Below are 136,806 nucleotides of genomic sequence, written 5' to 3' on the forward strand. Positions count from 1 at the left end.
AAAGTCAAATGTCAGATTGGAAAATTAAAAGAAAACTCAACTACATGCTATTTACAAAAGGCACACTTTAAATATTGGGACCCAGAAAGGTAGAAAATGAAAAGATGGGAAAAGGATATACCATGTAAACACTAATTTTATAGAAAGCTAATGTAGCTATATTAATACCAAACAAGGTAGACCTTAAGATAAAACTATTACCAGCGATAACAAAGAACATTTCATGATGCTACAAGAGTCAATGAGACCAAAAAGAAAACAATCCTAAATGTCTATGAACCAAATAACAGAGCTTCAAAATATATGAAGCAAATGTTGACAAAACTAAAAGAAGAAATATACAAATCCACAAATAGGATTGAGAATTTTAATTTTTATATCTCAGTAATTTTAATTTTTATATCTCAGTAAAATTAAAAATTTTAATTTTTATATTTCAGATACAACAAGGATATAAAGCAAATCAGTAAGGATATAGGCGATCTGAACAATGTGATTAGCCAACTTGACCTAATTGACATCTACTGAAATGTTACAGAGTATGTTCTTTGACACAGAGGAATCAAACATGTACTCAATAAGAGAAAGATATCTTTTTTCAATCCCCAAATGTTTGAAAATTAAATCACAGACTTCAAAATAACCCATAAGCATAAGAAATCACAGTGGAAATTAGAAGATATTTTGGACAGCAGTGCTTAAGTGCTTAAGGAAAAATCTAGAGCTCAAAACACATGTTTTAGAAAAGAAGAGTAGGTGAAAATCAACTATATAAACTTCCATCTCAAGAAGCTGGAAAAAGAAAAGCAGACTGAATGTGAAATAAAGTAGAAGAAAGGAAATAATAAAAGTAGGAGCATAAATCAATGAAATTGAAATCAGATGTAAAATAGAGAAAATCAACATAGTCAAATGTTTGCTCTTCATAAAGATGAACAAAATTTACAGGGAATTCCCTGGCGGTCCAGTGGTTAGGACTCGGTGCTTTCACTGCTGAGGGCCTGGGTGCAATCCCTGCTCAGGGAACTAAGATCCCACAAGCCATGGGGCACAGCCAAAAAAACCCAAAACAAAACAAAAACAAACAAACAAAAAACCCAACAACAACAAAAAACAAAATTTACACACCACCAGCAATACTGATCAAAAAAATAGAGAAAAAGATAAATTACAAATAACAGAAATAAAAGGGTGACATCACTACATATCCTACACCCAATAAAAACATAATAACTAGGTATGAGAACAAATTTACATGAATAATTTCAAAATTTAGATGAAACAGGCAAATTCCTTGAAAACACAATTTTATCACAACTGACATGAGAAGAAATAGAAAGTGTGAATAGTCCTATATCTGTTAAAGAAAATGAATCTGTAACTGAGAATCTTCCCATGAAGAAAGCAGAAGGCCAACGTCTTCAACAGTGAATACTTCCAGATACTTAAGGAAGATATCATGCCAACTGTGGTAGACAGAATAATGGACACCCAAAGATGTTCACATTCTACTCCTCAGAGCCAGTGAATATATTACCTTACATGGCAAAAGAAACTTTGCAGATATGACTTAGTTCAGGACCTTGAAATGAGGAGATTGTCCTGGGTTATCAAGGTGGGCCCACTGTGATTATCAGGATCCTTGTGAGCACAAGGGAGAGTCTTAGGAGAACTGGTCTGTATCCTGACTATGATGATGGTACACGAACCTACACATGTGTTAAAAGTCACAGAACTACACATGTGTTAAAATTCAAGAGTCAATTTTGTCGAGGATGTTGAGAAATTAGAACCCTCATGAACTGCTGTTGGGAATATAAAATGGTGCACCGGGCCTTCCCTGGTGGTCCAGTGGTAGAGAATCTGCTTTACAATGCGGGGGATGGAGGTTCGGTCCCTGGTCCAGGGAGCTACGATCCCACATGCCATGGGGCAACTAAGCCCTCGCACCACAACACTGAGCCCACATGCCTCAACTAGAGAGCCCGCGTGCCACAAACTATAGAGCCCACACACCCTGGAGCCTGCATGCCACAACCAGAGAGAAGCCCACGCGCCACAACGAAAGATCCTGCATGCTGCAACGAAGATCCCGCAAGCCACAACTAAGACCCAACGCAGCCAAAAATTAAATAAATAAATAAATAAATAAATAAATAAATAAATAAATAAATAAAACAAAATGGTGCACCTGCTGTGAAAAACAGTTTATTGGTTCCTCAAAAGTTAAACACAGAATTGTCATATGATCCAGCAATCCCACTTCTGGGTATATCCCCCAAATAATTCAAAGCAGGATCTCAAATAAATACTTACACACCCATGTCGATAGAAGCATTATTCACAGTAGCCAAAAGGTAGAAACAACCCAAGTGTCCATCGACGGATGAATGGATACACAATGTGGTCCATCCACACAATGGAATATTAGTCAGTCCTAAGAAGGAAGGAGGGACGTCCCTGGTGGTCCAGTGGTAAAGAATCCACCTTCCAATGCCGGGGACTCGGGTTCAATCCCTGGTCCGGGAACTAAGATCCCACATGCCGCGGAACAACTAAGCCCACGTGCCACAACTAGAGAGCCCGCATGCCGCAAAGTACAGAGCCCATGCACCCTGGAGCCCACACGCCACAACCAGAGAGAAGCCCACGCACCGCAACAAAAGATCCCACATGCTGTAACAAAGATCCCGTGAGCCACAACTAAGACCCAACAGAGCCAAAAATTAAAATTAATTAATTAATTAATTTAATTTAATTTAAAAAAGAAGGAATGAAATTCTGACACATGTTACCACAGGGTAATCTTGAAAACATTATGTTAATGGAAATAAGCCAGTCATAAAAGGACAAATCTGTGGTATAGCACAGGGGACTACATTCAATATCTTGTAATAACCTATAACGGAAAATAATCTGAAGAATTATATATATATATACATACATATATAACAGATTCACTTTGCTGTACACCTGAAACTAACACAATATTGTAAATCAACTATAGTTCAATTTAAAAATAAATAGTTTTTTAAAGGACAAATCCGTATAATCCCACTTACATGACATCCCTAGAGGAGTCAAATCCATAGAGACAGAAAGTAGGACGGTGGGGGCCAGGGGCTGGGCGAGGGCAGGGGAGTGAGTGTTTAATGGGGACAGAGTGTCAGTTTGAGAGGATGAACAAGTTCTGGGGATGATGGTGGTGATGGTTGCACAACAACGTGAACGTGCTTCATGCCATCAAATTGTGCACTTAGACATGGTCAAGATGGTAAGTTTTACGTTACGTGTATTTTACCACAATAAGTCAACAAAAAAGTCAATTTTATGGCACAATGATTGTAACCATTAACTAAAATGATGCAAAAAAGAAAAGCAAAAAATCAAATGTGGGGGCTTCCCTGGTGGCGCAGTGGTTAAGAATCCGCTTGCCAATGCAGGGGACACAGGTTCAAGCCCTGGTCTGGGAAGATCCCACATGCCGCGGAGCAGCTAAGCCCGTGCGCCACAACTACTGAGCCTGCGCTCTAGAGCCCGCGAGCCACTACTACTGAGCCCGCCTGCCACAACTACTGAGGCTGTGCGCCTATAGCCTGTGTTCCGCAACAAGAGAAGCCACTGCAACGAGAAGCCCGTGCACCACAACGAAGAGCAGCCCCCACTCGCCACAACTAGAGAAAGCCCGCGCGCAGCAACGAAGACCTAACGCAGCCAAACATAAATACATAAAATTTTTTAAAAAATCAAATGCGCCTATGAATCTCCCAGAGTTGTTAAAACACAGATTCTGGCTCAGCAGGCTTGGGGTGGGCGCTCAGAGTCTGCGCTTCAACAGGCTCACAGGTGATGTTGACACAGCTGGTCCGGGATGACTATGAGTTACGAGTTAGGTGGCGCTAGGAGATATCTACTAGAATGTTCCTCGCAGCACTGCTCCATGTAGGAAAACAAGCCAAACGTCGACAGAGGAAATCTATTCATCAACGGAAACCTGCACAACAGCTACAATGGATGGACGAGGCTCATCTGCATCAACAAAGATGAACAGACTGCAACATGAAAAAAAGCAAACTGAAAGAGAACAGTTACTATGATTCTTATACGTAAATATTTTAAAGCACACAAGATAATACCATGTGGTGTACATGGGACTTAAACATGCAGCAAAATGATCCTTATATGTAAATATTTTAAGGCGCACAAGATAATACCATATGGTGTACATGGGACTTAAACGTGAAGCAAAATGATAAAGACAGAGCCAGGAAGACACTTGCCATCACGAGTGGAGGCCGTCTCTGGACAGAGGGGCAGGAGAGGTCCAGGGAGCCCACGGGGGTCTGCACTGTTGCTTTCTAATCTGAAGCAAAATGGGAAAATGCTGACATGTTTGGGTCTCGGAGTTAGGTGTTTGTTATATCATTCTCTGTATTTATTTGTACATTCTAAAAATGTCATAAGATACTAGGAAAGAAAATAATCTGAAATGTGTTAGTAAAAGCATAAGAAGGAGGATTTCCCTGGTGGTCCAGTGGTTAAGACTCCTTGCTTCCGCTGCAGGGTCACCGGTTGGATCCGTGGTCAGGGAACTAAGATCCTGAGACCCTGAGGAGCGGCGAGAAACAAAAAAAAAAGCATATAGACGGATGCTGCTTCACTGCACTGCTTTTAATAGCCAAGGTATGGAAAGAATCTAATGCATAACAACGGAGAATTGGTTCAGGTATCACCGCACACCTACAGAATACAATACCACAGACATTTACAATCAGGTTGTGGGAAGCGGGAACGTGGATGAGCCTCAAAAGTATTGCCTTGAGTGAAAAAAGCCAGACACAAAAGAATACACACCTCCTGTCTCCGTGTCTATGAAGTTCAAGAACAGGCAGCATTAACTGATGGGGATCTTCAGGAGGTCAGGGGAGAACGGGCTGGGAAGGGTCGCGAGGGAACTTTCTATGACTTGTTACGCCGCGGATACAGGTATACTTATTTGCTGAAACACTGAGTTGGGAGTCAGCAGGAAAAAAGGAACCCCGCTTTTCCTTTGCCCGGAAAGAAACTTTAAGAAATGCCCGGGAGGGCGCGGTCCCGCGGCGAGGCGGGCGCAGGCGGCCGGCAGGGGGCGCGCACGGACCGCGCGGACGGCCGCGCTCGCACCTGCCGGCCGGGGGCGCGGGTCCCTCGGGGGCTGCGGGCTGCGAGCGCGCAGGGCAGGCCCAGCCGGACCCGAGCCCTCGCGGCCGCGGCTCCTCCCCGGCCCCGTGCGGGGCCCTGCTCCACCCTGGGGACCCTGAGGCGGCGGCCGCGATCACCTGCCCGGCTTGGACTTTGAGCCGCCTGGCGCGGCGGCCCCAGCCGGAGGCCGGGCCCCGCTGGGGAGACGTAACCCCCGCGAGGCGTTCCTGCCCCTCCACAGCCGCGCCCCGCGGAGATGCTGGCGTCCCCGCGCTGACCTGGGCGGGTCTGGGGGCGTGAGTGGCAGGGACCACCGCCCAGGCAAGGCGCCTAGACCGCTGGCCCTCCGCCTGGGTGGAGTGGGGGGGTGGCGAAGGGGGAAGGGATAGAGTCTAGCCCCGGGCTGCAGAGAACCCAGGGCCAGAGCTGGTGGCCTTGGAAGTCACTGTCTTCTCCAGAGCGGGTACCACTGCCCCATCGTTTTGCACGAGAAATGACCCTTAGGATTATAAAATAATCCTGGCCTGGGAATTCCCTGGGGTCCAGTGGTTAGGACTCCGTGCTTTCACTGCAGAGGATGCAGGTTCAATCCCTGGTCGGGGGAACTAAGATCCCGCAAGACTCGAGGTGAAGCCAAAAAAATGAAATGAAATGAAATGAAATAATCCTGGCCCAAACACACTCCCCTGGCCAAGCACAGGAGGGGGAAGCTGCAGGCCACCGCCACCCTCCCAGAAGGGGCACTAGGACACCATCCCCTTCCCTCAATTTACTGCTGCCTGCTCAGGCCTAGAGCCAGAAGCTGACCCCGGGGCCACGTGCAGGTGCTAACCGCATCTGGGCCGGGAAGAAGAGCAGCCCACCTGGGCGGCCCTCCTTTCTCCTCTCCCCTGTGCTCATCCTGGGCCTGTCCCGGGAGCAAGCCGAGTGGGGCACCCTCCCACCCCAGGCAACAGTTCCTCTATCCTCCCACTCCTGCGGGCCCCAGGGCCTTTGGGGGTCTGTCCATGCTTCCCCAAGGGCCTCAGTTACCGGCTCAGGCCACCAGGCCAGCTGGGGAGCTGAGCCTGAATCCTCCTACCCCCTCCCAGGACCCAGCCTCCTCCACTTTTCAGACATGGAGTGAGCCCAAAGGTAGCAAGGCCACCGCCACACCCCACACTCCATCGCGGACCTGACCTGGCTGGCCGTGCATGGGGGCTGGGCATCTCCCTGAGCTCAGGTTCCACCTCCAGCCAGGGCTTCTCCCCTAGGCAGCACCTTCCTCCTTTGGGGCCTACCTGGGGCAGGGAGAGAGGAAGGACCTGATCCCAGCCCCAGCCCCAAAGAGCCCCGGAGTTACCAGTGCTTCCTTCCGGGACAGCCCCACCCCCACCTCCACCCCCCACGGATGTTTGTTATTCCTAAGTGCTGGCTCTGAGCCAGGAACACACTCTTTTCCCCCCCCACACACACACCCCATGTACTCAGAGCTACCTGGGCACTCCTCAGGCTTGCAAGGGAGGGGCCCCAAGCACTTACTAAGCACCTACTGTGTGCAAAGCTCTGAGGCCGGATATCCGGAGAACTGAGCATGGGAAAGCCGAGAGGCCCTCCAGAGCCCTACCCATCCCCCTCCTGCTGCCCTCCCCCAGTCCCACTCAGAGCTCTGGGGTCCTGAGTGCCCACCTGTCCTGGGAGGGTGCAGGAAGCAGTCCCCTGCAACGTTTTTTGTGAACCTTCATTCAAACAGCCTCTCAGATCCCTCCCTCCATGGGAAGGGGCTGCACTCCCCGGGGGCCAAAGCCTCTCTTGGAGCCCTGGGGTGGCCCCCCGGGGACCTGCCATGGCTGGGGGTTCCAGGCTGGAGGAGGAACTGCCCTCAGTCTCCACCCGGCAGCCCTGGGGGAGGAGTTTTAGGAATGCTTAGGCCGTCCGGTCACATCTTCCCCCCAAAATAATTACCTTCAAAGACTCCCAGGGCTCCTTGGCTCCCTGGGCAGGGGTCTTTTCCCCTTTCCCAGAGCTAAGCCCCCAGTGCCCGACACAGGAGCTCAGTACACATTTGGCCCATCATAGATGCATGACAGCACGACCCTTCTGCCTCACCCCCTCCCCCTCAGCTGCTCTGGCACCCGGTGGAGAGAAAAGGCCTTTCCAGCCTGGGGTGGTCCCTGCTGCACCAGGGCACGTACTTGGCCTCCAGTCACTGCTTGCATGTCCCATCTTGGGGTGACCTCCCGGACGCCCACCGGCTCCAGGGTGTTTCCGCTCGACACTTGCCCAAGGTGTAATTACCTATGTTTGTTCCCGCTCTGGACAACCAGCGTCCAAGCGTCCAGTGGTTGTGTTCCAACCGCGGTCGGCTAGGGGCGGACCCTCAACTGCCTTTACGGAGCGGTGGGGGGCACACGGTCAGGGCGGGTCCCCTAGAGCGCTGCTTAGGGGCCACTTTTCACTGGAAGCGACAAAGGCTGGAGGTCATCGGTGGGTCTGGGGGAACAGCGCTGCACTGGGGACCGCCCCCCACGCACACCACAGTTCATGAGACGTGTGACCTGAGGCAAACCTTCTCGCCTCTGAGCTTCTCATTTCCTCCCAAGTAAAATGCAGACCCAGGTTCCCACCTCCAGGGGTCGTGGAGAGGGGAAGCGCGGATGCCGCAGGTAAAGCGCCGCGCAGGGCCGGGCTCGCAGTGCGCGCTCGTGCCGGGCCCCGGGCTAGCGAAGGCTCTCCCCGCGGCAGGCCCCGCACGAACAAAGGCTGCGGGGAGAGGAGGGGGCGCCAGCTCCGGCCAGGCCGGCGGGGAGAGGACCCTTGTTCTCGGGACCCGGACAACTGGACCCTCCGCGGGTGTGTGTGCGACGAGTCTGAGGGTCTCCGGGTGGGGCCGAGGGCTGGGACTGGGAGGGCTTCCTGGAGGTGGGGTCCCGGCGCGGGATCGGACACCGCGCGGCCCCTTTAAGAGCCGGTGCCGCGGTGAAGGGTGAGGGCAGAGGGCGCCGGGCGGCGGCGGTGAGCCTGGCCCCCCGCCCCCTGCCGCCGCCGCCTTTAATCTGCACCCGAAGCCCGGGCTCCGGCTGACGTCACCTGCCCCCGAGCCGTGCACGCTGATTGGCTGCAGGTGACGTCAGGGGCTTTTTTCGCTCGGCATGACCTCATCCCCGCCGGCGGCCCCGCCCTCCGCCCCGGGCCTGTCACTCGCATCTGAGCGCGGCGGCCGAGCCGGCTCCGCGGCCCCCCCCCCGCGCCGGACGCCGGAGCCCGAGCCCGAGCCGGAGCCGCACCGGCCGCGCCCGCCGAGCCGCGGGGTGGGATGCGCGCCGCGAGCGCGCGTGCCCGCCCGCAGTGCGCGCGCCCGGGCCCGTGCGAGCGCTCCCCGCGGCGGCGGCGACGGCGGCGGCGGCGACGCGGCCCGCGCGCTCCCCCGGCCCCTGCCCCGGCTGCGCGGGCCCCCGCCGGGCCCATGGGCTGCGCGGCCGAGCGGGCGCTCTGAGCGCGGCGCGGGTCCCCGGGGCGGCCCGGAGGCGAGCGTGAACGAGGTGAGCGGGGGCGCCGGGCGGGGGGCGCGGGGACGCGCGAGGCGCCGGCGGGGTGGGGGTTAACCGGCGCGCGGCCGAAGCGCCCGGCCCGGCCGGGTGGGCGCCGCGTAGGGAGCGCTCGGGGGGCTGCGCCGGGCGGGCACCCGGGTGGAGAAGACGGCCTGGAGGTGAGCGGCGCCGGCCCGCGGGGCGCTGGCCCCCAACCCGGCTTGCGGGGACACCGCTGACCGGGCCGGTAAGTCCTTCCCCCGCCTACTGCGGCGCCCAGCGGACCCCGGCCCGGCCCACACCCGGCCACCGCTTCGCCACCTTTCTCCGCGCAATTCCTTCTTTTTTTGGTGGGGGAGGGGCATGAATTAAGGACGAGGAGGACCATTGCGATCCAGCGTGGATCTGTCCGAGCCTCTGCGCAAGCCCCAAACGCCCCCGGACGGCCCCCTGCTGGGGCCAGACTTGGAGAAGATCGTCCTTTCCCGGGCCGGGCTGGAAGATGCGGAGGCCTGGGCCATAGGAGCGGAGGGTCTTGGGCCGGTGGGAGCCTCAGGACAGGGCTCGTTACGCGTCCGGCGGGGAGGGACTAAAGATCCATCTACCCGGTCTGGCCAAGCTACCATGGGCTCCCCCACCTCGGGGTGCTCAGCTGGCCTCTGCGGAATAAAGGCCATCCGCCAGCCTGCTGCAGACGCGGCGGGTGCTGGGGGAGGGGCTGGCACTGCCAGGCTGAGTGCAGCCATTCTCGTTCAGCCTATGCGCCCACCTTGGGGTGGGGGGTATGTAATAGTCTGGCCTGCAGGGGAGGGGGCAACAGTGGGCCCAGCCCCCACCAGGTCATCCCTTCTGGGAGAATTTGCCTTCTAATTTGCTGCTGCAAAAATGCACTGGCTTCTGCAAAGTGGAGCGCTGGGGCCTGGGCTCCGCAGTAATGGGGGGGCGGTGGGGCGGTTCCATAGGATGGAGGAGAGAGGTGACAGGATCTAGTGTGGAGTCTGCAGTTTTCTTGTGCAGCTTGTTGTGGGGGGGGGGTGCTGGAGGCCAGGGGAGCGGTGTTCTTCCTGCCCTGTGCCCCTGCTCCTGGGGGTCTGTGGAGGTCTGAGGGTCTGTGCACTCCCCGTCGTCTCCCTGAGACCTTCTTGCTCCCAGGGCAGCCCTGGGAGTGAGTGTAGCATCCAGCGCCCCGTCCTGCTCAGGGAGGACAGATGTCCCATGTGTTCGCTCCTCAGATGGTTGATAAGCACCTGCCAAAGATGGCCAGATCATGTGACCAGGAGCTGGGAGTTCATCTTGAAGTCTGACTGGAACACCTCCTGCTGTAGTCAGCCTAGGGCCCCGGGAGGAGTTGCTGGGCAGGTTCTGGTCCCCTGCTGCCCGCAGCCCTCGGGAAGGCTCCTGGGCCCCAGAGGCTGCCTTGGGGAAGAGCAGGTTCCATGCACAAAGATGCAGAAAGATGCCTAAAGTCACCTTCTGCTCCAGGACCCTTCCCAGCATCACCTCTCTTCTCAGGCTGAGACTGACCTTGGGGCCCAGAAGTTTCAACCAGGCAGAGAGCTCAAGGGACCATGGGCCGGGGGTGGAGGAAGCCAGAGGGTGTCTGCACATCTCCTAGATGTGCAGCTCGTAGGGAAAGGAGAGGAAGGGGCCAAACCCACAGCAAGAGTGACGTGGGTCAGACTCTGACCATCGGGACTGTATAGGCTGAGGCCGCCTCTGCCTGAAGCCCTCGGGACGATGAGCGGTAGATGCTGGCCCAGGTATTTAACATGGCGGGGGGGCGGGAATGGTGATCAGCAGAAGTTTTGCAGATCAGTGGGGCTAAAACAAGCCAGGCAGGAACAGAGGAAACCTAGATTCGTAGGGTCCCGAGCCTGCCTTTCCAAGGACCCACATGCCATGCGAAGCCCTTCTATCCCAGTTCAGCCCCTATCCCCGGGAACTGAGCGGGTAGGGCCTCCACCCCACTGTCTCCCAAGTGCATAGCCTCCCCAGGCCAGGCTGGCTCTGCTTGGCCTTGCCAAGCCCAACCGGGACAGGTGAAGGCCAGCTTGGGTCCTGTGCCACTCACCCCAGAGAGCTGAGGGGGAGCAGAGAGCAGGGGCGAGAACATCTGGTAACATAAAAGGTCAAGCGAGCTGACCTGGTGTGTGCACGTGGGCCCCCTGCCGCCGGGAGGTCACCCCCTACCAGTCTCTCTCCTGGCCTTCTGAGTGTAGCAGTTTCTGCCTCCAAACCTTCCCCTGGGTCAGAGTGAGCTAGACACCCAGCATCTCGGGTCCGTCCACCGTCAGCTCCTCCTGACACCTGCCTATGTGACCAGGCTCCGCAAGGGCTGGAGATACACTGTGAGTGAGAGCTGCAGTCTCTGTTCGCCCGTCTCGGGGGTCGTGGATCCCTAGATGCTGAGCGCAAAGTACTCTGGTGAAGATGCCCTTAATTGGGAGTTTCCTGGTCATGCGTGTGCTCAGGGACATGGATGTGGCGCGTGGAGGATGTGGGAGCCCGTGTGAGGACATGCTCTAGCTGCACCTGGGGTTCGGGCACCCTGGGATCTTGGGGCATTCAGCACACAGAATGTGAGGACGCACGCGTCCAGTGACCACATGAATGTGCACACGCATTGTCGTGTGAGTAATTGCACACAGAGCTGGGGTGGACTGGGGGAATGGGGTAAGTACCAGGCCCTGAGCTCAGCCAGGGTGCCGAGGGGCGTGTCCAGCCTGTATGCAGCACAGGGGCCAGGCAGCGCTGTGTCTATGTACCTGGCCTCAGGGAGCCCAGGTACTGCCTGTGACCTCCTAGGCCATGCCCAGCCAGGGCAGGGAGGGGAGGGACCTCCTTCTGCTGTTGGACTAGGAACTGCTGTCTCCTTGGCCCTGGGCCCTCTGATAGGGGTGTGTGGGGCTGTGCCTCCCTCCCACCTGACCCAGGCTCTGGGCACCTGACCCAGGCTCTGGGTGCTCTCCCCCCAGGGAAGGGGTCTCAGCTGAGCCTGGGGTGGTTCTTAAAAGCGGGGAGGCCCAAGCCCCTACCATGTCTGTTGCCTCTGTGCCCACCTGGCCTATTCTCGCCCCACTGCTCTGATCAAGGCTGCCCTGAGCATCTCCACCTCTCCCGCCCTGCTGCCCAGCTCTGGGCCCTGACCCGTGTGTTGCACCTCGGGAGGTGAGGTGAAGGGTCTACCCCCCAGGAGCTCCAGGTCCAAGGAGGCCCTGTGGGTGCGGGTGCCCACCCAGGATGCCAGCTCGGTGTAGGTCTCTGGAAGGAGGGGTGCTCTGGCCAGACCTTGGTCTTTCAGAGAAGGCCTCCCAGGGGTGGGAGGGAGTGAGCCTGTGCATGTGGCTGCTGGAAGGTGAGGAAGGTTAGGACCGGGTGGAGCAGGATGGAGAGGGGCTGGCCTGGCTGGGGGTGGTCCAGGCCCAGCTACTGGGCACCTGCAGGGTGGAGAGGGGGTGGGAGCCTGCGAACAAGGAGGGGACCTGGCTCTGCAGAGCGAGCTGCTCCGTGCTCCGTGCTGCTGCCGCAGGAGCAGCGGTTGCCTGGCACCTCTGCTGTTGCCATGGCGACGACGGAGGTGCCAACTTGCTAATGAGTCCCCCTCGGCTGCAAATAACAATACTACACTGGTTAATAGGGCCGAGCCGGAGGGTTCCTTGGGAGGCGGCTGCGGGGCGGGGACCAGGTACCCGGCCTGGGATCAAGCTGCCCACCCCTCCAGCCCTGCCCCCACCCTCCTCCCTGGGTCTCCAACCTCTCCTCCCTGGGTCTCCTCCAGCCTCCTTTCCCATCTGTGGGGTGGGCAACTCTCCACGTCCCTCCAGTCATTTAAGGACCAGAGGGCAGGAGGCGCGCAGGCTGGCCACGGGGAGAGCGAAGGCCTCTCCCCCTCCCTCCCCCTCCCTCCCCCTCCCTCCCCCTCCCTTGTCCCTGCACCAAAGTTCCATTTGGCTTCTGTTGTTTTCGGTGGGAGGTAGCCCACCCCCACCTAACCCATGAGAATAGGACCCTCTGGCCCACGGCGTCCCCAGCCCACTGCATCCTTGTCAGGGTCCTGGGCCTCTGAACTGGGCTCTGGTCCCACATCAAAGGGCGGGAAGCTCTGCCCAGGCCTGCCGGAGCAGCGTGTAAAAGGGGACCTGGTGGCCATGGCCTGTCACGCCCTTGACAAGATTCAGGTTAGAACTCAGGAAAAGCGTCTCAGAACAGCTCAGACAGGAATCGAATGGGGGACCCCTTGGCACACAGGCAGGGACCCCCTTAATAGGCAGGCCCTTTGGCTGTTGAACTTGCTTGGCGTGGCCTTCAGGAGGGCAGCAGCCCCAGCTGCACCCCCAGGCCTTGCCCCGCAGTTGAGGAGCTGGAGCGCCTGAGGAATGGGGTGTCTGTGAACGGGATCCCAAGGCCCCGGCACTGTCCAGGGCCATCCTGGCAACCCCCTGGTCAGCAGCTCCGGTGGCCCAGCCTGGGGCTGCCCACACCAGGTGGGCCCGGTCCCCACCTGCCTTGCACCTCTGTGACCTCCGCCATCCCCCTCCCCAGCCTGGGAGCTCGCCCGAGGGGGTGGTCCAGAGATGGTGGCAGCTGTCCCCAGTGTCATCAGCGCTGTTTGAAAGGTGACGAGTGTCCTCAGGTGCCGCACCCCAACGCTCTCTGCAGCTGCAGGCTGGGGGCTTGCCGAGGGGGTTCCCTCTCTGTGGCCCCTGGAGGGAGCATCTGTCTCCCGGCCTCCCCCACCCCCAAGCTGGCTGGGGCTGTGGCAGAGGGAAGACCCTGAGTGAATGGCAGCCGTGGAGGCCCCGGGTTCTGTCCAGTCTCATTAATCGGGTTGATCCCACCCCTTCCCTGAGCCTCAGTTTCCGCAGTTTTAAAGCAAACTCATCGTCCTGAGGCTGCATGCCTCCGGGGGGCGCTCTGAGGCTTGGGGGTGCCTAGAGAAAGGCCAGTCCTGGCAGGTGACAGGGAAGATGGGTCTGGCAGGTAGGACGGGGGTGGCAGAGGCTTGGCACCAAATTGTAGGAGGGGCCTTCCGCCCAGGCTCTGGAGCCCCCATGTGCCCACCCACCTCCTACTCCCTCTGGGCACCCCTGAGCCGAGAGTCCTACATGTGGGTCACCCACACTGACCTTTGTCCTCGGGTGCCCCCCACCACACCCCATCCTTGGACCTACTGGTCCCCAAAAGGGGCCCCCTAGACCCCCGGCCACTGCTGTGCCTGGGGTGTCCTGCTGTACTGTCACCCCTGCAGGAGAAGGACGCTGGCCCACGGCATGCCTAAACCTTGGCCTGCAGAACTGGGGTGCAGAACTCCACTCCTGAGGCCCCTCCAGCGCCCCGCCCGGCCTCTGCCTCCATCACCTTGTGGAGGCAGCCCCTCCCCCACCCACCCATCCATCCAGATTATCAGCTTATGGAGCGATTGGGCTGTGCGGGGGGGGGGGGGGGGGGGGGGGGGGGGGTGGGGTGGGGGGGGGGGGTGGAGACGGAGGGTGTGCCAGGGATGGGAGGGCTTGGCAGTGGGGGAGGGTGGGGGCATGTTCTGGACCTTGCCTTGCCAGGGGTGCTGGGAATTGGGAAGATGTGGAGGCCGGACTGGGGAGAGGTCTGCATCCCAGGGGTGGGATGACAGGAGATGCAGGGGCAGAATGAGGTGTTCTGGAATGAGTGAGGGTCCGTGGACCCAAGGGCCCAGGGGAGGGACCCTCAGGCCTCGTCCTGCCTTTCCAGCCCAGCCTGAGCCCCGAGGCCCTTCCCTCTGTGAGCCCCCACTTGCCTTGCCGTGTCCCGCTGAGAGGCTGGCACCGTGACCCGGAGGGTGCAGGACTGGACGGGCCACTCCCGATCACCCTTCCATGGGTCACAGACTCCCAAGTCGAGACCAGAGGGGTCAGGTAGCTCAGCCTGCACAGAGGAGCCAGAGGGAGGGAGGGCCCCATGGGCACACGTCAGGCCCAAACGCTCCGGTGCCCTTGGATCAGTGCCACCAGCAGCCCCTTGAGGCCGGCCCCGCCGACGCCCACCCCCGCTGACGCCCACCTGCGGGGCCTGCAGCGCCGCTCACCGTCCGCCTGTCCCCGCAGGTCTGGCGCCATGCCCGGGCACTCGGAGCCCTAGGCCACACCCGGGCAGTGGGAGCAGCCCCCGCTCACTCCCGGGCTCACCCCCTCCCCACTGCCCACTGCCACGCCATGGCCGGGGACCGGCTCCCTCGGAAGGTGATGGATGCCAAGAAACTGGCCAGCCTGCTGCGGGGTGGGCCCGGGGGCCCACTGGTCATTGACAGCCGCTCCTTCGTGGAGTACAACAGCTGGCACGTGCTCAGCTCTGTCAACATCTGCTGCTCCAAGCTGGTGAAGCGGCGCCTGCAGCAGGGCAAGGTGACCATCGCCGAGCTGATCCAGCCCACCTCGCGCAGCCAGGTACCTGCCGCGCGCCCACCCGTCCTCTCCAGGGCCCTCCGGGGGCCTGCGCTGGGGCAGCTCCCCTTGCTCTGCCTTCCAACCTAAACTGGGCTCCTAAGGGTTGGAACGTGAGCCGTCTAGAGCAGTTCCCCGCTCCCTCTTAGGGCTACAAGAAGGCCCCTCCCCCCAGGGAGGCCCTCCGGCCGACAGGTTCAACACCCGTCCCCCCTTCCTTCCCTCCCAGAGCCACTGACCCCGCCTGGGTCCCCACTCGGCCTGCACTCTGATGGCTGTGAGGACTCGGAAGAGGACAGGACTGGTGGCCGAGGGTCTCACGCAGACAGCTCATGTCCCCAGCCCCCGTTCTTTCCCCTCTGGAGTCTTGAGGACCAGGAATTCTCTCTGTGGCCCCCAAGAATGTCTCAGGTCACCTGCAGAGAACAATCCTGTCTCTATTCCCAAGGAGTGTTGAGTCCGCACTGGGGAGGGACCGGGACCGCTGGGCCGTGACCTGGGAAGGCAGTGGCACCTCCAGTGGGGGAGGCGTGGCCCGCCGGGCAGCCCAGAGCCTGAGGGAGGGGTCTTGGTCTCAGGCCCTGCCCCGTGCAGAGCTGGGATGTGAGAGGACCCAGATGGGAGTCCCCCCACCCCAAGGGCAGAACCGGCTCCCTGTGGCTCCAGTGAGGGGAATCCAGTGATTAATAACCCCTAGCGAGGACTCCCGGCCAGAACGCTCTCCCATTGGCTGCCGGTGACATCATCTGGCCCAGGGTTGGCAGCTCAGCTGGCTTAAGGGCTGAGTGTGCTTGTGGGGCGGGGGCATCAGCTGCCATCTGAGCAAGAGCTGCTCCACATCTGGGCCCCGGTGGCACCCGAGGGGCGGGGGCAGGTGGAACCCCCGCTTCCTGCTGCTGCTGCCTGGATCACTGGGGGGAGGGGTCTTGCTGCAGCCCTCAGTTTCCCCATCACGGGCTGGGGAGGGAAGGAGAGCCCAGACCCAAAAGCCCCCTCCCCCTTAAGAACCCCCGAAGTGTGCCTCCCGGATCCCTGAGGAAGAGTTGATCTCCCTCAGCCTCCCTGTGCTCCTGCCATCTGGCCACCTGTGTGCACCTCCCGGGAGCACCACTGCCTTCCCCGTGTCTCCTCCACACGGGCCTGGCCCACAGTGTCTGTTACCTTCACTCGCGTGAGTGCGCGCACCGGGCTCGGCCGCGTCGGGGGTGCATGTCCCCCTGGCCCTCCCTGCTCCGAGGGTCTGCCCGTGTGGCTGTGGGCATTTACACCTGTCCAGGTGTGAACTGTGGCTGGGTGCCTGCCCCCACTCCCCTTGAGGCACCCAAGCGGCCGCCCCTCCCTTCCATCGCCTGACCAGCAGCAGCAGTGGCAGCAGGGGATGGGGCAGCTGGCAGGTGCCCGGCCACCCTGACCTCTGCCCTCTCGGCCCCCAGGTGGAGGCCACGGAGCCGCAGGACGTGGTGGTCTATGACCAGAGCACAAGGGACGCCAGCGTGCTGGCCGCAGACAGCTTCCTCTCCATCCTGCTCAGCAAGCTGGACGGCTGCTTCGACAGCGTGGCCATCCTCACAGGTGCGTCTGGAGGCCTCTCTCCCCACCCCGCTGGCAGCTTGGTGGGGGTGGGGGGGGTGTGTGTCTCAGGAGTCATGTTCTGGGTCTGCCTCTGCTCTCCTCTCTAAGCCCCGAGACCAGCGTGTGCTGGGGCAGTGGGGGCCCGGTGGGGACGAATCTCTGTAGCTCTGGAGTTTTCGGGGGCTCCAGGGACCCCCCCTCTGGGCCGCCACACTTCAGAGCCCCCTCCAGCACAGGCCCATCCCCACCACCAGCAGGTGAAGAGGTGGACAGGAGGGAACACCCCCGACACAGGCCTGGGGCAGGGGAGATGGGGGAGGAGTCTAGGCAAAGACCTGGTCTGCCTTGGAAACCACCCCCACCCTGCCACACACACGCACACACACACACACACACACACACACACACACACGGGGGAGGAGTCTAGGCAAAGACCTGGTCTGCCTTGGAAACCACCCCCACCCTGCCACACACACACACACACACACACACACACACACACACACACACACGGCACTGAGCCAGAACTTGTCCCACACAGGGGGGGTCCCCTGAACACTCCAGCTGGCACAGGTGGCCTCGCAACAGCCTACTTGATCGTGACTGCTGTCTGGTGGGTGAGTGGAAGTCCCCACAGGGCTTCCCATTCCCCAGAAGCAGCCTGGCCAGCCCCCCATACACACACGCACACGCACGCACGCACGCAGGCTGCACTGTGGTTCTTACCGACTCCTTCCTCCTGTAGGCAGTGGCTAACATCTGCAGAATCCACCCTCTGCCCACGTGGCCCAGGGCCTGTCCCAGGGGCATGTGGCCTCCCTGCCTGGGTGCCCCTGGCCTCTGGTTGCCCAGGGCCATAGCAGGCGGGGAGATGGGGGCCCACGCTGGCATCACCCCCGCCCCCACACAGCTGGTGGGATGCTTCTGTTCATTCGGCACACCTGCCCTGAGCATCTACTGAGCACAGACGGGGGTGGTGGTCGGTGGGCACCAGGCTGGCCCTCACGTGCGGGGAGAGGGGCTGCAGGCGGGCTCCATCAGCTGCAGGAGCCGGGCAGCTCTGGGCAGACCTCTCAGAGGAGGAGCTGCACGCCTGCGTCGTGTCCGGGACGGAGGGCTCTGCATGCCCGGCTCTGCGAGGTCAGAGGGTGTCTGCATCTGGCTGTGTGTGTGTGTGTGTGTGTGTGTGTGCGTGTGTGTGAGCTCTGGGAACCAGAAGCCACAGAACTGCAGACCCTCTGATTTAGCCACTGCCACTGGGCTCAGTTTGGGGACCAAGCAGTGGGGGAGTTTCACAGGGGTCCTGGGCAGAACGGGAACCCTCCCAGGGCCCAGATGGGAGCCCCTGTGTGTGTGTGTGTGTGTGTGTGTGTGGACGCACGTGTGCCCTAGCCAGAAGTGACAACCAGAGGCCCTTCTGGGGGTCTGAGAAGAGGGTCCTGGAGCAGTGCCCTCCCTTTCCCCTGGGCTGTCCAGGGAAAGCCCAGAGCCTCTCATGGTCTGTCTCCCTGGGGGGCTGGGGGGTCACCTGGGACCCGGCTGTGCCCCACCTGGCTCACTCAGCCTCAGCAAGCACTGCCTCACCCTGCAGGGTTAGAGTATTCGCTCCCATTTCTCTGAGGGCCAAGCCAGGAAGAAGCCATGACCCCCCACCACATGAGGAAGGCTCATAGTGACACCAAATCAGGACCCAGACTTGGGGACAGCCTCCTGGCCTGGCCCACAGTGCCCACCTGAACCAGTGAGAACAGCAGGGCAAGGCTGAGGGGGTTAGAGGGATGCTGCCCGCCCACAAAGGGGAAGTGAGTCTCTTCCCGGGGGTCACCAGCACAGGCGGTGGGGCTCCGCAGAGGCCGGAAGGGAGGACCAGACCCCCTCCGTGGGTGGGGCACAGCCAGAGAGAAGGCACCTCCAGGACATCGAGGTTTGCTGGAGAGGGCGGTGGGGGCGGGCCGTGCCGGGGTCCAGAACCAGCTGCCGTGACCGCTGCCGCGCCCCTCCCCCCACAGCTGCTCCGCTGGTGACGTCCGGTGGGGGCGGGCATGGGGAAAGGGAGCCTGCCCCTTTAAGCGGCGGGCGGTCCTGCCCAAGCCGGCTGCGCCCCGGTGTGCGTCCCTGCGGAATGCGGGCTGGTGATGTCGCCGCAGGCAGCTCAGCCCGCGCGCGCCGCCCTCGGACCCTGGCCGGAGACGGCGGCGGGAGCGGCCCCTGCGCGGAGGGTGGGTGCGGCCCCAGCCCGGGACCGCGGCGGGGCGGTGGGGGCTCCCGGGCGCGCCGCCCCGGTCCGAGCAGGAGCGCGTGGTGGGAGAGGCGGGTGGGTCAGGGAGTCCTCCCAGGACGTGCGCTTTTGTGCGGGTTCGGGGTTTCATTGTGCAGCCTGGGAGCTGCGTGTGGCTCCCCCTGACCTGCGAGGCAGAGAGAGCAGGGGGTTGGGGGGGGTCCCTCCGGAAGGAAGGTGCCCTGGAGGGCCCTCGGCGAGGCCCTGAGAGTGCGGGCTGGGGTGGGGATGGGGGACCTGCAGAGGGTCCAGGGCTGCTGGCAGCCTCCCTTGTCACCCATCCCCAGAACCTGGGGTGGCCCTGGAATCGCGGAAGGACTGGAGTCTCAGGCGCTGCCAGACCTGGTGTCTACAGGGGCTTTGTAGGGGGCACCCCAAGCTGCCTGGCTCTGCCTGGAGGGGGTTCCTGGGGGTTCCAGGAATTGCAGCGAAGGCTGGCAGGTCTCTGCACCTGCCCTGAGACTCTCTTTAGGTGGGAGGTTCCTGATAGAATTCCCCCAACCCCATACTTGTCTGTCTTCACCGCTGAGAGCGCAGAGAGTAGGGGAACCGCGGCAGAGAAGAGTCTTCGGAGAGACGGTGCAGACCCTGCCCGTCCCCGGCGGGCGCTGTCCTCCAGCAGGAGTATCCCAGGGGCCCCTGGCTCTAGACTGTGCGGTGGGGCCCACCCCGGCACCCAGCTCAGCCCAGCCTCCCCCGCTGGGGACCTGAGAGCCACGGCGTTGTCCCGCCGACAGTCACCTGCTTCTCCCTGTCCAGCCAGCAGGTTTCTGAGGAAGGGGCCCCTTTCCCTCCAAGGCTGATACCTCCACGCCCCTAGCCTGGAGGTCCCCCACCTCTGTGGCCCCCCAAGGTCTAGCCTTTGTTGGGGGCACAGGGAGCGCACACGGCGGGCATTCTGGTTGGGCACCGAGCTGGACCGGGGCGAAGGCTGAGGCCACCAGGCATCTCTGTCCTCCGGAATCAGCCAGGTCTCTGGGACCAGCTGCGTCTGTGGGGCAGGGCAGGAAAGCACAGGGCCCCCGCCTGGCTCCCCTGCCTCCTCCGCGGGATGGGGTAGGCCTTGGCCCAGTTGTTTCTTGGTCATCTTCCCTGAGCCTCACAACAATGCCTGAGGCGCGCAGGACCAGGACACTTAGGCCCGCGGTCACTCGCAGAGTCAGACGTGTGCCCGTTGGTCCCCCTCAGCCCTTTCTGGCCAGCGGAGGGTCTCCCTCCACCAATCTGTGGCCCAGCGCACACGTGCGGGAAAGGCGGCAGGACACATGCCAGCCACGTGTATAGCGCGTGGCCTGCGCGCGCTCCAGGTCCCCAGGGTTCCCAGCTCTCAGCCCAGCCTCTGCTCCTCCGTAGTCCCCTGCTGGGTGGAATGGAGCCGTAACCTGAGCGCAAATGCCCCTGCTGGCTGTGCCAGCTCCAGTGGGTGATGTCATGCCCAGTGTGGGGGGGCGGGGTGGCCCTCAGAAGCCCTTGCCTCCCGGTCCTGGCATCCAAGCCTGGCCCGGGGCTCCCGGCCAATTGGAGGCAGGGAGGGATTGCATCAGCCCAGGGGGAGAGGCAGGAAGGCCCAGCCTGTCCCAGGCCACGGTGTGAAGGGGCTGGTGATACCCCCGCAGGAAGACCCCCGTGGCCTGTGAGCCCGCCCCTCTGTGGGCCCTGCGTGTGCAGGGCCCATCATTTCTACGGGCCCCGACTTTTATGGGCATCACAGCGGCGTCCTCAGCGAGGCCAGCCCCTGATTAGCGTGAGGAGGAATTAGCGCAGGGGCAGGTGATGTAAATGTGCCGGCCCACGCCCCCGAGACTGGCCTTCCAGTACCAGCACCGAGACCAGGTGCTCAGGCCAGAGGCTCGCCGGCCAGCACCAGCTCGGGCTGGGCGTCCGGGTGGGTGCGGCTGAGCCGCGCTGGTGGGTGGGTGGCCTGGCTCTCCTGCCCCAGCCGGCCCAACCCCTGACACGCGTCTCCTCTGCTCCTCCTGCAGGGGGCTTTGCCACCTTCTCCTCCTGCTTCCCCGGCCTCTGTGAGGGCAAGCCTGCTGCCCTGCTGCCCATGAGCCTCTCCCAGCCCTGCCTGCCCGTGCCCAGCGTGGGCCTGACCCGCATCCTGCCTCACCTCTACCTGGGCTCCCAGAAGGATGTCCTGAACAAGGTGCGTGCACAGCCGGAGCCCGAAGCAGCTCCTAGGCTGGTCTGGCGGAGTGACGGATGCACACAGGTGTGGGGGAAGCACGGGTTGGGGGCGCGGGAGGACCCAAGGGGGCCTGGCAGGACCAGAGCAGGGCTCGGGCAGGGCCTGGCCAGGCTGGGTGGAGAGGCAACTCCCTGCCCCTTTGGCAGTGCAGCCCACATGCCAAACTGCTGATGTCACTGGGCCCCTGGCCAGCCCTGAAAGAACCCCGTGTTTTAAAAATGGTGACGAGGGAAGAGGGTAAAGCCACCGCCCAGGCAGCCCAGCCGTAAAATTCCTGGGAGCCTACGGCAGGCGGCAGGCCATAGGTGGGGCTCTCAGGGGCCGCCAGCCTCCTCACCCCCCTGCCCCGTTCCCCAACTCTCCCCTCTTCCCCGCGTGGGGCCTGCAGGCTCCTCAGTGGGAACAGGGGAGGCTCCTGAGCCCAGGGCTCCAGAAGCCAGGCTCCCACCACGAGAGCATCCCAGCTTTCGGGCCTCCTGCCCGGCTGCACCCCCTTCCAACCTGTTCTCCCGCCCTCCCAGGATCTGATGACCCAAAACGGAATAAGCTACGTCCTCAACGCCAGCAACTCCTGCCCCAAGCCTGACTTCATCTGTGAGAGCCGCTTCCTGCGCATTCCCATCAACGACAACTACTGTGAAAAGCTGCTGCCCTGGCTGGACAAGTCCATCGAGTTCATCGGTGAGGTGGACAGCACCCTCCTGCCCAGTCCCGGGGGAGGGCTGGAAGCAGGGGGCCAGGAGGGCAGAAGTGCTGTGTCCCAGGGGTCCTGAACCTGGGGTCAGGGAAGGACTGTGCAGCCCCAGCCCTCACCTGGTCCCCCTGCCCCCAGATAAAGCCAAGCTGTCCAGCTGCCAAGTCATCGTCCACTGTCTGGCCGGCATCTCCCGCTCCGCTACCATCGCCATCGCTTACATCATGAAGACCATGGGCATGTCCTCCGATGACGCCTACAGGTAGCCCCTCCTTCCCTCCTGGGCCTGGTCCCTCCCCTCTCTACCACTAGCCACTGGATGGGCCCAGCAGTGAAGGGCACCCACCTTTGGCTGCCCCAGCTGCGGAGGGGGACCTGAGCCTAGCCCTGGCACACTTGGGTCTGCACATCAGCTGTGTGCCCCAGAGTGGGCAGTGGGGGCAGGGGAGAGTCAGGTGGGCAGCCTGGCCTGGCAGGAGCCCCGGCCCCATTGAGCGGCTCTCACCCCAGGTTCGTGAAGGACCGTCGCCCGTCCATTTCGCCCAACTTCAATTTCCTGGGCCAGCTGCTGGAGTACGAACGCAGCCTGAAGCTGCTGGCCGCCCTGCAGGGCGACGGGGCGTCCCACCCTGGGACCCCGGAGCCCCTCCCGGGCCCTGCTGCCCCACTGCCGCCGCTGCCACCACCTACCTCAGAGAGTGCTGCCACCGGGAGCGCAGCGGCCACCGCCACCAGGGAGGGCACACAGATGGGGGGTGGGGAGACCCCCACCCCCGCCCCCGCCCCCGCCACCAGCGCGCTGCAGCAGGGCCTGCGTGGCCTGCACCTCTCCTCTGACCGCCTCCAGGACACCAACCGCCTCAAGCGCTCCTTCTCGCTGGACATCAAGTCGGCCTACGCGCCGAGCCGGCAGCCCGACGACCCCGGGCCCCCCGACCCCGGGGAGGCCTCCAAACTCTGCAAACTGGACAGCCCATCGGGGGGCGTGCTGAGCCTGCCCTCCCCCAGCCCCGACAGCCCGGACGCGGCGCCCGAGCCACGCCCCAGGCTCCGCCGGCGGCCCCGGCCCCTAGCCGGCTCCCCGGCGCCCGGCCTCGGTCTGAACTTCGGTGACGCCGCCCGGCAGACTCCGCGGCTCGGCCTCTCGGCCCTGTCGGCGCCCGGGCTGCCCGGCCCTAGCCAGCCGGCCGGCCCTGGCGGCTGGGCGCCGCCTCTGGACTCCCCGGGCACGCCGTCCCCCGACGGGCCCTGGTGCTGCAGCCCCGAGGGCGCGCAAGGCGCAGGCGGCGCGCGGTTCGCACCCTTCGGCCGGGCCAGCGGGCCGGGCGCGGGAGGCGGCGACCTGCGGCGGCGGGAGACGGCGAGGCCCGAGGCCCGGGACGCGAGGACCGGCTGGCCCGACGAGCCGGCCCCGGAGACACAGTTCAAGCGCCGCAGCTGCCAGATGGAGTTTGAGGAGGGCATGGTGGAGGGGCGCGCGCGCGGCGAGGAGCGGGCCGCCCTGGGCAAGCAGGCCAGCTTCTCGGGCAGCGCGGAGGTCATCGAGGTGTCCTGACCGCGGCCGGGAGCGGCCCCTCCGCGGGGACCCGGCGCCCCCAGCCCTTCCGCTGCCCTCGGCTGGGCCCGCTATAAATACATATTATATATAATGCAATGAAAGGTAAATGGTTTTACTGCGATTTTTATCGAGAAGTAAATATTTCAATTTTTTATTTATTTAAGCTGTTCATTCTGGCAATGATTTGGCAACAGTGCGGGCGGTCCTCGGAGCTCTATTTTTACTGTCTGGTATTTAAACTGAAACCCACGTTTCTAAGCAATATGAGGCCACCTTCAGTTGCAAGCTGGGGTGCCAGGCCTGGGGTTCCCTCCTCCCCCCTCCCCCAGGAAACACTGCTGACCGTTGCAAAGAGGCTGCTGAGCTTTCGTGCACTTTTTACATAAGGGGAAAAAAAGATTAAAAAAACCTTTGCCACAAACTGAGCCGCAGAACCTCCCTGCCCCTCCCCCCCACCACGACCTCCTCTCCTGCCTCTTCCTTCTCCACTGCTCCTTTCTGGGCCCTTCACCAAAGCCATAGGTGGGAGGAGGTGTCCCGGGAGCTGAGGAGGCACCGCCAGCCCCCTGCCAGCTCAAGGCGCCAGGTCTCGGTGCCATAGCGGGCACCCCCACCGCCCGTGCCCCCGGGCCTGTTGCCTGGCAGGTGTTGGGGGCCCAGGGTGTTCAGAGGACTGGGGTCTGGAAGAGGGGAGGAGCGCGGTGAAGGGGGCTCCCGGGTGTCAGGTGACATGGGTCCACAGGGCAGGGACTGGAGGTGGAACGCCCCCACCCCTGCCCGAGCCTGGGTCCAGTTTCACGGGGTCAGGGGAGGCTGCTGCCCTCTCCTCCGCTTTGGGGGTGCCCCGTAGCGCCAGCTGCCAGTGGGAGGGCCAGCAGGAGGGGGAGCTTGGCCCCTGGGGGTGGCAGGCGGGAGGAGCTGGGCCGCCAGTGCTGGCTCCACTGATCAGAGGGGGCAGACAGATTTAGGGGCTTGTTCTGCAGGTGGAGGTCCCTCCGGGAGGAGTGGCTGGCTCGCAGAGGGAGGGGGCAGTCAGCGCCTGGCAGACCCATATGCCTCCGGGGGCGGGGCCTCAGCTTGGGAGGGCCGCCTCCACGTAAAGATCCCTGATGTGAGCAGATGCAGGGGGTGTCCCCCACGTCTGCCCAACCTCCACAGGGACCTCGGAGGAGAGAGACCCCTGTACACCCCTCTCCTCTCCTCTGAAGCCTCCCCGGTATCTTCAAGGTGACATGCCAGTCCCTACTCCCAGGTGGCTTTTTGGCCCAGGTGGGCCAGCCTGGGGGTGAGGGCAGGAGAAAAGCCCCAGCTACCCCTCCTCGGTCAGTGGGACCCAAGGCTTTTGGAGGCAGGAGTGGGTGTCCCCCAACCTTCAGATGTCCTAGAGTGTCCAGGAGTGGGGGCTGGTCACCTTGGGGAGAGGCCAGGGGCTTGGCAGAAGGGGTGGCCTGGGCAGGACTGAGTCCTCAGGCTGGCATTGGTGGGGGGGGGGGGGGCGTGCCTGCCCCCAGCTGCCCTCTGGCTGTTTCTTCTATTTGTTCTTCTTTTGACCCCCGCCTTATGTCCCGTCATCCCACCTTTGAACAAAAGTTCTGTTCCTGTTCCCTCCGTCCCCACCCCGTCCCCCAAGAACATAAGCTATCATTGTTGTATTTGCAATCTATGGACTAGAGGTTTAACTATTTATTACTATTGGTTAATTATTATTATTATTATTGATTATGTAAATTTGCCTCCTGTCTGTCTATCGCGTTGTGTTTCTGAGGTGACCCCGGGCGTGGAAGATGCACTGGTCCCCCCTCCGCGCCCTACCCCTAAGCTGTCCAGGAGACAGTGCTCAGGGCCACTGGTTGGGCCCCACCACCCTGGGGGCAGGTCCCACGGCCCGTTCTCCCCTCCCTCCGTCCTTGTCCAGGGCTGCAGAGCCCTGTGGCTTCTGTCCTGGGGCGCGTGGAGGGTGTTGCTCTTGAGACACTGGTCCGAAGTGAGCAGCTGTGATGAGAGAAGGTCCTGTCTCAGCCGCCCCCGCCCCCCGTGCTGGCGGCACTGGGCAGCGGGCAAGAGCCCCTCCCTGGTCACTTCCACCCACTGTCCCAGGCGGGGAGTGGGCAGGGCCCCAGCCCTCTCCAAGTCTCTCTTGGCCCTCCCACCCCTCCTGCCAGCCCAGCGCCCTGGCATCAGGGGTCCCCCAGAATGGACCCGGCCCCCTCCTATTATTTGCTGGAAAGTCCAGCGGAGGAGAGGTGGCAGGTCCCCCCGCATGGCTCCCGGTCCCTCTGGACTGGGCCGCCCCACCTCAGAGCCCCTTCCCCAGCGCGGACACTCTCTGATTCCTGTCCTGTCCCCTTCTTTTGTATTTGGAAACGACGTGTTGTAATAAATCCTGAGATGGATGTTTTCTCCACGCCTCTGGCTGCCTCCTTCTTTGGGCTGGTGGGCGGTGGTGTAGAGGGGCTTCCTGGGGCCAGGAGGCTGGGGTATGGGGCCTGGAGAGTCAGACTGCCCCCGACTCACTGCTCAGAGCCCCGAACCCAGAACCCAGTGGGCCTGCTGTGGGGAAGGGGCAGGTGTAGGATGTAGAACAGCCTTTTTTGCTGTTTCAGGCTACTGACAATTTAAATAACTTAGAACTGTATAAAATGGAAACTCAGTTTTGCCCCTCAGCTGCCCCCACCCCACTCTCCAAAAATAACCACCGGGAATAGTTGCACACCTCCCTGCAGACCTCCGTGTGTGTGCATGCGTGAGCAGCGTGTGGGTACACGCATCTACGTACCGCACAACAGCTTGTCCTTCCCAACAGAAATGGGGGTCTAGCTCTACAGAGTGTCTGCGACTGGCTTTTACGCTATTGTTTAAATTACTTATTGAAGGTTCAAGGCCCAAAGGCACACAAGGGTAGCTGGTGGGTAGTACTGATGTGTGTCCCCAGCCACCGGGTTCCTCTCCCTGGCGCCAGCGCCCCCTGCAGGCCTCCCCACCTCACTGCCGGGGCTGCAGAGACTGCAGTGGCAGTGCGGCGGGGCTGAGGTTCCCCGGCCCACGCGTGTTTACAGCTGCAGCGCTGAGCATCCGTGCGGTGCTCTCATGGGACACATTTTAGACCTGACTCCTCTGGGCCACTCCAAAGTTTGCCCGGCCGTTACCATAACAACGGCTCTGCCGTGCTGAGCGCTTGCTCTGTGCCAGGCACCACTCTCAGAATTGCCTGGGACCCTCACCTCCCAAGTCTCTGGGCAGCCTCCCCAGCAGGTCTGTGCCCTGGGCCCCAGGGTCCTCTGGCTAATGCAGTGCAAGCTCCCCGCAGGGGGTCTGACCCTTCTCGGAGGTTTGGGCTGCTTATCCTGGGGACCCTCCCCCTTTGCAAGCAGGCAGGAAGCCCAAACCAGTGACACCAGCCAGACCTGTGTCTGTGCATATGTGTGTGACCACACACAACGTGTTATATGAGCACACGTGCATGTGTGTGAGCACACACACGCGTGTGTGGTAAATGTGTGTTTCAAGAGGCAAGAGAAAGTGAAAGGGCCAGGCCAGGAGGGCCAGGGCTGCGGAGGAGGGAGGGTCCTTGAAGCCTGCATCCGCAGGAGACCTCAAAGAGGCCGAAAGCTCGAAACATTGACTGCCTCTCTGGCAAGGCTATTTTTAGCTCGAGAACATCTATTTATAACTCTGGCAGCCCCCTGGAGTCAATGAAAGGAGGACTGGAAAAAGCTGACGGCCGTTTGGAGCAGTACCTAACCCTGAGGGAGGTGGGGTACCCAGCAGGGGCCCTGGGGCCCGTGGAAGACTGCGAATCCCCCAGGCTCCCAGGGGTCAACTTGCCCAAGCGCTGAACAAGGCAGGTAGTGAGGCTAGATCTGGACCCTGGGGGCCGGCCTCCCCCCCTGCTCTCGACCACAGTCTGGTCCCCACCACACCAGGTCTCCTAGATGCTAGGCACCCCTGCTTCTGCCTCTGTGTCTCCCCCCTAGGCCAAGAGCTTTAGGCACTTGATGGGTTTGGGATGGGGCGGGTAGATGGGTGGCATGGGATTGTCTGCAGTTGGTCTCAGCCTATTGACAGCGATGCCATGGGCTAAGGATGCCCGCGGCCCCTGCTTGGGCCTGTCCTACTTGTAGACGCCCCCACAAGTAGGACACACATTTGATGGCACACATCACAGCAACGACCATCAGGGAACTTTGAATAAACAAGGTTAACTACCGGCCTGAAGGTACACAGTACGCCCAGGGTCACACAGAGAGGTCACCGGTAGAGAGAGACAGAGTGTGGGCCTGGGGTTCTCCTTGTATTGGGGTCGAGTGGGGGGTGCCTAGGGTTTCGTGGGTTCACTCTTTACTGCTGAATTAAGACATGAGTGGGAATGAAGGGAAGGGAAACACGGGGTCACACAAGGGGTCAGTTATCTAGGTCACCCAGGGCTTTCTGCATGGGGACCCTCATGGGTGAGGCGGCCTGGCTCCTTAGCTGTGTAGTTGGCATTGTGTTTATTCCACATGGGTGTCTTTGAAATGAATGCCTCAACAATCAAACGCTTAGTGTCAGGCACTAACTTTACAATCAAAAAAGCTAATTATCAGGCATTTACACTACAGGCGTGGGTGGATGGGTGAGTGGGTAGATAAATGAGTGGGTAGGTGAGTGGATGGGAGGGAGAGTGGATGGATGGATGGATGGATGGATGGATGGATGGATGGATGGATGGATGGGTGATTAAGGAGTGGATGGGTAAATAGGGGTATATGGATGGGTGGGTAGGGGGTAGAGGGATGGGTAAATGGGAGGAAGGCAGGGAGGGAGGGAAAGAAGGTGGGTGAGTAGTAACCTTCTATCACACACCTAGTGCACCTCTACTAGTCGGCCGTGTATTAAAGCTGTGTGCTTACCTCCATCCTCCCACTGGACCATAGGCATCCTGTCCTTGTTAAAGAAGGTGCCCAGTGAACGTTCAATGAATAAACCATAAACTACCAGTCTCGGAGCTGCACACCACTGTAGAGACTCAGTCAACCCTCTTCAAGGCCCAAGGAGGGGAACCAACTTCTCCAATGTCCCCCAGAGGCTCAGGGTCAGCCTCAGTGGCCCCTCAGGCCCCTTCTAGCTCAGACCCTGCTTCTGTGGATGGATCTGTCGAGGCACTCCTGAGGCTCAGAACTGATGGGGCTCAGAGCAGGGCAAGAGCGAAGAGGGCCGGTTCTCAGGAAGGCTGTGGGTGGTGGTTTGGCCTCCGGAGGCCAAGCTGTATGTGGAGAGGCTGGGGCATGTGTAGGGAGAGGGCAGAGGTGGGATTGTGCCCTGCTGGGAAGCTGACCACCTCTGGCCAAGGGATGGGAAGGGAGGCACGGCTCTGCGTGGCTCTGGACGGCAGGTAGGCTGGGGGTGGGGTTCATCTCTTCTGCAGAAAAGTGGTCCATCCTGAGCAGGGGAGAGGCCCCCCTGCCATCCAGGAGAAGCCATGGAGCCTTCGAGGTCTGAAGAATGGAAATGGGGAGTTGGTGTCCCGTTCTCCCAGAAAGGGAGGGGGCTGGGGGCTGGGCAGACAATTGGGGGTGGGGCTGACTCCCAGCAGGGCTTCTCGTGGGTGCCTAGCCCACCCAGTCAGTGGGGGCTCATCAGGCTGAGCCCCCGGAGAAACCTCATCATTTTTGGCAGGGGCAGGGGTGTCGAGACTACTAAAAGGCAGTCCCAGGACCTGCTTCTGGCCCAGGGGTTGGGGGTCTCCAGACATGGGGTCTTTTTGAAGGAGTGGTGGGGCCCTGATTATGTGATGATGGCTTTAGAAAGGGAGAAGGGGTCGGGGGCAAGAAGGAAGTGGCTCCCCCTGAGGACGGGACCAAAGCTGGTCTTGGGCAGAAGGGATGGAAAGAGGCTGCCAGAGGCGGCCAGTTCCCAAAGCAAGAGCTGGGGAGGGGGGGCGGGGAGGACAAATGAACTCCCCCCCACCCCACCCCAAAGACAGAAAAGCTGCGGGTCAGGGTAACGCCAGGGCCAGGCTTGGCCAATTCTAGGCAGGTCCCTGGGAGAGCTCCCTCCAGCCTTTCAAATCCGAGCCAGCTTTCAAACTTCCCGGCCTGGGGAACTGTGGGGGGGAAGGGCTGGGGAGGGGGAGGCCTCCAGGAGGCTGCGGCAGGTGGACCTCGGTTTCTCAGTCTCTGTGCAAACACCACATGTGAGACCAGAGCTGCGAAGGCCTTTCCTCAGGGTAGCCCAGCAGGGCAACTCTGGGAACCGAGGGAAAGCTGCCCCTTTCCCCGTCCCTGCCTTGAATTAAGCGGGGTACCCCGCCCACCCGCCGCAGCACGTGCGCTCCCGGGACTCCTCGCCGGCGCCCCAGCCCCAACCAGGGCGCTCTACCCGCTTGCACACCTGGGGCCTCCGCGGGGGCCCAGCAGGGCAGGTGACTGTCCCGGATGGCGGTGTTGGCACCATGGGCATCCGGGCGGGCGGAAGCCAGACTCAGCCTGACGCAATTGGCGGACGTAGCTATAAATAGCCAAGGAGAGCTTGAAATAGAAGTGGGGGGAAGGGAGAGGGTGGGTGGTGAGGGGCCGGAGTCCTGGAGAGCGGCGGGAGGAGAAAGGGCCTGAGCGCCAGACACCAAGGGAGGAAACAAAGCCCCATTTTAGAGCGCGCCCGTCCAGTGGGTGTTCACACCCGGAAACATTTGGGGAAGCAGGGTGAAGTCCAGTCAGCCCAATGCCCACGTTGGCGGGGGAGGGCGGGGTGGGGGTGGGGGGTCTGGGACAGGATGGCGACCAGTGCCGGCCACAGCTCACAGCCTGGCTCTCGGCCTTCGGCTCCCAGGTGACCTGAGGGCAGAGCCGCCCCTCCTCCCGATGTCTCCCAGGACCGGCAGAAATGAGATTTCGTTCCTCTGCCCCTTCCCCAGTCAAGCCCCTGGCGCTGGAGACCCCTCCAACACCCCCCCACACACTCCACAGGGACCTGGCATCAAGGGAAACTAGGCCTGGCAGGAAGGAGGCTCCGCCCCCTGCACCTTTACCTGCACCGTCTACCAGAAACTCCCTGGCTCACCTGCCCCAGGACACACTGCAGCTTACGGGGGTCCCACGTATCTCGGGCTCTGGACATCTAGGCCAATACTGGGCAACCACAGGCCTGCAGGACTAAGACCCCACGTGGGCCCAGAGGTGGAAGAGAGAACCCCAGGGCTCCCTCCCTGAGTATCTACCCTCCAACCCCCGCCCCTGCAAGTGATTTGAGACGTAGTTTCAGACCTCACTCTCTCTGCGGTTCCCCCACCCAGGCGCCAATCCCCCTGCTCCTGGCCTCTGCTGGTGGTCTGCCGTGGGGAGCTGGGCGGCAGGCGTTAGGGCAGATCAAGAACAAGGGGATGGCGCGGGAGCAGATGATAAGGCCCTTCCCCGTGAGTCAACCCTAACAGGAAACTCCAGGAAGGGCAGGATTTGGGGTCGAAGGACGGGGTGGGGGAGGGTACGGTCGGGGGCCTCACCTCACCCAGCCGGTGGCTGGCTGCCCTGCTCCTCCCCGAGGGGAAGGATGCGGCTGCACCGCCAGTGGGGGGACCGTGGGCGCGGCCCCACCGGCAAGGGCGGGGCTGTCCCGCTGGGCGGTGACGTCAGCCCAGGTGTAGGGGCGCCCAGAGCCTCTTGGCTGGGGCGGGAGCAGCCGGCCTCTGGGCCCTCCGGAAGGGCCCCCATCACACTCCGGCCCCTGGGATCCCCCTCCTGGGAGCCCAGACCCCACCCTACCGGCGCGCACAGCCGGGCCAGCCCCGGGCTCCCAGGACCGGGAGGCTGGGTGTGGTGGGTGCGCCGCGCGCTCGCGCTGAGCTCACGCCGGGAAGGCCGCGCCCACTCCCGGACGCCGCCAGCCGGGCCCGCCACGGCGTCCTTCATCCTCAAAGCGCCGGGGCCCCTGGGCTCCCGCCCCTCCGCGCGCCCCGGGCCGCGAGTGGAGGGGGGCGCGGTGAGCACCTGCTTCGCGCCAAGCCCGAGGGCATCGCGCCCCCGCCCCCGGTCCGGCCCCAGGTGGGCAAACACCTGCCGGGCGGGGACGAGGCGAGCGCCCTTCCCGGCGTCCCGGGCCGAGCCACACGAGAGTAGGCCTGCCCGCTCAGGGGGCGCGCTGTGAGCTCCTCTCCGGCCTCGGGCTCCCACCTCGCGCTCCCGGAGCCGGGAGAGCAGCCCGGCAGCGCCACCTGCTGCCCGCGCCCGGGGAGGGGCGGCCGGTTCGCGGGCCGGGACCCGCAGCCTCCGCACATCCCGGGGGCCCTGCAGGCTGGGAGGGAAGCGTGGCTTGGGAGTTCGGGTCTTCAGCGGTCTCCAGCGCCACGGCACCCTGCCCCACCCTCCTTCTGAGGCCTTGCCCTTGGCCCATCTGCAGCCTCAACTGCCCACAGCCTCCACCTGCTCCGGGCCTCCCAGCCCCACCGCCACACCCTCAGAGACACATCTGCAGTCAACAGCCACAGCTGTGTCTCCAGCCAGATTTCATCCTTGGCCTTCAGACCCGGAAAGGCCCAGATGCTGGGTGCCACCTACAGTCTAGCTGGCATCTCGGCTCCCTCCCCCGCCCCTTGCCCACACCCCCTCACCTCCCTTCCCCGCCCTCACCCCACGGCCCTCCAGTAAGCAGCACTGGCTGTGGCTCTCGACTCTCTCACTGCAGCCCCACTCGCTGCACCCCCCATCTGGATGGTGATGCCCGCGTCCAGGCCTCCAGTCTCCGGTCTCCTCCATCGGCCCCACGCGCACTCGCCTCCACTGAGCGGCCTACAAAGCACCCTCCTTCTGCCCGTCCTTCTCTCTCCCTGGAAGGTGCCCCTGCCCTGGTCTGCAAGTGAGCTCCATGCTCGTCCATGGCTCCCCCAGTCTTAGGTGCAGGGCCTCACTCAAATCCCCCCCATTGCTGAGCAGATATACACACTTGTCCCCCTCCGTTGGGGGTCTGCCTCTGCCCCCACTGCCCATCAGGGCCTGGCACTGAGAGTCCCTGGTCTCTGCCTTCATCTTCACGTGACATTCTCCCGTGTGTGTGTCTGTGTCCAAATATCCCGCTTATAAGGACACCAGTCATATTGGACTAGGGCCCACCCTCATGACCTTATCTTAACTAATTTCATTTGGGAAGACCCTATTTCCAAGTAAGGTCACACTCCGGGGCACTGGGGGTCAGGACTTTGACGTATCATTTTGGGCGGGACACAGTGCAGCCCATGGCGCGGGCGTCAGCAGGTAGACGCGCACACTTCAGGACGACCAGGAAGCCCCTCAGACCTTGCTCACGGCACTGCTCAGCAACTGCTCTGGGAACAAGGCTTTATGGCCGCAGAGCCGGCCTCCCCTGCTGACTAACTGGGGTCTTCACAGACCAGGGCAGGCACCAGGTTGATCAGGAAAAGCCACTAGGGGCCGTCTGGTCCAGGGCTCCTCATCCGGCTTGCCATTCAGGATCCCCTTCGAATACAGATCCCTGGGCTCCACCCAGACCTACAGAGTCAGACCCTAAGGAGGGGACAGGGCCCAGGCATCTGTATTCCCGAAGTTTCTCCAGGGAGCCTGCGGCGCCTGCAGACTAGGAGATCTAGCATTTGGAGACCCCCGATCTCGTAGCCCCCTCCCATTGGATGGAGAAGGGTGAGCCAAAGCTGGCTCGCGGCAGGGCCGGGAGGAGGGCCCAGTCTCCTGGCTCTTTCCTGGGCCTGGTCCTTTCACTGCTACCAGCCAGGGGCCATGGCTTAGGGGTCCTTAGCCTGTCCTGCCCCAGCCAACCCAGGGACTCGAGCTGGGGAAGGCTGGATGGAACAGGGCAGAGGCTGGGGGGGAGGGGAGAGGCCAGGGGTCGCCGGCATTAAGCATTAGCACGGCCCCTGGCCGGTGGTAAGTGCCCGGGAAGTAATCCCAGGTGACAGTGATTCCTGGTGTCTCTGTGGATACCTGGCCCTGAGCACCAGTGCCCACCCCCTCAGGGCCTAAGCCAAATGCCCCACAGAGGGGGCAGGGGGAGGGGCACTGGAGCCTGAAGCTCTCCCAAGGCAGCTCAGCCCTCCTGCCACTGCCAGACAGAAGGGCCGCTGAGCGGGCTGCTCCCACGGGTGACCTCCTCCACCGTTCTCAAGTCCCAGGGAGGAGAGCCCCTCTGTGAGGCAGAATGTAGTGGGAAGACGGTGGGCTTAGGAACAGATGGTTCTGGAATCCCAGCTCTCCACTTGCTCACTGGGGGACCTTGGACAAGTTCCTGTCCCTCTAGGAGCCCTGGTCTCCTTCCTGCAATCACTGCCCAGGAGGGCGTGAGGCTGAAGTGAAGAAGTGTGAGTAGGGCAGCCAGCCTGGCAGCGCGGGTCTGCAGGAGGGCATTCTCTGCAGCATTGGCTGAAGGCTTGGAAGGGCCGATGCCTTGGGAGGGGAGCGAGGAGACTGGGAGCCACCGACCTGGCAGCTCCCAGGGGATTGGCTTTCTGAGGTGCCTTCCCCAAAGCAGACCCCCCAGGCTTCTCTGAGACAAGCAATGCTGACCGTCTGCACCATGAGGCTGGCCCTCTCTGCTGCCCTGGTGCTGCTGTCGTTCACCCTCAGCCTCACTGGGGACTGTCCCACACACGAGAACCAGCTCAGGAGGCGAGAGGGAGCCACTGTTCTCCAGCCCCCGAGGTGTAGGAGGAAGTGTATCCTTCTGGCCAGGCAGCCCGGCACTGGGAAGGATGCTCTGAACCTCTGACTGGCCACGTCCCCCACTGGCTGTCGGACACAAGGGAAGGCAGCCGGAGGCGGGCCCTCTGCCCACAGTATGGGCGGTGAGTGGGCCATGGGATGGACAGACAGGGTCAGGCCAGAGACAGTGAAAGAGAAGGAGGACCCAGCAGGGCTCGGCTTGTGCCCGGGGTCACTGTTGAGAGTCAGCTTTCTCCGCGAAGACTTGTCATGTGGTTACTGTTACCCTGGAAGCCTCATCCTCTGCCCCACAATGGAGGACAACTGCCTCTGGAGGATTCCTGCAGGTCCTGCCTTCAGGGGGTCCCCAGTCTACAGCAAAGCATAATTGGGAAAACCAAGCCCCTCGTTTCCCTGCCCAGGAACTCCCTGCTGGCACACAGCTCCAGGCGCCCCTCTGGGCAGAATCTGGGCAGAAGGCAGGCGGCTGGTGGAAAGGACAAGGTTGAGGGTTGGCGTCTGCATCAGTGTCCTGTGGCTGCTGTAACAAAGGACCACAAACTGAGTGGCCTACGACAACAGAAGTTTGTTGTCTCACCGTTCTGGAGGCCGGAAACCAAAATCTTTGGTGTCAGTGGGGCTGGTTCCTTCTGAGGGCTTTGAGGGAAGGCTCTGGCCCATGCCTCTCCTTGGCCTGTGTCTCTTCACACCATCTTCCCTCTGTGATCAAATCGCCCCTTTTTATAAGGACACTGTTGGACTAGGTGCCCACGCTATTCCATTACGACCTTATCTTAACTAATTCAATCTGCAATTTCTCCATTTCCAAATAAGGTCCCATTCTGAGGTACTGGGGGGTTATGACTTCAACATACCTCTTTTGAGGGGTTAGGGGGGCACAATTCAACCTGTAACACCCAGAACTCGTTGTCCCCATCGTTGGCGTCATCATTCTCCAGAGTGCTTACCAATGCCTAAAGTATTATACGTCTTGATTTTTTTCATTGACTGTGTCCTCCCACTGGTCTGTAAGCTCTAAGGGGGTTACTGCTTGTCCGTCTTGTCTGCCGTTGCATTCCGAGCACCTACGGAGGGCCTGGCACATGGTTGGCACGCAATACTTATTTGCCAAGTGGATGGATGAATGGAAAGAAGGGCTAAGTGGAAAACCCTGCAGTTCCACCTCCCTGCCAAAGTAGTAGACCACAAGCAGAACTGAATCTCCAGAGAAGTCACAGAGGTTGGTGCCACCACCAGAGAACTGCAAGGTGCAGAGGTCCTGTCACGTTCCAGTTTCACTCACACGTGTTGTCTGTGCAGGAGATGGAGGCCTGTCGGTGACTGACAGTGGGTTATTGCAAGTTTAAGGCCATGATGATTCCAGCTACAGCTGTCCTTCCAGATGTGGTATCCTTCCTGGAGCCAGTCAGTACAACAGTCCCCACCCTACCCCCACACACCAAGAGTACCAGGGGCAGTGAGCTGTCCTCTGCCAGGGTTAGGGGTGCACCTCCACCATCGCACTGCAGGGTCACATCAGCGCTTACGCCCTCCACCATGGTTTTGTCCACGCAGAGTCTGATTATGTCAGGATGCCACACCGTTCCATCATATGGACGATGTCCCGTTGATAGGCTGCAGAGCCCAGGACTTAGTGACATTCTAGACACTAAAATAACACACATGGTTGCCAAAGGGATAGATCTCATGAAAATTTAGGAACTTGCCACACCTAGGTGAAAATTTGGAGGTTCAGTAATCTGGGAATGTCAAGACATCCCCTCCAAAGTGAAGGACACCTTGAGCACCTCAACACTAGGAAGAACACACGCATTTTGATGGATATATCAATCAGACAATTGTCTTTATCTTCAAGTAACAGAAACTGGAAAGAACGGCGACTTGAGATTTTTTCAATTAAAGAAGTCCAGAGGTAGGAAGTTCAGGACTGCTGTGGAGGTTCCAGAGTTTCAGCAGGAACTCAAATTCTTTCCATATTTCTGCTCTGCCATCATTAGCGTGCCTCATGGCCCCACGTGGCTGCAGAAGCTCTAGCCGTCATTTTCCTATTATTGGCAGGAACTAGGAGACTGGGCCAGGTTGGGGTGGGGAGGAAAGACAAAAAGGATTTCCTGGAAGCCACCCAACAACTTCCACTTCCATCTCATTGGCCAGCCTGTCTACATGGGAAGCTGGGAAAAAGAAGGAGGAGGAGGAAGAGAAGGAAGGGAGAAGAAAAGGATATGAACATTGGGCAGATAACTTATCATCTCTGACCAGTGCCCACTGAGTGTGCTATTCTTATCTAGTTGGCAAGAGACCTGAGGGTTTGCCAGTTTTGAATGTGCTCCAAACTGAGGAGAAGATTTAGCTGAGGCTGCAGTACAAGCAGTTCTACCAGTTGGCACCTATGACTCAATGGATCCAGTGGTGCTTGGTGGAGATTGTGGAGCTCTAGTGGGTGAACGAGATAGGAGGGCCCCAGGGTCTTGGAGCAAAGCCACATCCTCTTACGAAATAAATCATGATTCTTTGAGATGCGAGTTTTGACTTGCCACTGGGCTCCACTTCAGACCGTACATAAGACCACGGGACATCTCATGACTATGTGATCTGAATGGCCCATTATGGACTGGGTGACACAGAGCCATAAAGTGGGGTGTACCCAGCAGTAAACCACCATCGGGGGAAGGGGGATGGACCTTCAGCACAGGTAAGTAGCCTGAGCAGGGGGGTCACACTCCCAATACGCTGAGTCATAGCTCCCTGCTTCCCCATCTTCAGCCTACATCTGTGACCTTATGAAGTTTCTTAGGGCACTATTACTCCCATTCCACTAATAAAGAACCTGAGTCACAGGGACATTAAACAACTTCTCCATGTCACCCAGCCAGTAAGTGGACGAGCAGGGACCCGAAGCCCAGACTACCGCGGGGACGTGGGATGGGGGGGTGGGGGGGCGGGTCGCGGGGCAGGAAGATGGATGCAACCTGGGGGGTGGCCCGAAGCTCGGGTAACAGTTTAGGGAAGATTACAGCAGCTGGAGGCAGGCAGGGTCCCCAGGGGCTCATATTCCTCGGGAAGGATGGTCTGGGTCACTGTCCTAGGTAGAGATGCAACCTGCAGAGTGGCCGGCCACAGGCAAAGTCCTAACTATCTACCCTGGCCACTTGTGCAGCTGTGGAGACGAAGGCCCTGGCCCATATCTGCGTGCTTTTCCTCCCTGAGATGGGACATGCGACAGGACTTCCCCTCATCCCTCTGTCTTTCCTCATTATTCCATCTCAGGTGGCTGGTGGTCAAGTGTGCAATTTTCCCCCACAAGCTTCATGATCAGCAAGGCACCAGAGGGAGAGAGGCAACCTCCGCCCAGCTGGCAGCAGCTGATGAGACTCAGGTGGGGCCGTAGGGTGGGGCGGGACCAGGGCCAAGGGCAGCGGCACTGGGCGGGGAGGGGGGGACGCAGCGTGTCATCCGTCCCAAGCGTCCCATGTGTCCCAAGCACCGTCTCCTCCATTCTTGATCTCAGCCAGCGGCTTCCACCACCGATGTGGTCCCTGGACAGGCGCCCGTCCCTCTGGGCATCTGCCCTGTAGGGCAGCCAAAGCCCAGCGCCTGCCCCAGGCTCTCTCCTTCCTTGGGGAAGGAGCCGCCCCACAGACCTCTGTTTGTCTCGTTGACTGTCCCCGCGTCCAGGGCCCCATGGCTGCCAGGAGGCTGGATGGAGGGGTGTCACCTGCTGGTCTCCGCCGCCGGGACGGGCAGAGAGTGGGGCTCAGGTCACGGGAGAGGCCGCTGGGATGCGAGGGCGCGGGACTCAGAGGGTCTCGCTCCCCTGGCCGAGCCGGGAGCGCCCAACACCGTGCCGGTCCTGTCCCCGAAAACTTCCCCTGCGGCCAGCTGACGGCTCAGCCTGACGTGAGAAGCTTCCTGAGCCTGGAGAGAAGCCAGTGGCCGAGGGGACCCGAGGAGGGGGGAGGGGCTGCGGCGTTCTGGCGACATCGGGCGGCCAGGGCGTAGGGGGCAGTATGGCGAGCAGGGGGACAGCGAGATGGGAGGGGACATCCCGGACGTGGGGAGACATCCCGGGTGTGAGGGGACATTCCGGGGTGTGAGGGGACAGTGAGGTGTGAGGGGACAGCGGGGTGTGAGGGGACAACCCGGGGTGTGAGGGGACAGCGGCGTGTGGGGGGACATCCCGGGGTGTCAGGGGACATCCCCGCGCAGGCTCCAGGCGGTGGTGGGGGTGGGGGACGGGCAGGGCTGTAGGGGCGGCAGGGGCGGCCCGGACTACATTTCCCAGCAGGCGGCGCGCTGCGCATCACTTCCGGCGGCGCCCGCGGCGCGCGTGTGGGAGTGAGCGAGCGAGTGTTTACTTCCGGCCGCCGCCGCCGCAAGCTAAGGGCCGAGAGAGTCGGGCGGCGGGCGCGGCGGTCCCCGCGTAGCCATGGACTGGCTCATGGGGTGAGTCGGGCGGCGGGGTGGCGGGGCTGGCGGGCCGGGCCGCGGGAGGGGCTGCGGGGCGCGCCGCGGGCGGCACCGGTCAAGGGCGTCGGGCCGGGCGGCGCGGGCCGGGCCGGCGAGGGGCGTCCCCGGGTTGGGCGCGGGGCCGGGGCTCCCCGGAGCGGGGTCGGGGCCGCGCCGGGAGCGGGGCCGCGTCCGGCCTGCAGTCGGCGCCCGCGCGGAGCGTCGCGTCCCGGGAGCCGGCCCCGGGCAGGCGGCCACACCTCGCCGCTGGGTGTCGGGCGGCGGGGGAGGTCGGACGGAGGCTGCTCTCGCCGGTCGCCGCGGCGAACTTGCTTCGGGAAGAGATAACTTCGACGCCGGCAGAGAACAGCCCCTTAAAAAACGAGGGAAAAGAAGCAAAACAACCCAACTCTGCCAACGTCCGCCGGGGCGAGGTCGGCGGGGCCGGGGTGCGATCGGCGTCTCCGCGGGCGGCCGCCGCAGGGCGGGGTAGGAAGGAAGCATCAGCACCGGAGCCTGAGCTGGGCTCTCCCTCTCGTCGGCGTGTGTGTTGGGCTTGCTGGAAGTTAGATAAACGTATAAAACATCACGTCGTCTTCAACAAGTTATTCTACCTAAAGCCATCACTTTTTTCTTTTCTTTTTTTCTTTCTCTTTTTTTTTTTTTTTTTTACTTTTTGAGGATCGAGAAGGGCTGGCACTTTTCACCCAGTAGCGTGGTCCTCCATCCGATCTGTGCCCAGGTCTGGTTTGTATAGCACCCTTCTGGAGTTAGGTTAGTTACTCCGGGAGCTTGGGGTGGGAGTGAGGGAGTGGTTGCTGTGTCCTTGGCCTCGACCGGTGGAAGGGCTTGTCTACACACTGAAGTCCGGGAAGGGAGGTGAAAGGTCCGATGTACGTTTCGTGTCAGTGTCTGTCAGGCCCTTTCGCGGTGTAGGCAGAGTGGAGGGTGCTGTCGGCATAATCAGGGACATGAATGAGACCCATCCTTCCCGGCAGGTTGGGTGGAGTTTAGTGAAGGGGGAGACCAGGGGGAGACCAGACAGCGTGAAGGATGAATAAAGAGGCCAAAGAGTTGCTGAGTGTGACGGGGTAGACCTGGAGCCAGAGCGCAGGGCTCAGGGCGGCATGTGGGTGATGCAGGCGGGCAGCCGCGGGGCAGGGCCGCTCACCTGGCTTCTTGCCGTCCCAGCCCCACTGCTTGTTAGCTGTGTGACTCTAGGTGGTTACTTCTTCTCCAGACCTGCTTTTAAAAAGTCATCTGTAAAGTGGAAATCATGGTCCTTGGAGCGTGGTGTTGTGGAGGGGTCCACTAAAGCGTTTACCACAGTGCCTGGCATTGGGGGATGTTGGTTACTGTTAGTAAGGAGAGATGTTTGTAGGAGGCCTTCGTAACCCACGGGCACCAAGAGTTGAGGGCAGACAGCTGTGTTTGCTTTATTTTGAACCATAGATGCTTGCTTTCTGTGTTTATCAGGAGGGATAGCTTTGGCGGCTACCTGGCCTCCCGTGAGTCGGTTTCGGGGGAGTAGGCTATTGATTGGCTGAGTTGAATTAACAGGGTCGGAGGGACCAGCCCGATCAGCTGGGTTGCCGAGGGGGCAGCTGATTGTATTTTGTCTGTGTGTGGTTATTATGTGCTCATGTCCATAAGAAGCAGGTACTCTGTGCCTGGAAACTGACCAACAGTCAGTTTTTTTAACTGCCTGAGGTCTGTGCTTTATGGACTTTATTGTCATCATTGTGAACAACCAGAAATTTACCACAGCTAGGCTTAGAAGGGTCTGATTCTCGAGGCGCTTGTCAGGACTGTCTAGGTAAGATCAGCGGAGCACTTACCTCCCCATGGCAGGGAGGCTGGGCGCAGTGTTGGAGGAAGACAGCTTTGAAAGGGACGGGCTTGGAGCTGCTGCTTCTGTGGTCTCTGGGGAGGGAAGGAGCATTCGCTGCCGACTGGCTGTAAAGTAGGCAGTTCTGAAAGGGAACTAGAGATCTCCAAAGAAGGGTTAGGGTGGAGTTTGCTTATCTTCGTGCATGTGTTTTTAAACTTGGTGGATTGCATATCAGACTTGGTGAAGCATGAATTCTTTAACATTTCCTTAACTATGAACACCCCCCCTTAAAAAAAGAAAGTGGAACAATCTCAGTAGTCAAGTTCTGATCTTCTCGAGAGCGTGTTTCCAGGGTGGTGTCTGAGGATGCTAGAGCTGGGAGGGCCCGGGTGTCCCTCTGTCCCTCCCACAAGTTTACTGAGCATCTGCTGTGAAGTATGAGGATGCAGAGGCCTGGACTTCACAGCTGCAGAGGGAGTGAGCAGCAGAGACCCCAGCTCTCCCCCTCTGGTCCACCTGCCACTCCACCGGGCCCCTCGTGTGAGGAGAGCCCACCGGCGGCCCGTGAAGGGCCTGGCTCCTGCCCGACGCCCTTTACATGCTTAGTGCTGGGACTTCAGTTAATCCTTTAGCCAGGTTTCAGCCTGGAAGAGTTGAGGAAATGTGTGGTTTTTTACTGTTTCTTGATATTTTTATTAATTCACATCATTCAGTGTCAACCGGTTTGTTTGGAATAGAGTTCTCATGTTCTTAATGTTTTTTGTTCTTTTTAAAGAAGTTTCTTTGCATTTGTTCGTCACGGGGGACAAAGTATGGACTCAGCTGTAGTGGCAAACGGTGCGCCCTCCTCCTCCTCTTCTCACCACTGTCATGACCAGAAGAGCGGTTTCCAGATGTTCGAGTGAAACCACACCTTCCCTGTCACTGAAAGGGCCTTGCTGAGTAATGCTGGCAGCCTTATCTTCAGCTCTCCCTGCCGTGTGTGAGGAAAGGGAGGCGTGCAGGAAACCTGCTCGGGGAAGCTAGAAAGAAAGCCAGCATGTTACAGCTTGCTGCCGGACTTTGCTGGGGCTCATTTGCAGGAGAGTTTTGCGACGGGCAGCTTGTATCCGTCTTACTGTACGTTTCCTCTGCTTGGCATTGAGCACCAAGGTGCGTGGTAATTTTTTTCCTCTCTTTTTACAAACGTAACTTCTAACTTGAAAAGGGTTGTGCTTCTTGTGTAGGTCACCTCTGGGGTCCTTGGCTCTACCCATTCTGGACAGCAGCTGACAGGGTGGCACCCTTGCCCAGAGCAGAAGCTGCATGAGCTGGGGCAGCGAGGGAGCCACCCGCAGAGCGAGGTAGTTTGGGGAGAACTTTTGTCCTGTCCTCAACTGGCAGTGGCAGGCATCTGTGAGCGGACGATAGGCGTGCGGTTTACATTTTACCCGACAAAGCTGGGTCCAGAAGCTTCCCAGCGAGCATCTGGGAATATAGAAGAGGAAACGCACTTGATCCGCTTCTGACTGGTGGGGGCCTACGGGGTGAAGTTTGCAGGGACCTGCCCGCCCGCGCCCTCTAGCCCAGCCCGCACCCTGCGAGCCCTTTGCTGGGGCCGCTCGGGCCTTGACGTCAGCACCTCCTTTCCTCCCCGGGGGCAGATTGAGGTGGGGTGAGGCGCAGGGTAGGGCTTCCTGGCTCTGGCCAGAGGAGACAGGCCTCCTGGCCTGGCGATTCACTCCGCAGGGCGGTGGAGTTGGCGCTCTTGGGCAGTGCCCAGGGTGTGCTACGCGGTCGGGGGCTTTCGGGCCTGATGGGTCTGCCGGCAGGAATCTTGCGCTCAGGTGAAGGGGATCCAGCCCCGTGGATGCCACCTCTGCGGGCATTTGAACCGGGTGTTGATGACTTTCCCTTGGCACTTGGCCTCTGGGGAGGGCGTCGCGGTGGCTGGCAGTCAAATCCCATATGAAGGCACCCAGGCTGAGCTTGCTCGATTCTCTAGGGTTTTGGGTTTTTTTTTTAACAGCCTCGTTGAGGTATAATTTACCTACCATGAAGTTTACTTGCTTTAAGTGTACAATTAAGTAATTTTTAGTAAAATTACAGAGTTGTGTGACCATCACCGCAGTTTAGTTTGAGAATGTTGCCCTCACCCCCGAAAGAAACCTCGTGTTCAGTGGCTCCCCGTTCCCTCCCTGACCCTAGGCAGTCACTGATTTACTTGCCATCTCTACAGATTTGCCTGTTCTGGGCATTTCGTATGGAAATGGAATGGAATCACAACACGTGGTCTTCTGTGACCGGTTCACTTAGCTTAATGTCGTGAAAGTTCATCGGTGGTGTTGCTGGTGTCAGCTGTCCTTTCTGTTGCCAAATGATATTCCACGGTGTGGAGATACGCATGTGTTGCCTCTCCACTGACACCTGGATTGTTCCTGCGTTTTGCTGATCCTGAAAGATGCTGCTGTGGCCCAGCCTCTTCTAGCCGTGAGCCGGACCACTTCCTGCCGGGGGGCCTCCAGTCCCGACTGCGTCCACCGTCTGTCCTGGGCCAGACCCTGAGCTCAGGATCAGAGTGTCCCCGACGGAGAAGACACTCTGTGCTCTGTCAGGCTGGTGCAGGAGGAGCAAATGATGCGGGGCGGCAGAGGACAGGCCAGGAGGGCGGCTTGGGAGGGTGCATAGGAGTTTTCCAAGTAGAAAGGAGGAAAGGTCGCAGCCCAGGAAGGAGGAACGGCATGTGCAAAGGCATAGAGGCACGAGCAGAAAAACTGCGGCCGGTGGGCCCTGGAACCTGTGGTTGCAGGGGCACGTGCAGGAGCAGCTGCTTTCCAGGCAGGCGGTCACTGTGGCCTGGGTGTGTGGCAGTGCTTGCCTGGGGCTAGGGTGCGTTCAGATCCCTTTAAAGAGGGCCACGGTCACACGGAGCCCTTGCAGAACGAGCCCCACTTGCCTGGACGCTCTTGGCAACGTGTCATTTCTCATTTGTCCTCCTGCTTGGGGTGTCTGCAGGGAACCCTTGCGCAGGTGTCCCCGGGGACCCACCGGAGCACCGCAGGGAGGCTCTGCGGGGTGGGCAGGGCCTAGGGCAGCCGCAGTGCCCTGTTCCAGCCTCTGTCCTGGCTTCTCAGCCCCAGGCGTCACTGTCTGCTGGGCTCACCGAGGCCTCTCCTCAGGATGCTGGGAAAGCCGGGCGGCACTGGGGCGCTGGCTGCTGGACTTGTTGTCCAGAGCTCATGGTGGCCTGGGAGGGGTTCGCCCGAGTGGGTGCTGCAGGCTGCCTCTGTGGGGATGCCTGTGTCGATGTTCTCGCTGTCCCAGCCTCTCCCACATTGTCCTTGCTGTGGTCCTGGAAACTTAGACGCACCCAAGCGCACGTCCTTGATTTTGTCGGGGGCGGGTCTGCATGGCCTGGGAGGGAGGCCGAGCCCAGGCATAGGTGTGCTCGGCGGGGCACCCTCTGTGCCTGTGTTGGGCGTGTCGGCCCCACAGGCTGGTCTGGGAGCTGGTCTCAGTGCCCAACGGCGACTTCTGCGCGTGTCCCTCGCCAGCAGTGGCCGTGTCCGGAAGAGGCAGTGGCGCGGGCTGTTCCCAGCTGACTTGGCTGGAGGGCCTGCCGCTCTTTGTCTTCCTCGTGTTTGTTTTTCTTTCTGCACAGGATTTCTGCCGGCCCGGGTACCCCCGGCGGTGTGCAGGGCTGTTCTGTGGGACGGAGCCTGGGGACAGGGGACTAGGAACAGTTGGAACCGGAGGATAGAATGCGGATGCTTACGGAGAAGACGAGGAGGTCGTTGGTGGGTGACTGGGCCACGTGTGACTCGTGGTCCTGTTTGAGCGGAGCCGTGTGGCTTTGGGCCGTGGTCACGTTCTCCTCGTCGCCTGGTTTTCTCCTCTTTGAAGAAGTTTCCTTTGCCGGTGGGAAAGAGCTGCTGTGCACGGTCACCTGCGGTGGAATATGCGTGTGTCCTCCCTGCAGCGGTTTGCACGTGTGTCCCGGGGATGATGCCGCACGGAGGCGCGGAGCTCCCACGGAGGGATCCAGGCCACGCTGGGAAGCAGGGTGGAATCCGGTGGGTGGGTGCTCGAGAGCCGTTTTAGCAGGGCTTCTGGAGCGTCTTTGAAAAGGTGCCATTTGAGCTAAGACCTGGGGAGGTGAGAGATGGGAACGGGGCTCGGGGGCTGGATGGTTTGGGGTTTGAATCCCGACTACAGCTTCACGAGTCATCCTGTTTTACCTCCCCAAGCCTCAGTTTCATTGTCTGTGAAATGGGCGTAGTAGTAACCTTCCCAGCTGGTGGTGGTGGGATTTTGTGAGGTGTCCACCGTGGAGAAGGCCCTCTGTCCCCTCAGAGTGAGGTGGGGCTTACCTGGCAAGGTGGTGCCTGCATGAAAAGTGAGTGCAAGGGCTCCGCACCTTGCGGCCCCCAGGCCACCTTGTCACTAGGGGCCACCTTGTCACTATCACCTCTGCCCTGCCCTTGGAGTGCTGCTTTGGTGAGGACCCAGCCCTGTGTCCCGATGCACGGCTGTCCTCAGCCCCGCAGCCCAGGCTTCTGCAGTAGGTCTGGCTCTCGGGGTGACTCGGGCGGAAGGCGAGGGGTCAGGGGCTTGGCGCCCTGGAGGCCGCTTGATCCCATTCCCTGCCGATGGTGCCTTCCATCTGTGACCTGCCCGCTCCCGGTCCCCTGGTCGTGCCACACCCACCTTCCCCTGCCAGATGCCAGGGCCGAGTGCCGCTCTGGCACTGATCCCGGGGTGGCGGGAAGGGCGCGGCCTGAGCTGGCTCACCCGGTCCGCTCTCCCGCCCCCCGGGTGCTGCGGGAGCTCCCCGGCCACCCCTCGCGCCTCCCCTCCTGCCGGGATGGCAGAGCTTGATATGGAAGGTGCTGTGGCGGCCTGCTGTCGGTCCACGCCTTCCGCACTGGGAGTCTGTCCTGGGCTGCCAGAGGGCCATGTGCAGAGGGCGCGGGCCTGGCCTGCCAGGCTGGCCCTCCAGCAGCTCTGTCCTCCTCAGATCCCGCACTCGGATCCCCGCGTTGGTGCGGTCCAGCTTTGGTCGTGACAGGCCCCTTTGGCCTGTTCTCCGGGTTCCTCAGGACTGAGGGTTGCACAGGGGGCATAGAGGAAGCGGTTATCACCTGTCCCAGCTGCTCATTAGTGAGACGCTTCCAAAACAAATAGGCCTCTGGGCGGTGGCAGTTTTTATTCCACGGGGTGGGGCTGCCTCCCTCTTCCTGCCAGACTGCAGGCTGATGGGAGCCTCAGACCCCCGGGCAGAGGCTCTTCCTGCAGGCTTCTCAGAAGTGATGCTGGGCCCTATCTCCCACGGGGAGGGCGTTCTCGGGGCGCACCTGGGGCTGCAGAGGAGGCCTCCGCGCTGGGTTCTCCAGCTGAGTGTGGGCTCCTGCTTCCCTACTTCCAGGCTGGCTCAGCAGGTGTCACGGCCCGAGCGGGTCCTCAGCGTGGCCCGGGGGACACCCTCGGGGAGGAAGAGTGTCTGGAGTTGTGGGGCTGCGCCCACTCTGGCCCTCACCGCCTCAGCCAAGGCTTCTGAGTGGAAGGAAAATGTGGAAACCTTACGACAGGGGCTTCGGAGTGGCCGGCTGCTCCCACAGGATGGGGCTCACCGCGCCTCCAGAGCGCTCACCGCCCGCTCAGAGACCTTCGTGCTTTTCGGTGGTTTGGGTCAGGCCTCTGCTCTGGGCAGCTCTCCCGTCGGGCCCTTTCTCTGCACCCCTGTGGGCTGCTTAACCCGGCTTGGCTTCCCTGGCTGCTCATCAAAACAGACCCGTGACTTGTTTACAAGGACTCTTCTGATTCAACGTTGGAGACGCCGGCCCAGTGGCCCCCGGGCAGGGAGGGGGGCGGAGGTGCCGGGAGGTGATGTTTACTGAGTGGGGTCCCCCCAGCCCAGCAGGCAGACGGGAGACAGCCGGGCGCCCCCACCGCTGCAGCTTTATCTCGGCGGGGCCTTCCTAACAGCTGCTGGGGGCTGGGAGCGGAGGCGTGGGGAGTGGGGTGGGCAGGAGGACCCAGCTCGTGGCCTTCATGAGGTCCCTCACCCCGCCACCCGCGCCCCGTAGGAGTGGGAGGGAGCCAGTTCCCTTGCTGTGGCGAGTGGAGCGCATTGCTGCACACGATGCAGAGGCCCCTGACACAGGCTGGGGGGCCGCCAGTGAGGACAGGTGAGGTTGGCGTCTTTGTATGTCCCCGTGTGCATTAGTGCTGGTTGGGACCAGGAGGAGAGGTGGGCGTAGGTGAGCACTCAGCCCCTGCCCTCTGCTGGCCTCGGCGGGCGGGGCGAAGACGGCGCTCTCGGGGTGTCGTCAGCCCGCTGGAAACCGAGTCTCTGGCTGCTCAGAGAGGGGGACCTGAGGCGTTGAGTTCTCTTCTCAGACTGTTTCCTGTGGCCCCGCGTTGATGCCGCGAAGGGACCCAGAGACACTGAGCCTGGCGGCACCGAGTTGCTTTCCTCGCCTACCGGGCTGCGCCTGTGAAGGGCCAGTGCTGACTCGTGCCCACTTTTGGCTCCAGGGCCTGGTGTGTTGGCAGCTCGGGACCTGGTCCCTGCGGCAGGTGAGGGACCCTCCCGTTGCCCTCCCCGCGAGCGGGCTGCCTGCCAGTGGGTCTCCGCCTGGAGTGGTCTCACCTTCCAGGGACGCTGGGCAGGGCCTGGAGGTGCGGTGGGGCGTTGCTGCTGGCCCGTAGTGGGTGGGGGCCAGGGATGCCCTCGGCATCCTGCAGTGTGGGTGCGGAAGGGTGCTGGTTGGTCTGCGTCTCCTCGCGGGAGGGCCGGAGCGGGAGCCGCTCGTGTGCGCGGGCCGGGCGTGCTTCCATAGTGCATCCTCGGCCCGCTCTTGGCCCAGTGGTCTAGCTTCTCGTGACTGGGGTGAGTTCTTTCTACTTTAACGGTGTTAAATCCCAGGTATTAAGATGATAGAACTTGTTCTTAAGGAGACAGCTAAGAGCAGAGAGAGGAACTGGGAGGTCCGGCTAGCTGTGCTTCCCTTGGGCGTGCGTTCTGCTGGCAGATGAGGGGACGGTGGGTGCGGCTGTGCTGGGAACCCGACCAGGGAACCCAGACGGGTCAGGGCTGTCTGTGCACCAGGAGGCCCGAGGGAGCGGTGGGACAGCAAGTTGCATGTGCGTGTGTCTGGGCCAAGAGAGCCCTGGGACCTGTGTGTGCGCCTCTGGGCTGCGGCCTGGGCAGGGCCGTAGGGACAGACCAGAGCTTGTGCACCCTGCCCTTTTCCTTCCTGGCTGCGTGTGAGCCCACACACGTGCACACACACACACAAGCATGGGGACTGTGCGCGCCATTTAGTTGATTCTGTCGGGAAAGAAATTCCATCCGTGCTGCCATCACGAAGTGTTCAGGAGGCCCTTGCTGGTCGGGGCCGCGTGTGGTTCCGAGGCTGTGGAGGAGATGGCAGGCGGGGGGCGCAGGGGTGACGCGGAGAGCCTGGACCAGTGTCGTCCTCCAGGGAGCCCAGGCGAGCTTGGGACGCCCCCAGGCCCCTCTTGGGAGCTCCGCACGGCAGGAGGTCAGGGCTGAGCCGTCCCGAGTGAGTGAGCAGCCGCAGCCTGGCCTCCGCCGACCCTGCAGAACACTCACCCTCACCGCTCTCTTCCCGTCCCACTGCCCTTGTTCTCCCTTAGCTGTTGAAGGTGATGAATGAACAGAAAAAGAGTCAAAAGAAGAAAATCCAGGCCTTGGATCACCCCCTGGGCTGCCCTGCCTTTCACTGCTCCCCGGAGGGCTGGCGTCCTCTCAGAGGAACTTCTTGCTGAGCGTGTGGGGCGGGTCATGCTTGGTGACTTTCCTTCCGTGTCCTGGGTGAGCTGCGTGGCATCCGGGGCCGGAGGGGCTTCAGCGGGTGGGCAGGGCTGAGCCTACCCATCTTCCTGAGAATCACCGACACGGGGTGTGCCCCGGGGACCGCTGGGGCCACGGCTTTTTCGCAGGACAGGGCTCGCTCCCTGCCACGAGAGGAGTGCTTTCTGTTGGCCGAGGGTCCTGTGCCCTGCTCGCCCGACGAAACGTGGGGCAGGTGCTTCCCTTTTGGGGTGTTCATCTTCTCTCCCAGACCCACAGGTAGCCTCGCTCCCTCGGCACGGGAGCAGGCAGGCAGCCACCAGGCACCCCGAGCCAGTCTGTGGGCAGCTGGCCGTGGGGCATCAGCCCTGCAGGGTCCGGTCCCAGGAGGGGGCGCCGGCGAGGAGGGCTGAACGCCCACTCCGCGGGCCGTCTGCAGGTCAGGTGATCTTGGGGTCACGATTGCTTTCCGAGCCCGGGCCCCCGGATCAGGGGAGGGGGCTCCCACCCCTGCCCTGCAGACTGGTTTTGGCTGGGGCGAGTTTTCTGGGAGGCGCCTGCTGTGTGGCAGGTGTCCTTGTGACCACGGTCAGGTTTACTAGCTTCAGGGACGCAGACGTGCTCACGCCCCACAGAGCGTTAAAAGCACCGAGGGCACGCGCTGGTGGTCTCGCGGGTCGCGCCCGTCATCACGCAGGCTGTCCCTGCTGCCTCCCTGCCCGGCGTGCCTGTGAAGCAGGGCGTCGGATTGGGTCCGGGTTGCCACCTGCAGCGGACCCTGGGTCTCGGGGTGCTGTTTGCAGAGCGCTGCACCGCCCCACATCCGCTCTGCGCTGTCCGAGTGAGACCCAGGCGCTTCTCTGGACGTGGGCACTGCAGCAGGGACTGAGAAATGTCTTGTGATAAAAACCCTTGTTTTCTAGTACATTCTCGTGTTCCTGCTGGAAGGCTTCCTACCTTTTTGGCTGAAGAGGTGCTGGGCTCAGCTGAGTTCTGTCAAGAGCTGCCGGCATTTATAATTCATGTAAAAATAAATGTGTCCTCTTGTCATGACCTTGCTGGCTTTCGTGCAGTTCCTCCCAGGCCGGTCTAGTGCAGCCGGGTTTTAAGGATGCGTGATTGTCAGCCCCACGAGGCAGGAACGATCCGTACATCCTTGCTTGTGTGAAGCCGTGGTGGGGTTGGGGGGAGCTGTGCTTCCTCTTGGGGTGCTTTGTGCTCCGTGTCGTTTTTTCTTGTGTGTCACCTCCTCGTGGGACTTGTGGTTGTAGGTGGGAGCGTTGGTGGTTTGCCGGCCCCTAAGTCTGAACTGTCACCAGGATGGCAGTGGGGCCTGTTGTTCATGGCAGATGTCCCCTCTCTCCTGAGATGGCTCCATGCCAGGGTGCAGCGCCGCCACCCTGATGGTGGACCCTGTGCCCCTGGGGGCGTCAGTGGAGCTCTTGTCCCACTCACGCAAGATCCAGGGCCTGCCCAGACACCAAGCTGGAGTCCCTCCCTGCCTCGCCCCACTGGGGCCCTGTGTGACCGTCCACACAGCACGGGGTTGGGGGGACGTGCACAGGGCCGACCTGGAGGCAGGTCTGTGCCGCTCGGAAGCCCTCCCTTCTCTGCTCTGCTCGGGGGCCGGGGCGATTCCAGTTTGCCTCCCAGCTGGAGCCCTCCCCGGGCTGCACGTCTGCTCCGTGGGGCCTGCGTGGTCTTTTTCTGGATGGAGCAGCTCTGCTGTGCGCCGGGGGCGTGGGGTTGGAGTGGCAGGGGCCTGAGGGGCCTGCTCTCGGCATCCGCCCTGCCTCGGGTCCACCTCCTCCTGCGTGCGGGTCCTCCCTGCTCGCATCAGCACAGGCAAGACCCGTGGGGACGGGGCTGGCCGAGGGCCGGTGTTGGTGGCGGTGCACGTGGTGGTCAGAGACACTGCCTCTGCCATCTCACAGACTGGCCTCCGGTCCCCCGTCCACCACCAGCTGTGTGACCTCGGCTGCTGTGTCAGGTCTCCAGGCCTCAGGTGCTCCCCGTGTGTGGGGGCCTTGGCACCTCGCTGGCGGGCGGCGGTGTCCTGGCGTCTGTTCCTGTCGTGCCTGCCGCGGTGACTGGGCGGTGGGAACAGGCACCACTGTGAGGGACGTGGTGGCCGCGTCTCCACGGTGCCCTTGCCCTGCGTCTGTCCACGGTGGGGGTATGTCAGGGCTGGGCACACAGCTGTGCTTGCACGGCATCCGTGGACCTTCAGGAATCAGCGCCTGTGGCGCTACAGGGGGGCGATGACGGTGCCGGGCTTGGGCTGGCTGTCCCCAGGGGAGGGAGGCCACGGGAATGGACGGTGGGGTGGGGGTGTAGTGAGGGAGCTGCCCCGCCCTGTGACTCTTCCCAGAGCCGGGGAACTGTGGGACCACAGGGTCTGGTCTTTGAGTCGGCTCTGATAGTTCAGGTGTAGGATCAGGGCACTGCACCTGCAGATGTCCCCAGCTTTCTGCTGATTCGCTGTAACTGGGGTCACAGGATCCTCCTGGTCACACAGCAGATGGGAGAGCACTGGTAATCGCGGGCCCCTGCTGGCCTCCGGGAGCGGGGTGTACCTGCCAGGAGCAGTTCACAGGCAGCACCGCACTGCGCTTGTCCACCTCTTATCTCTTTCCCAGAAGTCTGGGTCACTTGGTTTCTAACAAAAACAATAAAATGTCCCCTAAAATGACGTTTGGAGGGTCTGGGGTGGAGACTGCACTCTTTGGCCTGTGTGCCTGGGCCTAGAGCTTGACTGCTCACACACCCCACGGTCCTAGTCGCAGGGCCTGATTCAGAAGCCAGTTGTGGGTGGTGTGACCACATCAGGGTCACGACTTCACTGGGCTCCCTCCAGGCAGGCCCATGGTTCCCTGGGCTGACCCAGCTCCAGGGCCACAGGCTCTTATAGACCCGGGCACCCGTGGGTGGAGTTGGGGAGTGTGTCTTTGTCTTTGGCTCAGATCTTCCGCAAACCACCAGAGTACTGACCATGTTGTACTCCTGCTTAAAAGACCCTCTGGACCTCCTTGCCTAAGGGATGAAGTCCCCATTTCCTTCCATCCCTGACCCCCAACCCATGGGTGCCCGTTGCACTGCAGCCTGGTCAGGCCTCTGATGTATCCTCTTCAGCCAAGACCCCTGGCCTGTGCTCACACTGTCTCCTTGGCCTGGAGAGCCTCCCGTCTGCCTGTCTGACTCCTGTGTGGCTTTCTGGCCATGGGCTCCTAGAACATTTGACCTCTAGCTTCAGGGCCCGGTCACAAATGGGGGCAAGGGTGGAGCGTCCCAGCTATCTTCTTAAAGATGCTTGCCCTCTCTGTTTGAAAGAGAAATTAAGAAAATGATCCCATTTGCAATAACATCAAAAAGAATAAAATATTTATGAATAAACTAAGCAGGTGAAAGATCTGTATGCTGAAAACTATAAGACATTGATGAAAGAAATTGAAGAAGACATAAAAGATACTCTATGTTCATGGATTGGAAGAATTAATATTGTTGAAATGTCCATACTACTCAAAGCAATCTACAGGTTCGGTGTAATCACTATCAAAATTCCAATGGCATTTTTCACAGAAATATAAAAAATAATTCTAAAATTTGTATGGAACTGCAAAGGACCCCAAAGCAATCTTGAGAGAGAAGAACAAAATTGGAGGAATCACTGTCAGTTATTTCAAACTATATTATAAAGCTACAGTAATCAAAACAGTGTGGTATTGGCATAAAAACAGACATAAAGATCAATGGAACAGAAGGCAGAGCCCAGAAATGAACCCATGTGTATATGGTCAACTAATTTACAACAAAGGAGCCAAGAATATACAGTGGGGAGAGGACAGTGTCTTTAATAAACGGTACTGGGAAAACTTGACATCCACATTGAAAAGAATTAAACTGGACCACTTTCTTATGCCACACACAAAAATGAACTCAAAATGGATTAAAGATTTGAACATAAGACCTGAAACCATAAAACTTATAGAACAAAACATAGGCAGTATGTTGACATTGGTCTTGGTGATGATTTTTTTGCATCTGACACCAAAAGTAAAGGCAACGAAAGCAAAAATAAACAAGTGGGACTACATTAAACTAAAACCATCTGCACGGCAAAGGAGACCATCAACAAATGAAAAGACAACCTAGGGAACAGGAGAAAATATTGGCAAATCACACATGTGATAAGAAGTTAATATCCAAAATATGCAAGGAGCTAAAATGTAAAAAAGACCTAAATAGACATTTCTCCAAAGAAGACACACCGATGGCCAAGAGGTATATGAAAAGATGCTCAACATCACCAGTCGCCAGGAAAACGCAAATCAAAACCACAAAGCGATACCACCTCACAGCTGTCAGAATGGCCATCATCAGAAAGAGAAGAGGCATCAAGAGTTGGCGTGGATGTAGAGAGAGGGGAAGCCTCGTGCACTGCTGGTGGGAGTGTAAATTGGTGCAGCCACTGTGGAAAACAGCATGGAGGCTCCTCGAGAAACTAAGAATGGAATTACTGTATGATGGCATCAGTCTCATTTCTGGGAATATATCTGAAGGAAATCATTACCTTGAAGAGATTTCTGTACTTTCACATGCCTTGCAGCACTATTCACAATTGCCAAGGTATGGAAATAACCTAAGTGTCCATCGATGGATGAATGGATAAAGAAAACATGGTACGTGTGTGTGTATATGTAGATCCCTCAAGAGGGAAAAGGCCGGCCGCCCGGGGACGCGTAGCGCACAAGTCACTGACAGAAGGCACATCCAGACCCTGTCAGATCACAGAGAAACGGGCAAGAGGCTCCGCGAACGGACACCTCACAGGAGAGGACACGCTCCTGCCCTGATCAGAGGAAGGAGCCCGGCCACGCTGCTCAGCGCCATGGGCGAGGGCCTGCCCAGGGCTCAGGGTCGCCTGTCTGCTGACTTCACGTGAGTGGACAACCAGACCTAGGTAAACAGTCTTTCCCTTTAACCCTTTTACACTTAGCGTGCACACGTTTAGGTTCCACCCTTCCCGAGCTGTGGGCCGAAGCCCCACTCACGTTGAGGCACACGTGCACCTTCAGCTCCTGAGGCGCCGGGCGGTGTGGACAGAAGGGGGAGAACACGGTGCCAGGAGAAGCCCGGCCGCCGCCTCTGGGGCCAGAGGCAGAGAAGCTGCAAAACAAGAGGGGCCCCAGATAAACGTCGGCTGAGTGACTGGCATGGCCCACGTCTCTTACTGAAGGATTTTGAAAGCAGCCTTTGTTAATGAAAATCAGTAAGATCCTTCCTTTTCATCTCTGCTGATTCTGGAGTATTTAGGTTGAAGTTGTTTAAAAAAGAATGCCCACTCTCCCTGCTCCTGTCTGCAGGCTCTGGCCTTGCTCCGTGTCGCTGGTCGGTCATGTCAGAGCCCCTTTGCCTGATTGTGAGGTCGGGGATGCCAGCATCCACTGGGATTTCTGGACAGGCTTTGCTCCAGTGAGTGTCCTTTTCCATCAGACCTCACGTGAACACCTGGGCTCTGGTGGCCCTCCCGATAGAAGTCTGCTCTGTGTCATGGTGGGGCCCACACTAGTGCCCGTGGCGTCCCCCTCACAGATTTCCAGAATGTGCTGGGCCCCACTTGTAGCTTCTCCCTCTGTTCCGTGTCCAGTGTCTTCTTGGTTCCGTGTCCAGTGTCTTCTCCACTCCTCCACCGGGGTGGCTGGAGGCCACCCAGAAAGGCCCCCCGTCCCCGGTCTCCTGTGCTACCGCAGTGTTCTGGCCTCCCTCCAGCCTCTGTTCCTTCTGTCGGCTCCCCTTGCTGGCCATCCCTTTGGAGGCAGGGCAGTGAGGTCTTGGGTCTGTGAACCAGGGTCTCCTGTGGCTGGCCTGGGGGGGGGGGGCGTGCCCGGTGCCACATGCATCTTGGCCCCCTCTGCTGGCGTCTCCTAGCCTCTTGCTAGCATCCCAGAGAGGCGGCGGGGCCCTTCCTGCATGCCAGCCTGCCCATGGCTAGAGTGCCCGGCAAGACAGGTCTGCCTGGCCATCTGCCTTGGAGGAGCCCCTGCGAGGTGCCTTGTGAGGCGAGTAGCTGGACACCCAGCGCGAGGTTCCTGGGTCAGGTGTTAGAGGGGATCCCGAGGCTGCCTTCTTTGTGTATCCCGTGTGGCTGTGAGGGCCCAGCACTGCAGAGCTTCTTGTGAGCCACTGGGGTCTGAGGGCATGAAAGCAGCCACTTTGTAAAGGGGACCGTGGCATGTAGTGGGCACCATGGCAGCTCAGGACACTGCGACCTTGCCCCCTCTCACTCGCTCGTCCACCCTGGGTAACTGGGGATTCTGGGGAGAGGGAAACAAACCCTTAGCCCCATCAGAGCTGACGGACAGATGAGCAAGGCCCCATGGGACAGCTGACCACTTCCTCTTGCACTCCAAGCATCCTCTGGGCCCGCAGAGGGCCCATCCTCGCACATGGCCCATTGTCTGCCCACAGAGGTGATGGGAGAGAGGCGATGCCAGGCTCTCAAACAGTGGCCACAGGCAGGCCGGGAGCTTGGTCTAGAAGACATCTGACACAGACCTCTCTGTGCTGGCCAGGAAACCTCCCTTCTCAGAGCTCACAGTCTTTGTGTGGTCCCCACTCGCCTCCAAGGTCAGAGCTGGGCACTCATTTTGTTTACTTTGTGTCTCATTTTCTCCTCATTGGGTGAGACGAAGAGAACAGGTGTGAGCCTTCACCTTTCTGAGGTGTAGACGCACTGATGAAGGCTGCGTGCCAGCGTTGGGCGGCCTGGAGTACAGGGCTCTGGCCACAGACTTTTTTTTTTTTTTTTAATTATTTATTAATTTTGGCTGCGTTGGGTCTTCGTTGCTGTGTGCAGGCTTTCTCTAGTTGCGGCGAGCGGGGGCTACTCTTCATTGCGGTGCACGGGCTTCTCATTGCGGTGGCTTCTCTTGTTGCGGAGCACGGGCTCTAGGCGCGCGGGCTTCAGTAGTTGCAGCACGTGGGCTCAGCAGCTACGGCGCAAGGGCTCAGTAGTTGTGGTGCACGGGCTTAGTTGCTCTGTGGCATGTGGGATCTTCCCGGACCAGGGATCGAACCCGTGTCCCCTGCATTGGCAGGAGGATTCTTACCACTGCGCCACCAGGGAAGTCCCTAGCCACAGACTTCTACAAAGAGACACTTTCTCCTGTCAGCTGTTTGGTTACCCCACGTTAATATGTGAAAATCAGGGTAAATGCTTGATTCTTCCCCTCTACTTACCAGCTTTCAAAATTAAAGAGTTGATTCCTTAGCGTCTTCAAAGTGACCAAGAGGGTTTAAAGTATATCTTTTAAAAAGAATTCATGGATTAAAACAGTCTTGGTCTTTGAGTCCATTGCAGCTCTGATCCTCGCTGATGGTTACTTTGCCCTGTCTGTGGCCCCTGGGAGCTTATTCAAGCTGGTTCCAAGTCTTGTGACAGTGACCCTAATGGCCTCGGGCAGTGTCGCTGCTCTCTGCTGTGACAGCGAGGCCCAGACCTGGAATCCACCTTTTTCTCCAAGGAGCCCTGGTTTCTTGTAGTGGGAAATGGTTTTTAGAGACCACATTCCAGGTGTCGGGGTGCCCACTGCTTTGGGATGGCCATTGTTTCTAGGACCTTTCGGTGAACAGACCACATGCAGAAAGACTGAAGGCACTTTGGAGTCACGCCAGCCCTCCTCATTCCACTGCAGGGCCCGGGGCTTTCAGGAAATCTGGCCCGTTCTGTAGCCGTCTCTCCCCATGCCGAGGGTCCAGGTGCTCAGTCACCGACGCAACTTCCCACTTGATTCATCCACGTCCGTGCGGGGGACTCTCCTACCGACACCAGCACCGCCCCCAACAGTGTGGTGCTGAAAGCAGGTGCGGGGAGGCAGGTTTGCGTGCCCCTCGGTTGTGCCCCTTGCTTGTGTCTGGGTGTCCACGGTCGCTAGGGTGGGTTTCTCTCCAGGAGGTACTACTAACCGATTATACCATTACACAGTTAGGTTCCTCTGCTGTCACTCTGAGACTTTGTAATTCTGATTTATGATCATGGTGGTTCTCTCCTGGCTTTTTAAATTTTCCTCATTTTTTAAACAATTTTGGAATTGTAGGTGACAGTTTCTATCTTCAGGAGTAGATCTTTCTGGCATGCTTTCCTGGTATAGAGGCTGTTCTTTTAATTCTTATGTATTCATTCCCTGTGTCCTCTTTTAATAACTTTGAATCAGATTCACCCATCACCCTTCTCTGTTGATCTCTTTTTAAGTTGAATGAGTTTTCGTGTGTGTGTGTGTGTGTGTGTGTGTGTGTGTGTGTGTGTTGGTGGGGGGGCCTACACTAGCTTTTTTAGTTTTGTGCTCTAGAGGTCCCACTTCTGTTGTCTTCAGGAGTGACAAAGTTTGGCTGGGCTTGCCTCTGGGGAGTGAGGGGCGGACTCGGAGTGACTGTCCTTTGTGGGGTCACCACTGGTCATAACACCCTCGGCCAGTCATCTGTTACTCTGTACACTGAGATGTGAGGAAGCGAACATGATGTGTTTGCCCCGCGATTTCCTCTGTACTCGTGTTTCAGCGTCAGCTCTTCGAGGACATCAGCAGGAGGCGGTGCCTTCTCTGCCCATGAAGGAAGGCGCAGCGGGGGGACCGGCCTCTCGGAGTCGGAGCCGGCACAGGTGTCCCCTGCTGCCCCCTCATTTCTCAGCTTCCTCCTTGCTCCTCATGAACAGCAGTCTCATCTCCCACCTGCTTGCTCTGCTCGGGGCAGCCGTGGTAGCAAAGCTTCCTGACCTGATGGGGGGCCCTGGGTCTGGGGCATCAGGATTTTGATCATCTGTGTGGGAAGGGCCTGCCGGGTTTGGTTTATCAGGAGGGATTCAGATCCAGGGAAACCAGGAGCGGGGAACCTGGCTTGGAGCAGAAAGAGCAGCTGCCCGAGGCGCCCACGTCCAGGTGCAGAGCGCAGAGCTGCCAACCCCAGGCTCGAAGCTGAGCCGAGGCTCCTGAAGGAAAGGACGGGAAGGAACCGGGACGAGGCAGCAGGGTCCTGGGCCTCGGACGGGCCCACTCCCTGAGCTCATGGTGCTGGAGCCCCACGGTTTCTCTCATCAACCTGTCTTGATCGTCTTGACTCTTAATTGCCAAAAACCCACTGGATCCGGAGAATTGCAAGCATGAGACACGCTATATCACAGCGTCGCGCTGGAGGCTTGCAACAGACACAGGAAGGGAGCCCTCGGGTGCCCCGACGGCAAGGCGGCTAGGAGTCGGGGGTGTTGGAGTGTCAGTTCTGTAACAGGTGTTTGGGGAGGGCTTTTACTCGTCAAGTGAAGCTTCGAATAACTGTCTGCAGCAGAACCTGAAAAGCAGCTCTGAAAATAGCAGCCTTCATTTAAAGTTCACGGCCAGCCTGTAAAATCACTGATTCGTTGAACATACTTAAGTGTGTCGCGTTGGCGGGCATTTTCCGTCGGCTCTGTTTGCAGGCCCAGTTCTGCTTTTCTTGCAGCGGTCTTGTCTCCTCAGCACTGCTGCACACCCTGGTACCTGCAGCACTTTCCTGGACCTGGACCAGACTCTCAAGCAGAGATGTTTCACTTGTTTCCAAACTGTGTAACGTGTGCTCCTGTGGGTGTGTAGGAAGGACCCTCCGGCAGACACCTCAGCAGGCGGGCTTGCCCAGGCCCTGTGCCCCATATGGACCGGAGGGCCAGAGACAGCCACTGTCTGTTCCAGAACCGTCTTTTGTCCAATTGTGATCATGACCCAGAGTAAGAAATTCATTTTGTAACGTGACCTAGAATGCACTGTGTGCGTGTGCACGGGGTGTGCGCGGGGTGTGTGGGCTGTGCCCCTGCCGTGTACGCTGGGCACCTCCTCTTGGGAGGGGTGCCTAGTTAGTGCTCTGTGCCACGCGACTGCTCCGGGCGGAGCTGAGACGCAGCCCGACCTGGCCTTGGAGCCAGTGTGGTTGGGAGGGGCGTGAGCCAAGCACAGCCCTACCCGGGCTTGGGGTCCCTGGAGGCCTGGGCCCCTCGAGGCGCTGGGACCTGGGCCTTCCTCCGCAGTCCCTGGTTGCTGCTGTGGGGAGTGAAGGGGCTGGGGCCGGGGCACCTGCTGCTCCAGGGTAGCCCCTCCCACCGGCCTCAGCTCGGTGTGGACCCCACGTCCCCCTGCTCTCTCTCTGTGCCCCTCCCGGGCCTGGCTCCGGCTTCCCAGACCCCCTTCAGAGCTTACCGTGGAGCTCAGGCGGGCCCGGTGCTCTTGCCTGTCCCTCCCTCTGCTCTGGGAGACCCAGAGTGATGAGGATTTGGTGACGCATCAGAATCAAGACCCCTTGAGAGAACGAGGTTCCCAGGTCGTTTGTGCAGGTGTGATTCTCTGTCAGGAACATCAAGTCTCAATGAATGAGGAAAGGCTTTTTCCAAATAGGAAGAGTCCCATCTCACATCCCTCCTCAGGTCCGAGCCTCCCCGAGCGTTTGTGGCTTCTGTTGGGGAGCTGAGGGGTCTCAGGGGGGCTTCTGTGCAGGTCCTCCCTGCCCCGGTGCTGCCATCTGCGTGGATGTCTGGCCCGCAGGTCCTGGCGGCCCCAGTGGCTGCGGTGCCAGGGCAGCCCTTCTTCCCCCCAGCCCTGCCGAGGATGCAGTGGTGTGGAGAGGGGTGGGCGAGAGGGTGGATTGAGCAGCAGGAGGGGTGAATCTATATTCTGGCTCTTAAACCTGCTGTGGATCCCGTGCACCACCACCCCCTGCCCAAGTCCCGTGTCACACGTGTGAGTGTAACATAGTTTACCTGAGGTGGTTGTTTCCTGTGTGCTGGTTATAAACAGTGTTGTGGGCCCATCTCTCTTTGCTACTTGTTTTGTAGGAAGCCCGTTGGGGGCCCTCCCTTGAGATGCTACATCTTGTCGCACACTTTGTTACCGGCTGCCTGCTGGGTGGCCCAGGCCCTGCCCTGGCTGGCGCGGTCTGTCGTTTATGGTCCTCCATTCGATGGGTGAAGTGTCAGTCCACTCTCGCCGTGTTTCTTCTTAGTGGGGCGGAGCCTATTCTGATGTCTTTTATTGCCTTGTATGAGCTTCCCTCTGTGAACTGCTCGGCACAGTCTCGGGATGCTGTTCAGGTTCGCGTGCTGTGCTCGCTGCTGGGAAAGGGATTTCTTCTTGCCCGTGCTTCCCGCGCAGAGGGACTTCCCTCCGGTGCCAGGAGCTGGGGCCACGCTCAGATGGAGTAAGACCTCGGAAGCAGCTGGGCTTGGCGCCTTCTCTTTGCACAGCAGGGAGATTTCACTTTTCTACCCGCAGACATGCTTGCCGGGGCTCTTCTTTCTCTCACCCCATCAGTTCCGTTCATTTGGAAAATGCTCCCTCCCATCGTGTGCCCGAGACTCCCGTGCTCTCCTGGCCAGGCCCGGGGTGTCCAGGAGCCAGTCGGCCTCCGGCCCGAGCCCCGCGCTCTGCGAGTGGGGACACGCTGGACTGGTGGGCAGCTGCCATTTCACAGACGGAAGGAGGCACAGAGTCGGGCAGCTGCCCCGTCCCGAGGCCGGGAAGTGACAGCCCCCTCTCTCTGCTCGGAGCCCACCGAGCCTGCCCTCGAGGCCTCTGGGCTGTGTCTAGGGGCCCCCAGGAGGCGGACCGACCCACCTTGCGGCCCTGGGCTCTCTCTCCAACACAGGCTCTGGGCCGGGGGTGGCGGTGGGGGGCGGGGGGGGCGCGTGGAGCGCTTTGCGGGACTTGCAGCAGGAGAGAGGGAGGCTCCGCAGGTTGAAAGCGCCGCTTTTTCTCCCCGCGTGTGGCTCCTGCGTCCACCAGGGGGCGCGCTGGGCGCGCCGGAGGCCACCAGCGGGGCCTGGGGCCCGGGGCGGGGCTTGCGGCCACCGGCCACCGGGAGGGAGGAGAGGCGCGGGCGCTGAGTGGTCCCTTCCTGCTGCGGGCCGCCCCTCACGTCCGCGCGGGCTGCTGGCTGCTGCCGGTCCGCCGGGTGGCCCGTATCATACGGCGGACCGGCAGCGGCCGGTGGGCTTGGCTGGAACGGTCCGATCGTCTGGGAAGGCGGGAACCGCGGGCGGACGCCGGGCCTGCACGTGATTCCCACTGCCACCTGCGCGGGGGCAGGGGGCGCCCGGCCTCATCCCCTCCGATGCTGGGCGGCCTCAGTGTTTCAATCTCTGAGTGTCTGGAAGGTGAAACAGGTGTTTTGTTGTCTCAGGCGGTCCACTGCTGGCCTGTTCATTTTACCCTGCTTCCCGCTTCCCCGCCCCATGCTAGGATTTTGTTTGAGGGATTCTAGGCAGCCTGTGACCACTCTGTCTGGTGGCACCCGTCAGGGTGACGGACCTCAGGGGAATGTGTCCATTTTGTGCCCGTGTTTGGTTCCCTGCTTAGCTCTGAGCTCTGGGGAGGCCCAGCTCTGGGCCCACCAACCACTGTTTGGCTGTAATAGGTGCCAGTGTTTGAGCACCTTTCTAAGGGGCCGCCAAGAGGAGGGTCTGCATTTTGCGGCTCGCTGACCTTGAGTGAAGTGTTTACTTCTCAGGGTCCTCATGGAAACAGCAACCCCACGCAGAGCCTACTGTCCACTTGGCCGTTCTGCCGTGACGGCCTGAGGCCTGGGACAGGGGCCCTGCCAGGATCAGGGACTCTGTGTGTGGCCCCAGCAGCGGGGGTGGGGACCTCTCTGAGACACACAGGCCTTCTCCAAGGGGTGTCAGAATCTCGAGAGAGGATAGGGTGTGGCTGGTGGCAGTGCGGTCCCACAAACGCGAGGTGCCGTGTGCACCGGGGCTCGCCAGGGGCCCCCCTTTCTGAGCAGGCCTCCCACGTGCCGCGCCCTCTCTGTGCAGGCAGGAGCCTGGGTTAGCAGCCTTGGCCGGGCTCCGGGTGGAGAGTCCAGTGGGTGACAGATGTGACCTTTGTCCTTGATCTCTGGGCACATTTCCACGGAGACAGTGGTGTCTGTTTGGAAGCCTTGGGCTGGGACTGGGGTTATATCCCATGGCCTTGGGCAGGGTGCCACTCACCCTCAGGGTTGGGTCGAGGGGTTTTCTGACTCCCTGGCATTGGAAGGTGGGGGATGAAGGGAGGGGGTATCCTGAGGTGCTGCCTGGGGCGGGGGGTTGGGCAGGGGCTGAGCTGTACCGGGAGACTGTCTAGACGAGGCCAGCCAGCCCCGCAGGCAGGGCAGGGCCTGCCTCTGTGAATCTGCCTGAGCTGGGTGGGAAGCCCTGCCCACACACGGGCACAGGAGGTGTGGGCATCAATTGGTAGCCGAGTGTGGGGGCCGTCAGGAAGGGGAGAGCCCTGGGGGCCCTTGACGGAAGGGGAGCCGGGGGCCCCCCGCCAGTATCCTGTGTCACACTTGGCCCTGATGCCTAAGTAGACTGGACTGGACTTGACTTGTGTGTGGAACCTACCCCCCGCCCAGGCCCACTGGAATGAGAGCTGAGGGTTCTGGAAAGGCAGAGACCCACGGGAGCAAAGGTGGGAGACAGACGGCAGACAGAGGAGGAAGCTGGAAAGCTGGTGAGCAAGTGGAACGCAGGCTTGAGGAAGCTGAAACCTGAGCGAGCTGGGAAGTTTCTCCTGAGGAACCTCAGGATGGCTTCCGGATTTGTGGGACCTCGGCGCCTCCGAAGGAGCCGGTTGGAGGTCTGGAGCTGTGCAGGAGAAGCAGCTAGACACCCTGCTCCCTCCCAGCTACCTTGAATCTGAGGATTACTGTCTGGAGAACATGAGTCCCAGGACTGCACCAGGGCCGCCATCATGCAGATTAAGCCTCGAGGACATCCCGCAGCCGCGATGGTGAGGTTCCCCAACCCAATCTTGGACCCCAGGACCTGGCAACTGCAGTCCACTCTCCAGGCAGAAGAATGCCTGGAGTCTGACCCTCCCAAGAGAAAAGACCTCCAGACACTGACAGTGGAGGGGCCGACGGACATCCCCCATGCTACCTGCTGTAGGGAGGCACATGGTCCCCCAGTGACATGCCCTGAGTGCCGCCCGCGCACTCAGAAATGTCAGGGAGCTCTTCTGTGCCACCTTCACGTGTGAGTGGGTGGCCAGGGCCACCAGGTGTTTTGTGGAACGTGTGAACAGGAACGGCAGAGACCAAAACCAAAAGAGAAAGAGGGAGCAGACTCTGAACAACCAAGTAGAATGGGGCTGTCATTAGTTTCCTCAGAGACTTACAGACCATGGAGAACCCCGGCAGGTAAGAACTGACTGGTACAAAGAAGGAACATCCAGAGAATTAAAAAGAACGCTTGCAGGTCAGAGGTGCGATAGCAAATTAAAAACCTGATAAAGGGATAGGAGATAAAATTTGGGTGTATTTCCCAGCAAGTAGAACAAAAAGTCAGGTATGGACACCGGGAGTGCAAGAGTAAAGACGTCAGAGCATCAGTGCAGCGGGCTCTGCGGCCACAAGGGAATTCCAGAAAGAGCAGGAAGCAGAAAGAGGGAATTTTAAGCAACTCAGAAATTTTCCAGAATCACAGGAAGTGAGTTCACCCCGTGCCCCACACAGTGAATGCTCCCTGTTCCCACAGCAGGGAACACGGTTGTGACATTTCAGAGCACAAGGGATAAAGAAAGGATTTCAGAAGCTTCCAGAGAGAGGAACAAAACAAAACAAACCAGGAATCTGAACAAAATTCCAACTCGGAAACTAAAAAATAATCTTCAAGAGACTGTCAGAAAAGGACTTGCAACATGGACTTCATTTCACATCAGCCAAACCGTTAATCCTGTGTGAGGATAGTATAAAACTTGCATGTAAATTCTGAAAAAAATATTGCATCTCATCAGCCTCCTTTCAGGAAACTTCTGAGGAGACCCAGTGCCGAAGGGAGAGGAAGGGGGTCTTCGGCCGTGGGAGGGGCAGCAGCCCTGCGTAGGGCTGGGGGGCCGCCTGGTTAGAGCTGGGCACCTCCGGGGGTGCAGGGAGGGGCTGCAGCTGAAGACCCCCGGCTGAGACTTTCATTCTGGGCTCCCCGTCAGGAAACCACTCAGAAAGTACTGAGGGTGGTTCACGTTACTTCTGAGGCGTTGCATCCAATCGTATGTCTTGTTTGGGGCCTGTCCTTATACAGATCTCCCTCAACTTACCATGGGAATTACATCCTGACAAACCCATCCTAAGTTGAAAATATTGAAAGTTGAAAATGCATTCACTACGCCTAACCTCCTCGCCTACCTTAAATGTGCTCAGGACACACAAATTAGCTTATAGTTGGGCCAAATCATCTCACACAAAGCCTGTCGTATAATAAAGTGTTGCATGTCTCATGTAATTGATTGAATATTGTACTGAAAGTGAAAAACAGATGGTTGTGTGGGTCCAGAATGGTTGCGGGTCAAGTTCACCCTTGTGATTGCGGGCTGACTGGGGGCTGCACTGCTGCCCCGCGTCACTGCCGGGAAAAGGTCAAAATGCCAAATTCCAAGTATGGTTTCTACTGAACGTGTTTTGCCTTTGCACTGTCATAAAGTCAAAAAAATCACAACTCGAACCATAAGTCAGGGATGCCTGTATTCTTAATTTTCCTAATTAATAATTCCTGGCTTCAGTTTTGAGACACGCCACATTAAACCTAACGCATGTGGTTGGCGTGTCGTGCCCGGGGCGGCTGTCAGCTCGCGGACACGCGTGTCCACGTTGCTCCCCCAGCATCTTTCCATCCTTCCTCATTCTACGTGCAGTGCTTACTTTTTAAAGACGTTTTTTGGGAAAAGGCATGACCAGTGGAGGGAAGTTCACCCATAATCCTGTATTTCATCGTGAAGTGAGTTCTGATAACGTCAGTCACCTGGACCCTGGGCGCAGGCAACCACCTTTGTGTTCACCTGGCGGGCGCAGGTCACAGGCTGGACATCCTCTAGGCCTGTCTTGGTAGCGATCAGCCCCGCCCTTGTCTCCAAAGTTACGGGATTGCGTTGGAAAAGCGTGTGTGTGTGTGTGTGTGTGTGTGTGTGTGTGTGAGTGAGTGAGTGATATGAGTGGTGTTGAGGTGTAATTTACGTTCCACAGCGTCCTCCGAGTTGAAGTGCGCCCCTCGATGAGGATGGATTCTCGTGAGCAATGGCGTTCCCTTCGAGGCACCGCCTCCCCATGCCCTCCTGCCGCTCCCCTGCTTTCTGGACTAGTTCTGCCTCTGGTCTGTGGTCACCGGCAGCCGTGCAGCAGTTCCTTCTCTTGATTGCAGAGCAGAGTCTGTTGTGTGGCGGGGCCAGCTTGCAGTGGTGGGCGCTGCCGTCTGGACCCCTGTCCCGCGAGCGCCTCTTCCCTGCGGCTCCTCTGGCCTGAGCGCTGCCCTCCTGCCAGCCGGGCCTCCCCTGGAGGAATCTGAAGTCTGGGCTGCGGCATATCTCGCTCTGGGTTTCCTCTGACTTTCTGACACTCCCACGTCGGATGCCTTCCCTCTAATTTAAAGAAAACAGATCTCCAGTCGGAGGCGAATACGCCATGGGGGCTGCTTGACTGCCGGCCGCCCTTTGACCTTGGTGAGCCGGGTGTCCAGAGGAAGAGTCTCCGCCTTCTCCTGCGTGACCGGCTGCGTCCCCTTGTGTCTCCCATATAAAGCCCCCAGGGACAGGCCCTCCCCAGGCCTGATGGCCACAGTGGGAAGTGGACAACGCAGGACACCAGCCCGGCAGGGTGGCCGGAGCTCTTCGGTGATCGTTGACCCTCACGGCCTTGAGTGCCGTGCCCCAGGCGCGGCCAGGTTTGTAGGTGCCGCGAAGCTGCTCGGCTGGCTCAGCGCATCTTACGCGCACGTGGGGTGTGTGGACACCTTCAGGTCCGCAGCTCTGACAGTTGCCGCGAGTTCTCCCCGGACCCCTGACGGGTGGCGTTCCTGGCGGTGGTGAGGGGACGGCCTGGGGCCCGCGGGTGGGGGGCCGTGGGCAGGAACTCATTCTCCGCCCCCACTGGGCTCCTTGGCCTGACCTCTCTTGGGGTCTTTCCCTCTCTGGAAACTTCCCTACCGCCCCTTCCCTGTGCAGTGGACCTCTTCCATTTCTCTCTGACGTTTTTCTCAGGAAAGGCTGTTTCTTGATTGGATTTTAGTGTTTTGGGTGGGGGGAGGTTCCCAGTGTTGGTGCTGGAGTGCCCGCGGGGACAGGCCTGTGCGGGGACAGGCGCAGGCGGCTCCCGTCTGTGTGCGCTCCGAGCCTCCTTCCTGTGGACTGAGCCTGGGCTAAATCTTGCCTCCGAGCCTTTTATACCAGCGGGGAGGGCGGGGCGACTTGGCAGGACCCACCTCCCCCTTTATCACCCTTTTCTTAGGCGGCCTGGGCTCCGTGCCCGCTTGGCTTGTGGAGACTGGGCGGCGGGGGGCAGCAGTGTCCGAGTCCCTGGCCACGAGCTGGCCTCTCTGTGGGCGTGGAGCGCACTGGGGAGCGTTGCTCCTGGTGCCCCCAGGCCCTCGCTGGTCACCACCTGGCTCTGCATCTGCTCGTCTGGCAGCCAGCGCTGCAGGGGTCAGACGTGGCTACTGCGTGGTCTGGGCGCCCCTGTGGTCGGTGGTGGCCAGGGGCCCAGCAGACCCACTAGGCTCCACCAGCCACTCCCACTGGGTGGCATTTGGCTGGACTTGAACCTGAAATGCCACCATGACGTGTGGGGCATTTCTCCGCCTTGTAACTTTGTGCTGCTCTCCTGGCCCTGAGCCCGGCAGGGGTGCAGCCTGCCTCCCCCACTCCCTTTCCAGGCGCTCTTCCTGCCTGGCCTCCGCCCTGCTCCAGCATCTGGGCGTTTCCACGCTCTCCCTGGCAGCCGGGCTCCAGGCGGCGCTTGACCGCCACCCTGACCCCACAGGGTGCTGTGCAGGGGTGTTGGACAGGGGTGTGAGGGATGTAGGGTGAGCCCTGGAGGGCGATGGGCCGGAGCCCCGCCCCGTTCTCCCCCAGCCCCAGCAGCCCTGGCCGCGCTCAGGCTTGGAAGGGGCGAGCCCGGCAGGGGCTTTCTCACACCAAAGCACCCCTTTCTCCTCTCTGGTGTGAGGTGTGTTGGCAGCTTCCTGGGAGCGGTGGTGGATTCGGGGCTTCCTCCTCCAGCTGCCTCCTCTGCTGAGAGGGCTGGGAGAGAGGCGGGGGTCCGGCCCTTGCAAGTCGGACTCACCCACCTGCCTCCTGAGCAGCTGCCTGGGCTGCTTGTGACGAGCCGCCGAGGGCCCTGCGTGCTGCCGGGGCAGCTGAGCTTTAGCCAAGCATAGAAATAAGCTTCCTTCCCTTCCAGAGGTGCCTGTCCCCTCGGGGCAGGGGGGTGGTGTTAAGAGCAGAGGGTCTGGAGCAGGTGGCCTGTGTCAGATCTGGACTTTGTCTCGGCTGTGCCTCCGTTTCCTCCACTGCAAGACGTCAGGGGACGTCAGGGTTCAAGTGAGTGAACACTGGGAGGTCATCGGAGCACTCGGGGAGGCCACAGGAATGGAGTTGGGGCACCGAGGCCCAGGAGTTGGGATTCCAAGCGGTCAGTTCCTGTCTGTCGTCGCCGGCGCACGTGCACGGGGCCCCCGGGCCAGCGCGGTCTCGGGAAGCAGAGCGAGGCTCTTGGCACCCGGCTCGGGATGGAGCAGGTCCTCTCGCGAGCGGGGGGAGGCGGGGAGAGGGCCTCAGCCCGCTGTGGGAGGGGCTTCTCCTTCCTCCTCTGTCCCCCGGGTGGTGTGGGGTGGGGACCTCTGGCCTCAGGAGGCAGTTTCTGTCCCTGCACCAGAGGCTGTCGCTGCAGAACCCCCCCCACCCCAGGCCCACCTTCCACTCCTGCCTCTCCCACCACTGCCGCGTGTATCCTGAGTGCTCTTCCCTTGGTCCCAAGCTGGTTTCTTTGAGCGGAACTCTAGTTTTTCTCTCTGAGATCCAGCGTGGTTACCCCATGGAGTGGTGACCCCGCGGGGTGGCGACGCCATGGGGTAGCGTTGGCTGCGACATTGGCAAGGCGTCCCAGCACTTCTGACTGAAGTCACAGAAGCACCTTTTTCAGTCACTCCCGGGACCTTTCCATTCATGAGAATAGTGACTTTACCCCAGCAGTTTTCCCATACTCCAGGGCACGAGCTGGCCAGGCTGTTGGGGGCATCTGGATGTGGCCCCAGTGTGGGTGGGTGGCAGTGGGGGATGGGTTCAGGAGCCTGCGGGGGGAGGGGCGGACGCTGTCGGTGGGCCGGTGCGCTCCTGGTGCTGAGGAGAGAGACGGGGTAGGCCCGTGAGAAGGTAGCCTCTGTGTGGCCATTTCAGTCCCCTAAAACCTTTGCCTACTTTTTCATTTTTGAAAACATAGACGAAGCTATTTGTTACCGTGAAATGGATCAGTCCTACGAAAAGGAGTTGAGAAAGTGGTAGTCAACCTTGTAAGTGCCATCCAGTGTAGAAATAAGACATCCCATCACAGTTGTCTTCTTTTTCTTTCCTATATTTTTAAAGTGAATCGTTCATTGCAACATAACACATGCAGAGAAAGCACGACTCCAAGTGCACGTGTGTGCGCGGGTTTCAGGTTAGCGCACCACGCCCTGCCCATGTCACAGAACCGGAAAGGAGGCGGCACACAGAGGCCCTGCGACCCTCCTGTCCCCTCCTGACCTCTGGCACCTGGTTGCCCTTGGGTGTTCTGTGAGTGGAATCCCGTGCCAGTGACCCTGTGGGCAGTGGCTTCTCTCACTCTCCGCAGGCCTGCGGGACTCACCGCTGGTGCGCCAGCAGGAGTTCCTGCTCTCTTGTTGGTGTGTGGTGTGTTTGCCTCTGGTCAGCTTTTACGGAGGTGTAATTTACATTCCACTGCATCTAAAGCGTAAGCTTTGTTGAATTTCAACAGAGGTGCGTAGCCTATGACCACCCGCAGGGACAGTATAGAACACTGGACGTCCCCTCAACACACCCTTGGGCCTTGGCAACCGCTGACCTGCCGCCTGCCTTCTGTTCCAGCTAAAATCCATCTAGAGGGATCCCCGAGTGTCTGGCGTGTGGGGTCCCCCCTTCTGAGCCTGCTGCCTTGAGGCTCTCCCAGGTTCCTGTGTGTAGCTGCACCTTCTTCCTTTTGTGGCTGAGAATTGGTCTCTTTCGCAGATAAGACGGTTGGCTCAGCCGGCACCAGCGGAGGCCATTTCTGCTGTTTCCCACGTGTTTGCAGATCATGAATTGCACTGCTGTGGACACTGACGGTGTCTTCGCGTGCCCGACGCCTTCGTCCTTCCTGCAGAAAGGAGAGTTGCTGGGTCGCTGGGGAAGGGAGTGTGTGGCTCTGGAAGACGTTCGCCCTGTCCTCTCCATCCCCTCCAGCGGCTCCGGTTTCTCCACGTCCAGCTCAGCCCTTGTTAGCCTCCATGGTCTGACTTCGGCTGTCCTGGTGGGTGTGGGGTGTAGCTTCTCTGGGGAAACGTCTATTACAGTCGCTTGCCCATTTTTCAGTTGTTGCGTTTTGAGAGTGCTTTGTCTGTTGGGGACAGAAGTCCTGTATCAGTGCGTGATTTGCAGACCTCCTCTCCCAGTCTGGCTTGTCTTTTCATTTCCTTACTAGTGTCTCTTGGGGCACAAACATTGTTACTGTTGACGATTGTTACTGTCCCCATCACCCTCCGTGGACTGTGCCCTTGGCGACTTGCTCTGTTACGTGCAAGGACTGAGCGTTCGTTCCCGCCGCTTCCGAACAGAATTCCCAGTTTGGCACGTGGCCCTTTCTGCATGTCTGGGGCTGGCCTCCTGGAAGGGTCAAGGGCAGGCAGGCAGGGTGCCTGGGTGGACGTGAGCACCTGAGTCTGTGTCTGCGTCCTTTACAGGAGCTCATGCGTGTAAAAGAGGTGCAGCTGGGAGGGCGAGGAGAGACGCATTCTGACACCAGCCACGTACCTGTGAAGGAGTGGGAGGGCCGTGGCCCCCGGCGGCATGAGCTTGTTCACAGTGCCGTCAGGGGCCGGCGGGGCAAGCCTGGGGTGGCGGGGAGGGGCACTGGGGGGGCCGGGGAGGAAGGGTGGGAAGGAAGGGCACCATTGCCCGGCAGCTGTACTCACACACAACTCACACGTGTGCTCATAAACACGCACATACACTCACAACACAGACTTACCCACATAGATGCACATACCTCACACATACGCTTGTAACTACACGCACACACTCAGAGCACACACTCGCATAGACAGACAGCTCACACATTCATACACATTCGTGAACATTCGCATATACACACATATATACACGACTCACACACATACAAATACTCACATACATACACACACACCACTTTTTTTTGTTTTTAAAAATCCTAGTTCTTCCCCCAATTTTTTTTTTAAAATAAATCTATTTATTTATTTTATTTTTGGCTGCATCGGGTCTTCGTTGCTGTGCGCGGGCTTTCTCTAGTTGCAGCGAGCGGGGGCTACTCTTCGTTGCGGTGCGCGGGCTTCTCATTGCCGGGGCTTCTCTTGTTGCGGAGCACGGGCTCTAGGTGCGTGGGCTTCAGTAGTTGTGGCTCATGGGCTCTAAAGCACAGGCTCAGCAGTTGTGGCACACAGGCTCTAGAGCGCAGGCTCAGTAGTTGTGGCACACAGGCTTAGCTGCTCCGCGGCATGTGGGATTTCCCGGACCAGGGCTCGAACCTGTGTCACCTGCATTGGCAGGCGGATTCTTAACCACAGCACCACCAGGGACGTCCCCGGGGTACCTTTTGTCTCAGATATTTTAGTTTCCATATCTACAAGTTCAATTTAGATATTCAAAAAAAAAAAAAAACTTTTTTAAAAAAAAATCTCCTTATAACATGTCCAGTGTTTCTCTAGTCTCTGAAACAGATGGGATACAGTCATAGTGACTTTTTAACACCGTTGTCTTCTAACTGTGTCACTGAGCCATCTTGGAGTCGTCGTTGATCCATTGATTTGATTCCTAGTAATGGATTGTTTTCCTCCTTTCCTGAGGTTGGTGACTTCTGTTTGGATGCAAGGCCTTGTGAGCTTTGCCTTGTTTGGTGCTGGATATTTTTGTGTGTCTGTGTTCCTTGGACTCAGCTGGAAACGATTGAGTCTTTTCAGTTCTTGTGTGTGTTCTGTGTTGGTGGGATTATGGCGATGTTTCCTTTCAGGCCGGTTTTTCTCACCACTGACACAGAACCTCTGGAGGTCTCCACCTGGTGCCACTCTGGCTGGTGGGGAAGGAACTCTTCTTGGGCCCGTGCGAACCTTGAGGAGGGTCCTGCAGATCCTTCTGGGTGGCTTGTCCCTCCCGCAGCAGTTCCTTGTACATGTGCCCTGTCCGGAGCTCAGCCGGGGACCCCACGGGGCCCCTCAGCACGTCTGCCGAGTTCTCTATGCAGCTCTTTCCGCTTAGTGTCCTGTCCCCCTGGCGCGCTGCCCCCTGACCTCTGGCTGTTTGGCCTCTCAGACTCCCCGCTGAGACGCCTCAACTGGGATCCCTCGGGGCCCTCCTGGGTCCCCTCTCCACCGTGCCGATCCATCCAGCCGGCCACTGCAACGTCCCCTCGCCGGTTCCCGTCTTGCAGGGATCAGCACGCTCTGTTGCCTGACGTCCAGTGTCTTGAAAACTGTCATACGTTTGTCCAGTGTCCTGTTGTTTGAAGCAGGAGGTAAAAACCGGTCCTCATTACTCCCTCTCGACCGGGAGTAGACGTTCCAACTGGCAGTTTGAAGGGCTTTCTGGTTTAAAAGGTGAACTTGCTGACAGTCACCGCACAGGCTACAACGTGGATGAACCTTGGGGACATTATGCTCAGTGAGATAAGCCAGAAACAAAAGGACAAATCCTGTCTGATTCCACTCACGTGAGGTCCCTAGAGAGGTCACATCCATAGAGACAGGAAGTAGACGGTGGGTGCCCAGGGCTGGGGGAGGGGAGGGGAGTGAGTGTTTAATGGGGACAGAGTGTCCGTTTGGGAAGATGAAGAAGTTCTGGAGGTGGATGGGGGTGATGGTTGCACAGCAGTGAATATACTTTATGCCACTGAACCGTGCCCTTAAAAATGGTTGCGATAGTAAATTTTATGTCGTGTGTTTTGCTACAATAAAAAGAGTATTTAGAAATCTTTGTTTTTTCAAGCAGCTGCCGTTGTGAAGCCCTCAGTCCCGCCGTCTTTTGGCTGTTGTCTCTTGGTTCCCTCACAGGAGCAGTGTTGAAATTAGCTGGAAGCCCCTGCCGCTCCCCTTCCTCTTGCATCTTCTGAGTTACGTCGTGTCTGGTGCGCCCGTCATGCAGTGTTGGCTCTCCAGGTAGGATGTGCTTGGTGCTCACACCGCCCTCAGCACGTGTCCTTAGAGCGTCGCGCGTGTCGGGTCCGCCTGGAGAGCTTCTTCACCCGCATCCCAGCTTTTCTGCAGAGTTTCCGGTCAGCCGGGCTGGTGAGCCTGAGAACTGGCATTTCCGACAGGCTCCCAGGTGCTGCTGGTGCTGCTGGACCAGGAGCAGGTTGAGAAGCAGCCGTGTAGCCGTGTGGAGGCCTCGTGGGCGCGGGAGCTGCACACTCCTCGCCGAGTGTCTGCCGCCTGCACGGCACTGTGGATGCTGGGGCAGGACGGTTCTTTGTGTGGGGCCTCCGCCCACAAGATACCAGGAGCACCCCTCACTGGGAAGACTTCAGACATTCTTACACATGCTTTTTCAGAACACAGAGGAGGAAATACTACCTAACTAATTCAGTGAGGCTGAAACGAGACAAGAAACTAACAAGAAAAGGACAGTTGCCGAGCACTGTCCTCCGCGAACACAGATGTCGAACTCCCTAAGAAAGTATCAGCAAAACGAACCCGGCAATATATAAAAAGAATAACAGCTCATAACCCAGAGGGGGTCTTTTCCCAGCAATCTAAGCTTAGCTGACCTTTGAAAATCAGTCAGTATAATTCACCACATTAACAGAATAAAGGAGAAAAAAAATCTCAATTAGATGTAGAAACAGCGCATGGCAAAATATTCACGTAAACAATCAGCAAACCAGGAATAGAAGGGAATGTTCTCAAGTGGTAAAGGGCACCCGGAAAAAATCTAGAGCTCATATCAAATGTTCAGTTGAAAGACTAGATGAACATCCTGCCCTGCGATCAGGAGCCAGGCAAGGATGCTGTCTCACTACTTCTGTTCAGCACTGTGCTGATGGTCTCAGCTGCGCCATGAGGCAGAGAAAAGAAAGAGAGAGAGAAGAAGAAAAAGAAATAAAAGGTATAGATATTGGAAAGGAAGAGGTAGTCTTTTGGGAAATAACAGGGTCATATGTACTTATAAAATTACAGGAAACTGCGAAAAGTCTGCTAGAGCTAAAGAAAAAAGGTAAATTTAGCAACATCTCAGGATACGGGATACAAGCTGCTTGGGCTCACAGCTCCTGTAGCTGTTCTCCAACCTGTGGCCCTCAGCTCAGTGGTTGGCCAAAGGCTTCATGGCCCTCTGTCCACATTTCTAGAGCCCCTCCTCTGGGAAGCCCCGTCCCTCTGCTTCCCTGCCCTGCGCACGTCAGCAGCCCCAGCTTCTGTTCTTGCATCCGCAGCGGCTGAGACTTTGGGGTTTGCGCAGGCTTTGCCCTCCTGCACCACGGTTTCCAGCGGGCACCATCCTGCGCGTTGTCCGGCGTCTGAAACCAGTTGCTTGTATGTTGTACCCAGTTTGAGGTTGTTGATGGTGGAAGTCAAGTCTAGCATCGGTTATTCCATCGGGGAAATGGAAAGCTTTTCATTTCTTTTTCATTAAAAAAATCCCCCTTCCCATCTTCTGTTTCCCATGGCACTGCCTTGCTGTTTCTTCTAGTCTAGACTTCATTTCAGGAACTTTCATTTGTGGTTCTTACTCTGAGTTCTTTTGTCTCTCTTCTCAAATCTTTCTTTAAATCACTTTATTTCTGAGGTTTTCAAATTCTAATTTATTGAGGTACAGTTTTCATCTGTTTTGTGTGTGTCTTTTTGGAGTGTTTTAGTTATTACTCTTCCTTATTCTTCTCTCTTTTCATTGGACTCAACCTTATAGCTTTTCCCACTTGCTCTGAAGTGCACCAGATTTTCCTGCACCTTCAACCAGGGTTCTGGGCCCGATGGCTTTGCTGCCTTCACAGCACGGGAGCCTCTTCTTCTGTGGTTTCACAAAGCCACTCAGAGCCTGCAGGTGTATCACCATCAGTGGGGGAGGTCGGATCAGAGGTGGAGGCGTCAGGATGAACTCGTGTCTGGCTTAATGCGGTTGCAGTGTACACCTGAGTGGGGGTGTAAACATACAGACTGGCACGTACACCCGTCTCCTTGCTCCGTCAGCTGAGAGGGTCTAGGAAAGTGACATCCCAGCAGCAGTGGGACGACCAGGTCAGTTCTCGGTCTTTATTTTTATTTATTCATTTTATTTTTTATTTTTATTTTTTTTTAATTCATTTATTTTTGGCTGTGTTGGGTCTTCATTGCTGTGCATGGGCTTTCTGTAGTTGCGGCGAGCGGGGGCTACTCTTCGTTGCGGTGCATGGGCTTCTCATTGCAGTGGCTTCTCTTTGTTGCAGAGCATGGGCGCGCGGGCTTCAGTAGTTGTGGCGAGCGGGCTCAGTAGTTGTGGCTTGCGGGCTCTAGCGTGCAGGCTCAGTAGTTGTGGCGCACGGGCTTAGTTGCTCCGCGGCACGTAGGATCTTCCTGGACCAGGGCTCGAACCCATGGTCCCCTGCATTGGCAGATGGATTCTTAACCACTGCACCACCAGGGAAGTCCCAGGTCTCGGTCTTTAATTTTCTCCAATAGAGGGGCCCAGGGCTCCTTGAAGAAGTGGCGGGTGTGGGCCCGGGGCTCCTTGAAGAAGTGGCGGGTGTGGGCCCGGGGCTCCTTGAAGAAGTGGCGGGTGTGGGCCCGGGGCTCCTTGAAGAAGTGGCGGGTGTGGGCCCGGGGCAAGGGATATAACACGATGAGCCTAGAGGCACCTTGTGCTCAGTTACTCCGACTGCCCGGAGGCTGTGTCCTCCCAACCCAGGGCCTCCCAGTCTCACTCGCTCACTGGGTGAGCGCGGTGCCCGGGTTCCTGCCCTGGTCCTCACGTGCAGCCGGGGCTCTGTCGGCGTCCCCAGCTTTGCCCGGGCGGTCAGCCTGCCCCACTGCACGTCAGGTAGTCCTCTTGGTGGCTTTGGAGTTGCCACCGCACAGAGCTGGCCTGAGCCTGGACGGATGGTTGGCCGGGCCCTCTATGGGACACGGCCTCGGGGACAGAGGGCCGGGCTGAGGCTGGGGTGCTGTGCTGCCGCTGGACGGGGCCTCTGGACGAGCGTGGCCGTGCTGCCGCCATCGGCAGCAAGCTGTCCCCGTGGTCAGCCAGAGACGAGGGCTGCGCAGAGCGTCGTCCTCTTTCACGCGTTTGCTCCTTCAGTCCCTGGTGGTCTCCTGTGTGTGGCCCAGCTGTAAAGAAGGCCTCGGCCACGCAGCTTCCTGTGCCCCCTCGGGAGGCCTCTGGCGTGTCCGCTGGGGTCTACCGCCCACTGCCTTATGCCAGCTCGGCTCCTGCTCCGGGCACCCCGGCCTTGTCTTCCCAAGGCTGTGGATGCAGACGCCACACGCCCGCGTCTGCGCTCTGCAGGTGCACGGCCAGCCTCTCCCTGCAGCCCGGCCGGGGCGCCCGCCCAGCCCCGCCTGCTCAGAGAGCTTTCCCGGCCACATCGGAAGGGCGCTCGTGCCACGGCGGGGCCTCACTGACGGGTCCTCTCTGTGGGCTATGCCTGTCCCCTCGGCAGCGGCCTCGCCCCACGCTGCGCCCGCACGGCGCCACTTTGAAAGGGCGACTGAGACACTCCCTCGTGTAACCAGACTTGGCCGGCCTCCGCCTGTAAAAGGAGCAGCTGTTTGTCCCTGCCCGGCCAGAGCCCGTCTTCCTCCCCCGCTGTCCTCATTGGCTGGCGTGGCTGGCTCCGAGTCAGGGCGAGTCAGGGCTGCTCGGAGGGCAGGGCGGCGGGGAGCGGCGCCGGTGCCGGGGCTCCCGCTTCCCCAGCCTGCTTCCGCGCTGCCCACCATGCTGGGAGACCACAGCAGTGTCCCCACAGACCGGGCTCTGCTCAGCCAGCCCCCGAAGACCGGGCTCAGCTGCAAGATGGTGCTTCAAGCAGTCGGCAAAGTGCTCAGGTGAACGTGGCAGGGGCGGCGGGGCTGTGTGACTGTCCCTAGTCCCTGCCCCAGGGCTCAGTCTGGGGAGGAGTGGCCATAGTTGTCCTCTGGGTCAAGTTGCCGTGGTGTGCAGACCCCTCCGGTGGGACTGGGGGGCTGATGGGCCCGGGGCAGACACGGCCCCACCTGTGGATGCCTGGGAAGCAGCTGGACACGGTCAGAACTTTGTTTGGAGTGAGGTTCTCCCTAGAGTCCTGCACTTCCTGCTGTTTGGGGGGGGGGGGTGCCCTGAAAGGGGAGTGTTTGGCCCAGAGGGTCTGGGCAAGAACAGGGGGCGCCCATGACTGGTGTCCGTCTTTCCGATGAACCGCGTCTCAGACCGCAGCAGGCCTGCCTCCTGCCCTCCCGCGCCTGCTGGACAGAGCCTTTGCCGCCCCCGGTGTCTGGCCTCTGGTCCCCGGGCAGGATGACCAGTCTGTCCACCAGTGGCCTTATCTAGAGAACTTCCCTGGGCCTTGTCTGCTGTAGGGGCGTTACCAGAAAAGCAGGTTCTGACCTCTTTTCTCACCTCTTTTTCTGACCTGCTGCAGCAGAGCCTCCGGTGTCCCGCACGAGGGGTTTGGAGAAACTCCAGCGCCTCTTCTGTCTCAGGGTGGAAGCGTCTGTTTCAGGCATTCGGGAGAGCATGGGGGCCGGGGAGCAGGCCTTCACAATGGTCAGGTCTGTTCTGTGCTGCGGGCCTGGGGGGCCCGGCTCAGCCCAGCGGGGAGGGGAGGGGAGGGGGCCCAGGATAGGCTCCTGGCTGCCCCTCCTCACCCAGGATGTGTCACAGTTCAGACTGAAATCACGTTTCCTTCAATGTAATAATCTTGTATTTGCCTGTAATTTGGGTGGGTCGGAACTTTTAAGTGAAAGTATCTTTTGCTTTTCTAATCCTGTCTTTAATTGCAACCAAGCTAAGCAGGCCGCTTGGTCAGGGTCTGGGGTGAGGGACAAGTGTGGCTGGTGGTGGGACCAGCAGTGAGCTCTATGACCTGTGTCTCCGGCTTCCTATGGTCTGCACCCTCCTCTCCCACAGGGGCCGCCCCCTGCCACCCAGGGAGGACTAACGGGGAGTCTGCCCTGCGATGTAAAGGTGTGGGGCAGGGTGGCAGTGCCCCCTCCAGGTCGTTGGTTCAGATCAGAAACGGTGGTGACGTCCCCACAGCGAGTGGGGGCCGGTGCGTGCCTGTGTGCACGTGGCGTGGTGGGAGGGGCCCGAACGCCGAGACGGGCTCCACCGAGGACAGGAAGGCAGGGCCAGCTCTCTGAGCTGTCTGCGAGAAGGAGGCCAAGGCCGCCCCCCTGGGGGATCCGAGAAGACTTTCCAGTGAAGGTGGCGGTCCAGCCAGGTGTTAGAAGAGGAGCAGCTTATTAGCGCGTGGGTAGAGGAGGATGCGGGCTCTGAGCAGAGTGGCCGCCTCGTGGCTGCAGTTCTGGATGCAGCAGTGCCCCGAGCACCTAATGTGCGTGGACGGTGGGTCTCGGGTGTCTGCAGCCCTCGCTCTGTCTGCCCCGGTGGCTTCCCTCTCAATGGGTCTCTTATTTTGTAGGGGACGCATGGCTTGTGAAAGTGTGCTTTGTTTGGGTGCTGACTGCCAGGCTGTTAAACCGAGAAATGACCTGCGCGTCTCTCTCCACAGCCTCGTGCAGCCCGTGGGGATTTGACAGGGGTTCCGTGGGGGTCTTCCCAGCCCTCGGCCTCCGAGTTTGTGCTCTGGGAAGGGGCCGGTCACCAGGGCCAGTGAGGACCGTGAGAACATGGTCCAGGTCGGGGGGGTGGTCTCTAAGTGTCAGAGTGCAGTTTTCCCAGTCCCACTGCATAGAACTTGGGGTCTTGGGAAGGTGGGCATCCCTGTCTGTGGGCTCCTCCTTTCTAAGACCACCTACGGCACCGCCCAGTGTTCCATGGGGCCTTCCTGTGGGACCTGCCCAGCATCTGTGTTTTACGCTGAGTCCACGTTCACGCGTCTGCAGGAGCCTCATAACCCCGCTCCCCACCCCAGACCTTCGACCCCCTCTGTCCCACAAGGCTGACTCCAGGCCGCCCCACCTCCAGGCTTGCCCACCCTCCTTCAGGCCTCCAGGCTCCCTTGACTTCCTGCAGGTGCCCCCTGCCGAATCTGCCCTGCATCCCCCTCCTGGTGAGAACCTTGGCCGCTCTGGCATCTGTGCCAGCATCTGGGGGAGCACTGTGGGCCAGGCGCTGGCTGGGGGCGCTGGGGGGAGGACAGCAGGGTGGGCGGGGCTCTGAGGAGAGAGGGAAGCCGCCCCCACCTGCCCGTCTCGTCCCCCGATCCAGCGCCACCTCATTGGCTGCAGCCAAGCCGGCTCTGTGCCTGGAGACCACCAGCCCCTTGCCCAGCACTAATGATGCCTGGAGGATTCATTTGTCTGTAAAACCTGGAAGCTGCTTGCTGCTCCCTGGAGGGCAGGACTGTGCCAGCCAAGGCGTCCTGGTGGTGGCCCCCAGGGGTGGCCGTGCCTGGGGTCTGGGGTCTGGGCCAGCCGAGTTGCCTTTGGATGGAGACAGTGAACTGAGCTCGTGGCGGGGGCCTTCGGCGTTCGGTGGGCTCCCTCGGCCGCCACCCACCCCAGCACTCGGGGCTGTGTGCAGGCGGGGCCCGCGGCACATCCACGTTCCTCGGGCTGGACCCCTCCCACACGCTCCAGCCGTCTCACCTGGCGGGCTGGGCTGCACGGCCGTCTGTGTCTGTGCCCGAGTCACACCGAGCAGCCGCCACCGCGGGGCCATCCCAGGGGACTGGGCGGAGTGACCTTGGGCGGGGTCTTGTAGACAGGAATGTGCCAGGCCAGGCACATTGGCGGAGGGACCCAGCTGGGTCCATGCCTCGGGTGTGGGGACCCTGCCCCCCTGCAGTAAAGGCCTCAGGAGCAGGGGAGGCTGAGGGGTGAGGCTGGGTGGGCGTCCACTGGGGAGACCGTCAGAAGGTGTTTCCTGCGGAGCCGCGGCCCCTCCCAGGTGTTTGGCGTCGGCTGGGTGGGACTCGGCCTCGGAGCCCACAGTAAGACGGGGGGTCCTCCGCGTGTGCCCACAGCCGCGTTCTTTCTCCCAGGAGGGCGCGGCGGACCCTGGGTGGGCTGAGGCCTGGCGTCCACTCTCCTGCCCGCGGCCCAGGGGTTCCACAGTTGTCCCTCCGCACCGGGGCCATGCCCAGCCTTCCCTTCCGCGGATTTGTGGGAGCCCCAGCTGGAAAGGGGGTGCCTGGGCCTAGGCTGGACAGGGCCCGTTTAGGAGCCTGGTGCCTCTGGGCGGAGAGTCCCGTCCTCTCTGCCGACGCGGCCTCAGGGACCGAGGATGGGTGCCGCCGCTGTGTCACGCAGCAGCCTGTCCCACTTCCAAGGTCACCATGTGTCGTCTGAAACCCTGTGCTCTAAGGGGCCGAGCGTCTTGGCTAGGAGCCTTCACCTCTCTAAAAAGGACAGGACTTGGGGTGGTGGCACTCAGGTGTGGCAGGCCCTTCCGCGTCCCCAGACTCGCCCCAGGCCGGCTTGTCCTTCAGTCCTGCCACCACCTGGTCAGTGGCCGTCGTCTCCTGGTGGAGGGTGTGAAGGGAGACTCGAGGACGGTGCAGAGAGGTCCGGGCCGGCCGACCTGGCAGGAGAGCCGTTCCCAGCCGTGCTGGGTCTGGGGACCCCAGGCCGGCGCTGGGTGATGAGGCAGGGCCTGGGGGCCCCGGGGTGCTCCTGCCTGTTGGTTGTAGGAGGGCAGGTGCGGACGGAGAAGCGAGGGGGGGCGAGGAGGTGGAGGCCTCTGACCACACAGATCACGGCCCAGAGCCCCCGACGCCTGTCTCACGGAGCAGAAACCCGGGTCCTCCTGGGGCTGCCTCCCCCGCCCCTCTGAGAACCAAACACGGAGGGTGCCCTCAGCCGGAGGGGCTCTCGGTCTCCCTGGAAGTGACGTGTGGGCACGAGGACACCACACCCTCAGCACAGCGGCACCCCCGCGCAGCCCTGTGCCCGAGGCCCTGTGACACCCCTCCGTGACGGCCGCTTCCTGCTGCCGCTCTGCCCGTGGTCGCTCGTGTAAAGGCCGCCCGGCCACTGTTGCTGCCGTGTGTGCCCTGAGCACGGGGCGAGGAGGCGGGTCGGGCAGTGGCTTCACAGCCCAGGCCCCCGCTCATCCCACCCTCACGTGTGGTGGCGGCAGCCTCCACGCCCAGACACTGAGGCTCCGAGTGGGGGCTGGCCTGGGCCAGGTGTGCACTGCGGCGGGGGACGGGCAGGTACACGCTTGCAGCACAGGCGAGGGGGTCGGTTAAGCCTGGCCGGGCTCATAGCTGGGAATGTGCCCAGCAGATGGACACTCAGGGGTGACCGGAGCAGAAGTTGGCTTGGGGTTGGAGGTGCGTCCCGTGTGCTTGGGGCTGTGGACATGGGGACCTTCCAAGCGAGCGCCGGCTTTCTGACGGCTGGCGCCTGGCTCAGCAGCACAGGCCCAGGGTCAGGAAAGCACCCCACCCACCCCTCTCCGGGGAGCCCAGGGCGCCCTCCGCCCCTCTGGGGCCCTGTCCCCCTCTGTGTACACTGGGGGAGGCTGCAGGGCCCCCAGAGGCCCGTGCCCACACTTGTCCCCAGTGAACAGCCCCACCTGCCCCCCGTGGGGACCCTCGGAGTGCCCCCTGCTTGTGGTTGTGTTTGTGCAGTGTTCACACCCGCACTCCAGCTCCAGCCCACCCGGGCCCGTCCCCAGGACACTGTGGCCCTTGCCCAGCACTAGCCACTGCCGGCGCTGCACCCGGAGGCCAAGCACACATTGCCTTTTAAGGCAAAGATCTGCTGTGAGAAGCTGAAGGGAAAACATTTCCCTGGCATTCAGGGAGCATTTTTCCTTCCTGTTTCTCTTAAATAAACCACTAGCAACTTTTCAAAACAGAAGGGAAAAAAACGGCAAGGTCAGGAGCTGCAGACCTTTCATCCCGTGTGACACCCCCCGCGCCGCCAAATGTGGGCCTCAGCGGGGCTGGCGGGGGCGGGAGGGACACAGAGCCCTTGGGACGGAGGACGGCAGTGTCTAGTTCGCGCCCCGTGCGGGGCCCGCGGTGTGTTTTCACCCAGGCCCCGGAGGCAGCGACAGGAGCGCCTCTCCTTCTGCGGGCGCTGGAGACCACGGGGGTATGAGCTGGTAGGACCCAGCCGCGAGCCGCAGCCCCCGGGCCCAGGTCCTCGGCCCGCCCACCCTCCCCTGCAAGGCACCGTCCCTCCGGCCTGTGGCTGCCCCTTGGGGTGGGAGGCCGCACTGGGCTGTGTGCCTGCCCTCGGTCTCCCTCTATCATCCTCTGTCCCAGGGGATCCCTCCTTGAGAGTCTACAGCCAAAAGTGGCCTCTTCTGGTCAGTGAGACTCAGGACGGTTTGACTGATTTGCAGTTTGTTTTCTGGAAGTCGTGATGTCTGCCACTGAAGATTTCAGTCATTCAAGTAAAAGAAGCAAGAGACTAATCCGTGCTCTTAGGGGTTTTCTCCTTCAGTTTTTCAACCCACGCCAGCCCAAGAACCCAGTCTTAACCTTGAAACGTCGTGGGCCTACAGGTGCAGGAGAGGGCAGCTTGCTCCGCACTGGCCGACGTGGGGCGGCGGCGCCTGGAAGGCAGCCCCTCGGCACACCACTCACTTCACCCAGCTCGGGCTCCGGCCTGTGGCAGGTGCGGTGACTCGGGCTAACGTCCCGGCTGCAGGCTCTGGGCCACTCTGTTGGGCAGTTTTCCTCCTTAGGGGATGTGCCATCTCCTTGGCCTGCCTGGGCCGCACACACCATGGCCCCGGCTCCGGCCGTGGGGGCAGCTGGAGGGAGGCTGGTTCTGGGGCCGCCGCCTTCTCTGCCGAGGTGGGGCCGGGGCTCCCTCAGCCCCAAAGAGCTTTGGTTCACGGGTTAGGTACTGACGCTCCCTGTAGGAGGACAAAGACGTTGCAAAAATACGTATTCGTGCATGTAAAAATAGCCATAACAGGCCCATTCTGTGTTATATAACAGCATATTTTTAATGGAAAAGAACTATTTTCCTGACCAAGAAAAATTTTAGTGAACAGTGGCCATTTCGTGAAATCTCTAACATCTGCTCACGCCTACTCCCGTCTCTGCCTGGAACCTGCACCGTGCACTTGGGAGAGAGCGCGGGCCAGCGGGCAGGTGTCAGGCGGGTGAGCCATGAACTCGTGATGACAGGAGGCCTCAGTGGGGTGGCCTGGGGCGTCGGCATGCAGTGGGTGCTCAGTAAGGGCGGGCTGCTGGGTCATCTGCGCAGCAGGGCGCACGGTGGGACTCTGCGCGGAGGCTCAGGGCCCGGCCGAGTGGTGGGCACCCCTGTGGCCCTGCAGCGGGACCCCAGGCCCAGGTGGGGGCCAGGAGGGCTGCAGGGCCGCGGTGTCACATGTGGCCGCCACCCCACCCTTTGGTGGTCCCAGAGCTCCCTGCCCGCCCTGGGTTCCAGGTTTGGGCCCCTGACGGCGGCAGGGGAGGGCACGGGCGCAGGGCAGCTTCCTCCCACACCTGGGCCCACGGGAGCTGAAGCCCCCGAGGCGTCCCCCGGCACTGCTCGTCTCCCGGGCCGGCCCGCGGCCTCCACGCCTGCACCTGCCGTGACCCCGCGCTCCCTTCTCTCCGCAGGAAGTCCAAAGCCAAGCCCAACGGGAAGAAGCCCGTCGCCGAGGAGAAGAAGGTGTACCTGGAGCCGGAGTACACCAAGTCCAGGATCACCGACTTCGGGTTCAAGGAGCTGGTGGTGCTGCCTCGGGAGATCGACCTCAACGAGTGGCTGGCCAGCAACAGTGCGTGGGGGCGGGCCGGCAGGGCCGGGAGGGCAGCCCCCCCTCATTTCCCCCAGGACCCCCCAGAGCTGGTGCTCAGCGCCCCCCCCCCCCCAACCTGCGTCGGCTGGAAGCCGAGGCCCGGGGTGGCCAGCCCTGCCGGGCACTCAGGGTCCCCTCAGATGCGGGGACTCAGTGCGGGTCCTGGTCGCACCGGGGGACAGGACACCAGGGCCAGGGGGCACCGTGGGACGGGAGCGTGGCTGCAAGGCCGGCGGTGCTGTGGTGGCGGGAAGGCCATGGCCTGTGGGAGGGGTGGCGGACTCACCCCCGCCTGCCGGACAGGCTCAGGGTTCGTGGGATGCCCCACGCAGGGCAAGGCGCCAGCTCTCTTCCCGAGAGCGGTAGGCTTTGTGGCCGTGAGCTGGTGCTGCCGCCTGCCTTAGCGGTGTCCCTGATCAGCTGGTGACCGTAGAGCAGGGTGTGATCAAGGGGCTGGGGTGGGAGGTTTGCTGCCCCACCCCTCGTGGAGGGGACTCTGTCTCAAGCCTCGGGCACCCTGCCCAGCTCAGCACCGTCTGGTCCGTGCCGCCCGCTCCCGACGACGGTGCTGCGCTAGGGCCATGGTCTTTGGTCTGAGATAAGCACCAGCCCCCCCAGGAGGGTCCCGAGGAGAGAGGCTCTGGTCCCCCTGGGCCTGCAGGACGCTGGAGACGCAGAGTGGCTCCACGGTGTGGTCTTCACGCCCGGCCTTTCTCTTCCCTTCCAGCCACGACATTCTTCCACCACGTCAACCTCCAGTACAGCACCATCTCAGAGTTCTGCACGGGGGAGGCGTGCCAGACGATGGCCGTGTGCAACACGTGAGTCGCTGCCTGGTGTGGCCCTGCCCCGGGGGCTCGGGCAGGCTGTGGCCGTGGCCCCGGCCGCTGCACTCCTGTCTTCTCAGACCCCACGCTTGCGGCCTCCGCTCGAGGTCTCCCAGTGGCTCAGGGCCTCCCTCAGCTGGGTCCTCGCCCGGCTGCACCTCCTGTGCTCACGGGCCCAGGGCCTGGCAGGGCGACGGGAAGCAGAGCCCTGCGGAGGTTGGGACCCCGGCGGCGTGGGTCCCTCCGGGGCACAGGTGCTGGGAGCCAGCCAGGGGCTGACAGGACGCGTTCCTGGGGGCAAGGACGTTTCCCCAGGACGTGCCCGCTGGGCTTCCTGAGACAGCACGGTGTGTGTTTCTCTGCTGTGGCTCCCGGCCCCACCGGCTGATGGCTCTAACTCAGAGCTCCTGCTCTGCGTGGAGGCCCTACTGCACCCCACCCGCTGCCGGTCCGTGGGGCTGGGACGCCTTGGCGCCTTCCCGTGAGGTGACGTCCTGCAGGCCTGGTGCAGGCTGCTCTCTTCTGGAAGCACGTGCCGTTCGTTTCCTCAGTAAGCAGGCATCCCTGAGGGGCTCCAGGGTACCCCACTGCCTCTGTGGCAGCTCTTGGAGGCCACGTGGATAGGAGAGCCACCACGTGGCCCTGGGCTTGCCACCGGCCCAAGTAGCAGAAGCCACAGAAGAGGCCACAGGCAGGAGGCCAGGTCTGCAGGGGCTCAGCCCGGGCAGGGTGTGGCACGGGGGCACAGAAGCTCCTTTCTGACATCTCCTCTGCAGGCCGGGGGCTGATAGGAGTACATGTGAGCAGCGGGCCTCCACTAGTGGACACGTCAGTGCTGCCGTCCTGAGTTCACCCTGCCCGTAGGCTGTGGGCAGACCCAGCTCAGGCCGAGACACGTGGGCCCTCCTCTTGCTGAGAGCCCACCCAAAGCCTCAGCACAGGCAGAGGGTAGAGTTCCCCCGCCCTTCAGAGGGCACAAGTGCAGAAGACAGCTGCTCTTCACTCCTCACTCACCCAGCGAGAGCCATTGATGGTATGCTCAGGTGTCACGTGTGTCCCCAGATAGCCACAGCCAGGCATGGCCCAGGGAGGATGGGGCAGTGTTGGGTGGGCAGTGCTGGGAGCAGGCTTGAGGTGAGCTTGGGGCAGGAGAACATCAGCATGGGACATCAGCTCTGTAGAGCAGACATGGCCACAGCAGCTGCAAGTGGGCAAGGGCAGCACTGCAGAGCCATGTGTGTGGCATGCTTGGAGGACGTTTGCCAGCTGTGTGCCTGACCAGGCGGCGTCACAGGTGGCCTATGGGCTGGCGAGTGGGAAAGCCGGGGCCCCTCCATGGCGCCACATGCCCTTCCAGTATCGATGTGTTTGAGAAGAGGCTCCTTGAAAGAGCATAGGATTTGGTGTCAGGCAGATGTGTGTCTAGATGCTGGCTTTGCCATGTAAAACTTGGAGATCTGGGGATTTTGAGAATTCTACTGTTCATTCTTCTCACCTGTAACCTACTTTGTAGAGTTTTTGTAAATTTATATGAATTGATATGCATATAAATGCCTTCGTAGGAATCATTTGAGATCAAGGAATGGAAACACATGAATTAGTTTAATAGAAAAAGGGAGTCTGTCAGGGTCCACAGAGCCACTGCTCTCCCGGGACCATCCAGTCCTCCTGGGGCCGGGAGTGGGGCCGAGGCCCAGGCTGGAGGCCCTTCTCCGCCCTGCTGGTGCCTGAAGGACAGAAACCTAAGGGTAGTGTTGGCATCCCAAAAGAAGAGGAGAAAGGGCCATGCCGAAAACATATTTGAAGAAATATGGCCGAAAACATATTTGAAGAAACATGGCTGAAAACTTACCAAATTTGGTCAAGACACAAACCTACAGATTCAGGAAGCTTAATGAACTCTGAGCAGGCTAAACCCGATGAATCCACCACAAACACATAATCAAACAGCTGAAGAGAACACACACCTTAAGAGCATCAGAGCCAGCAGCACTGCACCTGTGGGGACGTGGTGCCGGTGGCTGTGGCTCTCCTTCCCCCCCGGGGGCCAGGAGGAGGTTCCATAACATCGTTCAGGTGCTGAAAGGAAAGAGCGGTCCCCCCGGGAGTTCCACGTAATGCTCCTCAAGAATGAGGGTAAAATAGAGACATTTCTCAGAGGAAGGGAGACTAAGAGGGTTAACTCGCAGCCAGCAGAGCTGCGCAGGGAGCTCTTCACACAGGAAGGAAGTGGTGCTAGAAGGGACCGCGGGACAGCAGGATTCGGGGAGAGCAAGAGACGGGAGATGTGATAGGCCGCTCCACTCTTCTTCAGCTCTTTAAAGCGTGTCTGGTGGGTGAGCAAAACCCATCACCGTCTGATGGGTCTTCAGCGTGTGCGGATGGAACACTGAGACAGCAGTAGTGTCCTGGGGCAGGCAGAGAGCCCTGTGTGCTGGTCGGCTCTGTGGTTCCGCTTGTGGAGGTGATACTTGGCTCCAGGTACAGCACGGAAAGGTCACATGCATTTTATAATCCTTTGAGCAATCTCTTAAAAAAGTTACATAAGTGACATAGTCAAAATCATAATAGATAAACTAAAAGGAAATACTAAAAATAACGCAAAAGAAGGCAGGAAATATAAGGAGTGAAAAACAAAGGGAACAAATAGTAAATGATGGTAAACTTAAATTCAGACAGATCAGTAATTACAGTGAATGTCAATGGTGTGAACATGCCAGTGACAAGACAGATCATAAGAATGGATTTCAGTGTATACAAGAAATTCACTTTTTTTTTTTTGCCATGCCACGTGTCATGTGGGATCTTAGTTCCCCGACCAGGGGTTCAAACCTGCGCCCTCTGCAGTGGAAGCGTGGAGTCTTAACCACTGGACCGCCAGGGAAGTCCCAAGAAATTCACTTTAAATGCAATGACATTGGTAGGTTAAAAGTGAAAGAATGGGAAAAGATATACCAACAAAGATATACCAAATCAGAAGAAAACTAAAGTGGCTATGTTAATACCAAAGTAAACTTCAGAGCAAAAAATAACTAGGGATAAAGAAGAAGATTGCGTTATTTACAAAAGAGTCAATTCATCAAGAAGTACTGACCTTGAATGTGTATGTACCAAACAACGGAGCTTTTACACAAAGCAAATGGACAGAACCAAAGGGAGAAACAGACAAAATCACATTATGGTTGGAGATTTCAACATTCCTCTCTTGGTAATAGACGGCCCTAGTAGGCAGAAAGTCAGCAAGAATCTGGAACTAAATAACACCGTCAGCCAGCTGGACTGAGTTGAAATTTACACAATACTCCACCCTCGGCAGTAAAATGCACATCCCTTTCAAGTGCACTGGGATTATTCATCAAAATAGTGTAGATCATATCCTGGCTCACAAAACAGACCTTAGCGAACTTTAAAGAATCAGAGTCATACAGAGCAAGTTTTCTGACCATAATTACATTAGAAATCAATAACAGGAAAATGTCCAAACATTTAGAAATTAACATACTTTTAATTTTTTTTTTATTTATTATTTTTGGCTGTGTTGTGTCTTCGTTTCTGTGCGAGGGCTTTCTCTAGTTGCGGCGAGTGGGGGCCACTCTTCATCGCGGTGCGCAGGCCTCTCACTGTCACGGCCTCTCTTGTTGCGGAGCACAGGCTCCAGATGTGCAGGCTCAGTAGTTGTGGCTCATGGGTCTAGTTGCATGTGGGATCTTCCCAGACCAGGGCTCGAACCCGTGTCCCCTGCATTGGCAGGCAGATTCTCAACCACTGCGCCACCAGGGAAGCCCCCAGAAATTAACATACTTTTAAATAATCCATGGGTCAGAGAGGAAGTCTCAAGGAAATTAGAAAATGTTTTAAACTGAACACAAACGAGAATGCAACATATCTGAACTTGTGGGCTGCAGCTAAAGCAAGGCTTAGAGGAATGTTTATAGGATTAAACCACTTGTTTTAGAAGAAGAAAGATCTCAATACAATCTAAGCTTCCATATTAAGAACCTAGAAAAAAGAAGAGCAAAAAAAAAAAAAAAAAAAAACCCCTAAATTGAGCAGAAGGAAAGAAATGGTAAAATAAGAACAGAAATCACCGACATTGATTTCTGAAAACAGCTGGGAAAAATTAATGAAACCAGAAGCTGACTCCTTGAAAGGATTGGTAAAATTGAGAAACCTTTAGTAAAACTAACAAAGATAAAGAGAGAAAAGGTACAGATTATCAATATAAGGAATGAAAGGGGAAATAATGATAAACCCAGGAGATAATAGAAGGATAATAAAGAAACATCACAAATATCTCTGCATACATTAAATTTGACAGTTTAGATTAAATGGACCAATTCCTTGGAAAGCACAAAATATCACAATTTACCCAAGATGGGTAATGCAGTAAGGCAAGAAAAAGAAATAACAGTCTTTCAAATTGGAGAAGAAGAAAATAAAACTGTATTTGCATACAACATGATTGTCTATGTAGGAAAAAAAAAACAACGCAAGGATTCTAGCAAAAAGTCGAATGAATAAATTTAGCAAGGTCAGCACACAAAGATCAATCATAGTTTGTATACTGGCAGTGTACAATTGAAACACGAAATTGATAAAATTATATCACTTACAGTAGCTCCAAACACAATGAAATACTTAGGTACAGATCTAAGGAAACATGCACAGGATCTTTATGCTGGAAACTACAAAACGCTGATGAATGGAATCAAAGACTGTCGTGAATGGAGAGACGTACTGTGTTCGTGGATGGGAAGACTCAACACACCAGAAGTGTAAATTCATTTATTGCAGTTTCAGTTAACATCCTAGCAGAGTTTTTATTGATATAAACAAGCTGATTCTAGAATTTATATGGAATAGCAAAGTCACTGGAATAGCTACAATGATTTTGAAAAAAGAACAGTCAAGTTGGAAGAGTCCCACGGCCTATTTTTAAGATTTACTGTAAAACTGTGGTAATCGGGACAGCATGGTGGTGGTGAAGGAAGAGACACAGAGATCAGTGCAACAGAATAGAGTCCAGAAATGGACCCCCACAAGCGTGGCCCCTTGATGTTTGACAGAGATGCAAAAGGAATTCAGTGGAGAAAGGACAGACTTTTCAACCAGAGCTGTTGGAAAAACCAGTCATCTGCATGTCCTCTTCTGCCAGAATTAACTTGAAGTGAATTCTAAATCTAAATATAAAACATGAAACTTTTAGAAGAAAACGCAGGAGGAAACCTTCACGATAGTGTTAGGCGAAGAGTTCTTGGTCGTGACACGAGCCACAGTCCATAGGCGAGAAAGAATCCGTAAACTGGGCTTCATGAAAATTTAGAACTTTTGCTCTGAGAAAGACACTGTTAGGAGAAAGGGAAGACAGACTAGAGAATAATCCCATGTCCGAGAAAGGACTAGTGGGCGGAATGGATAAAGAGCCCTCACAGATGATCAGTAAGAAAATCTGGTCACGAGTGGAGAAAGGACTTGGACAGATCATGGAAGAGGACCCAAGCAGGGCAGATGAGCACCTGCGAGGCTCTGCCTCATGAGCCGGTGGAGAAATATGAATTCAGACCACGCTGCAGGAGCGCCTGATAAAACGCGCCGGGTGCCGGCGAGGATGGAGGGGGTCCCGGCGGGATGGCCGCTCCGAGAACGTGTTGATGGTTTCTCAGGACACAAGGCGTTCACCTACCGTGGGCCCAGCTGTCCCACTCCTGGGCGTCCACCCTAGAGAAACGAGAACTAGTGCTCATACAAACACCTGCCCGGGAGGGTTTTAACAGCCTGACCCATAATTGCCCCAAACAGGAGGCCACACAGGTGTCCTTCGGCAGGTGAATGTCTGGACAGACGGGCGCGTCCACAAGGTGTCCATCTCAGTGGCATGGATCGCAGAGCCCGGCTCAGGACATCGCGTGGCGTTCCTGAGGACATGTCACTAGCGTGCTGGGGACTGACCAGCAGGCCGGGGGCCAGGGTGGGAGCTGTGCCCCGTTGTGGGTCCTCTATTTGGGTTAAAATGCATAAGACTGCACGCCAAAACCAGTCAGCTTTACTGTGTGACAGTTCAAAAATAAAATGAAAACGAAAAAGAGGAACGTTGAAAGCAGAGTGTTCCAGCTGTCACGCAGGCGGGGCAACTACAGTGCCCCTAAGGAGCTGGTCTCTCCGGGCCTGACATCATGAAAACGTTTCCCATTTTCTAGCTCCGGCGGTTTTTTCTGACTGTGGCACCCGTGGCCAGGCGCATCCAGCACCAAGCAGGGGTGGGGAATCGCTGGGGCAGGTGTCTGACCTCTGTCTGGGGCCCCTCCCGAGCTGGTCCGGGGACCCCAGGGGCTGTTGTGAGGAGAGGGACGATTCATTTGTCTTTTCACTGAGCACGTCCTCGGATGGTGCCGATGTCCGGGCAGGGGAAGGGCGGCCAGCAGGGCCACCCTGTGGTGGGGAGGGCTCTGGATCCTTGCTGGGGGCCGGCAGGGAGCTCGGCAAGCTTCTTGGGGCTTTGTCTGACCAGCTCGGGGGCCTTGTGGGGCAGCCTGGTCTCCCTGCGGGGCCAGCAGTGCCTAGGGGCAGCCTGGGAGCAGGCGTGGCAGGGAGGGCTCTGGTGAGGTGGCACTGCAGGTGTAGGGCGGGGCCTGATACCCAGGGGCAGTCAGGGCTGTGTCCCCTTGTCCACTGAAGGCTGGCCTTTTTCCTGGTGGCCTGTCCATCTGTGTGTGGGCTGTTTTCCCTGTCCTGCAGCCTGACACCCACCCAGCCCTGCCAGGGGCGCAGATACGCTAACGGGTCCTGCCAGGGGCACAGATACGCTAACCGGTCCTGGGGGCGGGGAGGAGCCTTGGTTCCTGCTAGAGGGAGTGGGGGGCGGGGCGCGGCGGGCAGCAGGGCTGCCTTGAGGTCACGTGGGCGGGGCGTGCCTTTTTATTTCGGCTGGAGTCAGGCTGGCCACGAGAGATGGGGACCCTGCTGTCCCGACAACAGGCCTGGCAAGGTGGTGGGGGTGGGTGAGCCCACGTGGCTGTCACCCAGGGGTGCTTGGTGAGCTCAGGAAATCAGGGCAGGGTGCTCAGAGCCAGCCTGGGGTGCTGGCCTGGGATAAGGTGGGATGGTGAGGTGTTGGGGGAACTGGTCTAAGCCAGTTCTGAAGCCAAGTAAAGTCAGCTAAATGGGGGCGGGGATGCCGGGCGGAGGTCTCCATGAAGCCCGTCTGGCTGGGGCAGGGGTGTGGCAGGGTTGGCGGCTAGGCCACGGAAGGGGGTGCTCTGGTCACTCGCTCGCTCACTGACAGATGCAGCCTGTGTCCCCCCAGCTCCGCTGTGGGCTCCGAGGGTGCAGCTCTTGGCGAGCCAGCCTGCAGGTACAGGGCCTGCTGCTGGGAAGACTGCAGCCCTTGGTGGGAGGGCTGCTGGTGGCTGCAGGGGGAGCCCACCAGGGGTTTGTGTTTGTGCTGCTGGAGGATAGGCCATGTTTTCATGAGCTAGGAGACGCGCTTGGTTTCACGGCTGGGCTTACGCGGTGAGAAGAAAACCCAGGTGTCAACACCCCGAACACCCTGGCCCACTCCAGCCTGAGGACTGTCTGCCCCACACCCACCCCCCTGTACGGGGCAGCTTGGGGTCTTTGGGGGGCGTCCAGGGGCCAGATTTCCGTGTCCTGAGGCCTCCTCACCCCGCCCGGCCGCGGGCAGAGGTTTGGCCTCTGCTGGTGGCAGCAGGGATACTACTGAGGGTCGAGGCCCGGCTGACCAGTCACGGCAGGGCCTCCGGGACGGGCTGGGCACAGCGCGGATACCTCCAAAATCATGTGTAAAACAACACGCGTTCCTTTGAGAGAATGAAGCCTGAGGCCACGTGCAGAGCGGAAGGTGCGCGTTGGTTTCCTGATGCTGTGCGCAGCCAGCTCTCCTGGCCGCGGGCGTCACCGCCCCCCTCTGTCCCCACAGACAGTACTACTGGTATGATGAGCGGGGCAAGAAGGTGAAGTGCACGGCCCCCCAGTACGTCGACTTCGTCATGAGCTCCGTGCAGAAGCTGGTGACCGACGAGGACGTGTTCCCCACAAAATACGGTGCGTGGCCCCTCCCACCCCAGGCTCTGGGACCTGTGGCCTCCACTACCCCCCCCCCCCCCGACCCCCCACGGCCGGGCCCTCGAGGTCCCCCTGCCGGGGAGGGGGGGGCTTGCAGCCGTCGAGCAGCACCCACAGCTGTGTACAGCCCTGAGCGGGCGCAGCGGGGTCCCAGACCCATCCTGAGCTGCCGAGGGCAGCACCTGGCCGACAGGAGGTGCCCGTCTCCCGGGTCCCCCCTCCTCTGCGGCCCAGGCCACAGAGAGCGCCCTGGGCGCCTGTCCCGGCTTTAGGCCATGCGCGGCGGGTTCGCGGACCCCGCACAGAGGCGCCCAGTACAGCTCGCCAGCAGCCACCCTCGCGGCCCCGCCCCGGCTGCCGGCTCACTCAGGTGTTGCGGTGGGCGGCTCCGTGAGGGCTGCGGGGTCGGGGCGGGGGGGGCGCGGTGGGGCCAGGGCGGGCTGACCGCGGCCCCCTCCCCGCAGGCCGCGAGTTCCCCAGCTCCTTCGAGTCCCTGGTGAAGAAGATCTGCAAGTACCTGTTCCACGTGCTGGCGCACATCTACTCGTCGCACTTCAAGGAGACCCTGGCGCTCGAGCTGCACGGACACTTGAACACGCTCTACGTGCACTTCATCCTCTTCGCCCGCGAGTTCAACCTGCTCGACCCCAAAGAGACGGCGGTCATGGACGACCTGACGGAGGTGCTGTGCGGCGGCGGCGGCGGCGGCGGCGGCGGCGGCGGCGGGGGCCGCGGGGGCGGGGACGGCGCGGGCGGGGCGGCGGGCGCACAGAACCACGTGAAGGAGAGGTGAGCCCGGCCGCCCGCGTGGGAGAGGCGGCGCGGCCGCGGGGGAGGCGGCGCCCGGCGGCGCGCGGAGTGTGGGCGCGGGCACTCTGCGCCTCCGGCACCGAGAACTTTGGGACTCCGCTCGTCTGCTCAGCAGGCACTTGGGGACCGCCCCCGTCCAAGTCCCCTTCTGTGGGTGCGTCTCTCCCGGTCTTCCGCGCCCGCCCCGCCGCCGGCTCGGCCTCTGGGGAGACACGCGACAGGCGGGGCTCCTTCCCCCGAGGCGGGGACCGCAGGCTTCGCTTCCACCGTGTTTCGTCTTGGTTCGGGCTGGGGGTGGCTTTCTCCTGCTCTCTCCCGCTTGGTCTGGACCTCGGCTGTTGGTGGCTCAGGGCGGGTGGGGAGGGGCCTGTCTCCCTCCGCTGCCCCCGCTGCCCAGGAGGGGCCCCCGGGCTGGCCGGCTCGGATCCCGGTGCCCTGGCGGGCGGCCTGTGCGGAGACGCGGCCGGGGGCAGGGGGAGAGCCTGGCTTCCCTGTGCGGGTGTAATAAAAAGACTTCTCTCAGGTCAGCGCCTGCGTGTGTCCTCAGCGTCTTGGTGCCCTGCGTGGAGGGCGGTCTGGCCACACACCCCTCTCCTCTGCCCTCCCCCGCCTCTCTGCGCCCCTGGGGCAGCGCCCTCCCCTGCAGCCCGGGCGGTGGAGCCCTCTCACTGACCAAGGCTGTGCTGGCCAAGGGCAGGTGCCACGCTTCCTGCAGGGGCCGACCACAGGCTCCCCTGCTAAACGTCTCTGCGGGGGGGCGGGGGCCGTGCTTTGTGTCTCGAGTCTCCAGGGGCCCTTGACCACTCACTCCCTGTGCTGTGCCCTCTCCACGCAGGCAGCAGGGACCCTAGAGTGTGCGCTGGAGTCGGCTGGGGGTGCTTCCCAGCCAGCCGGCCCGTCCCAGGGGCTCTGCTGCAGGGACCACCTCTGGACAGGGCAGCACTGCCTGAGGGGTGGGCATAGGGAGAGCTCGGGAGAGGGGTGTGTGCCTGCGGTGCAGGCTGGGCAGGGTGGCCGTGGCGTGAACAACCCTGGAGCTTGTCCAGCCCCCTGTGGGCAGAGGTGAGGGGCTTCTGTAGGGCCCTGTCCCCTGACCCTGACATTGCGCCTGGTGACGCAGGGACAGCCTTCTCTGGTTGGTAATTTCTGTTGTGCTAAGCACCCCCCCACCCCCACCCCCACCCCCACCCCCCCGCTCCCCGCCAGCCCTTACATGGCAATGGTGGGATCCTGGACCCTGGTCTCTGTCTGCCAGCTCACTGGGGCTCCTGCGCCTTCCCTGCCGGGTCCTGGATTTCCTGCCCTCTTGACACTCACCTGGTCCTCAAGCTCAGCTGTGGCCAACAGACCCTTTCTCTGCTTTTCTGGCACGTCACCAGCCCCTGGGGCCTAGCGGGACCACCTGCTACCTCTGTCTCCCGGAGTGGTGGCTCTTGGCCGACCACCGTGCTGTGTCCCCACACCCTGCTGCCAGGAGCCCTGCGCCTCTGGGGAGCCTGCAGCCCCTCCCGGGCCATCCACCCCGTCCGCCGTGCCTTCCTCCCCTCTGCCTCCAGGCCTTGCTGTGAACCCTTGGCCCACAGGCCACATGGGCCCCTCCTCCAGGTGTGTCCCCCTCCTCCTCTTAAGTAGAGGCCTCAAGACACCCGTGGAACTTGACCATGGGCCGGGCCTGGGGGCCAGGGAGGGCCCTCTGGGGGAAGCAAAAGGAAGGGCAGAGTGGAGCCGGGCTGCTGGGTCCTCCAGATACACATACAGCCCGACTTGTAAGCAGTCAACTTGGATATTTAGCCGAGGAGACCTCCAACCAAAGTGTTGAAGGTACAGCCTGCGTTCTTCTTGCTGTGTGTAGTGAAAGAGGAGATGAAAGATAAATTGAGGGAAGAACTGTTAACAAAAGGGAGGGAAACACTTGATGATTTGAGAAATTCTTAGCCAAGCCAGATTGCAAAAGACGCTAAAATTAGGAGATTCACTGTCGGGAAAATGTGCCCTAAAAAGAGAAAAAGTCAAGGGTAGCTGGACAGCCTTTTGTTAATACCTCAGAAAGATGAACAAGGTCAGAGTATTCAGTCCCACAGAGGGTTCTTTGAAAAGACCTCAGTCCTCTCAGCAAAAGCCAGAAACAGAGGAAAGATTATCTTGGAAGGATCTGGAGGAGCCTCTTGTCTTATGGAGTGAATCCCCATGACATACACAAGGGACCCACATGGTTCTTGAGAATTTAATTCCATCAGAAACCCTGCCAGCTTGGACTGAAAGGGACAGAGGATCCGGTGAAAGGCTGTTGGACTCAGAATTCTCCGGGCAGGAAACAGACTGATGAAACCTCAGCTGAGGACACTTGCTACCTTTCTTAAAAAGAAAGGATGAAGGTGGAGCTGTGAGTCCTCAGGGCAGAGCCTTTGAGCCACAGAGGACGATTCCCAGGCCTTGATGGGCACCTAATGGGGTTTGCCCAGCTGAATTCTGAAATTGTCCACCTCCTTCCATTTTCTCCCTTTTTGGATGGAAATATCTGTACCTGGCATCTCATGCCTGTTCTACCATTGTGTTTTGGAAGTAGACAACTTTCCTAGGTTCACAGGTTCAATATGGAAAGGAGTTTTGTGCTAGGATGGCTTGTACTCAAAGTCTCACTTATACCTGATTCAGATGATTTAGATGAGATTTGGGGTTTGACTTGAAACTGTAATGGGTTGAGACTTTTGGAGACCTCAGGAATGGGGTGTGTTTTCCACGTGAGGTAGATGTGAGACTTGCTAGAGGGCAGTCTGTGGTGGGCAGAATAATGTGCACCTCCCCCCCCCCCAAAGAAAAAGAGTCCACACCCTAATGCCTGGAAACTGTCAACATGTTACCTTCCATAGCAAAGGAGAAGTAAAGCTGCAGGTGGAATTAAGGTTGCTAATCAGCTGAAGTTGAGATGGAGAGATTATCTGGGCCCAGTATAATCACAGGATTCCTCAAAACTGGAAGGGGGCGGCAGAAGAGGGAAACGCAGAGAGATGGCAGTGTGAGAAGGGCTCAGTCTGATGTTGCTGGCTTTGAAGACCAAGGAAGGGGCTGCGAGCCAAGGGTGCAGGCGGCCTCAAGAAGCTGGAAGAGACAAGGAAATGGATTTCCCCCAGGGTCTCCAGAAGGAACGCAGCCCTGCCAGCACCTTGATTATAGCCAGTGAGACCCATTTCAGGGAGACCCAGTTCTTGACCTCCAGATCTTAAGATGGCACATTTGTGTGGTTTTAAGCCACTTGGTTTTTGGTAACTTGTTACAGCAGCGATAGGAAACTCATACATCTGTAAGATGGGCCATGGAACTCTCATAGGGTCATTTTGAGGGCCCACAGATATGATGCACTTCGCCCAGGGCCTGACTCCGAGGACGAGTGTGACAGACAGCAGTGCTTGGGCTTGTGACTAACAGCATAGACCCTGCAATCCCACCTGAGGCACCAAGGCCGGCGCTTGGCTCCCCTCCCTCGTGTGTGTCCATCTCTGCTGCCCTCCTCCTCCGCAGACATCCCTGCCTTTAAGTTCACACAGGTTTTCTCTCTTCCTGGCACTGGCCACTGTCTCTGCTCCCTGCTAACCTCCACCCCTTGCTGAGTCACACCAAGAGACCTGGGCTGGTGGTGGGGAGTGGCGTGGGCCCAGGAAAGGGAAAGTGTGACGGGGGAGTGGAGTGGACTTTGGTGGCCTGGGGTGAGGGCAGGAGGAGTGGGCACTGAACCACGGGGAGAGGGGAGGGCAGGACGAGGACCAGCCCACCTGCAGCAGTGAGCTCCCTGGCTGCTGCAGCGGCCTCATGACGCCGGGAATCGCTCCATCTCACAGCTTAGGAGCCTGGGGGGCCCTCTGCCCCCGCTGTCAACTGAGAGCATGGACGGAGTCTAGGGCAGGCCCCTGGCAGAGCAGAATGAGGGCTGGGCTGGTGCCTCCCCATCCCCTCCCTCGTGTGCGCCCCCGCCCGCTCTGGCTCTGCCACCCGGTAGCACTCGGAGCCCCTGTGGGGACGCGGGTCAGACTGTCTCCCTCCACCCCCATCCATGACTGCTTTGGTGAGCACACCACGTCGTTTGTTCACTAGGAACCCAGCTCCCAGGCCAGTCGGGCTGGCTGCCTGAGAGTGGGGCCTGAGAAGTCATCCTCTCACCAGGTGCTGGACCCACCACCATATCCTTTTTGTTTTTCACAAGTACCCATTTAAATTTCTACTTCATAGAAATGGCGTGGGGACCCTTTGGCTTAAGGCTCAGCGTAAAGTGCTCAGAAGGTGTCTGGCACCATAGTAAGTCCTTATGTGTTGGTTTTCATTTTATATTAGTAAATATTGACACTAACAGTTTTTGGTTTAGCTTGCTTTGGTTTCAGAAGTGGGATTGCAGGAAAGTGGCCCCTTCCCACTAAATAGAGTGCGGTGGTGGGCATACGGAAAGCTGGCGGTCTGCTGGGCGTACTGTGGTATTTTCTTTTGGGGACTCCATCATGTGCCCACTAGGGTTGACACATCAGACTGCAAACGTCCAGAGGGCCAAGTGGGAGACGAGGAGGCCGTGTGGCAGCTGCTCAGTAAAGCGTGTGCAGAGCCACAGGTCAAGGAAACCGGTGGCTGGCCCAGGCGCCACACAACCACGTTCCCTGCCGAGACGCAGCGACCAAATCCCCTCCTTCAACTTAGTTCTTAAGCTAAAGTTAATGGGACACCATGCAGTCCAGAGATTGCAATGGAACCTGGTCCCAGAGTACCTTCTGAGGCCTCCCTCAAAGGTGGGGTGCTGTGTCCGGGGCTGGGCAGAAGAGGGCCCCAGCTCCACGTCAGCAGACCCTCATTCGTGTCCTGGGCCTTGTGCCCTTCCGGCAGAGCCCCCGAGCTCACAACTAAGCCGGTGAAGCATGGCACACTCCTGGCGCTCTCCAGCAAGGGGGTGTAGGAGGCAAGAGCATGAACTCTTTAGGGCTGATTCTGTCCGCCCTCAGGGACGGATGGCAGGGTTGGGAACAGCTTGTCACGTGGGGCTGGGAGGCTGCTACCGGCATCTGGTGGGTAGAGGCCAGGGACGATGCTGACATTCTGCCACGGGCAGGCCGGCCCCCACCACAGAGAACCACGCGACCCTGAGGTCGGTAGTGCTGCGGTGGTGTAGACGGCCGGGTGCAGTGGCCAGGCCACACCTGATCCCCCCACACGTGGGGGAGAAGGTGCATGCGTGAGAGGCTGGGGGAGGCCTCCGAGGGCACTGGGGTCTCTGCTGGGACCCCTCGTCGGGCTGCTCCTCGTCCCTCCTCAAGGCCGTATGGTGACTCCCAGGTGCTGCCCTCGAGACGTGGGGCTGGGTGGTCCGTGGCGCTCGGGAGGCTGGACCTGTCCTTGACGCTGCAGCAGCAGAAGGGGTGGCTCCCTGGTGCATGGTCACAGTGCCTCGTCCCTGGCTGGCGGGCGTGGTGGGCACGGCTGGGACCACACTGCCCTGCCAGCTGCCGTCTCCGGGGGCTGCCCGCCAGCCTTGGCCCATCACTTGCAGGGCTGGGCCATGCTCCCCATCTGCCTCTTCCCATGGAAGGAGTGGGAAGAAGGTTCATCCTCCAGGAAGAAGCCCAGGTGCTGGTCTCGGGGTGAGGTCTCGGGGTGGCAGCAGAGCTGCCGTGGCCGGGCAGGGGGCCGTACTCGCCAGGCACCCCATCCCCAGCAGAGCTCCGTGTCAGCCTCTGGTGGTGCGTCCCTGTGCTCTCTGCTTCCCACCTGGCCCATCCCGTGTGATGCCCGCGCAGACCCGCGGCACGGGGCCTGTCCTCCGGCTGGGGCGGAAGTAGCACCACACACACCTGGCAGGCTCGGTCCCAGGTGGTCCCACATCCCCGCCCGCCCGCCTGCATGGAGACCGGCGTGGGTGTCTTTGCTGAAGGAATTTATTGTTCGGAACTAACGCTGCTCACAGTTACTTGACAGGGGATACACGGGGTGGGGCTCGTCCGTTTCCGTGACATCTGGTGTGTGTCCCGAGTACAAAAGAGGAAGGCTAACGAGAGGTATTGCTTTCTGGTCCTCCGTCTCTGGAGACGCCCCTCCCGCTTGTACCGCGGCTTTTGCTGTTAGAGGTGTTTCATTTTTTGTTATGTATTGAAATCCCAGCCTGTGGGGGCTCAACGGAACGGGAGCATTAAAATCTATCCACGACGGGAGAGGCAGCAGGGCGGGCGGGAGAGACGCCAGGTGCGACGTGGACTTGTCACAGCGAGGACGTGCAGCCACGCGCCTCGCGGCCCCTCCGGGAACAGAGAACACGCTGCCGAGGACGCCACTACCGTTCTCTCTGTCCTTTGTTGCTTTTTGTTTTGTTTTTAACTTTTTGTCATTTTAGTAAAAAAAAAAACCCTGCAGTGGCCCTGCCATCTTGCGTGTTGTGTATAGGCGGCCGGCTGGGGCCCTCCTCCCGCCCCCCACTGGGACACAAAACCAAGATGGCCCCCAGCCCGGGCCTGGCGGAGGGGCCCTGGCCGTGTGCCCGGCCCCCGCAGGACTGGAGTTGCTTCTCCACGGTAACGGCACAGAACCGGGGACGGAGCAAACCGCGCCGTTCTCTAAATATATTTATATGCGTGTGTATAGAAAGAACCAAACTCAAAGCCTAGCCCTGCCCCGCGGTCCCCCCCCCCCCCCGCCCCCCGCCAACACCCTTCTTCTCCAAAAACCACCAAGAAAAAAAGTTTATAAAAATATCTTGCAGGAATTCTTTAAAGTTTACAGTAGCTTGCCGGTGCTGCATCGGCCGGCTGCCCCCGCGGCCCCAGCACCCCGACCGCTCTGTCCACGGGGCACCTTGGCCCAGACCCCACCCTGCCCAAGACACACACACAGACAGACGGCAGGACGGCGCCGCTGCTGCCCCTTCCCTGAACGGAGAAGTGAAGAAACTCAATAAGTTAATAAAACAGCAAGTAACTAATACTGATCTCGGCCCGCCCTGGGGCGGGCAGGCGGGCGGGGGGGCAGGTGCTGCGGGGCCCCCGGGGTTGCCTTCCACCTGCAGCCCCGGGGAGCTGGGGGGTGGGATGCGGCGAGGCAGGTGGGCGGCGCTGAGGTGCACGGACGTGGACCAGGAGGGAGCAGGAGGGAGGGGACGTGCCGAGGAGAGGCCGTGGCGGCCGGGCCAGACGGCTGCTTCGCCCCCTTGGGCCTGCCCCGGAGGCCGGCCGGACCCGCCGAGGGCACTGGGCACCGCACGTCCAGTCGGGTGGGCCCGAGGCGGCTTCCCCTCGGGGCTGGGTCCTCCTCCCCGTGGCCATGCGGAGCTGAAACTGGGCAGAGCTGCCGGCCGGCGCGGGCGGGCGGGCGGGCAGGGCCTCACTGCCCAGTGGGCGGCAGCAGCAGGAGAGGAGAGAGGGCAGGTCCACGGCAGCTGCCTTCGGTCAGCCGGTGTCCGGTGCAGAGCACGGAGGACGGCCTCGTGGAGATGACATGTTAACTTTTCGGGATAATTCCTGGTATCAGAGCGGAAACAGTGGCGTTGTCAGAGACAGGCAGAGAGAGAGACAGCGAGAGAAAGAGAGAGCGGGCGCGGGCGGCCCAGCCGCGGCTGCGGCCCCCGGTGCCCCCTTTCCTTTCCTCCCCGGCTTCACAACAGTCTAGACGGACAGACGGGCGCGGCCCCGGGTCCACACTGGGCGGGCGGCGGGCGGGCGAGCGGGCGGCGAGGCGGCCTGGGGGCCACTGTCGGGGCCGTGCAGGGGGAGGGGGCTATGTGTCTAAGGCTGCTCTCGGCGGGCGGCGGGCGGCCCCGTCCTGGCCGTGTCCTTGCCCGCTGGGTACTCGGCGTCCCCTCCAGGGCCGGGGCCAGCGGCCGCGGAGTCCCCGAGTGGGCCGTGGGCACTCCGCTTGGCGGGCGTGCTGGGGGCCTGGGCCGCCTGCCCGTTCTTCTCGTCTGAAAAAAGTTGTTTAATTACGTCAAAGAAGTTACTCAATGGGCTGCCTGGGTGCACAGAACAGAAGACAAAAGAAAAAAAGAAAAGAGAGAAAAGGAGGGAGGGAGGGAAGAGAGAGAACAACAGACGAATGAACGAAAGGCCTGTGAGGGGGTCCGAGTGGGTGAGCGGGGCCGCGGCAGCAAGCAGGGCAGGCGGCCGGTGGGGGCTCGAGGCCTCTGGGCTGCGGGGCGGAACCTGGGGCCGGTGGGCACCCTCCTCCCTCGCCAGGCCTCCCGAAGGACTGGCCCTCCCTCCACCTCAGCCTCGGCCTCCCAGTCAGCCCTGCAGCCTGGCCAGCGGGCCGGCCCAGCTCTGGAGACAGACGCGTAAAGGCCGGGGCCGAGCAGGAAGGACCCTGGGGCTGGCGGCCGGGGAGGCTGGAGCCAGCGTGCCTGCCACACTCCTCCCAGGAGGCCTGGAGCCCGGCCCCCAGCCAGCCCAGGTGGCACAGCATGGACACAGAGGTCAGCAGCGGACAGACGGATGGATGGATGGATGGATGGGTGGACAGGCATGGAGCGTGGGGGAGGGGGAGCTGGGCAGGCAGCCACAGTGGGGGCCCTGGTCCCAGAGGGCATGTCCGGAGGGCAAGAAGGAGGGGGCAGAAGCGGGGCCCCGCCCCACCCGGGGGCCCTGTGCTCGCGTTCCAGGCGCGCGACTGGGGTCACACCTCAGTTCTACCTCCTAAACCTGGCCCCCACCTGAGCAAGAACGGGCAGGGCCTTCTCCCCGCCAGCTGCGGCCGGGCGGGCGGCGCACGTGCGGCCAGGCCAGGCAGCTCGATCATGGGCAGGAGCCGCTCCCCGCCCCCCTCCGTGGGCAGACGGCCTGACGCCAGCCTCCGGCCCAAGGACTAGGGGCCACCCTGACCCCCGGCCAGGGCCCAGACACGGGACCCTTGCTGGCCTTGGGGCTTGGGCACCCCTTCCTGCTCTGAGCCTTGGGGTCCCTCCGTGGCCTGCCCTTGCCCTGATCCTCGGGCCAGGCCTGCGGCCGCCCTGGAGAGTGACCGAGGCTGCTCGTGGCAGGGGCTGGGGGGCTGGGCACAGCTGGGGCGCCTTGGGGGCCAGCGAGGCCACGTGTGCATGTCCGGGCCCCTCGTGTACACAGGGATCCCAGGACAGCCCCGGAGGTGGCGAGGCAGCACCCGGCCAGGAGCAGGCTGCAGGGGGTGCAGGCGTGAGCGGTGGGGGTGACAGGCTGGGGGGACCCAGGTGAGCGTGAGGGGTTCTTACCACATTTGGAAAGCCTCCCCGTCATCATTTCCATACAGTTAGTGGTGTCTGGAGCACAGAACGGAGAGAGGGGGAGGGGGAGACATGTGAAAAAGGCTTCCAGCTCAGACCTCAAGCTGGGTGCTGCCTGCAGCCTCGGGCCAGGCCCTGGGGGAGGGGGCGGAGCCTGGAGTGGGGTTGAGGGGCTGTGGCCAAGGGGTGGGGCTCAGGTGGGTAGAGCCTGGAGTGGGGGGCTCAGAGAGGAGGGGCTCAGCAGAGGGCCAGCCTGGAGTGGGTCCCCTCTCCTGGGCAGTGGAGGGTCCTGCCTGGCCCTCCCTCCTCTGCCCTCTGGGCCCAGGACACACGCTTTGGAGCTGAGAGGTCCAGGTCTCTGGCTATGGTCTATCTACGCTGGCCACCTCCGTGTCCTCACCCTGCCACTCTGTGACTCACGTGGCCGCAAGGCTCCCATTCGCCCCTCGACTCACGGTGGCACCCCCTTCCCTGACCCTCTCCCACTCTCTGCTGGGCTTGGCAGTGTTAGGGCTGGGGGTAGGGAAGGCAGCAGAGCCTGGGGTGGAGGGCGGCTGCCTCACTGGGGCCTCCCCTCCCTGGGCTGGGTGGGGGCCCCATTGGAGTGGCCACCAGCTCTCTTGGCCTGGTGCCCCAGGGGCCCCAGCTTCTGCCCTCTTCTCCAGTGGCTCTAGGACTGAGCTTGCTGGACAAGAGTGTCCAGTATGGGGGGGAGGGTGTTGGGAAAGGCTGACCCCTCGGGGAGGCCTGGGGACGGGGCCAGGGGATGGGCTGGGGTCCCAGACTGGGCTCCCCAGGCCCAGGGCTCCCTGAGGGAAGGCAGGGGAGACAGACGGGCTTGGCCCAAGGCAGGCACCCAACGGTCTCCAGGGACATGGGTTTGGGCCCAGGGCTAAAACGGGGATGGGGCTCTGCAGAAGGGCCGTGTCCACCCTGCTTACTGCTGGGCCTGGGACGTAGAGCAGGGCCCGTCCGCCGACAGAATGGTACCCCTTAGGGTGGGATTCTGCCTGGCCAGGAGCAAAGAGGGACCGTGGCCCTGGGCGGTGGGTGCAGCCACGGCTGTCCCCTGGGTGGCACACCAGGCCCCTTGCTTGCCTCCCTGGACAAGCTCTGTCCTTCCCCAGCCTCGGTTTCCCGCTCTGAACACTGCCCTGCTCCGACGTGGAGGCCTTAAAGGCACCGGCCCCCGGGCCAGCCTGGCTCCCAGGGCCAGGGTGTCGGGGCCCCTCCAGCCCCAACCCACCAACAGGGCAGTGAGGCACACGTTGGGGGAGAAAAAGAGGGGCAGGTGAAACACAGACGATGGAATGAGGATGGCAGGGGCGGCGTGGACGGTGGGGCCGGTCTGGCCTCTAGGACCTTACACAGAAGCACAGACGGCTGGCCACAGGGGGCTCTGAGAGGTGGGGCTGGGCTGGACCCTGTGCTCCCCAGACCCCACAGGCCTCGTGGTGAACTGGCAGCTCCCGCTGAGCGCACGCGCGCCGCTTGCCCTCCCTAACGGCCCATGCACGTGCCCCCAGGGCTCACCCGCACCCACAGGGCTGCCGCCGCTCCCCGCCAGGTGCCGAGCGGCACAGGCCCTCAGGCTCCCGGGCCCCTGGCGCCTGCAGGCCTGGGCAGCCCCGCTCCTGTGTGCCCCCCTCTAGGCCCAGCTGGGGAGCCTCTGCTTTGACTGGACCCCAGGGCCCCTCTGTCCTACCCACCACGGGGAGGGTGGGTGGCGGACAGCCCCTCACGTGCCAGCCAGTGTGGGCACCAGGCCCACAGCCCTGGAGAGTGCTACGTGGGGGACCCTTGAGGGCGGCAGGGCTCCTGGCAGCACCTTGGTCACTGCTCTCCCGGAGCCTGCTCTCGCTGGCCTGGGGCCGGGCTGCCCCTGTGTCCAGCCGTTCGGCTGGGTGCTGGGCCTGCGGGGCCTGTCCAGGGCCGGGAGGTGGCCGCTGGACACGTGGGTGGGCACAGGGTGCCTCCTCGGGGCCAGTCTGGCTCTCGCAGAGGACCTGCCCGCAGCCCCTCCCTGCCCCAGCGGCGGGGCCGGACACCTTACCTGCCAGCGTCAGAGGCTACTCTCGTAGCTGGTGGCCACCTTCTGGCCCTTAAGCCCAGCACCCCAGCTTAGTCCCGGAGCTGGCGGGGGGGGGTCTACAGTGGACAAGAGGCGCCTTTCAGTGTGGCGTGCTGGGCCTACCCCCCTGGTGTGCAGAGACGGCCGGCCGCCGCGCCGGGAGGGCCCTGCTCCCGGGGGTGCACGCGGAGGGGCCGCACCCCATCGCCAGCCCTCAGGGCGGCCCGAGCTGAGCCCCTCCCTCACCTGACAAGTGCTGGGCAGAAGGCTGGTCGTGTGTGCTCAGCAGCTGGGTCTGAATGGTCTCCACGACCCTCTTGAAGCGGCGGCTCGGGCCTGGGGGAGGTGGGGGGCGGGTGAGGCAGGGGCAGGGCTGGCCCAGAGCTCCGCCCTCGGGAGCCGCCGCCCTCGGCCTCTGCTGGCAGCTCACCCGACAGGAGCGTGAACGTGACGGAGTAGACGCCGTTCTCCTTCTGCGCCGCCCCGCCCTCGGTGTAGGTGATGTCCACCTGGAACTTGACCGGCTTCTGGAACACGGCCGGGCCCCCCGTCGCCTTGTACTCGGCCCGGAAGCTCGTCTGGGAGATGACGCTGTGGCTGAGGCTGGGGATCTGCGGGCAGCGGGTGGCGTGAGCGCGGCCGCGGCTGGAGTCGCCAGAGGAAGCCCCGGAGGCAGGGGAGCCGGCCGCCCCCCGAGGCCCCAGCAGCACCGGGCTCCCCAGGGGCCTCAGCCAGACGGAGCTCCGCGTGGAGCGCAGATGGATCGCGACGTGGCAGCAGAAAGCAGGGCTCTAAGCGGTGGGCGGGGAGAGGGCGGAGAGGCCCCGAAAGCGGCAGCGAGGCCTGGGGCTAGAGCCCGTGCCCCGTACTGAGACGGAGCCCCCGGGGTCAAGGCCCCCGGCACCGCTGACGGCAGGGCCCGCCGCTCTGCTGGCTCCGGGGTCTGTGGTCCCGGGCGCAGGCGAGGGGCCTCTGCGAGACTGGGCTGCGCGGCGGCCAGGGAAACGTCCGGCAAAGCAAACCCAGGAGGCGGTCTTGCCTCAGAGGGGTCGCCCCCAGGACAGGGCTCTGCTGCTTGGGAGAGCACAGTGCTGGCTCCCCGGTTAGAAGGGGCTGAGTCCACATCACGGGGGAAATCTTGGCGTCCCAGGAGAGGCCTGGGGGGCTCCAGGGAAGGCCCAGACCCGGGGCCCGGAGGAGAAGAGGCTGCAGTGGCGGGGTTGGCGGGTACTCAGCGGGGCCAGGGTGCCCACACCCGGCACAAGGCCGAAGTCCCCGCCTGGTGCTGAGCGCTCCCGGTTCCTGGAGACCTCTGGGAGGAGTGCCAAGCTGTCCCCCAAGCCCTAAAGGAAACTTGGCTGCGCCCAGGAAGGCAGGGTGGCCAAGCGTGTGGGGGCTGAGGCTGCCCGAGTTGGAGAAACCACCCCGGCAGGCCCCGCCCATGCCAAGGCGGGGGCCCGGGCCTGGGCTGTGGGGATGCCGAGGGACCCCTAACCTGTGACCCCGGGGGGCCCCGCACAAGGCAGGCCCACGCAGGGCAGGGCGGGTGAGGCCTCCTGACAGGAGTGACTCTGGAAGACACTCTTCAGGGCTTTCTGCCCCACGCGCCCAAAGATCTCGGCAAAGACAGATGGAACCCACCCCAGGCCCAAGCAGAGCCCACCTCAAAAGCCACCAGTGGGAGGCGAGGGACTGCAGGAGGCCGGCAGCATGTGGGAGTGGGCAGGGGCACACAGGACGCAGAGCCAGCCCCCCGGGGACCGTTCTCGAGGCCGCAGGCGCATCCACCAGACCCAGCAGAGGCCCCTCCCCTCCGTGTCGAGGCCTCAAGTTCCCTCCTCAGAGAGCTGCCTCACAGCCGCCCGTGCTTCACCCCATCTCAGTGAGGTGCCCCCCCCCCCCCGAGGCCCGCCCCCGTCCTGGGCCTGTGCACAGCCCGTCTCCCGCCCACAACGCGCCTGCTCCCCTGGCCCTGCCCAGGCTGGGGTCCCCGGGGTCAGTGACCCCGCGGCGTGAGGCTCACCGACAGGAAGGCGTGGACGATGTCGGCTTTGATGGAGCTCAGCGGCTTGTCCTTGATGACCAGGAAGATCTGCTCCTCCTTCTCCAGGTTGATGAAGTTCCCAAACCAGGACTTTTTGGCGAGCCTGGGGGCAGGGCGGAGGGCTGGTCAGGTCAGGAAACGCCAGCCGAGCCCCGAGCCTCCCCTCTGGGCTGCGGGCCAGCTTGCTGTCCTAACTAGACCCTACCCTGGCCCCGACTCCCCGCCCTGACCCGACAGCCCTAATGCTAATCCCAGGGCCCTGGGCCTCACACCTCACCCCAACACCCCCCTGCCTGCTTGGGCCTGGGGCTGCACCCACTGGAACCCCACCAGGAAAGAGAGGCGGGCGGGGGTAGGGTGCCCTGCCCTTGAGCCCAGCCTGACCCCCTGCCTTGCTCCTCTCTGTTTTAAGCCACCATGTTTCGGGGTAACTCGCTAAGCTGCAATTCTGCAGCTTCCTGGAGAAAAGTGCCCCGCCTGGGGCTACGTGGGGAGCAGGAGTTGGGGGCGGGGGGGGCAGGCCGGGGACCCCTGCACAGGTATGTACAGGAGAGACAGGGCAGACGTGGTGCAGAGGACCGGGGCTGGGGGCCCCGGATGCTACCTGCCCCTCCCCCTGGCGGACCACCCTCTGTCCTTGGGGACCGGTAGCCAGCTGGCCACCTGCAGCCCTGCTGCCCCAGCCCAGGTCACTCTGTGGAACACAGTGGTCGCTTCGACCCCTGGGGGCCCAGCCGCTGTACGGGGCAGGGCAGGGGCCACCCCAGGGGACCCGAGGCCGGCAGTGCCCTCCCGCACGAGACCCCTCATCTCACGGGCATCACGTGTACGCCTCCCTGCCCTCTACGCCATCATCCTCCGGTCTCGTCACTCTTCCCTGCTTATGGGGCCCCCCTTCTCTGCGGCGGGGCCCTGCCCTACGGCGCACGCCACTGTGGGGGGGGGACCCCTTGCCAGCCCCACCATCCTGCCTCCGGGGTTCAGCCTGTGCGGGCCCCTCCCTCGTGTGGACGAGGCCCGAGACTTGCTCCTGACCAGGAGGACGTGGGGAAAGTGATGGTCGCGTGCGAGCTCAGTCTCTAAAAGGCTGGACTTCCGTCTGGCGAGCGGGTCTCCACCTCTTTTTGACGAAGCCGACGGACGCGGCGGGGACGGACGGATGTGACGGCGAGGCCCGCGTGGCCAGGAACCTGAATCCTGCCTGCGACCCCACGAGCTCGGCAGAGGATCCTGCCCTAGCTGGGCCTTGAGATGACCACCGCTGGCCGACACCCTGAAGCAGGGCCCAGCCGGGCCGTGCACGGGGCCTGACCCCGAGCCACGTGCTGTTGGGAGCGACTGCTGACTGAGGCTCTCACCCAGGCAGCTGTAGTGCGGACACGGCCAGGGCCCCGCTGGCAGACGCGCCCAACTCAGGCGGGCCCAGGGCCAGGGCCGGCCCGCTCGGGCCCGGTGTCTTGCTGGCAGCGTGAGCCGTGGGGCCTGAGGCTTGGCTGCTGTTTCCTGCCGTGCGCCTTCCCTTTTCCTGCCCGTTTCCAGAGCCGGCTCTGCAGCCCGTGGCGACGTGGCAGCAGCAGGCAGCTTGCCGACAGAGGCCGCCCGCTCCTGCGGCTGGAGCCGGCCCCAGAGACCTGGCGGAGGCAGAGCCGCAGGGACACACATCCTTCCCGACGCCACGCCGTACTTGGCCACCTTCGCCTCCCTCCCCACATCCTGCTGTCTCTGTGGCCGCTGGCGTGCTGAGCTCTGGGGTGCGGGCCGCCCGCGCCACTCACCCCAGCACCACACTGGGGCCTGAGCCCAGGACGTGGGCCGGGAGGCGGTTCTGAAGCCCGCGGTGGGGGCTTCTGCCCCTCCTCCCTCGATGAAGAGACAGAGCAACGGGAAAGCTCCGTGTTGTGCTTTGGTGTCTGGTTTGAAAGCAGCCTGGATGAGCCAGGAAGGCCTGTGACGGCTAATTAAGTCTGGGCGTCAACTGGGCCCGTTTGGTAAAGGTTGGGTGTACTTCTTGAGAGCAACTTTGAGACGTCGTGACGAGCAAGCTCTGGACGTGGCGGGCCTTGTCCGCTCGGTGGGAGCTCCTGAGAGCAAAGGCTGAGGCTCCTGGAGGGGAAGGGATTCTCAGCACTGAGATGGAGGAGCCGCCCTGATTCCCGCGTGCGAGGCCTACAGTCCCCGGACTCGCCAGCCCCACGATCGCACGGGCCGGTTCTGGAACACGCGGACGCACACGCTCAACTGACACGAGGCTGCTGGCCGCTGGTGGAGGGGACGTCTCAGGGCGGGCGAGCACGTCCTTGGGAGGAGTGGGTGCTGCGGGTGCAGCGGCCCCCCCAGGGCCGTCCGTCTGCTCTTTCCCAGCAGCCACACGCACCGGGTGGCGACGCTGGCCGGGGCCCTCGGGAGGGGGACGAGGCCTCCAGGACTCGAGAACGGGCAGGAGAGAGGCTGCAGGCCACCTGCACGGTGGTGTCAGCTGCTCTGGGTGGCTTTTTTTTTTGAGTTTTCTGATAAACCTAACAATTCTGTTACAAATATGGTTGTGAGAGCTTCTGATGACAGCAGGAAACCGTGACCAAAGGGAGACAAACGGTGGAACCACGGAGATCCCGAAACCCCACACTTCAGGCTGCCTGCCCTCCAGCTCCGCCCCCGCCCGCTCCCGCTGTGTCCACAGGCCCCACGCGGGGTCACGATGACAGGGTAACGGCAGCTTCTCCTGCCGGGCCGAAGGCTGCCGGGGAGGTCACAGCGGCCCTGCCCTGTGTCCGCTCCGCACTTCACGTTCGCACGAGGCGGTGGGGAGCGAAGGCTGGGGCCTCTCTGGGGTCTAACACCCCAGACACACGGGACTCGCGTCCAGACATCCGGCTGGGCGGAAGCACTGCCCCCCTGTCGCCTCAAGGCCCTGCTTCCTCCCCTTGCAGGATGGTGAGCCGGGGGCTCGATCTGTCCTGACCTTTGGCCAAGGCCACCCTGCCCTGGACATGTGCTTCCGCCGGCCGTTCCTCCTCCTCGCCTGCTCCCTGAGACCCTCCATCCCTAGGAGTCGCCACGTGTCCGTCCACACTCCGGGCTGGGCTCACCCTGGGAAGCTCCAGTCAGCACTGCCCAGCGCCCCTCCCTGGTGGAGGCCCCCCCTGCAGGCACCACATCCCTGGTCACCAAGGGCTGGGAGCCCACACGCTCTCCCATGTGGAGGCCAGGGCTCTCGGCAGGTGGGGACGGTCACCCTGAGGCGTGGCTGTGCTCTCCCCTGCCACCCCCGGTTCCAGGCACCCCCAGGCTGGGGCTTCTGAGCACATCTGGGAAGAGCAGCTCCCTCACCGCCCAGGCCCTGCCCCCCAGCCTGGCATTCGACGTGGAGACATAGAGACCCCAGCGCTGAAGGACCCCAAAGCCCTCAGTGGATCCCCCGGCCTGACACATGGGAGGGTCCATCACAGACCCCCACGCGCTAAGGCGGCGGCGATAGGTCACACTTGACCTCGGGCAGGGCCACTTACTCTGGGGACGACTCCGGGGTCAGGTTGGACATCTCCTCGGGCGTCGGAACTGCACACGGGAAGGACGGGGAGAGTGTGGTGACCACTCCACCCTTCCCCCACTAGGACGCCTGCGCCGCGGGTGGGGTCTCGGGAGCCACGGCACCGTCTCCAGCGCCCACGGGCACGGGTCGGCTCCCGGCTCCTGCCCGCCCGGCCGCAGGAGTCTCGGGCTACAGGGAGCTGTCCTGCCTTCTGGTGCTGAAACCAGGCCTCACCGTCTCTGGCCTCCAACCAGCCCTGCTGTCCCAGGATCGATGGCACTGCCCGTCGACCGCGCTGGGTGGCTGGTGGGGCCTGGTGGCCTGGAGGTACCAGTTGACCCTCGGCACCCAGCACACAGGGGCAGGCTGCCTACCACTGCCCCAGCCCCGTGGGCTTCCTCACCACACCCGCCCACTGGCCCGCTCTCCTCTGTGGGGCTCAGGCAGCCCGGCCTGAGCAGGCCACTGGGCCAAAGGGGAACAATGGAGCCAGGAGGGGTCCCAAGGCTGCACCCGCCGGGCAGACATCCCTGCACTGTGGGGTCCTTGACACACAGGGGGCAGGCTTGGGGACACGTGGACACTGGGGGTACCTCCCGCCAGCGCTTTCGGGAGGATAAACCACCAAGGGGGAGGGGAAGACCCTCTGAAGCCGGCCCCTGCCTGCCCCGCTCGCCAGGACGGCTCCCTGCCACCAGCCCCCCGAGCCCCGCCCACCCCGTGTGTCCCGCCACACACTCACCTTGCAGTTTCCGGCGGTGGAAGCGGGGTGACCCCAGGAAGCTGTTCTTGATGGAGTTGAGCCGTGTCCTCCAGGGCACCCCTCCCACGCTGGGGCTGGACGGTGGCGTGGGGTTGGGCGTGCCGGCCGGGCTCTCCTTGGGCGTGTGCACAGGCGTCCCCTTGGGGGTAGGGAGGGGACTGCCCCTCGGAGAGGGGTGAGGGGTCACCTGTATGGTGGGGACAGATTTGGTGTTTGCTTCAGTCCCGGTGGGTGGGAGCCGGACAGGGGCCGGCAGGCTGGGTGGGCCTGGGGTCAGGGCCAGCTGGGGGCTGAGGCCTCCCGCAACAAGGGGCCGGGCCTGGGTGCCAGCCGGGAGTGGGTTGGACTTGGTGCCCTGCAGCGGCTTGTCGGTCAGCTTGGCCTTGCCCGGCAAGGTCTGGGTCTTGGGGTTGGGCCGCGGGGCGGCCTGTGGAGGGAGGACGTGTCCCGGCCGCGAGGCGCTCCGGCCAGCTTCGGGCTCCACGGAGGTGGCCGGGGGGCAGGCCACAAAGGGGAGCTCGGGGGGCGGGGGAGGCAAGACAAACTTTCTAACAGGCTACGGGGCAGCGCAGAGGGCAGGAGGGAGAGCGCACGGGCCCCCGAGAGCCAAGCGGCCCCAGTGCATGCCCCGCCCGCCCCGCATGCACACACAGCACCCGGGGACCCCAAGGCAGGACCAGCGGGGGCAGGCAGGCACCGGGGTGGGAGCGTTCACCACAAAAGAAAAGAACACACGAGAAAACAAACGAAACAAAACAACACAAAAAACGTGCAGTTAGCGAAGGCAGCCGGAGCCCACAGAGCAGCAGCTGCCACCACGCGGGCGGCCCCAGCAGCAGGCGGGGTTGGGGGGGCCCACCGAGCCGCCCCCCGCCCGGGCGCACGCTGGTGACGGAGCTGGGGCGGGGTCACTTACCCGGGGGCTGCTGAGTGGGCTGGTGGAGAGGCCTGAGGAAGCGCCGCTGATGGACCTAGACCTGGGGACACAGGTGCAGAGGGCGGCTCAGACCGGGAAGGGGCCTCAGGCTCTCGGCTCCCCTCTCCCCTCAGGTGGACCCTCCAGGAGGCCTGGAGCCCTGGTTGAGAGCCCCGAGGCTGCCCCGGTCTGCGGCACACCTGGCCGTGCCTGGGGCTGTCCTGCTGTCCCCGCCCCGCTTCTCACCAGGCCCAGGAGAGCCCACCGCCCCTTGGGGGCCCCATCAGAGCCCCAGTGGTGCAGCTGGAGACCGTGGGACTCCTCTTCCCCCCACGCAGAAGGTGCCCTGTGTCCAAGGCCCGAGGCCGCAGGTCCAGGATGGCACAGAGGAGCCCTCGGCAAGGATCTCTCGGGGCCCGGGATGAGAGGACACAGGGCTTCCCGTGAGCTGACCCCAGCCCCGGTGCCCTGAGGCAGCCCGGCTGAACCCCGACGCTGAGCTGTCAACAGGCCCCAAGTCCTGCGCTCCGCCCGGCGCCTCACACCCTGCCGTGAGGGCCACCAGCTGGCACCAGCCCAGCCCCTCCACGCCCACGGCCCTCCCCTTGCTCACACCACGAGCACCTGGGACGGGCGTCAGCAGGGACGCGGGCTCGGTCCACCCCGGCCCCATCTGGCCTGCAGACCTGGCCTGGGCCTGGCCGGAGAGAGGCCACTGGCGCAGCATGCCCAGCGGAGACACGCAGGCAGCCACCGCCCCCTCAGGGCAGGAACTGGACACCTCTCGGGGCAGGGCCAGGCCTGCGGGGCCTCGCTCCACCACCCCGCGTGGCCTCGAGGGAAAGGAAACGCCCGCTCACCCCTGGGCGCCGGCACCTGCCATCCTTAGAGCAAGGAAACCGGAGGGGTCGAGGCAGCCACAGGAGAGAAGAGGACAGAAGAGAGTGAAGGGCGTCCACACCGCCCACCCGCCAGCCCGGCCACACTGCCCACACCGCAGCTGGCCCCTGGGCCTCGGGCCGGAGCTGAGCCCACGCTGGCCGGTCCCCCGGCACCTGTGGACTGGGGCCCCGTGGCGATGACCCTCCGACTCCCGCCCCGCGAGCTGACACAGCCCGGAGCCGGGGGCAGCGCAGACGCCGCTCTCAGCACCCCCGGCCCAGCCTGCCCGAGCCCAGGACCGCACTCAGAGCCGGGCCCGGGCCCGAAGCTTCCAGATGCTGAGAACGGGGCTGGGGGGCTGGTCGGTGCCAGCTGGTGCCCACCCCAGCAGCCAAAAGCCAGCCATGAACTTGCTGCTCGGCACAAGGAAAGCGGAGAAGCAGCAGCGGGAGAGAGAGAGGGGAGCCGCGTGCACGCCCTCCTGTCTAACCAGGCGGTCCCTGGAAACTGAGCTGCGGAAGGACGGCGCCAGCACGAGAGCAGCCAGGGCGCGGAGCAGAGCGGGTGAGGCGCAGGCAGGTGCAGGGGGAGTCAGAGGGGGCCCGGGGGTGAGTGAGGCCCCGCCACTGTCACCGCCGGGCAGGAGGCCCTGCAGGGGCGGGGCCAGGGGCTCCGGAAGGCCAGACCCTGTGCAGAGACCCCTGGGACCGGCACACCTCCTGCCCCTTCCTAGGGAGCCTGCAGCTGCCTGGGGCTGCCACGTCTACTCTGGCCCTTGCGGGCAGCACGGTGGTCCCAGGATATGGGCCAGCGTGGGATGGGGGAGGGGAGCTTAACGAGGGCCACGGAGGCCCACTGACCACAGGGCAAGGGCCGGCCGGAAGGGACCTCACGGCCTGCAGCCCAGAGGCCCAGGGCAGGGAGAGTCTCTGGGTCTCCCAGCCCCTCTCGGGGCCGGCCATGGGCCTCGTCCCAGCAGCCCCGCTCCTCCTCCTGGGCGTCAGCCTAGCCTGACCCGGGCCCGTCCCCGGCTCGCTGAAAGGTTCCCTTGCCAAAGGGGAGAGGGCCAGATGCACCTCAGGCCAGCCCTGCCACCAGGCCCGCCACTGTCTTTGGGGCTGGGGGGCGGGGGATGGGTGGGCAGGGTGTATACCTGTCTTCTTTGCTGAATTGGGGGTGGGCTTCAGCGATATCCAGGCTTTTACTGAACATTGCTTTACTACAGCGGGAACAAAGCGAGAAAACAGAGTTACTGACGCAGCCCCACCAGGCGGTCCAGGAGGCCAGACCTCCACACAGCTCCAAGCTGGGCACCACCCCCCTGGCCCCAGGCCAGGGCGCACGGACGTGAGGGGGAGGTCAGGCAGGAGAGCACCAGGGCCGTAGCACACCCAGCCCCATGACTTGCTCGGCAGGGTGGCCTGGCCAGGCCTTGGAGGATGCCTAGCGCTGCCGCCAGCCCCGGGACCCCTCCAGCCCCAGCGGGTGTGGCCTGCTGTGGTAACGAGTGTCCAGGCCAGAGAGGAGGCAGAGCCTGAGAAGCAGCAGCGAGTGGGGAAGTGGCAGGGGAAGGACGGCTCACACCTGACCCCACCCCACCTCCCCCAGGCACCCCCGGCCCCCGAGGCGTCCAGGCCTGGAAGGTAGAGCAGAAACCACGACTGGGGGGGGGGGGTGGGGGGGGGGCCTCCTCCCACGCCCAGCCCCTGCGCCTGCGCCTGCGCCTGCCCCAGGCAGCTGCGGTGTGCGGGGTGTGGGTGGCTGGTGCGGGGAGGGCTGGCGAGCCTTCAAGCTGCCCTGCAGGTGTTGAACCGGAAGCCAGGACAAGGCTCGGGAAAAGTAGGCTAGGGAGAGGTGACCTCTCGCCTGGGCCACTGGAGGGGGCCGTTTCCCTGGGGCCCCGCCGGGAGAGGTGCACCCCCAGCAAGCAGGACACAAGGCACAATCAGGGCAAGACCGCGGCCAGCAGGGACCTTCCTGCTCCTCCCCTCCCCCCACGCCAGTGCACGAGCCCGCAGCGGGTGGGCCACGCGGCCTGGAGACCTGGAAGGAAGCCCCAGAGGCCAGGACCCCAGGTCAGAGGCTGAGCCAGCCTGCTTCCCCGGGGAGGGCCTGGGACCACCATGGGGCTGTGGCCTGTGAGTTGGGCAGCCAGTTGAATCCTGATGGTGGCCCAGTAGCCCTGCGGTTCCTCGGAGACCTGGCCGAAGGGGCTGTCCCCAGATGGCTGAAGCCCCTGCCTGGGCAGGAAAGCTTGGTCTCGCCCAGCCAGCCCCGAATCAGCAGAGGCTCTGCAGGACCTGGATGCCCTTCCTTCCTCCGGGGCGGTGGGGGGGGGGGGGTCTGTTCGGATAGCCCAGACCTGCTCCTCACCCACCGCCCTGCCCCAAAATTCCACGTCCCTGACCCCCACACTGCCACAGGTGACCCAAACAGGGGCTCAGCGTCAATCAGGAACAAGCCTACTGGGCTGCAGCTCTGAACACAGCTTGACCTCTCAGCAGCCCAGCTCAACCCACTTAAGCCCAGCTCAGCTCAGCTCAGCTCAGACCTACTCAGTCTAACCCACTCCGGCCCAGCTCAGCCCAGTCCTGTCCACGATGGCCTGACCCAGCCCAGTTTAACCCAGGCCAACAAAGCAAAGCCCTGGCCAGCTCAGTCCAGCCCAGCCCAGCCCAGAGTTCAGCCCAGATCAACCTACTTCAGCTCAGTCCAGCCCAGTGCAGACCTGCCCTGCCCAGTGCAGCCTACCTTAGCCAAGCTCAGCCAGCTCTGCCCAGCGCAGCCCTGCCCAGGGCAGCCTAGCCCAGCTCAGCTCGATGCAGCCAGTGCAGCCCATGCAGTCCAGCCCTGCCCAGTGGCCTTAGCCCAGCCCCAGGGCCGGGAGCGCAAAGAAGAGCCAAGCCAGGCCCAGCACAGCCTGTGAGGGGCCCCATCGCTGACTGGGCCAGGGCACCAGGCGGCGGAGCGCTGGGCCCTCCCAGCAGGCACGCACCTCTGGCCGTGCTGGGCCATCTCGATGGCCCGCCGCGCAGGCACCGGGGAGCCGCCGTCCGTCACGCTCAGCACCTCCATGGACTTGCGCTCAGGCCGCCGCTTGCCGTGCCGGTTCAGCATTGGGGAATCCACGCGCTTCCGGGGAGGGTCTGCGTGCAGATGGGGGTCAGGGCCAGGCGGCCTGGAGGGAGCAGCATGGGCCGGGCCACCCTGGGACCTTGTACCTATCTCGTTCCTAGGCGGCAGGTCCTCGTCCTCGTGGCTCGGATACCTTTCTTTCCGGTCCAGGAGGAGGAAATAAATCATCTTCTCCTGGTTTTCCCTGCAGCGGGCGAGAGGCGCCAGGAAGGGTGGATGGGGGTTCCTGGAGGGCGGCGTCCCCACCCACAGACTCCACCACGGCCCCCCAGCCCCCGGCCCGGCGCGGCTCCTGGACGCACTCCTCGGACAGCAGGTCCTGCAGCAGCTTGTTGCGGTCCCGGAAGCAGCCCAGCGAGTGCATGCTGTCCAGCACGTCGGGGTCGATGTCCTCCAGGCTGGGCAGCGAGCGGAGCTGCACCTTGCGGGGGACGGGCTGCTCCGGCTCGGGCTCGTTCTTGCCTCCTCTGTGGGTGACAGGACGCCGCCACCACTCACTCACCTCTGGCCCAACCCCAGGCTCCTCCGCCCCCTCCCCTTCCTGGGGCCCCGAGTCCTGCTGCTCTGCCTGCGCCCAGCCCCTGCGCGCCTCCCGCGTCCTGCCTGCGCCCGGCCCCTGCGCGCCTCCCGCGTCCTGCACGCGCCCTGCACGCGCCCGGCCCCTGCGCGCCTCCTGCGTCCTGCATGTGCCCAGCGCAGGCCGGCCCAGGGGCCCCGAGAGCTGGCCGGGTGGCCCGAGGCTGGAGGCAAGCCTGCGCTGGGCCCCCTGCCCCCCCGCCCCCCGCCTTCCCTAGCAGGCCCTCCAGGCCACAGCAGCAGGCAAAGCAGGCGATGAAGGGAGGAAAAGCTACTTACATGTACCAAATGTGTTTCTGAATGTGCTCTAGCTACAAGGAAAGAGAAACAGGGAGTTAGTACGAGGAAGGAGCAGAGGCCACGTTAGGAGGCCAGCGGGAGCGGGAGCAGGGAGGTGGGGGCCTGAGTGTGGAGAGAGCAGGAGAATGGGGGAGGGGGGAGGAGGGGGGGAGGGGACAGGTACGGAGCCACAGGGAGGACCCAGAGGGGGAGGGAGAGCCTGGAGGAGGGGGAGGCGTCGCGGGAGGATGGAGAGTGGGGAGAGCACGGGGGGGGGGGGGCTCCAGGCTAGCACCCCTGACCCTGCCTATCTCAAGTGGAAGAGAAAACGCCACCCTAGAGACAGCAGAGAGCTGGGGAGAGTGCGGGCTGCAGGCAGGGGCCGAGGGAGCGGTTTGGGGGGTGGGAAGCAGGAGCCCCCGGGGCTCAGGGCGGGAGGCCTGAAGGAGGACAGCAGCGGGGAAGCAGCCAGGGCTCAGCCCACCTGTGCGGGAGGGGCTGGGTGCAGGTGGGAGCGGGAGGCTCGGGGCTACCCCGCTCTCCACCCTGACTTGGGGGGCTTGCTTGGGGAGGGCGGCCTCTTGGGCAGTCCTGCTGCCCCTGCCCGGGGGACCTGACACCCTGGCACGAACCGAGCCCAGACGAGGCCAGAGACGGCTGGCTGGGGCTTCTTTCAGAAGCGGGGGCTTCCCTCCGACCCTGGCCACCCCCTGGCCACTGGAGTCGGTCATGAGGAACTCTTCTCGCGTACAGGGCAGGCCCCGGACGGCCGGAGAGACTCCGCGCTCCTGGACCGCACTCGCGCGCGGACGGCCCTGGGCGCGCGCACCCACCACCTGCACGCGTTCACGCCAGGCACGCGCCCACGCCTGTGCCCTCGCGCGCCCGCGGCCTCCGCCCCGCGCCCGTGCGCCCAGGTACGAGCTCTGGGGGAGGAGGGACGCACCGTGAGGCGCCGCGTGGCGTCCACCTCGATCATGCCGCGCAGCAGGCTCTGGCAGTCGGGCGGGATGAAGTGCGGCATGTGGAACACGCCCCGCTTCACCTTCTCCAGCAGCTGCCGCAGGTTGTCGTCGTCGAAGGGCAGCGCCCCCTGCCGGCGGGACCGGGTCACCGCGGGGGCGGACCGACGAGGGGGCGGGATGGGGATGGGGATGGGGGCGGGGGCGGGGGCGGGGGCGGGGGCGGGGGCAGCCTCACCACAAGCAGGGCGAACAGAATCACGCCGCAGCTCCACACGTCTGCCTTGCGGCCATCGTACTTCTCTCCCTGCGGACAGCACTGGGGTTGGTGCGGGCGCAGGGCCGGGGTCTTTGCGGGGACCGAGGGGCCCAGGGGAAGCGTCTGGGAGGAGCTGGCCCCGTGGGCGGCGCCAAGGACAGGCGGCCAGGCCCCGGCCTGGGGGTCCGCGATCTCCGGGGCAGGGAGGCCCCCTAGGCGGGACAGGGACCAGGGTGGGGGCGCGTGGTGGGGTGGTTACTTACCCGGATGACCTCCGGGCAGGCATAGTGGGGGGACCTGAGGGCAAAGGCAGCAGTCAGGGCAGGAGACTCAGGACCCACCGTGCACCCAGCCATCCCGCCCCCTGGACTTCTGGACTGCCCCCAGGACCGCAGCAGGTGGAGGCGGAGGGAGGGGTCCTCCCCGCTCCCCCCCCCCCCCACCGCAAACTCTGCCTGGGGCGGATGCCCCACTGTGGGATTCTCAGGCCCACCAGGAGGCCCCAGGGCTTTGGTGCCGATTCCCTCACAACCTAATCCCCCCTGCATGCTCCTGGGGGAGGCCCAGGCCTGGGACCCAGGGGCCCACTCTGCTCCAGGCTGTCTGCCCACCTGCCCTGCCCAAGGAGATGGTCACCAGAGGCTGGACTGTGAGGCATGTCCAGGGTTCCAGACCCGGCACCCCCATGAAGAGTGCACGGAGCAGGAAGCTGGCATGCCAGCCTCACTCCCAAGCAGGGCAGGGAGCTCCCAGGGCAATACCGGCCTTTCTGAGCCTGGCCACAGAGCCGAGGGATGTAATGGGCCAGGCGGGTCGCCTGCAGCCCCTCACTGAACTGCACTGGGGAGACAGTGCCAGGAGCAGAGCCGGGGCCCTGCCTCCAGCCCAGGCTGTGGGGTGCTGGGGGGCCCCGGGGCTGCGGGGCCAGATGGCTGGGCAGCCACGGGGCCAGGCTGTGGGCGGGGCAGCAGCCCCTGGCCACTGTTCCTGGCCTATGGAGAACCGGCAGCCGGTCCCGGGCACAGCTCACCCGCAGCTAGTCTCCAGCAGGCTGTCGCCAACCTGCAGCGACGCCATGCCGAAGTCTGCGACCCTGATGTTATTCTTCTCGTCCAGCAGAAGGTTTTCTGGTTTCAGATCCCGGTGGCTGGGAAGGAAGGCGGGATTGAGGCTGACAGGGGTGGGAGCTGCCGCCCCTCCCGAAACCCTGCCTCACTCACAACATGAGGCCAATGGCAGCGCTGCCTGGTGATGTCACCAGCAGCCAATCGAAAGTCTCCTACGGGGCAGCCGGCTGCAGGGTGGCAGGATGGAGGGACAGGGACTCCGCCAGCAACGGGCAAGCTCTGCTTTGCTCCCTGGGGTCCCGTTCCCCTTCGCTGCTTCCCCCACCACACCTGCTCTGGGCCGAGGCCAACCTGGGGCCCCCAGACCGAGGGTGCCCTGACCCCAGGACCCCTGAAAAAACCAAGGAGACTTGGGTGGGCACCTGGCAGAAAGCTTTCTGATGCCCCTGGGCTGGGGGGCCAGTAGAGGATATACTGCCTGATCCAGGGGGAACGGGGGTAGTGCAAGAGTTGGGGGAGGCACACCTGCAGGGACGGGGGCTACCTGGTGGGGGACAGGGCCACCTGGAGGGGCGGGGGACGCACCATATGGAGTGACTGTGGCAGAAGTCTAGCGCAGAGATGATCTGCCGGAAGAACTTTCTAGCCTCTTTGGGGGTCAGCCTCCCCTTCTTGACAAGGTAGTCGAAGAGCTCCCCACCAGACACGTGTTCTAGCACCAGGTATCTGCGGGGGACGGGCGGGCGTCGGGTGGGCGCACCCAGCCAGGGCACCGCTGGCCAGAGGCGGTGGACCACCACCCCATCCCGGCGCCATCCTCCACCACGTCCCGGCACTGGGCACCCTCAGCGGGTGGGGTCCCCGCCCGCCTCCAGGGAAGCAGGTCCAGAGGAGCAGGGCCACACTGGGCCCCAAGGCGAGAGGGGCACTGCAGCTGCTGACCGTCTTGCGAGCCTGAGGCTTGGCCCTCCCTGGCCACCCCGGGCTGGGCTCCCAGAGGAGGGGGGGACACATCGGACACTCAGGCCCTCAGGAAGCCCTGGCCAGCAGGGCAGACCTCAAAAAGGCATGGGTGGGGGACAGGGCACAGCTGGTCTCGGAAGATAGGGGGGCGCGGGTGGGACGAGGGTCTGGGTGGGTGTGGCCAGAAGGCAGGTGGTGAATGCCCCCAGCTTGGGTCAACACAGCTGGGGTGATGCCGAAGGGTAGGGGTGAGCTACTGGAGGGGTGGGCTTCCCATGGCGCCCCGGGTTCCATGGGGACCCCACGCCCCTCTGCAGTGAGAAGTGGGCTGTGTCCAAGCTGAGCCTCCCTGGGGTGGAACCTGAGGGGCTGGTTTCTAGGGTGGGGCGGGGGGTGGTCCAAGACACGTGGACACGGATGCCTGCGGGCCTCAGGGGAGCTGGGCCTGCAGGGCTGAGCACAGGCCCCGAGGAGCCCCGGGTGGGAGCCAGGGAGGGGTGGTCCTGGTGGGCTGCGGTGGCTTGGGGAGGGGAGGTGGGTGACAGGGGACGTGCGGGACCAGGGCTGGCGAGGATGAGGGTGTGGGCCTCGGGGGGCTGTATCAGGAGCTGGTCTTGCAGGAATGGAGGGGCTGGAGCGGGGGGAGGGGGGGCAGCCTGTCTGCAGAGAGGAGGGATTGGGGGGAGGAAACGGCTGGAGACACCGGGTGGGGAAACTGGGTGGGGTTCGAGCAGAGGCGGGGCCAGTCCCAGGGGACCTGCCCTGCTCCTGAGCGGGAGGCCACAGCACAGGCCCAGCGGTGCCCCAACCTCGGTGGCGGAGGTCCCCTGCCTGCTCCCCTGCCTCCAGGCTCCCTGGGCCGCCTTGGGACCCCCGGGAGGGCGCTGGGCCCAGCAGCACCAAGGCCGGCCACTGTCCACCATGCTCCCAGCCTCCTGTTCCTGTCACCCCGCCTCTGCTCGGCTGCACCCCCGCCTGGCCTGCTGTCCGGGCCCCTCCCTGCTTCCTGCCCCTCCTGGGGGCCTCCTGGGGGCCTCTCCCCCTGCCTGGCACCCCCACAAGTATCTGAACAGGAGGAGGCGGTGCGACCGGTCTCCTGTGTGCAGAGGTGGGCAAGGCCTGCCCAGCACCCGCCCGTACCCCAAACTCATGGGGTGTCATCAAGACAGTGCCAGGTGGGTCCCCACATGGGCCTGTGCCCCTCACGGCGGTCCCGATGGCGGCTTCAGCTCACCAGTGTCGGGGGCCCAGGACCACCACCTGCCTCCCACCCACGATCCCATGGTAACCAGTGCCTTGCTCTTCTCAGGGCCCCCATGGGGGGCGGCTCTTGTCATCCCATCTGCAGCTAAACACTCAGAGTTGGGCATTCGTGCAGCACGGGGTCCCCGGCTGGCACAGGAGGAGAGGGAGGCCCGAGAGCGGGCACTGCTTGTTGGAGGGGCTGGGGCTGAACCCGGGCCCCCTGCTCCCCCAGGGCCACTTCCTGCCCCCACCTCCCCTGCCTGAGACAGCGCTGCAGGGGCTAAGGCCAGCCTGCATCAGGGGCCCATCAAGGCCCAGCTCGAGGCCTTGAGGGCCCCTGGGGCAGTGGGCCTGCGGGGACCGTGCCAGGCCAGCCCCCTGCCCACACCCCCTCGCTCAGCCGCGCGTCCCGAGGAACGCTCTGGCAGAACCCCTCCCTGAGGGACGCAGCCCAGCAGCCAGGCCTCTCCTACGGCCACACACAGGGCAGCGGCAGAGCTGACTCCCCCGAGGGGACCCTGTGAGCGGCCGCCCACGCCCCCGGGGGAGCTCGCTGAGGCCACACAGCGGGGGACGTGGGGGGCTGCCCACGCGGGGAGACGTCCGCCAGCCTCAGTTGCCTCGGTGGTGACGGGAGGTCAGCCACGCTCAGCATCCCGACGGCAGGCTGGGCGAGGGGCCTGGCGTGGCGAGAGTGCGGTCGGCCGGCCTGGGGTCCCCACCCACACGAGGGAGAACACGGGGGCTCCAAGGGGCTTGGCAAGGGGTCCGTGGGAGCCCCCGGCAGAGCGGCGGGGTCCTGAGGCTCACTGGGGCCGGGAGAAAGGGCCTGAGTTGCTCCTGCCCCTCGACAACCCCCCCCCAAAGTCCGCTCCCCAAGAAGGTCCCATCCTCAAGCCAGTGGCTCTGCAAGTCCCCGCTGACCAGCCCTGGACCTGGTCAAGGAGCAGTGACCGCCACGGCCTGTCCTTCAGACCCCCTCCTGGGACGGCCCCCTCTGCCCCCCAGCTCTCCGGACCCAGCAATACCTACAAATATTTTTTGTTTTCATAGACGTCATGCAGCTTGAGGACGTGGGGGTGCTCGATCAGCTTCAGGATGGCGATCTCCCGCTCCACCTGCGGGCAAGGGGGCGCCGTCACGGCAGGCCGGGCTCATGCCCCAACCCGTGCGCCGCCCACCCGCCCATCCAGGCTGTGGGGTCACAGAGCCCCCGGGATGCTGGGCTCCTGGGGGCAGCACTGGGCCCTGGGGCAGGTCCAGCCTCGCACCGGCATCTCCACCCCGTGGGCCGCCTCCCTGCCCCTCCCCCAGCTGCGCTCCGGCCCGGCCAGGCCTCTTGGGGGGGGGGCCCGGTTACACCCCCAGGTCCACTTCCACTGAGATAGCTCCTGTTTCCCCACTCAGATATGTCGTGGCCTCTTGACCTTAGCGCCCCAAACTGACACGTAAGACCCTGCCCCCAAGCCGGGCGCTGGCCAAGGCAGGATGGGAATCTGCCAACCCCCCACCAGCACTGCCCCCACCCCATCCAATAGACCACCGCCTCCCCTTAAAACCAGCCCGTGGGGGCTTCCCTGGTGGCACAGTGGTTGAGAATCTGCCTGCCAATGCAGGGGACACGGGTTCGAGCCCTGGTCTGGGAAGATCCCACATGCCGCGGAGCGACTGGGCCCGTGAGCCACAACTACTGAGCCTGCGCGTCTGGAGCGTGTGCTCCGCAACAAGAGAGGTCGCGACAGTGAGAGGCCCGCGCACCGTGATGAAGAGTGGCCCCCACTCGCCGCAGCTAGAGGAAGCCCTCGCACAGAAACGAAGACCCAACACAGCCAAAAATAAAAAAATTAATCAAAAAAAAAAAAAAAACAGCCCGTGGCGCATCCCCCAGGGTTCCCCAGCTGGGCCCACCCGGTCCCCCCCTGCCCCACCGGCCAGAGGGGTCCTCACTGTGTCACTGGCCGGCACCCACCACGGCCCTCCTGCTTTCCTGCCCCCGTGTGCCTGGAGGGCCAGGCCTGCTCCCCCTCCGCCCCTCACCCCTGCCCGCTGAGTTGACAGCCGTTTGGACAGATGAGCCCAGACAGACGGGGAACAGAGCCTGGGCGGCCCCCTCCCCGCTGAGTGTCTGGTCCCACCCAGAGTCCTCCAGTCACGTGGGGTCTGCTTCAGTCCCTAAGGGGACCGGACTCCACCAGGGCTGGGGTAGGGGGTGCTGAGATGGGGGGAGCGGGGAGGAGGAGGGGCTGCGAGGCCTCCTGGGACCTGGCACTTCCTCTTCTCCCTCAGAGACAGGGTCTCCTCCTGATTCTAATGGGGGAAACTGAGGCCAGCCAGCCCTCTCAACAGATGGGACAGCAGGACCCAGCAGGAACCCCCCTTCCCAGGCTGGCTCGCCTGCAGCCTGGCTCCACCCCGCCCACTGGGCACTCCCCACCTGCCCCCGCCCACCCCCCATGCTCACCTTCATCAGTACAGACTCGCTGAGCTTCTCGCGGTTGACGATCTTGACAGCCACCTTCTGGCATGTGACACAGTGAATCCCCAGCTTCACGAGGCCTGGGGGCAAGGGGAGCCCTCAGACCCCGTCCGGCCACCGCCCAGGCCTGACCAGCAGGGCCCCTCCCGCACCCAACCCCAGCCCCTCACTCAGCGCCGGGATCCTGTGCCCCTGCCCCCCTCAGCGTGTCTTGGGCCAACCCCAGGCCAACGTCTGCCCTCCCACGCTCCCTGGTCGCTGGCCAGAGGCTGTCCCCAGTGTGGTCACTCTGCCCCACGCTACATGCTGGCCCTCTGCCCCTCCAGCCTGGGCCTCGGGCCCTCACTCCCCGGCCAGCGACACCTGGAGTCCCTCCCCCAGACCTTAGCCAGAGCTCGGCCCCTCGGCAGGGGAGCCAGGGTGCCCTCAGGTCCCATAGGCCCCTCCCCTGCCCGTCACCCTCCTCTTGGCCTTCGGACCCCCGGACAAGGTGCCCCCGACACCTGTGTCCAGCTCCCTGCTCTCCCCAGGACACCGGCAGAGGCCCAAGGCCCCTCCCCCGGCAGCTGCGGCCCCGCGGCCCGCCTCCCTGCATCTCCCGCGGGACAGGACACTCCGCCGATTCACCTCTGCTGTCATCACCACGCTGCAGGGAGCCGCAGTCCTGGTCACTGTCCCCTGGCCTCCTGCCCTCCTGCCCTCCGCTGGACCCTCTGTGGCCTCAGACCAAGACGCCCTGCACTCTCCCCTCCCAAGCCTGGGCCCGACCTGGACGTTCCCCGCGGTGGCCTGTGTTCCCCGATGGGCACGGAGGTGACCACCATGGTCCGGGCGGCCTCTGGCATTCGGGCGCCTGGATGCAGCGCAGGACGGCACTGCAGCCTGCCCACGACCTCTGCTGGGTTTTGCGGGATGTGGAGCGCCGGACGCCTCTCAGTTTCATTCACACTTTGCCGACTCTGTTGCTGCTGCTTTAGTTACGACCTTGACACCGTCTCACGGTTCCGACCACTCGGTTTTGCACTTGCCCCTTTTTACGCTGCTGAGGGGTGGCTCTTACCAATTTGCAAAGCCCTTTGCCTTTTATGGGAAACGAATATGCATGGAAAGCACGTTCCCCTAAAGGGCGCGTCTCTTCATCAGGCCTTCGGGGTCACGAGCAGTCACACCTTCCCAGCAGTGTCGCGTCCCCCTCCTTCCTGCTCCCCGTGGGCGGTGGGCTTGCCGGCCGCCGGGAGGTGACCTGTGCCCCCCAGACACAGCAGCAGCGGCAGGTGGGGCTGGACGAGGGCCGGGGGACCAGGCCCGGTGGAACCCCCGAGCCCTGAGCCTGGGGGCCCGAAGCTCCTCGGCTCGGGGAAGGACAGAGGTCCCGCAGGGGGGCCCGCTGAGCCCCGGCTCCCACGCGGGAAGGGCTGCGGGCTCCTGGGCGCTCTCACCAGCTGCCTTTGATCCGGAGCCCGAGCCCTGTGATTCCAGGTCAGGAGCCGAGCACAGAGAACGGGCCCCGGGAAGCAGGAGGAGCGTCGCCGGCGTCTGTAATCCAGGACGGCCTCCAGCACGGGAACCGGGCCTGGCACTGAGCCCTCCACCCCAGCACCAGGCAGGTCTGGGCGCAGACGCAGAAACCCAGCAGGAGCACGCCTGAGTGAGAAGCAGGCTTCTGCCCGGCGAGTCTCCCAGACAAGGTGCACAGGCCTCGAGGAGCCGCAGCAACGGCGGCCTGGCCGCCCCCCGGGGGCACAAGTCCCTCCAAGTCCCTAATGCCCAGGACAGATGGCCCAGAAACGCGCCACAGATGAGCCTCACACTTGTGCACACACACCCCTACACGCGTGTCCTCAGGAGGCAGGGGTCACGGGCACGTGGGGAATAAAGGGAAGTGAGCTTCAACTCAAAAGGGAGCTGGACAGGGACGCAGGCGACCCTCCGGAAGTGGAAAACTAAGTGGCCGCTGCCACCACCCCCATCACTGACCACCACAGCAGCCAGTCTGCTGACAGAGCGTTGGGGCCGTGTGACATCGGGGACCGTTACCACCCTCACCTCACAGATGAGAAACTCCATCACCAGCTGGTGCACAGAAAGGCCAGGAGGACAAAGGACCCAGTGGACAAGGTGCCCTGGATGAGCCCCATGCCATCAGGGCGTGAGCCTGCCACACCCTCAGAGCTGCTAGCGGGCCTGCGGGCTGGGCCCCCGGCCAGGACACGTGGCTGGGGTGCAGGGGGCTGCCCTGGGCCGCGTCCTAGAACTCTGGTGGCTATCTCCCTGCCTTCACCTTCCTCCACTTGCTGCCTCTTTCCCCGAAAGTCCTCTGCCCACAGACTCCTACACACCCCTCAAAGCCCTGCATGGAGGTGCCCCTCCTGGGTGAAGCTTCCAGGCCGCCCTGGCTGTGCTGGTCTCCTGCAGCCCCAGGGTCCTCTGGGGTGGGAGGTTTGGGTTCCAAGCAGTCCTGCCACTTCCCTGGAGGCAGGGAGCAGAGTGCACCTTCAAGAGGGCCTGCTAGGGAAGCCCAAGACCGCCCTAATTACCCTGCCCTCCAACAGCTCAGGCTCATTTTCCAATTGTGATTTCACCTCTAATTATTGCCTTTGCAGCAAATACGGCGCACGTCAAGAGGAGAGTACAGAGCGTCACAGATAATTGCGGGAGGAACAGAGGCAATCCCGCCCGGCGGGTGCTTGAGGGTGCTGCGCCGCCTGGGCCCTGCTGCAGGAAGGGGCTCCTCAAGGGCGTCCTGAGGAGCCCAGGCCCACCCACGAGCTCCCCACCACACCCCAGGCTCAGGCACAAGGACGCGTGTGCACGAACATGGGCCCCCACCTCCCGGGGCTCCTGAGCACGGCTGAGAGAGTCAAGGGGATCCAGGAACTGCTAACTGAGAGCAGACCCCGCCCCAGGGCGCCCAAGTGTGCGGGACCTCCCCGCACCTGGGCCAAGGGCGCGGGTCAGCAGAACGGCCCTCTCGAGCACCCCGGCCCTTCCACTCGTCTACTGGGGCTCGAGGGCCAAGAGGCGGCCACAGTGCGGGGGGCAGGGAGCTCTCCAGGCCTGGCTCAGCGCCCTCTGCAGCCCCCGCTGGCCACCGGTTAGCCGTCAAACCCAGGGCACCAGTCTGGTCAGAGGAAGGAGGCCAGGGCCCCGGGCGGCCTGGGAGCGGTGCAGAGCGGGAAGGTGCAGCCCTCGGGGCTCTCAGACCTGCAGGGGTCCAGCATGGGAGGTGGCTGGACGGGCCTGTGGGGTCAGAGGTCAGGCAGGGGTGGTCCTGAGTAGATGCCTCACCCTCCGGCTCTCTGGGCATCCTTGGCCTCCCTTTTCTTCTTGGTCAGGTACCTTCAGGGAAAAACCCTGCTGGAGGGCCCTGCACCCAGGGGGCTGCCAGCTCGTAGGAGTGGACAGAGCACAAGGGACCACCGCCCTGTGGGGAGCCCTGAGAGGGGGGCCCAGACTCCACTGTCCAGAGACTGCCATTGGGGCTGGACAGGGGTCTGGGCCAGGTGACAGTGCTGCATCGGGGGGGGGGGGGGGGACGGGGAAGGGGACCCTCTGCACCCCAGGCTCAGCCCTGTAGCCCAGCAGGGCAGTCAACACTGGGGGTGTCAGCAGGGCCGCCTGAGGACTCCCCTCCCTACAGACACAGTGGGGTCACTCCCTCTAACTGTATGCCAGCCTCCAGCGCTGTTTCTACCCCCAAGTAATGAGCCTCTGTGGGTGCCCCAGGCCTACCTGGGAGGGGAAGGCCCTGGTCTGGTGCGGGCGGCATCAGGCTCTCCTCTCGACCTCTCAGGGTGGTCTGGCCAAGGCCTGCTGCCCCATTCCTGCAGCCCCCATCCCTGCAGCCCCAGCCCTGCTGCCCCCAGCCCTGCAGGCCCCAGCCCTACAGCCCCCAGCCCTGCTGCCCCAGCCCTGCAGCCCCCAGCCCTGCAGCCCCCAGCCCTGCTGGCCCCAGCCCTGCTGCCCCATTCCTGCAGCCCCCAGCCCTGCAGCCCCCAGCCCTGCAGCCCCCAGCCCTGCAGCCCCAGCCCAGCTGCCCCAGCCCTGCTGGCCCCAGCCCTGCAGCCCCCAGCCCTGCAGCCCCAGCCCTGCTGCCCCAGCCCAGCCGGCCCCAGCCCTGCCGGCCCCAGCCCAGCAGCCCCCAGCCCTGCTGCCCCCAGCCCTGCAGCCCCAGCCCTGCTGCCCTAGCCCTGCAGTCCCTGTGGGCAGACAGTGTGGCTCCCAGGGGCCTGCCCCTCCGCCCTTCGTCCTGAGCTCAGAGCCGCCCCAGGCCCTCGGCTGTCCGTCTCCTCTCCAGGTGCCAGGCCACTGCGTGGCCTCCCTCAGGGCATGCTTGGAGCACCTCCCGGAGGGCCCTGCCCCCCCCACCGGGGCCCCTCGCTCCTCTGCCTGTGGCCGTCAGGTCCTGAGACTCCAGCTGGCCCCACCCCACCCCTTGGGGGCCCAGTGAGCGTCCTGCACCCAGGGCTTTCCTGGCCACCCGCGAGTGGCGGCTGCAGGGGGGTCAGGACCAGAGGGAGGTCCCACTCCTGTCAGTGACATTCCTCTGTCAGTTTCCATCTCTGATTACCAACCCCCCACCCACCCAGCCCACGCGCTGTCCACCTCATCTGAGCCCCCGGATGGCGATAGGGGCACCGTGGCTCAGCCTGTCAGCCCCCCGCCACATGGCACTGTGACCACCCTTCCGGAGGGGCGGCGTCTCGTGGGCGGGAGCCTCCCTCCCAGGATTCGGGTGCCTTTCCTACACTTACAGCCCCTGAAGATGGCCTGTGGGTTCCCGTCACCCAGGGCCTTCCCAGCACCCTGTTTAACAGGCCGGGAGGGAGATTCTCGGGGCCTGGGGGCCACGCTCAGCCGGTGCCTGTGGCAGGAGAGCTTCGCGACCTTCTCCCCCGTGGCTGACCTGTGTCCCACCCACCACGTGACAACACAGGAGTGTGACCTCGAGCCTCCCCTGGCTTGAGCTCCACGCTGCCAGCCAGCGCTCGCCGGCCATGTCCTCTGCACATCCACCACGTGCCGGCCTGGGAGTCCTCTGCACACGGGAACCAGGGCACGAGAGGGGTGTGCGCACGCTAGCGCACACACACGTACGTGGGTCCCGTGCGTGGTTGCCCCCGCCCGCGCCTCCACACTGCCGACTGGCCGTGTGACCTCGGTGACACAAATCCCACGGGCTCTGCACGGCGGCCGGGTCTGCCCCGGGCCCTGCTGGCAGAGTCCTGCGAAGTGACACGTACAGGGTGCATGTGGCTCCCACACAGACGGGAAAGCAGAGACAGAAAAGACTGGTTTTGCCATTTCTCGTTTAAATCACCAAATCTAGATCGTGCTGCCACCGTGAGCACCCATCCCTGGGGCATGGAGCCAGCTGAACGAAGAGAGAAGTCCCCTCCACCCCCTGGGCCGGGCTGTCCCCTGCGTGGTCCTCTGTGGCTCCCCAGTCCCTCCTCCCTCCCTCCCCAGCCACAAGCCGTGGGCCCCTCCCTCGGTGGCGTCAGCTCTCCAGGGCCCTGGAGTTTTTGCATAAAAGGCCCTTCTCCCCGCCGCCCCGCCGTCTCCATAATGCCAGACGCACTAAGCCGCAGCTTCACGGGCTCAGGGCTTCCTCCTGCTTGGCGCCCTGCCCCGTCCCTCCTGCCCGCCCCGCCCCACGGGGGAGTCCCCTGCCTCAGGGGCCAACCCCGAGACCCCCTCGTGTGGCTTCTGCCTCGCGCCCCCCAGAAGAGGGCGAAGGTTCAGATAAAGGGTGGGGGTCAGCCTGTCTCCCCGGACGCGGGCGCCGAGGCTCTGGCGGCGGGGGAGGGGCGCCAGCCCGGAGTCAGCACGTTTCTCTGTTACCTCCGCGTGAGCCAGCGGGAGGCGGCCTGGAAACCAGAACCCGCTCTGCCGCAGCGCAGCGCCAGCTGCTGTCCGTGGTGCTGACAGAGCCGGGCCGCAGCCTCCGACAAGCCCAGGCCTTCAGGGGACAGGAAACAGACCCTGAGGGGAAGGGACGGGACACACCCGCTCCTGCGAAGCCCCCGTCCGTGTGCCCACACCGGCCTCCTCGCGCTGGGGACGCGGGCACGGGTGACCAGACGGGGTGGAGGGCAGGATGCGCCAGAGCCCAGCTCGGGTCACCTGGCAGCTCCAGACCCCCGTCAGGCTTCTGCTGAGCCCGGAGGAGGGCAGGGCAGCCTGCCTGGACCCCCCAGAGCCCCTCTGAGCACCCGGGAGACACCAGCATCCAGCCGCTAACGCTCACAGGACCACCGAGCACCACTAACGCCCGGGGCGGCGACCGGCCCTCCTCGCACATCACTCCCCACTGTGCCTCTGGACCACGTGGCCAGCTCCCCAGGGCCACAAGCTCAGCTAACGGCGACCCACTTTCCGCCCACTGCGGGGGCGCCGGGGGATGCTGTTTTCCTGGGGTGGGCAGGACGGAGCAGCCCTGCCACCCCTCCCGCCCAGGCTCTCGCTGGACGAGGATGGGGGAGGCGGCTCCACCCTGGCTCTTGGGAAGTCAGCAAAGCTGGTCACCCTGCTGCCCGCCCTGCTGCCCGGCCCTGCTGCCCGCCCTGCTGCCCGGCCCTGCTGCCCGCCCTGCTGCCCGCCCTGCTGCCCGCCCTGCTGCCCGGCCCTGCTGCCCGCCCTGCTGCCCGGTCCTGCTGCCCGCCCTGCTGCCCGCCCTGCTGCCCGCCCTGCTGCCCGGTCCTGCTGCCCGCCCTGCTGCCCGCCCTGCTGCCCGGTCCTGCTGCCCGCCCTGCTGCCCGCCCTGCTGCCCGGCCCTGCTGCCCGCCCTGCTGCCCGGCCCTGCTGCCCGCCCTGCTGCCCGCCCTGCTGCCCGGCCCTGCTGCCCGCCCTGCTGCCCGGTCCTGCTGCCCGCCCTGCTGCCCGGTCCTGCTGCCCGCCCTGCTGCCCGGCCCTGCTGCCCGCCCTGCTGCCCGGTCCTGCTGCCCGCCCTGCTGCCCGCCCTGCTGCCCGGCCCTGCTGCCCGCCCTGCTGCCCGGTCCTGCTGCCCGCCCTGCTGCCCGGCCCTGCTGCCCGCCCTGCTGCCCGCCCTGCTGCCCGCCCTGCTGCCCGGTCCTGCTGCCCGCCCTGCTGCCCGCCCTGCTGCCCGGTCCTGCTGCCCGCCCTGCTGCCCGGCCCAGCTGCCCAGCCTGCTGCCCGCGGCTGGCACCAGGGGAGCCTTAGAGAGCGGTCGGGGTGAGACGGGCTCGGCTGCCCTCACTGAGACGGGGCAAGAGCAGGAATGGGGCTGAGTCCCCAGCCTGGGAGGGGACACGTCTTCTGGCATCAGTGCAGTGGCGCCTGGCCTCCCGGTGCAGGTCCTTCCTGCCACCTAGGCGCTGGCTGCTCCGCCCGCCTCAGTGGACTGCAGCCCCACGAGGACCCCCGGTGACTTGTGCCTCCTGGCAACCGGCCCCTGGGCAGTGTAGTCGCCCCCACGCTGCACCAGGGCTGGTCTGTGTGGCCAGTGGAACGTGGCAGAACGGATGGCTTCCTGTCTCCAAGGTCAGATGCTAACAAGAGCACAGCTTCCTTTGGGGTCCCTGGGGTCTTGCTCAGGTGGAGACGGCTGCCTTGTCTCTAGGCAGTGCCCCTCGGAGACGGCCACACGGCCTCCAGGTGACAGCAGGGGCGGGGGGAGCCTCCAGTACAGCCCACACCTGGAACCTCGTGAGACCCCTGAGCCCCGTGCACCCAGCTCGGTTGGCCTGGATGCCTGCCCCTCAGGGGTGGTGAGAGAACGTTTGCTGTCTCAAGACACTAGGTTTTGGGGGCAGCTTGTTATACAGCAACAGAGATCAAAGAAATACACTCAGCCCTACAACCGCCAGGCCTCAGAGGAACGGCCGGGACGGTGCCCAGTGTGAGCTGAACACACGTGGGGGACAGCCTCACAGACAGCACACATGGCCTCAGCGGCAGTCGAGCCTGGTGGTCCCGGCCAGTGCTCTCAGACAAGAACCCGAACCGCCCCAGGCCTGAGTTTCCTCACCTGAGGAAGCAGGAAAAATAATCCCTCAACAGCCCCCCCCCCGCTGGCCCAGCCCAGCCCAGCCCCATCGGACAGCAGGAGGTGCCTGTGAAACCCTGGGACGGGAAGAGGGGTGGCCTCTCCCCCTAGGCAGCCTACCCAGAGGGAGTCCCAGGGCCAGAGCCTCAACCCTGGTCTGTCTCGACCCCCAGCCAGCTGGCCGGCTCCCGCCACCGCTGGGGGAGAGCAAGGGCCTGCCCGGCTCCCAGGACTAAGTCCTCCCAGGCCCGGCCGGGTTGGGAGCCCGAGGGACTGCGAGTCGCACGGATGCTGGTGGTGGGTTGAGGAGGATGCACGGCCCTCCCCACTCCTGGGGGGGCAGGGCTGGCTGTATCCTTGTCTTCTAAACCTTGGGGAAACTCCCGCCACCGGGTGGCCGCTGAGAAAAGAGGACTCCTCGGCCCGTCCTCTGTCTCCCACACTGACCCCGTCTCTTCCCCAGCACAGCCCCCTCCGCTGTCTGCCTGTGTGGGTGGGGGATCCTGAGGGGGGGCAGGAGGCCACTCCACTAGCGTGACGGTTAACCCCACCTGGCTCTCCTCCCATCACCCCCCTACTCGGGGCACCCAGCTGTGGGGGAGGAGCCCTGGTGGCACCCGGGTCCAGGCTTCCAGGAAGGGCATCCCCTCCCTCATCCTGCAGGACCAGGGACGGCTAGGCGACAGCCAGGCGACGGCCAAGGGCTCCCGGCAGCAGCCGAGCAGCTCTTGAGCCCACGGGCAGGGAGCGACAGTGCAAAACTGGGATCCGCTCGGGGCCCCAAACCCAGTGTGCAGGGGTTGAATGGTGGCCCCAAGAAGATGTGTCCACATCCTAATGCCCAGAACCCATGAGTGTGAGCATGTCTGGGAAAAGGGCCTTTACAGAGATACTTAAGTTATAGATCTCAAGAGGAGATCACCCTGCATGGAGGGTGGGTGCGCCCGAAATCCAAAGACAAAGTTCTTGTAAGAGAAAGACAAAGGGAGATTAGACACAGGCGCAGGGAGGAGGCCACGTGAAGATGGAGGGAGAGGCCACGGGGATGCTTCTAGAAGAGCCAGCAAACCACCGAAAGCCCGGGGTGGGGGGCCTGGAACCATCCTCCCTCAGAGCCTCAGGAGAACCACCGCAGACTTCCGGCTCCTGGAGTTGAGGATAAGATTCTGTTGTTCTAGTGACCAGGGTTGTGGCAGTCGTGTGGGGCCCCAGGGAACTGTGCAGGGTCCCTTCAGCTCACACGGTATTTACCTGAGTCTCCTCTCACCCCAAACCTCCTGGTACGTTTCAGAAGGGTTTCCGTTCACTCCAGAGGCCTCTATGTAAACACGTACCTTCACGTCACTCAGTGTAACGGGAGCCCCTCCCCAGGCCCCCAAACACGCAGCAAAGGCCTCTGTGCCCGCCGCAACGGGCAGCCCCCAACAGTACTCCAGCACCCAGGGGCCCTGGAGAGGTTAAGGACAGGACTGGGGGGGGGGTGTCGGGTTCTGCTGCCTCTGAGTGCTGAGCAGCTCTCACGGCAAGCCTGGCCGGCACGCCCCCTCGCCCTGCCTGCACCGGCGACATCTGGGGCACGGGCCCTGGGGGCTGCAGACCTGGTCAGCCTGGCGCCATGGCTGAGACCCTCGGGCGGTGGGCTCTGGGCAGTGGTCAGGCCTGGATGTGGCCCCTTCTCCAGCCACGCCACTGTCTGGTCAGGACGAAGGCTCCCGACTATGTCCCACGTGAACCCTGATCCTTGCAATGGCTCCTCCCTTTCTCCGAAGGGGACACAAGGCTGGGTAAGGCCTGCAGGACCCCAAGGTCCATTCACTGCCACTGCCCAGGGAGTCAAGGTGAAACTGCCCCACGGCCAGCCCCGGAGGCGGGGCTTCCCCAGCTGGTGTAGACACAAGCTCCATCCCCATCACCCTCTCACTACAGGCTTGGGGAGTCGAAGGTGTGCTGGGCAAAGAGGTGGGGGAAAAACAGATGCTGGAAAGAATGCCTGCAGCTGCCCGGGGCTGCAGGAGGGGCAGGAGGCGAGCGGTGGCACATGAAGCCCCTTTCAGCACCATGGACAGGAGCCGGCGCTGCCCTCCAGGCCGGCTGAGCAGCGGGACGGCCCCATCCCCGCCCGGGGACAGCAGGCGGCTTACTCCGGACCACACTGGAGCTGGTGGACGCCAGAGCCAGGGTGCCCTTGGAAGACAGTTGGCGATCCTGGGGCACCTCCACCGGCCACAGCCCTGGCTCTTCCCTGCGCCGAGCAGGAGGCCTGCCTGCACCACACCCTGGGGACATGGCACTGCTGTGGCCTGTAAGCTCAGGACACCAGGGGCACGCACACCCTTCTGCACGGCCCCTTATGCATCAGCCCCAACCTCAGGAGATGCCGCCTGCCCGCCCAGGTTCCAGCACCTGGACACGCAGCCCCACCCAGGCCCCCCACAGGGTCTCCCACTGGTCGGGCCCACAGAAGGGCCCTCAGAGTCCAGGAGAACACCCCCCTCCAACAGTGGGGTGGGGAGGTGCTACAGGAGCTCCCACCCCCTCGGAGGGAGTGCAGCAAGGCAGGGCCCGGAGTTGGGCCGGGCTGAGGATGGAGCTTGGTGGCCCAGGGCCCAGGTGGAGCCCTGGGAAAGTGGGGGGCAGGGCCCACGCGGCTCCACCCGGGGAGGGACCCTGGCCCCCTCCAAGTCTCTGAAGCCGGTGCTCAGGGAGGTCCAAAGCGCCCCTCCACAGCAGGGGCTGGGGGGACTGACTTCGCCACCTCCAAGGCCCGAGGGGGAGACCGTGCTGGGAGAGGGTTCACATTGCTCTGGGCCAGCGGGGGTGGGAGGTGGGGGGGATCGCGCTGAGGCCAAGCCCCCCCCCCCTGCAGCGCCCTCCCCGCCCCCCCAGCGGCCCGGACACCCGGCTGCCAGCGCCCTCTCCATCCTGCCTGACTTCTGTTCCCACCCGACCACCAGGGGCCCCATGGTTGGGCTGGGGAAGTTCGGGGACTGCAGGCTCGGCCTTCAGCGGGCCTGATGAATAAACGGAGAAGGGCCACCGACTCCCATCCTCCTGAGGCCAGCAGCGCGGCGGGGCTCTACCTGCGTCCCCGGCCGCGGCCCCAGTAATCCCTCCTACTGGACGGGAGACCGGGCCTTGGAGGACGTCTGGGAGCGCTGTCCGCAGCCGCCCCCTCTTCCCGGCTCCCGGTCCAGGACCTCCTCCCCCACGTCCGCCTTGACAGTCCGCTCCTCCAGGCGCAGCGCGGGGCGAGACCAGCGCTGGACCCCGGAGCTCCCCGACCTGCCCCGGGCCCCCCGAGTCCCCGCCCAGGGGGCGCCCATGCCCAGGGGGCCCACTTCAAACACGCCGCCGCCTGCGCGCCGCGGGCCTCCGCGGACTCAGACCCGCGGGAGGGGGCGGCCCCTTTGAAGTTGCCGCCCCGACATCAAAGCGCGCACGTTCCCCTCATTAGTGGTCCCGCCTGGTTCTCCCCGCGCCTCCCTCCTTTCCCCGCCCGCCCGCGCACGCGCGCACTCAGCCCCAGCGCTCGGTGGGCTGATAAGGCGCCCCGGTTCTCTCGGCCTCTCCTCCTGGGGTCGGAGCTCCCCAACCATCTCCTCCTCCCTCCCCCCTTCTCCTCCCCCCTTCCGGTTGGCGGGGATGTCCGGATCGCGCGCCCCAGCTTTGCGCTGCATCCGCCCCTGGTGCGCCCACGCTTCCGGGCTCCCGGTGACACCCCGACACCCCTCACCGCGCTCCCCGGGGGACGGGGAGGGCGCACTCTCAATATAGATTCCGCTGTTTCCTTCGCCCACCAGCGCCAGGCAGGCGGGAGGGGGAGGCGGTGGCGGCGTCTCTTGGGAGACAACTGTTCACGCTCCGACAAGGAACCTCTCAAATTAAATTAATTAAGCCTTGACATATTTCACACGCACTGAAGCCACTCAGCCGCCTCCGCTGGGCTCCCTGCCTGCCCCGCCCACAGCACCCAAACACAAGGGGACTGCTGCCCCCTCCGTGGGACAGGCCGGAAGCCCCAGGGCAGCCCTTGACCCACGGGGGGAAAGGGACACGGGGGCCGCTCCCCACCCATCCCCAAGAGCCCTTCCCACCTCCACGGCCATTCTGCGCCCCTGAGGAAGCTCGGGGTGCTATTCTGGTACCTGAAGGCCCTTCCCCCGCTGAGCCAGCCATATTTGGCCAGCGGTGGGCACAATGGCTGTGGTCAGGTCCGAGGTTTTGAAACCTGGTTCCCCATCTCCGCCTGGGGTGGGGACTTGGGTGGCCCCTCCAGCCACAGGGGTGTACTAACACCCTCTCCCGATGCCAGTAAAGATTAAATGAGAAAATACCCCATCCCTCTCTCACACTCTCACACACACACACACACACACACACACACACCTCAGTCCTAAGCAGCCTACACTTCCTCCCTCCCCTTCCCACAGGCATCTGGGATTGCACCCACGAAAACGTACAGCTGAGGGTTCTAACCCTCAGCACAGCCAGGGGGTCTCCAGGCTGGGGCCAGGCACCCTCGCCCCACAGCCCAACGCAGCCCTCAGGGCCTTGGAATGCTTTCAGGCCCAGAACCCCTGAAAAAAGATGATCATCCATGCCTGCCCACACCCCCCTCCCCGCAAAAAAAAAAAAACAACAACAAGCTCCCTCTCAGCTCTGTGCCCAGTGGGAAACTGCTGATAGGAACCACCAATTGAAGCCCTGGGATGAAGAACTTCATTTGCCAGGACCCAGTTGGAGGGTTGGGGGTGGGTGCCGCAGTGATCCTGGGGACACAGACCCTCCTCCCCCAAGAGACACTGAGGCCAGGCTCCCAAGGTCAAAGCTGAGAAGGGGCGAGATGCTGGGCACCTACTGGACGTGAAGGGGATGCCAAACCTCCAGGCCTCTAGGCTCAGTAAGGGGGCTCCGGAAGCAGCTAGGAACGGGAACACCCCCTGTGGCCGGGAGGTGCCCGGAGGCACTTCCTAAGCAGGTCACACTGCGGTGTGGCTCAGAAGTATCTCCACTGGAGACGGATGGGGAGTCAGAAGACGGAGCTGGAGGGAGGAGGGCTGAGCCCAGAGGACTCTGCTGGCCCAGGTGATGGAGGAGACGGCAGAGCTGGGTGGAGTTCTGGGGAGGAGGGGCCGGGACAGGTGCTTGCGGGGAGACCCTAGGAGGTGTCTGGGCTGGGGGCCAGTACCTGGAGAGGCTGCCAGGGCCCTGCTGGCCAGACAGACCCAGGTCCCTTGCAGTTGCCTCCTACTGACCCCACCCTCTGGGTTAAAAAAGAGGGAGCCTGGTGGTGGAAAGGAGAGATCTCAAAACATTCCAGAAACCTCTTGAAGAAGGAAAACACGGGGCAGGTGATGGGGGACAGGGCAGGGGCCGGGCCTGCTGGCCTCCAGGGTGCCCTAGAGAGACTCCAGGTGCCAGCATCAGCCAGGAGCAGAGGGCAGGCCTGGGATGGGGCTGCAAAAACAGATGGGCACGTATCAAGGGCACAGATGTGGGGACAGCCCAGGTCAGCATCCCCTCCCTCCAGGCCAAGACTGAGACACAACCAGGGACAAAGTCCAGGACCACAGGGGCCAGGAGGCTGCCCTGCTCGTCCTTGTTCTGACACGCTGAATGCTCAGCCCCTGCCATCAGCATGCCCCCACCAGACACCCCCACACTCTGAACTCCAGGCAGGAGACCCCCCAGGAGAGACCCAGGCAAGAAAATATTCTTGCTTCTCACACAGAAGGTAAACAGCCAACCACACCACTAGCGGAAGTCTGAGAAAGAAACAGCACTGACTTGGTAGAAACAGACATTTTTAAATTATTTTACTGTTTATTGCATTGACTTGCCAGGATTTAATCAGTTGCTACACCTATAAAACAAGAAATCTACAGAAAGGATGAGAAAACAAGAAAGAGCTCTAAGATATAATAGCAACGGCTAGAGAAAGAAACCGCTGAAATAAGGACTAAAAACATGAGAAAATGCCCAATGAAGCGGAGCAAAAAGCAAAAAGAAAAGGTGAAACAGTAAAAGATGATCAATCCAGGATGCCCAATGTTTGTCCAAAGGGAGTAGCTGAGAGTGAACAGAAATAATGCCCTGGAGCAGATGGACGTGCCAGAGCAAAAGGCCCTTGGTCGGCCCATGCCCCGGCTGCAAGCTGACCCACACCCAGGCACGGCCTCTCGAAGGCGAGATCCCGGGAGCCTGCTTCATTCTTTCACTCATTCACTTGACAAGTACTCACTGGGCTTCTCCAGGGACAGGCATTCAAAACAACAGCAACAAAAAGAGGTTCCACACCATGGAGCTTACACCCTTGAGACACCTGGCTAGAGCTGAACAGAAACTCGCTGAAGTATCCACTTAGTCCTGACCCAGAGAAAGTCCTACCACCCTACATGCCTGACAGAGGGAATGGCAAGCCCTTTCTGGGGAAGCCTTACCCACTGCGCTGATCTTTTCAATAAATAATGCCTGGCACACAATAAAGATGATGACATACACAAAGAAGTAGGAAAAGTGACCTACCCTCGAGAAAAAATAGCCAACAGAAGCAGGCTGCAGCTGACCCAAACAGTAGAATTTTCTGAAAAGGATTTCACAATAATACTTATATATCTAAATAAATAAATATATATATATATATATATATATTTTTTTTTTTTTTAACTAGACGAAAAGATGCACAAAA

General features: G+C 62.0%; 4 protein-coding genes across 8 annotated transcripts in view; 3 read left to right on the top strand and 1 right to left on the bottom strand.

The window, feature by feature from the left end:
• Positions 1 to 8,614: 8,614 nt before the first annotated feature.
• On the top strand, positions 8,615 to 25,803 carry DUSP8 (dual specificity phosphatase 8). Of its 2 annotated transcripts, none has more exons than XM_068555963.1 (7): positions 8,615 to 8,702; positions 14,771 to 15,109; positions 16,540 to 16,678; positions 20,939 to 21,105; positions 21,669 to 21,828; positions 21,980 to 22,103; positions 22,352 to 25,803. In XM_068555963.1, the coding sequence occupies exons 2-7, from the start codon at positions 14,879 to 14,881 to the stop codon at positions 23,394 to 23,396; spliced, it is 1,866 nt and encodes a 621-aa protein (XP_068412064.1). In that variant the 5' UTR covers positions 8,615 to 8,702; positions 14,771 to 14,878; the 3' UTR covers positions 23,397 to 25,803. The 2 variants fall into 2 exon arrangements, with proteins under 2 accessions (XP_068412064.1, XP_068412065.1); XM_068555964.1 differs by lacking the exon at positions 8,615 to 8,702 and adding an exon at positions 8,782 to 8,937.
• LOC137772313 (uncharacterized) lies at positions 24,452 to 25,803 on the top strand. The gene is given in 4 exon segments (XM_068556168.1): positions 24,452 to 24,495; positions 24,627 to 24,847; positions 24,850 to 24,958; positions 24,960 to 25,803. Coding segments are annotated over 4 exon segments (1,191 nt in total). The 3' UTR covers positions 25,777 to 25,803.
• A 12,593-nt stretch (positions 25,804 to 38,396) lies between these two features.
• MOB2 (MOB kinase activator 2) lies at positions 38,397 to 92,259 on the top strand. 2 transcript variants are annotated; one of them, XM_068555118.1, is made up of 5 exons: positions 38,397 to 38,500; positions 81,832 to 81,992; positions 82,741 to 82,834; positions 90,777 to 90,901; positions 91,387 to 92,259. In XM_068555118.1, exons 1-5 carry the CDS (start codon positions 38,484 to 38,486, stop codon positions 91,713 to 91,715), a joined length of 726 nt encoding a protein of 241 aa, XP_068411219.1. In that variant the 5' UTR covers positions 38,397 to 38,483; the 3' UTR covers positions 91,716 to 92,259. The 2 variants fall into 2 exon arrangements, with proteins under 2 accessions (XP_068411219.1, XP_068411220.1); XM_068555119.1 differs by lacking the exon at positions 38,397 to 38,500 and adding an exon at positions 38,884 to 38,937.
• Positions 92,260 to 98,767: 6,508 nt separating this feature from the next.
• BRSK2 (BR serine/threonine kinase 2) overlaps positions 98,768 to 136,806 on the bottom strand; it is a 65,091-nt gene continuing 27,052 nt past the window's right edge. The window contains exons 2-20 of one of the 3 annotated variants that reach the window (XM_068554791.1): positions 122,096 to 122,190; positions 120,667 to 120,752; positions 118,012 to 118,152; positions 117,390 to 117,506; positions 116,623 to 116,656; positions 116,339 to 116,407; positions 116,085 to 116,231; positions 115,139 to 115,170; positions 114,586 to 114,750; positions 114,370 to 114,467; positions 114,144 to 114,294; positions 110,267 to 110,327; positions 109,330 to 109,537; positions 108,565 to 108,613; positions 105,038 to 105,161; positions 103,445 to 103,625; positions 103,261 to 103,350; positions 100,932 to 100,979; positions 98,768 to 99,213 (exon numbers count right to left, since the gene is read on the bottom strand). In XM_068554791.1, coding sequence (XP_068410892.1) covers positions 99,194 to 99,213; positions 100,932 to 100,979; positions 103,261 to 103,350; positions 103,445 to 103,625; positions 105,038 to 105,161; positions 108,565 to 108,613; positions 109,330 to 109,537; positions 110,267 to 110,327; positions 114,144 to 114,294; positions 114,370 to 114,467; positions 114,586 to 114,750; positions 115,139 to 115,170; positions 116,085 to 116,231; positions 116,339 to 116,407; positions 116,623 to 116,656; positions 117,390 to 117,506; positions 118,012 to 118,152; positions 120,667 to 120,752; positions 122,096 to 122,190 — 1,916 coding nt within the window. In that variant the 3' untranslated portion in view covers positions 98,768 to 99,193. Of the gene's footprint in view, positions 99,214 to 99,421; positions 99,702 to 100,931; positions 100,980 to 103,260; positions 103,351 to 103,444; positions 103,626 to 105,037; positions 105,162 to 108,564; positions 108,614 to 109,329; positions 109,538 to 110,266; positions 110,328 to 114,143; positions 114,295 to 114,369; positions 114,468 to 114,585; positions 114,751 to 115,138; positions 115,171 to 116,084; positions 116,232 to 116,338; positions 116,408 to 116,622; positions 116,657 to 117,389; positions 117,507 to 118,011; positions 118,153 to 120,666; positions 120,753 to 122,095; positions 122,191 to 136,806 lie in introns of those variants that run through there. The other 2 variants (XM_068554790.1, XM_068554788.1) reach the window with 2 other exon arrangements.

This window comes from Eschrichtius robustus, chromosome 11, assembly GCF_028021215.1.
Source record: "Eschrichtius robustus isolate mEscRob2 chromosome 11, mEscRob2.pri, whole genome shotgun sequence".
Taxonomy (NCBI): Eukaryota; Metazoa; Chordata; class Mammalia; order Artiodactyla; family Eschrichtiidae; genus Eschrichtius; species Eschrichtius robustus.

Bases quoted from the DNA above. Each gene is read 5' to 3' on its own strand.
- DUSP8 (XM_068555963.1), top strand. From the start codon at position 14,879: ATGGCCGGGGACCGGCTCCCTCGGAAGGTGATGGATGCCAAGAAACTG. The intron at 16,679-20,938 runs GTGCGTCTGGAG...CTCCTCCTGCAG, and splicing joins CAGCGTGGCCATCCTCACAG to GGGGCTTTGCCACCTTCTCC. The intron at 22,104-22,351 runs GTAGCCCCTCCT...CTCTCACCCCAG, and splicing joins TCCTCCGATGACGCCTACAG to GTTCGTGAAGGACCGTCGCC.
- MOB2 (XM_068555118.1), top strand. The intron at 81,993-82,740 runs GTGCGTGGGGGC...CTTCCCTTCCAG, and splicing joins CGAGTGGCTGGCCAGCAACA to CCACGACATTCTTCCACCAC. The intron at 82,835-90,776 runs GTGAGTCGCTGC...CTGTCCCCACAG, and splicing joins ACGATGGCCGTGTGCAACAC to ACAGTACTACTGGTATGATG.